Source organism: Melopsittacus undulatus, chromosome 1 (genome assembly GCF_012275295.1).
Source record: "Melopsittacus undulatus isolate bMelUnd1 chromosome 1, bMelUnd1.mat.Z, whole genome shotgun sequence".
Classification (NCBI taxonomy): domain Eukaryota; kingdom Metazoa; phylum Chordata; class Aves; order Psittaciformes; family Psittaculidae; genus Melopsittacus; species Melopsittacus undulatus.
The window spans coordinates 105,935,523-106,079,701 of record NC_047527.1 but is presented as its reverse complement, the minus strand read 5'-3'; the positions used below and the strand labels follow the sequence as shown (position 1 = coordinate 106,079,701).

At 40.1% G+C, this 144,179-nt stretch overlaps 2 long non-coding RNA genes across 3 annotated transcripts; both read right to left on the bottom strand.

Moving 5' to 3' along the window:
* Window positions 1-64,076: 64,076 nt before the first annotated feature.
* LOC115945318 (uncharacterized) lies at window positions 64,077-130,978 on the bottom strand. Of its 2 annotated transcripts, XR_004079676.2 has the most exons (5): window positions 130,564-130,978; window positions 71,642-71,710; window positions 69,538-69,669; window positions 68,549-68,689; window positions 64,077-67,924 (listed from the first exon to the last, which is right to left on the bottom strand). It is a non-coding gene; the product is annotated as an uncharacterized lncRNA (long non-coding RNA). The 2 variants fall into 2 exon arrangements; XR_004079677.2 differs by lacking the exon at window positions 69,538-69,669.
* LOC117436537 (uncharacterized) lies at window positions 112,566-122,164 on the bottom strand. Its single transcript, XR_004549869.1, has 3 exons — window positions 122,050-122,164; window positions 121,466-121,531; window positions 112,566-114,009 (listed from the first exon to the last, which is right to left on the bottom strand). It is a non-coding gene; the product is annotated as an uncharacterized lncRNA (long non-coding RNA).
* Window positions 130,979-144,179: the final 13,201 nt, after the last annotated feature.

The following is a 144,179-nucleotide window of genomic DNA, read 5'->3' as shown; positions in this document are numbered from 1 at the left end:
TTGTAGCCTTTAAGTTGTTTTCAAAAAGTACTTTGCAAACACTTACAAATATCAAACCAGAAATAGACGAGTTCTCCAGTGATCAAGAAACAAAATAAAGGGAAACAGGGAGGGGTGAATGTACAATAACTGCTCCACAAAGACAGCGTGCTATTGCTATTAGCAGCTACGTTATGTTTAGAATCTGCCCTCTTGTCCTACTGTATTGCTATTTTAGCATTTACCAAGCGCTAACTGGACATATTTCAAGGCTCAAGTATAAAAATAAATGCACACATTAAAAAATGGCTATACTCAGAAGCAAAGGACAGTTGAACACCATGACAGTGATGTGCCTAGTCAGGGGTTGAATCAAGACTTAAAGAACAGAATAAAACCACTTTCTTTTGCAAATGAATCTACATTTATTTATTTCTTAAAAAGGAAATATGCATTTCCCTTCAGGACAGGTGTTTTTTATGGCTTTAAGCTGAAACACTCGATTGTAGTACAATGTTTGTATGAGTTCGAATGGTAAATCCCTTTAATTTCTTTTTTCTCTTAGGACAGTAGTTATTTTAAAGGAAAAGGGATTGAAGGAATAATCCAGTCCCAGAATAAGTGCCCAGATACGAGGCACTATATGTGAGAACTGAATATTCATAACCATGTGCTTGAAGGCGAACAGACTGCAGACCAGTTAGAGAGAAAACACTTGTCAGAAAATAGTGTGATGCAGGTTCCTTCCTACTGAGAGGCTCACGAACAGGTACTTCACATGCTGAAATAAACAGGACATATTTTAGCTCATCTATATATATATATTAATTAATTGTACTTTATTATTTTTCGTTTGCCTACTTGCAGTATGGCCCCTTGTGAAGTCCTGATATTCTGTGGTAATTCTCTATCTGCAGTAGTTGAACTCAGTAAGAAAACCAGTGTAAGTGAAACCTACAGTCCCTGAAGTCAGCGATAACAGTGCTGTGGACCATAAAGAGGTGGGAGAGAGGTGTTCCCACATTGTCAAACCTGGGGTTCTGTTCCCAGCTCTGAGCACCTAGAGCACTCCAGACATTAGAGATGCATGAATTCTTCCAAAAGAGGGCAGAAGCAGCATTTACAGAGTCCCCTTGACAAATACATTACCTTCACCCAATTGCAGTCTTCTGCCTCCTACTATTTCAGAATACAAACCTCTGGCTCTGCAAAATAAACTGTAAGAACCAGCCAGGAAACTTCACAAATGTTGCAACACCTACAGGACACTGCAGACTGCAAAACATGTCCAAAATGTGAGTAGAGTTCCTGACAGCAAACTCCAGTAGGGAAAATGCAGACTGAAAAATGGGTGGAATGCTGAAGGCTATTTTCACCTCATAATATTCACATTGTGTCATTATTCTTTCTGTTTGAATGGTTTAATAATGGTTTAATAATAGTTTAATAAAAAGTCTGAGGAAGAGTGTGAGCTTGTGTATTGACCCTAGATAAAAGAAAGACAGAGAAATAAAGAAACGGTGGCCAGAAAGGCATGATGTTATGTAGCCACATGTAACTGATGTAAAATTTTTTGGACATTCCAGGAAAAAAGATCAGACTCAGTGTGTCACCTTACCTCAAGGCAGTGAAATCATTAAATAGAAGTCTGAAAGGGACCACAGGAGGCAATTTAGTCCAGCTCCCTACCCTGAGGCAGGTTCACGTCTGCCTGCGTCATTCCTGACAGATGTTTGTCCAACCTGCTCTAAAAACCCTACACATGATCATGTCTGCCAGGTACCCAGGCAGACTTTCTTGTGTGTTTGGCAATGCTTGGATAGCCTGTCAAACCGACAACGTCTCATTGAATTGACAGTTGAAGAAAGTAAGAGAGAAAAAGAAGTATACATATGTCCTTGCAGTACAAGAGAAACTGTATTTGATTTCCCATTACTGTCTCACTAGGAAGTAATTCATACTAGTCATTTGGAATGTTCTTCATGTACTGTTTAGGTAAAACATACACAGTGTGATCTGCAGGCCATCAACACTGGGCTATGGCAAGTAAATATGAGAAGCTGAAGTACATATATGGAAGAATTTTGTGGGAAGCATTTGAAGCTTTGAGCTCAGTTTTAGAGGACACCACCAATATCTGCATCCATAGCTTGAAGATTTACTTTTATGCAGTTGAGTTATTGAGAGCAATGCACCTTGTGTCACCAAAATGGGTTACATAAACTCCCTTCCATCATATAGGTCAATATACCTTTGCAAAATGTTTCACTAAAAATGTGTAAGAATAGTTAGCATACAGCTTTGTGACTATTGCTCTTTGATGGTATTAGGCTGGTTCAGTGCAGCCACGAGGAAGGACTTGCTGAGCTGGTATGAGATCTTGACTCTACACAGACTCGTCTGGGTGTTGGAAAACTTGAGATGGTCAGAGAAAAATATTGATCAGTTCTGACGCAGAATGAAAAGTTTCAATTTATTTTAAAAATTCAGTTAAAATTATTTATTTCTACACTTTGGTGAATTTATACAAAGAGTACTAAGGCAAATTAATAATTAAAGGGTTAATAATTTTAAGGTGTCTGGTACAATACTGCAAGATATTTTTCAGGATTGCTAGCCATAGCATTCACAAGTATTTGGCCTACAGCTTATTAAGTCTGTTTTCACACTTACCAGGGTAAGATGTTGTTCTGTTCCACTTCTGTCATTGATGCATTGTCAAGTCATTAACTTACCAGTATTTTGTTTTAAAACCTCTCTTACCTACTGACAGAAGAGGCAGACAGTCATTTTCTTGCTGCTAGTGGTTATTGTCAAAAAGACAATGCGGAAGTTAATGGTTTATTTTAAGGGTTTTTTGTTAAATTGCTTTTCTGCTGGCAAGTAAACTAGCTTTCATTTCTGACCTGGGTAACAGGCTAAATGTGTAAGAAAGCATACGTCAGTCTCTGGATGTGGTGGGACAGGTCTGGGATCTCTGCTTTCAGAGGCAGGACTGAAGTGCCCTGTGAACTTTTGCAGTGTCACCAAAAGGTGTCCATTGTCCTAGAAATTTTATTTTGTGTTTTGATAGATAATGTCTGAAAAGAGAGAGAGTGCAATTTATGAAATACAATGAATCACCTTACGCTGATACTAGACAGAAAAGCTGAGAAGACAATGTCTTTTAGCACATGTAGGAGAATGGGAAAGAAAAATGTCAACACTGAAATTCACTTATGCCTTTCTCCAAGAATCCCCAGTATTTTACAGATATATAGGGGCATGTCCTCAGACCTCCTGAACAATTTGTGGGACAAAAATATAACCACAATTTTCTATTGTAACTACTTATTGTTTGATGCTTCTTCCAAGAGATGCCTCTGACAAGTCTTGAGTTTCCAGAACTATGTAAAAAAAGACATCTTCATCTGCAGTTCACAAAGCTGTCAGGAAACATTGAAACCTGAAGCATTAAAAAACCTAACTTCAGGATTGTAAGGGTTAGGCCACAGTGGAAAATATTTAAAAATCTCCCATCTTCTCCTCCATTTCTTTTTATAAAAAAAAAACCCAATGTTTTAGCTCACTGCAAGATTTCCATAAATGTCTGCTTTTAGAGCATTTTTAAGACCTGCCTTGAAATAGAAGAATGGCAGGTTATGATTTCTGTCTCTACAGGAACTACTTGGTATCTAAGAGTGGGTGTGTAGAGGTAATTGATGGATCAATGGACAGTTTTGATTTTATTTATGGTCAGGTTTTGTTTTGTTGTTCCTTCATTTTGGCAGCCTACTGTGGTCATGAACCCTGCTCTAAGCATGGTCCTTTTGGAAAGAATGTGAGGAACAGGGTTTCTTCAGGTATCCACTAAAAAAGCAAAGGTGCAGTTATGGCTTGTAGTCACAAAGAGAGATGGCAAGAAACAAGAGCACAGAAAACTGGACAATGAGCAAAACAAGAATACGGAGGATAGAAATAGAAAAATGAATTCCTTAGAAAACCTCTGCTGTCCAGACTTTTGCTACAGTTGCATCCTATGAACACCTCCTGAACATTCCAGAAAGTTACTCTTCTGGAAACAGCCAGCTGCTAGGTTTTGTTAGGAAATCTAAGATTTCATCCCATATCCTTGCATGGTTCTTACTGTATATTTAATCTTATATGTATGTGTGACAGGTTTGAAAGAAAATAGGTCAACAGTACTTAAGATAAGTAATACTTTAATCAATTTTAACGTAACTTCTGATGGATAGTGACTGAGGATAATATACTGCCTTCACTAATTTCATTTAAAGTAGCAGAAACATAAAAAAAATCATATGGTATAAATTGCTTGGGGGGACACAAATTATCTGGTTTATATTCCCACAGAAGCTATAATTTCCAGCAGAATACTGTTAAGGACATGCAATAATTTTAGTATCTACTATGATTATTATTGATATACTATGTACATGTAAATTCAGCCTTCTTCAGTTCTGTCTGGAGGATTCATTAATGTATAATGGCTCTGATGATACAGGAGACCTTAAAGATGAGTTGCAACTGGACTTTTTCCCATATTATGCCTGTAGATTTTTACTTAAAAGAGATATCCAGGGATCTACAGCCTTCAAAAGGTGTTCATAAGCAGTTGAGGGAAAAGCATGCAAAGCACAGGTTTTGGAAACTACATGAAAAAAATTTAAATTAGTACCATTACAGTGATTCAAGTATAGAAAATGCACATTACTTTTAATTAAGATCTTCCCATGCAATACACAAGCAGTAAGAATGACCCGGATTGGTTATTTTTTTAGAAATATCAATATTCCTTATTAGAATATTAGAACCAAATTTCTAGCACATGCCTCTCAGCTTCAGTGAGAAATCCATCTTTCGCAGCAGCAAAGAGACACTTTGCTACTCATTCAGAAGAGTAAGTAGGGAACACAAAGCAGAGTTTTACTTCCAGCACAGGCAGCACCCAAAGTAGCTCTTGAAGATTCAGGTAACATATGCTTTAATGGGATCTTTTTAAAGAAAATGAGTTGATTTAATAAAATAACCATTTCATTTGCCAGTGAGGATGATTGCTGCAAGATGGAACTGCCGTGGCATTTTGTTGTGATACTTTACTCACTCTCTGTTCCAAATGAGGTATGCAGTACAGCAAGGTAACACATAAATTGCACATAAATTTTAAAAACTCTTTAAGCAGCTTCCTTTTGGCCCACTTTTTCCAACATTTAACAATTATATTTGTGTTCCTTCCTGTGCGTGAGAGTGATGTCTGACTTTCAAAATTAAGTCATGGAGCTATATGGAGGCAAAACCTTTACATGGTTGAATATATATTATGATTTATGTTGTGGTTTTATATTCATATAATCATATTTATATTATCTTAAAACAAAAGAGAATTATTCTCTAAGGCTCAATAGTTTAAAATTCGTTATCAAGGTCTGTTTACAGTGCTCTTTAAATCCCAGTAAACAGTGCAAAAAAGTGTAGAACCCTGCAGGTTCTTTTTGCCTTGTGTTCCTGTTAATAGATAGCTCAGCACAGCAACTTTCTCTTAGCAAGGTCTTTTTTCTGCACTTGACTAACTTTAACTGACTCAGTGCAATGGCTCATTTGCTTATAGTCACTCAGGTGCTTAAGTACTCCATTTAATCAGTGCCTCAGGCAACAAGGATGATGAAAAATCTACTGCCCCAGAGGGACCAGTCTTCTTCCTGTGACAAGGGCAGATAATTCACAGACTGCTGATAAAAAAAAAACCAGCCAGGACATGGAAGGACTGCTATAATCTGTATGTCTTTATAAACTTTCTCTCTTTTTGGCTTAGAAATGTCTATAAAAGGGCCATGGATGCATCTTTGACATGACAGTAGTGGGGCTGCATGGCTAGTCCACCCAAGTGCAAGTGCAAGTACATGCACAGATCTCTAGTGGGAATACAGCAGCCTCATGCAATCTCCAGGAGCAGGTGTATTACCCACTGTCCTTCCTTCAGCTGGACTTTGAGTTTTTAAACTGTTAATTAGTTTTGTAAAATGTGGAGCTCTAAAGATTTGACTTCTCACCTCTTACTTCCCTTTGTCCAGAGAGGACTGTCCTTCCACTTTACTTATCTTCTAATCTTCCTTGCAACAGCATAAGTGGATTTAGATGCACACTATCAATGGTTTGTCTGTGGTGTAGTCCAGAGACAGCTCTAGATAGAGCCTCTATACAGCTGGAAGCAAATGAGGGTTCTGCCTCATTTTGGAGAACCATTTGTGTATCTTCTGTTCCAGAGTCTTCCCAGAAACCTGAAAATTAGAGATTGCTTTCATAAGAGGCAGGATTTGTTACTAGTTTTGGCCAACTAGAACAGCACACATTATTGATTCCCTGTGTATTACCACTTGGCGCAAGGTTGCGTTAGGTCTTTTGCAACTAATCTGTACAACCATTTAATTTTCACAATGTTTTCAGTTTAAGGCTAGTGATTAGTGTGCATGCTGGTCTGCAAGAAATTTTAAAGCTCTGTGAAACACAGGTATTACTGATGTACAGATAAGATGTATGGACAGATAAAAGATACTTTGTTATCAATATATTCCTTTAAAAATTATGTCGATAGATTTAGGTTAGTCCCATCTACAGAAGATTTTCTGGCTTCTGGTGAATCTGCTGTTAAAAATAGCATTGCAAAAAGTAATGGATGTTTATAGATAGCATTGACTGTCAGTGACAGCTCTCTGAAAGCTCAATATAATTAATAAGAAGGTGATGAATTGACCCTCTTTTAATTCAGCAGTTATCTCAGAGATAACTTTGACTCCAGTGTCTTTTGTTCATTTGACCCATTAATTTTTTCTTTAATTATAAGAGAACCATGTCTTTAAAAATCAAATGAGAGAAAACTTTTGTATAAGGTTTTTATGCCTATTTGTTTGGGTTTTATACATGAAATAACCCCATTAATAATCCATTCAAAGTATCAGTTGGCAATTTATGAACTTAGGTTTATGTATTTTACCCACTTATGAAATAAAGTTTTTTTGGTGTAAATGATAGTTTGGGCATAGTGCAGTAATACTGTATGTGTTCCACTCTCCACCACCCCATCCTTACCCCCATGCTGGTCTTCAGGCTTTGAGGCTGCTGTTTTAGTTTAAGGTAAGCCGAGAACCTTTTTCCATTGATCTTTTTATTCCACAACCACAAAAGAAAATGCTAGGACATTGCTACTGATTTTTTCCCCCCAATATGTGGTCATTATAAGCAAAAAAGAAGCTCACACTTCTACCTTTTAATTGGGCATTTAGCAGGACAATGTTTGAAAGCAATTAATGGCAAAAACATTTTTGTCCTGTTTTATCAATTGGTCTCCAGGAAAAATGCTGTCCAAAGTAACTATTATGTGCAAGCCAGGAAACTGTTGTCCTTTTCAGTTTTTCCCATGTCACAATTTATTCATTTAATTCAGTTCTCCAAAATTACTGCAGTGCCAATTATCTCTCTCTGTGTAGAAAATGAGTTTGGCCTACTTCAGCTTTTCCTTCATTTTATGCCTGTTTTCTGCTATTCTTCAATGAGTGAGTAATGTGCGATGTGAAAAAAGGGACGATCTTCAAAAATATGTGAAGTGTCTAGAGTGGCTTTTTGGTACCTGTGAAGAGGCCCCTTGAAGAAGCTTAGCAGACAATAGAATATTGCGGCTAGCAGTGGTTTATTTTGTCCACATGACTCATTTCACACGCACCCAGGCAACTGATGAATGGAGGATTAACACAAGTTTTCACCTTATTGAAATGAGTGATTCAAAGCAAACAAATAGGGCTAACTAGTTTGGAATATGAAATTAAAGTTTCTCTGAGTCCTTTTGTTATGAATCACTTTCAAACTTAATTAGAAATATGATGGTTTTAGAATTACTTTTAACAAATTTTGTTAAAAGACAGTAGTTTAATGTTTGCTATTGTCACAAAATCCACTTGTCTCAAATCTAAAGACTCCCAGGGACTGTTCAAGCACATTAACAAAAAGTTGTTTTAAAACAAAATGAAAAAACGCCACATATATACATATATTCACTCTTTCTTTTCACATGTTTATATACACTTACACAAAGAAAGTACTAGATGCATTTTTTAATTTTTAATTGCATTATATATATATACAAATATTTATAGATAGATAGGTAGCACTGCAGGAAAAGTGCTTTAGAAGCTATCTTCATGCTAAGTTACACAACTCATTCAACTCCTTAAGCTTTGTAATTATATTCTAAACAGGTTGGGGTTACTCATGAATGCCATGCAACCCTCCGTGACTTTATATTGTGCTAAGTTGCAATACCCTGCTATCATACAAATCATAAGCTCCCAGTTTACAATTTTAACAACTTCCATTGAGGAAGCATTGTTGACCACCTTTGTATGCTATAGTCAATGTTCAGGGCACACAAGTGCTTTCAAACCAGGATGTCTTCTTTCTGATTTTTATAAAGATACAATTAATTGATATTAACACCCTTTCTGTGGAGCAGATAGCCAAATACACTTAGCTGGCTGTACAGCTAATGTGTCATATGCTCTTTTCCCCTGTTTTGGGGCATAATGCTCTGCAGTGCCTCTTTAGCGTACTAGAAGCTCCCTGCAGCTGGGTAGTTAGTTGGCTCTTTCTGTGGAACAACACCATTAAACCCTGCATGCAGAGCTAAACAAAAGCTTCAGGATACTGTTGAATCACAATTTCTGTCATTAAACTTTAAGATTAAGAGAGTGACAGCAATGGAGCTTCTGCAGAAGTGTACTAAATTAAATGAAAGCATTTTTATTAAGTGAGGTGCAGTACAGGGCAGAAAAAGAGATTTTTCAATTCACCACCTAAGCTGTGACTAATCATTTCTGAAGATATGTACATGTGTGAGGGAGAAGGGGACCAGAGGTTGAATTTTGTTTCACAGGAACGCTATGTTCAATCAAGACCACTATGGGATAGCTCTAGTTTCATTTTTGCCATGCTATCACTATTCCTGTCTGCAGAGGGATGGCAGGTGTGTGATGTAGCATGGAGGGTTACTGTGATCATAGGATAACCAAGAAAAGTTGTGATATGGGATGACCTGTTAACATTTCCACTGAAAATAGAGAACATTGGCCATGTTCTGTAATGCGCACAGAATTTTATTGCTGATTTGTGAGAAACATTTCAATCTGGATTAGCCTCTGTTTGCTTCTCAGTAAAGCAGGCAGGAGCTTTGGCAAATTCAGCTGCTGTCATTTAACAATTGTCCATTGAACACATCCAAACTTTCACTTTTCATTGCCCAGTCTTTCACCTTCATTGGCTGGACCATATTCACAAACGTACAGGACTGTCACATAAATAAATTCCTTCTGACAATTGGAAATGTGAGGTCTTCCCAGCAAAATGCCTAGAGATATTTTCTTTGTAAAGTGGAAAGAATAATTTATAAGGTTTGTTTTCTCTCAGTCTTAAAAACAATTATATTTTTGTTGTTATTCAAACTTTTGAAAGGTTTTCAATCTGAGGCAGGCTTTAGATACTGAGAACTTTTTCACATCTCTCAGTGCAGTAAGAGTTCAGGTTCTGTACAGAGGCATGGAAAACTTCTGGTAGATATAATAAAAGATTGCAAAAACTAAAATTCCACCTTTCTGGGAAATGCGAACATTTGCCATTTTGCTTTGGTCAAAAGATTTTTAATTTTTTTCCCCAAAATTTTAAAACTTAAAATGTTTCACAGAAATTGATTCCCTAAGTGTGCTTCATTTGGAAGAATGAAATAATTTTTTTACTGTGCCAAAGAGATTAGTACATTTAAAATCTGATAGCTGTATGCACATTATGCTAAACAGTATTCAGTGTACTGCCAAAGCAAAATAAGAATTAAAATAGTTTTTCTCTTATGGAGACAAAAAGTCAATTTTGTCATTGTGAAACACTTCATTTTACAATTATTGCCAAAACTGTGTGTCTGGCCAAGTAAAAAATGTAGTTGCTCCAAGGAAAGTTTAGGTTTTGATGAGGGAAGAGCTGAGATTCAAGTAAGTGCTGATGACTACAAACCCTGGAAACAACCTGGAAGTAAACTGCTATCAGCCTCTTACTGGTTGTCCTTGAAGCCTGGGCTCAGTGCTCTTAGGGTGACACTCACCTGTCCTGCTGAAATGCCTTTGCTTCCTCTTCTGTCCATGCCATTGGAAAGGCTTTGGTTTGCTTCAATGGGGATGAACTGGATCCTGGAAACTACTTGTCATGCTGAGAGGAAAACCACATGCATGAGAGCCTCACAAACATCTGATCATCAATGAAAAAGAAGCTATGCCTACACAGTGAGGAGAAACTGCCAACTGATGTGATTGGTTTGTATTGTGAAGATGTGCCACAAGCACCTCAATTTTGTCACAACTAAAGGTCATCACTTAACCATGAATAACTTTTCCATACTAATCATTACCAACATTGTACAGCATAATGTCTTTGCCCATTTGGGCTGGATCTGGAACAGATGCACAATTCCCTCTGAGAACTCTTGATAAGGTCACAAACTGTCATATAGCATCCCTGGAGATAATTCTACAAAGGAAGCAAATCCTTTACTACATATAATTATGAAGTAACTATATAATTTAGCACAGTTTAGTCACCAGATTTAGGATACATCCATGATGGGGCTGTATGCATGGTATTCCTGAGTGGTGTCATATCTAATTCATAAATGTATGGTTGCAAATCCCATGGAATTCATAATATCCAGGGAATATATCAATCTTCCACAGGAAATTTTCTGAAAGTGTGGATAGAGAAAAATCTGGTCCTAGAATGCTTCCTGCCTCAAAGGGTGGAGCATTCAAATGGAAAGTGAAGGTAGAAATAATCTAATGCAGGGGAAGATATTACATCAGAGCCTGCATTGAAACCTAGATTGCTAGTCTCAGTGTGAAGCAAACAGCATTGTCGGTCTTTGTTGGATGAATCCTAAATGGTTCCATGCTGTAAAAATATCTCATCCAGACAAAATTTTGATATGCAGTGTCAGTGGTTTGATTTTCAATCAGTGTTTGGACTGGAAAAGTTCTACAAAGCATTGGTCTTGCATTTAGCATCATGATGGATGTGATAAAGATAATGCTATGTAGGCTAGGATGAAACTATGTTACTGTTCTTTTCAACAACAGAGACTTATTTCTAACATGACAAATGTAAGAAAGGCTTTCCATGTTTATTCTTGTTTGTTGGAGCTGCTCCATGACAAAGTTTTTTGTGACATGGTTTAGTGGTGTACTTGGCAGTCTTCGAGTACCTTAAAGGTCTTTTCCAACCTAATTGATTCTATAATGCTATGATTCTAAGGAAAGAGCAAGTCTCAGGTTAGAGTGATGGTGGTAAGCTTGAGGGGCCACACCACAAGACAGAAACAGTCTGGAAGAACACAATAAAATCTGTAGCCTCTGATATACAAACTGTAAGTGAACTTTAAAAAAGGAATGAAAATTCCCTTCTTATCACTTCAAGGGTTTTATATTATCAATTCCAGTAACCAGAGCAGAATGAGCTCTGCACTCTACTGGTTAGCAAAGGAAAAGAAAAAAAAAAAGGAAAGAAAATTAAAAACTATATTATTCTCGACTTAACACACTGATATGGTAGCGTTAGCAAACTCATCTTTATTCATTCATTCCACTCCCTCATTCCATTAACTCACAAATCCCAGGGAAGTCACCACCCCATCACATTCAACTTCCGTTTAAACCTTCCCCAAATGCATGCAGAAAAAACACTGCCCAATCCAAAGAGTCACACCATGCCTGGTTTATTTTCTCCTGCTGTGACACTGGATGCTGTACTGAGCCCCACTGCCTGCCCAGAACTGCTGTGGAGTGCTGCTGTGGGCTGTGAACCAGCTGCTGCTTTGCAGACCAGGAATGACAGCTTATCAGGAGGGAGTTAACGTGACTCCTCTCTCTGTAATTTGTAAAGTGCTTTGGGTTTCCACTCAGTGAAGTCTGCTATCTAAATGTGTTATTGCTACATTTTAAAGGTTATACAGTGGAGCACTGCTTCCTCCTGGTACTTCTGATTTTTCTGATGCTTTTTCGGGAAGAACATCTGTGAATGGCTGGTATGTCTAAAGACTGAAAATGGGGGGAAACGGGTCATTTGGCTGATCTGAGGGATGTCACATGCCCCACTGACAGGGGTTTGGGGAATGCTCATGCGGGCTATAGGGTTGTCTAAGACAGAGAAAATTAAGGAGAGTTTTGATTGCCCAGGAGGAGCCCTGTTTTATCAAAGGCTGTAGCCATGATTCACCTAAATCCTGAATCTTCATGGATGCCATTTCTGTCTCTGCTGAGCAGCCCCAGCTTGTAATCATCTCCCCCCACTGCAGTCCCCGTCCCTCCCCCTCCTCATCCAAATTGGGAAGGGGCTGAGAATTTGTCTCGCTTGAGCCCTCACCAGGGCCACGAGTGTCAGCTGCTCTGTCTGATGACTGGCGCGCTGATTATGCACCTATCCAGACACATGGAAACTCCACAGGGAAAAGCTCCCCATTGCACACACATTTGTAATCTCTTGTGAATAGAGTCCTAAGTGCCCATTAACTATTGCTCAATTACACGGGAACTCTGCAGAAGTAAATATGGCATGCACATGAATATCAATTAAAGCCATTATGATCAGTGTGGTCGTGAGTCAGGAGGGAAATGTGCATAATCTTGACTGAATAACGAAGACACGCTTCATTTTACTCATGTGGATTGGAATAGTATGTTAAGCTAATAAAAGCTTTTGCATTTTTAAAAATAGTTTAACAAGACCAGAATAGTTTTGAATCATATCTGCCTGTGATTTCAGTTGTTAAAGTTAGCTTTGAAGTTCCTTTTTAAAAGACAGAGGGAAAAACCTCTACTGCTGAGCCTGTAATTTCTCAATTTCCCTTTCCTTCTTCAATCGTTTAGCATTCATAACAGCCCTGTCCTACCCAACACCACACAGGTACAGCCAGCAATCAGATACTTGCACAAAACCAGATTGATAGCTGAAAGACCAGACACAAATGCAGAGCACTGTCATAGTAAACCACTTCAGATGAAAACAAGGGACCTCTTACATTCTGGCAGCTGAGCATCTGCACTGGGGGATCTTATCCTTAATCCTCCTACCCACCTACTATCTGACCAGGGACAAATCACAGATTGACGCCATTATCTGTAGTGCAAGTGCAAGGTGTAAGAGTGGTGCCGCATGGCAATGAAGACTTGAATAAGGGATGAAGAAAGAATAAGGAATGTACTTGCTGTAATGCATTTTTGCTTTGGAAGAAGGACAAATGATGTAGAAGTTCACCAGAGGCAGGCTGATTTCCACAGCACTTACAGGACTATCCCAAAGGCACTTATCAGTGGTTATGACCTCATTTTCATGCTGATGGAAACTTCAATGCAGTGTGCAAACTTTCCATACAATTTTCTTTTGCTGAGCCAAGATACCCCTGCATCCTCTTCCAGGTGCTACTGAATTCAGAAACCTGTTGTCTCATACTGAATTATATAGGCTGCTCAATGCAAAATGTAGTGTCCTGTCTGTCATCTCTCAGACTGTTGTCCAAGGAGCCCAGATACAACTTTGGCAACACAAATGTTTATTGCTTGAAGTGCATTACGTTTGTCTCAAACTCATATAGAATTCTCTTTATTTTGAAATCAGCCATGTTGTCTTGTGGCCTGAAAAGACACAGAGGCTGCATCTGTGGGAGTAAACTGAACATGGCTGATGGAGGCCAGATGCTGATGATCCACATTGTCATTCGATGTCTGGGCATGACAGGGGATTTGCATGGGTTAGCAGCCCTTCCTGGTTGACCTGGAGGGTTTTGCTGTGGGGATGAGAGTCACTCTCTGAACTCCAGCTTGTTTTATTTACTCAGATGTAGCCATAGCCCATGTCTATACTCGTACAGTTAAGAGGTGCAGGGCAGGGATTCAAGCACTTTCCTGCTGTGGTCCACACTGTTTAATTATTAGCAATTTCCCTGGCACATTCTTGCCCCATGCCATCACACTTCCACATGATGCCCAGACACAATGCAGTCAAAAGCCCTGGCCACTGACTGTTCCCAGTAGGCAGGATGGAAAAAGGAGGATGTAACCATACAGTTATAAGCCATGCCTTGGTGCTTGCCATCAGGGCAAAGAACGGGCCCTGGCCCGTTTTATGTAATAGGATAGATGTAACCATAGAGACTGGAATGTTTGTACTGCCTTTAATTAAATGGAAATTGTGTTTCATGGCAGTTCCTACAACAGTCTAAATCTGAGGGATCAGGATGATGTCTGACCACTGCAGTCAGAGATTGGTATGTAGACTGAAAATGTACGTTGGTGCATCTGCATCAGGAAGGCAGGTAATTACACTGGATGCAGTACAAGTGGGCTGATAGACAACAGTGTATTAAATAAAGCAAATAATCTAGTTTCTGGGTGTAATACAAACATGAGCTTGTGGTAGTTTCAGAAAACAAATTGGGACAGTCCTGGGGGACTTCCTGATAATTATTGTACTGGAAAAATACTGAAATAGTTTAATATAATTATTTTAATTTTTATCTAGTTGAGGTAACAGCTGGAAGATTTTAGAGATGTGGGTACATTTAGATTATCTACCAATTTGCAGCAGTGCATACAGTTACATCTACAGATAAAAGAAAAGTTATATAGTTCAGCAAATACAGCCAGTAAAGGAAACATGAGTAAGTAAATATTATGAAATCTGAACAAATGTCAGCTGGCCAAAGGAATGAAAGTATGGCTGTAAATGATGGCATACTGAGGAACAATTATTTCAGCACAAACCTCAGTCAATGTTTGCAGAAATATATTTTTATATGAAATGACTAGAATAGGACTCATCCCTTGATATTCATTGCTAAGCAGTATGCTTTCTGTACTTCGTTAGGGTTGTATGACACAGACAGCACTCCGCCAAGTGCCAGCTCTTCAGCACAGACTTTACAGGATAAACACAGTACTCAGATTTTGTTGCTGGACTGGGGCCTCATTGTCTGCAAAACAAAACTTCTCAGTAGCAATTTTTAACAAACTTGTATTTTCTCATTGTTTAAGTGCCCAAGGGCCATTGAGGTCTATCACTAGTTACCACCTTAGGAAGGGATGAACCTGAGACATTGAGAACATCTTATAAGTCACTGCAGAGCCTTGGCTCTCACTGATTCTACCTGACTTCAGGGGTTAAACCATTCAAACCTTTACCATCATCTATCTGCTCTATAAAAATTCATAATGTCCCACTTCCAGGAGTGGGTTAAATTTAGTAAATTAATATTGAAAAGCACTCCAGGGATGGAATTGCTCTACTATGCAAAGGATCACCATTAACTGGTATTAGGTCCTCTCTTGCTTTTCATACATTAGCCCAACTAACAAGCAACTCAAAAACTTTTCCGTTATAGGCAGAGGTTTGCCAATTTAAACCAGCCAATTTAAAGTACATTTAGCAAGTACAGGTGGTATATTTTTCATGGTCTGTAGCAAGTTGATGTCAAAAAGGGCAGAAAGTTAATTTTTGTCTCTGCTTCTTTAAATTAATAGGATGTAATTTGCTGTGAGGGACAAAGTTTCCTAAGGAAATCATTGTGTTGACAAGGCTGGTTAAACAAAGCGTCCCACAGGAGAGAGGTAATAAATAAAAACCCTGCCTTCACAAGGCTTTGTCATTGTCTAGAAAGCAGAGAGAGAGAGAGAGACTAAAATAATTAAAGGTACTTATTCTAGTGTAGTAGCTCTGTAAATGAAGTATGCTTGGATTTTCCCTTCACAGGAGCTAAATCTGTGACCTTCTGTACCAGAGGAAAGAGTCCTTTGTGTTCTGAGCTCTAATAGCCTTACCATGGTTTCATTTCTGCCAGAGTCCATGAAACACTTGTTATATTTATTTTTATTAGTGCCATTCTTTCTCTTTTGCAATGAAGCATTACTTCAGTCTTTAAGGAAAGAGTAGATTGGTTTTGTTTCGGTTTGTTGTTTTGTTTTTTTACCTTGATGGATTGTACGCCTTTATGTCTTTGGTTTATCTCCTGTGTTTCAGAATGTTTCTTTTACCTTGTGGAATACTGTTAGAAGTCTTTGTACAAAAGCAAAAGCTGTGGTTGCTATAGCAATAACCAATCTGATGAAGCTGTGACCTAAATCATGACTGAGAAAAATAGTACCTTTTCTCTATCACTGCAGTTACTGCTTCCTTGGATTATACTACCGTTATGCAGGATTTATTACCTAAAATGAACTCTTGGGCTCCAGGATACAAGAAAAAGTAAAGCGATACTTCTATAACTACAGAAGTTGGGCAGGGGCATGAACAACTTAAAGCAACTGAAATTTATAGGTTAAAAGGAGTTCTGCTCTCGGTAGCAAATGTGTAGATAGACCTTGGTGCAGCACAATCTATTTCCTGCAAATCCGGGGAACTTTGCTTAAATCAACATGATGTACAGCTCAGATTTATTGAGCATTGCAGAACCAGCAGCTTGCCCAACTTTCTGAAATCTTTGTTTCTGCCATGATGTATAGTCATTGAGTAGGAAAGGGGAGAAACACTCTCTGGGAGCAGTTGCTTCTTTGATTGCTGACAATTGGTTCAGCCGTCTAAAGATCAGTACTTAATTGATGGTTATTTGGCTGTGACTATTAACAAACCCCTTGTCAATAGAAGCTACATATGAGGTCATTTCTGCACATGCTTTACTTGCACAATCAACAAGAAAGTGCAGCATGGAAACTAATATTATGAAGGACAGGATGCAGTGGGATTTATCCTACTGCACTTCTAAAAATTAGGCTTTGAGTTTGTGCTTATCAACTAGGCTCCCTCCATGGTCTCTCTATGGAGGAGGGAGATATATTTCCTCTCCTAAACTAGATATTTGGGATAGGTGTTGTGAAAATTTAAAACATCTCTGTCTTTCTGTGGACTACAGAGGGAGCTTTGTCAGCTTGTTTACAGCAAACACCTGACTTTTAGATGGCTGCAGTTACATGAGCTGAACTCCATTCATACTAGAGGGCTCATGCATCAAATCTAGTATGGATACCCACAGCTGTTGTAGCACCATGATGGGAGCGAAATGGCCAGAAGTATCTTGCTCTGAACTCTTCCAGAGTTGAGAATAAGATATGACTGAGCTGCAGGAAGGTGGGAGTAGAGGCAGTATTGACATTACTTGTATTGGAGAGGATGGAGAGTGGGAAGTTGGCAAAGCTAGCTGAATCAGCCTTGCTAGAACAACAGATGCAGGTTGGCAATTGTGACTGCATTTAACCTAACAAGTAGCTAGCTAAGAGGTACTTGTGCTGTTATTACCCACCTCGCTAGTTCCTCACCTGTTCTGCTATGAACCCAAGTGGATAAACCCTAAGGAACAAGAGACAATTAAATGTGTTTGATGGTGCTCATTGGGAAATCAAAGTTGCTGTCTGCTGTCGGAGATTTGGACTGGAGATGCACAAGAAGTGAAGAAGCCTGTCTGTTGAACTATTTGAAGAGATCTAAAATTACCCATTTCTGATGGCACCTGGTCTCTTCAACATCTGCTGTGTGCTTGGCTCAGATAATGCCAGCTCTCTGAAATCACACCACACATGACATAATGTGTCAGAAGTAGTGTGACACAGCAGTGACGTTTAAAGGAACATGTGCCAGGCCATCAGCTCTTCTAGAGCGCATGTTCTAGGGCTTTCCCAGAGAAACCTCATTTCATGAGTGATCAAGTAGAAACAAGGAGTCACTTATTGTACAAGGACTTTGGAACCCCTTTAATTTTGCAAAAGCTCTTTCACCTCCCCAGCACTCATGTCTGATTGATGGTCGTGCATTTATGAACTGGAAATTATGTGTCTATTGGCCAATGTGGAATATGATAAAATATTACAGTGACGAGACTTAATCTTTCACAGCTAAAGAAGCAGAAAACCCGCTCTTGCTGGAAATGGTGCCCATGTACAGCCCTCACTGAGAACAATTATCCAAGTGACAAAATAAGACGGGGAGACAGCACTATTAAGGTTGGACAGCAGGAGCAATCCTAATGGCCAAATATTTAGGTGCTGCAGTCACTGGTTGTGGCACTGTGGATTTTGGTGCCTTTTGACCACTTCTTCAAGTGTCCTTTTGAAGCAGGTGCCCCCCATAATCCTTTGCTTAGCTTTTGTTATTTTTCTTTACATGTCCCTCCAGTCTCCCATGTCTACCTTGCAACAGCCCAAGCACTTCTGTGCTTTTAACAACCTCCTGTTTAGCCTATGGCAGAGGAAAAAAAGTGTGCACATCTGTGTCACAAGAAAGACTGGAGACATCAGGGACATCATAGCATCTTAGGTCCCTGGAAAAGCAGGCGATTTGCCAGGATTGTCCATTGATCCTTGGGAATATTTTTTTGTTAAAGCTGGATCTGTTTGAAAAAATCGTGTGTCTGTGATGCAAGGGGTTTTCTGGTTGTAAAACCTGCCCAAGAGCCTTTTTAGAAACAGCTTCAGGCTCCATCTGGGATCACTGTTCAGCTTAAACCAGTTAACATGTAGCCATTTCAAAACAGTGACTGACCTTCCCTTTGGTTCCTTCTTGCATTGCTTCTTTCTGCCCCCTTGTGAAGACATCCCTTTAAAAGTATCTTTTTTAAGTATTTAAAGTATTTTAAAGTATTAAATACTATAAAAGCATTTTAAAGTATTCTTTACCCCCATGTCCACTCTGACGGTATTTGGAGGGAGCCTGAGATTACAAATCCTCACAGTTTTTCTAACGACTTCTTTGCTTCTATTACATTCATATTCTTCCCTCCTAGAGCAGAATAAATAGGTGAAGAGATTCACCTGGTCTTGTGCTCACCATCCCCTTTGGGGATCCTTAATAGTCAAATGTTCATATCCATGAATATAGAATGAGACGTCTTCTTCCAAGAGCTGTGACTCTCCATTTTTATTCACTGTCTGTTAGAAACAGAATTTCCTTCATTGCTCAACTTCTTTCTTTATATTGTGGCTGCAATACGCCATTTCAGAAATGTCATCACCTTTATCTTTTTACATTCTGATGTAGTCTGTAATCAACACTAGCTTCAGCGACTCTCATTACTAGCTCTTGAAGTGATTCTTCAGACTCAGCAAGAACAACATCATCATCAGATTAGAGCATCTGCTTCCTCCAATTTCAGTCTTGCCACTGTAGCTGACAACGACACACATTTGCATTTCAGCGCACAGATAGAGCTGATGCTGTGGCACCGTGCAGCCCTGCTGGACTTTCTTCCTGCCCATCAACCCCTGTGCAATGTCCTTTGTTGAGTCTTTCTTTTCACTTGTGTCTGGTCACGTACAGCACAATAAATTATATAAATGTGTAAGAAAGTCCCCACAGATATTAAGAGAGCTGCAGTGTAGCGTTCAGCTGCTTCTCTCTGTTCTATAGCACAGGTCCTTTTGCACTAGTTTTTTTTGTGATGTTTTCTTTTTCCCCAGCATTATTCTAAATGCTGATTTACATCATTGTAATGAGTAAACTAGCCTGTGTTTTGCTCTTTCTATGCTCAATTTTGCTTTCGTATTTTTCAGCCCCTTTCTCCAAACATTAAGCCCATTTTTTCTTCATGTGTCTGAATAGCAAGTGGAATAATTTGGCAATGTACACATCCTCTCAGACTCCGCTTCTCTGAGTGCAGAATGAGTTTAGTGTCTTTCATTAAGTCCCATAGCCGCTGCCCTGTTTTTCCACAGAATTCTGTAGATCTTACGGGAAATCTTGATGCCAATCTAACATTAGAGTGTTCTCTTCAGGTAGACAAAGCAGGCAGGCATGAGAATATTTGAAACATGTAATAATGACTGTTTCAGTTAAGGACCCCTCTGTCTTCCTGAAACAACAACTCAGATAAAAGATGAGAGATTCTGATGCTGAAATCATATTCTGATACATGAAGAAACTTAATCTGGCCTTTTTGTTTGATAATAACACACACACACTGATTTAATTTTCTTCATCTTTGTAGTACTAAATAGGAGAGAACCTTTATAAAACAGTGAAGAGGATTTCCAAGCTTTGAATGCAGGGTCCAGTGCAGAGCCTGAGATGCCCTGCTGCTGCTCTCAGCATGTGCATTTCAGCTTTGCTGTCTTGCAGTCGCAGCTATTCCTCCTACAGGTAAAAGGTCTCATCTGAGAGTCACAGGTGGCCAGATAGGACGCTAGCCACATCCTTCCTCTGTCACACACTCTTGTAGATACTTGTGGGTTTTAATGCTGTTAGCCAGAGGGTTGCCTAGTCTTAAACAAATGAACGGAAATCCTCTTTTGTATGTGTATGGGGAGCCTAGGAAAATAATGGGTTAGCACAGTCTCACTGATCTGGAATAAAAACCCCAAACCATTTAAAGGCCAAGAGCCTCAGTGCTTACTCATATTTAGATACATCCTTTATGTGACTTGTGCGACGGAGGTGAAGAGTTCCAACCAGCTTCAGCAAGTCAAAAATGTCAGGACAACAGGGAACTGGTTGCATTCATTCCTAATTTTAAGATTCATAACAAAGCAGGGTGGAATTATTCTTCTTTGCAAACTGAACTTTAGACCTGCTCTAAGGCTGCCATGGAATCACTACAAGCAGTTTCAGATCTAGATAACCAGTCACTGGAGACCTCTTCTTGTAGAAACTGAATGTTTAGATCCTTAGACTTCTAAGGTGGTGGTGATGGGAGCTCACCAGGAGAACCCAGTCTTACTTCTTGTGCAATGCAGTCTGATGACTTTTGATAAGGTTTATTTTCAGATTTCTTTTATTCTTTTTAAACCATTTTCTGTTGAAACACTGAAAAATTCAGACCTCACTGAATATATCTAATACTTTGCCCAGGCTTTGCAGCTTGTTGGTTTGTTTCTTTCCTCCCCCTGCAGAGGTTATGATATTTGCAGCTTCTCTTACAGTGAAATTCTGTCAGATCAGTTGAGCTCTTGTAGAACCAAAATACTAAATGAGAGTATTTTTTTTAAATGATTAGACAATGAATGCTTTTGCTTTTTCCATCTTCACATGCCCAGACAAATTGTGGGCAAAATTAAGCCATCCTGCAACTTAACTCCAGGAAAAAAACAAAAGGGGAAAAACTCAGAAGACAGGTAACTAAGTTCTAGTGTTTTACCTTTCTTAAAAAGTTTGTATCCAGTATTATTAAAGGCTGACAGTGCTTCCAATGCAGCCCTGGTTTGCTTGCAGCAGTAGACTATGCTAGAGACACATTGGTACAAGTGTTAAAGTATTAATAAATACACACTACGTGGGAGTAATATTACAGGGTAAGCATTGATAGAGGGTGTTAGGACACCTACAAGGGCTGGCTTGGATCCATGTGCTCACATGTCAGCTCTGTGTGACAACTAAGAAATAGGTACCAAACTAAAATAGTGGGCTTTAACATTTCTTAACAGACTTCTTAGTGTAAGCACCTGTTCTTTCTACATTATTTCACATATTATTCTCAGGTAAACATCATGTTATTTTAGAGCATTTGTAAGAAGCACTTTTACGCATCAGAAAACAAAAAAATGCCTAAATAAATACATAAGTTACAACATAAAATACCACACAGAAAAAAATAGAAAGGAGAAATAAGACAGGTAGATGACCAAAGGGAGAAAGTCTCATGTAGCAGCACCTAAAACAAACTTTTGCTACAAGGTGAGGATACTTGAGGATTTTGGCCTTCAATCTATCTTCTCCTGATATTGTTACTTTATTTACCATGCCTGAATGCAATATCCAAAGAAGACCTCAGGCTTCTACTGGCTGTACTTGCCATCAAAAGAAATATTAAAGAAATTTTTGCAAGATTTCTGGCCTGTTTCAATTAGTGCCAGGAGATTTGAATGAGGTTTAGGTAAGTAACCTGAAAGAAAACCTGACTGTAAATATCTATTGTTTACCCATCTATCAAACAGTATTTAGTTTATTAGAAAATGACCTTGGGGTTTGTTGCCATCCCTAGCTGTTTTCTAGGCAGACTTATGGGGTATGTTAACTTCACAGGGCAAGAATCACTGTTATCGGACACTAAATTCCAAAAAAGCAATGCAGCCACGTTGAGAATAGAAGATAACATGTGAACAAACTCATGAAAAATATATCTCGACAACATCTTAACGGAGTGATAAGAACAAGGGAGTGTGGTATCCATATGTGGAGGTAAATGATAGTAAGAGGTGACAAAGAAAGGGGGTTGTTTGTATTGTGTTAAAAATAGCAAAGCATCAGTGAACACTGGTCACACTCAGAACCTTAGGATTTCTCTCTGAAATACACTGTGCTTGCTTTTCCATGCTCTGCCTCTAGGTTCATCCAACTGCGATTAATTGGGTTATACTGGCACAGGATTAGAGGGATGAAACAGAAAAACAATCAACTTTTGTACACTGTTGCGAGTGAGGAATGGGGTGTCACAAAGGGAAAGAGCATTCATGATCTTAAAGCCAAATGTAAAGTGGAAGTCTGATGAATTAGAAATCCTTTTGTTTCAGAACCCAACAAGAAATGTAAAGTTTTGTCACCTTGTACCAGTATTTTGTTTTGCCAGTTGAGGATAATGTAAGTTCTGTGTATTGCTAGAATTAAATGCAGTGAAAGTGTGAACATTTTAATCTGTATACAACTATGCTAGAAAGAGTTGTAAAGGGCAGAGTGTAAAAGCAATTAAACGTGAAGTTGACAGTAGGCAGAGAATTAGAGAATTCAGGGACAAGAAGAGGTCATTAAAACACGTTATTTCTTTTGATATTGTTCATGATCTCTATTGTCCTAAAATTATAAATAGGCTAAGTGTGAGCAACCCAGAACAGTTTGGTTTCTATCCTAGCTGGATTTAATCGCAGTTCATGTTGTCCTCCTTCCTACTCATTTTCTGCCTTCAGCAGCAGCACTGCCGACAACTGAGATTTCTCTCCTGAGGCTTGCGTGAAATCTTTTTCTTCAGCATTTAACATTCAGCTCCTGGAGTCATGTGTTTTTCATGACTCGGGGTTTTTGGGGGTGTTTAAGTAGTGCATTGTTTTGCCAAAAGACCCTCACAGCTGTATTTCATGGCAAGAGGAATATACAAATTTGTACTGATAGAACTATCCTGGGATAGGGACTCCATTACAAGGCAGTGTTTGGGCTGCTTTTTGGAAGTGAGTTAAATTGTAACTTTGCCTAAACTACATCATCTAGGTCCCAGTGTGAGTGGCCAGCTGGAACAAAGGATTATACTGATCTAACAATATCTTTTTAAATTCACTTGTAAGGTTAAGTCAAAAAAAAATAATCCTATGTAGGCAAGACCTACATTTTTAGTCTTTAGGGCTGTGGAGAAAACATGACTCAAGTGTATTGAAAAGGCATAGACACCAGAAGGCAAATAAAAATAATCCCAGTTGCAGTATTATTATTTTTTTCGTTTTCATTATTTTTGTGCCAGTCTCAAGGTTTTGGGGGCCTGAACTCTGCAATCACGATCCCTCAGGGATGGTAGAAATATTGACTATAATTAGATGGTATAATCTTTGGGATGGGGACTCTGTCTACTTATGTGTTCATACAGAGCTCAGCACCAGGGGCTGATAACCAAATGCAGGCTTTCTGATCCTACCACAGTACAAACAAAGAATTAATATTAATACAACACACCTATTCTACTCCTAGATGCACATCTGCTACATGTCCACAATCCCTGCCCATCTGCCCTGGTCAGACTAAAGTTACATCCTCCCACAGTCTATTTTGACAGAAGTCCTTACCTTGACTTTCTATGTTTCTGTGTCACCCTTAACTCTGTGGGCCACCAATTATATATAACCTTTCTGTGAGCCTGAGCAAAATATAGATGCTTCAACAGGTGTATTTATATACACAACCTGTCGTGGGCTTACTTGAGAAACTACAAGAGAAGATGAATCATGCTAACCCTTCTGCAAGGAAAAGGGCAAAACCCCCAAAACTTGCTGCCTGCCTAAATTTATATTTTGTTATTTGCTGTAGGATGAATATTATTCCTTGTGCAGATGGTTGACATAGAATCATAGAATCATAGAATAGTTAGGATTGGAAAGGACCTCAAGATCATCTAGTTCCAACCCCCCTGCCATGGGCAGGGACACCTCACACTAAACCATATCACTCAAGGCTTCATCCAACCTGGTCTTGAACACTGCCAGGGATGGAGCATTCACAACCTCCCTGGGCAACCCTTAAAAATCTGCACATCACTGAAATCATGGTTAACCAGTGAACATGTGGCCTTAGGACTGTATGTGTTCTAATCCATGTCCTATGTTTCTGTAGTGATGAATATATTTCTTAAATGTAAGGAGTTGACTCCTTTTTCCCAGGAGTCTACAAATACACCATAAGATACATGTCCAGAGTTTGATGGAGTTGCTATGGTGCAGCTCACTCTTTTATAAGGGATCTTATGCCACAGCATTTCCTGCTACAATTTCCAATCATGTTAGATGCCCCATCTCACACTTCCTGTTAGAAATGCACATAGATATTCCTGGGAGACATGTATTTTGTTTCAGGACCACTTATTTAGAGAACGTAGAAGACAAAGTGCACATCCACCCTTTTAAGCCTGGAGAAAAACTTACCAGGTTGCTGAGCTGAGGTAAGTTCCATCAATAACTGCTTTGCACTTGTGTGTTGGAGTTTCCTGGAAGTAAGTACCAAAACCGTCCTCTAAAACTACTCCCTCTCTAAACAGAGATGTCTCACAGCATTCTCCATTGTCAAATGAAGAAATTACTTTTTTGAAGCTATTTCAGGGTGTGTTTAGTAGATAGAGCAAAATTTTATCTCTTTTCATGAGTTTCTAAAAACAAAATGAAAGATAAAAAGTTCTTTTATCAGCATATAATCTGGTTGCATTTCAATCTAATAAGTCTTCCAACCACTTATTTTTATGGTACACTCTTTGCAAACATTAAAGGGTGCAAAAATATCAATGCAGGTGTTTTAGTATTACAGTTTTATAGGACTGATACCAGTAATTCAAGTGTGTTTAGGAAACTTCAAAACCATGTATTTTGTGCCAGACTGAGTGGGCATTGTTAATATAAAGAACATTACAAACTGAATTAAAGCTTTGATGAACTCAGCACCTTTATCTGTTCCCAGATTCCCTTGCTCTTCATCTATAGTGAGAACCAGCATGCCATTTTGTTTCAAAGACCTCACTTTAGAAATAACCCCTCAATAAAATTTACGGAAAAAACCCACAGTCCATTACAGAGCAAATGTAGGCAAAGCCATATGTAGAAGTATTTTACATCATTGTATTACCAGAAATGGTGCATTTTTTCCCTAGCAGCACCCAAGAAAAATCTTATCTGTGGCACTTTATAATTGCTGTCTTTATAGAGGCTGGGGGGAGGGAGACTGTTGTGTGTTGGTGTGAATGATTTCTTCAGCAGTAATAAAAGGTGATATTAAAATGTCACTGCAGTCATTTAAATGGTTGTTTTCTGGGAAATGAATGATTTTTTGGAGTTCACAGTCCTTAGCTGTTAATAATAACTGAGCTTGTTCTGTTGATGAACAAGTTAAAATGGCACTTTGACAATAACTCTCCATTATCAACCAACATTTGCCTTCTGTTCACTTTGTGTAATTATCACAATCCTTTTATTTTCTTAATCTGTTCTGGGGGCTTTGCAAGATGATAGAACACCAAGCTCAAAGACTAAGAAATGGTATTTATTTTCCACTTCAGGAGGAACAGCTCTGGCAGTGTGCTTCCTTCTGGGTCATTGAACACCCATATCTCAGGTACCTGATCCTGAGCACCAGAAGATGGATCCTGTGCTGATGGGTGCACAAGTCCAGCAATGGAAGAGACTTCAATAGTGTCCTCAGCCCTAGCTGAGACAGTCAATAAACCTGGTGATGCACCCACTATTTTGGCATTTGGAGACAGAGAGTGTGTGTATGTGTGTAAGCTATGTTATGGTAGTGACACATCTCTCCCACTAGTGCCAGGAAAGTAGGATATGCTTCCACTCTTGTGAGATGCCAACCAGCCCAAAAGAAATGAGAGTTGACAGAGACAATCTAACCCACAAATCAGACACGCAGAGATAGACTGAAAGAAGGATAGAGAAATATGGAAGGACCAGAGACCCCAGAAACCTGATGGGCTGTGAAAAAAGTCCTAACTCATCATAGATGTGTTTGCACAAGCAGGAGGAGCAGTGAGAAGCATTTGCTGACGCATATCCTGACCTACTGAAGGCCTGGAGAGGTCACTCTCCAGCTGCTGCTTGGCAGCATGGCCTATCTGTCTGGGGAGCTTGTGCTTTAGTGACTACCAGCACCTCCAAGACTGCTTTGATATCTTTGCTTATGAGCAGATGATCATCATTATGTTCTTAATGCCAGCACATGCCCTGTGGCAACGGTCCAAGTGCTGGGGTTTTGTGTGCCAAAATGAGGAAAGTTAATTCAACACCCTTGATAACAACAATAGTACTTCGTGCTTTTGATCTTCAAAGCACTTTACAAACATTAGCTAATTAATTAATCCTTACAATACTCCTCTGCTATTATCCACATTTAGCAGATGGGGAAATTGAGTCAGAGAAGTTAAATGACTTGCCCAGGGCTATATAAGAGTTGGCATCAGGGCTGTGATGGGGAATTCCTGGCTCCTCCTTTCAAATCCCCAAAACAGCTGTGGCTGCTGTTGCAGACTTGGGGCTGCCTTAACTACCGACACTGAACTGAGCAGCTGGGTAGGAGCATTGAGTCTGGGGTGCACCTTGCCCATTAGACATGGACAGTTTGAAGTGCTACCTATATACTTGCATTGTGGGGCCAACCTCAGAGATTGGTGGGCTTTGTGAACGTTTTCTCGTGCTCCTCTACCTACAGAATTTCTGGAAAGGGGTTGGTTTGCTTGGCCAGCCCAGCCCCGAGCTTATGTCTGTCTAGGCAAATATGCATGCTCACCCATGGCATGAGGGTCTTCAAAGATGCTGCCTCCATGCTAGATAGTGAAACATTAATCCTGCCGTATAGTCAGAAGACAAGAAGATGGAGGCAGAGGTGGGGAGAGCTGAATGAAAGTCTTTAAATCTTTGTTTGACAAAATCCCCATATGAGGATTGAACTGAGAGGTGACAAATCATTAGGGCTGTGGACAGTGTACTGGCAAAATAACCAAAGCTCTTAATTTTTGCTCACCCAGGTAGTTCTGTATCTGATAGAGTACCAAGATGGTAATTTCCTCTACTGCTTAGGGACAGGATTGCTCAAGATCTATTACAAAATCAGGATAATAACTTAATATCAAAGGAACCATCTTCCTGTTTTGGCTCCAGGTAATCTAGAAAACTAGTCAATACTACTAGATAACCAGTAACTGATATGCATTACTCAAATAAGCGTATGATAAGCAATTATAGTTTAAAACGTATATTGTTATTTGTAGTGCACATTTTACAATGGATTACAGCACTGGCTTTCATCACACAGCTGCATAAAAATATGCTGTAGATTCAAAAAAAAAGGTGAAAAGGCGAATAAGGAGAATGTGTCACTTCTACATGATTGTGAGAAGTATTTTCAAGCAGAGGTATGCTAGGATACTGAAAGGTTAGAATGGTACTAACTAACTAATGAAATATTAGAAAGGTGCTAACTCTCCAAAGCACAGAAAGCATATATAATTTTAAAAAGTTAATAAACCAAAAATATTGTTTCAAAATTGAGGGAAATTATCACAGAATCAGAATGGCTGAGGTTGGACGGCACCTTTGGAGCTCATCTAGTTCAACTTTCCTGCTCACAGCAGGGTCATCTAATATAGGTTGCTCAGGGCTATGTTCAGCCAGGTTTTCTCCTGGAGAAACCTGGATTCAGGTTTTCTCAGGGATGGAGACTCCACCACCTCTCTGTGCAGTCTATTGTGTTTGACCACCCCTACAGCAGTAGAAAAAAATTCCTATGTTTCACGGAAATTTTCTGTGTTTCACTTTGTGTCCATTGCCTTTTGTCCTGTCCCTGGGCACTACTATAAAAAACTGACTCCACATTCTTTACTCGGCTGTTTATACATATTCATAAGATCCCCCCGGAACCTCCTCCATAGGCTAAGCAACCCCAATTCTTGTAGCTTTCCATTGTGTGAAAGTTACTACAAAACCTTCACTATTTTTGTGGTCCTACACTGGACACACTCCACCATGTCCACATCTGTGTTGCACTGGGAGCCCCACACTGGACCCAGCATTCCAGATGTACCTCACCAGTACTATGCAGAGGAAAAGGATGATGTTTTGGTGTTCCTTTTTGGCTGGTAATCATAGAATCATAGAATCAACTAGGTTGGAAAGGACCTTTAAGATCATCAAGTCCAGCCTTTACCCCAAGACTGTCAAGGCCACCACTGAGGTCAGACTGACAGGCCTGTAGCTCCCAGGGCTGAGCTCCCAGCTTTTCCTGCCCTTTTTGTGGAGAGGTGTCACACTGGCCAATCTCCACTCCTGGGGAAACTGCCCACTAGACCAGGAGTGCTGATAGAGGATGGAGGGTGGCTTAGCAAGTTCCTCTGCCAGTTCCTTTAACATTCTTGGTTGGAACCTCTCTGACCCCATAAACTTTTGTATGTCTAAGTGGAGCAGGAGGTCACTAGCCATTTCTTCCTGAACTACGGGGACTCTAATCAGCTCTCCATCTCTGACATCCAACCGAGGGGACTGACTACCCTGAGGATGGCTAGTGTGACTATTAAAGACTGAGGCAAAGGCAGCATTATAGAATCATAGAATAGTTAGGATTGGAAAGGACCTCAAGATCATCTAGTTCCAAAACCCCCTCCCATGGGCAGGGACACCTCACACTACAGCGTGCCACGCAAGGCTTCTTCCAGCCCGGCCTTGAGCACCACCAGGGATGGAGAATTCACAACCTTCCTGGGAAACCCATTCCAGTGCCTCACTACCCTAACAGTAAAGAATTTCTTCCTTATATCTAATCTAAACCTCCCCTGTTTAAGTTTCAGCCTGTTACCCCTTGTCCAGTCACTACAGTCCCTAATGAAGAGTCCCTCCCCAGCATCCCTGTAGGCCCCCTTCAGATACTGGAAAGCTGATATGAGGTCTCCACGCAGCCTTCTCTTCTCCAGGCTGAACAGCCCCAACTTTCTCAGCCTGTCTTCATATGGGAGGTGCTCCAGTCCCCTGATCATCCTCGTGGCCCTCCTCTGGACTTGTTCTAACAGTTCCATATCCTTTTTATGTTGAGGACACCAGAACTGCACACAATACTGCAAGTGAGGTCTCATGAGAGCAGAGTAGAGGGGCAGGATCACCTCCTTCGACCTGCTGGTCACGCTCCTTTTGATGCAGCCCAGGATACGGTTGGCTTTCTGGGCTACAAGCGCACACTGAAGCCGGCTCATGTTAATTTTCTCATTGACCAACACCCCCAAGTCCTTCTCCGCAGGGCTGCTCTGAATCTCTTTTCTGCCCAACCTGTAGCTGTGCCTGGGATTACTCTGACCCAGGTGTAGGACCTTGCACTTGTCATGGTTAAACTTCATGAGGTTGGCATCAGCCCACCTCACAAGTGTGTCAAGGTCCCTCTGGATGGCATTCCTTCCCTCCAGCGTATCAACCGAACCACACAGCTTGGTGTCATCGGCAAACTTGCTGAGGGTGCACTCAATACCACTGTCCATGTCACTGACAAAGATGCTGAACAAGACCGGTCCCAACACCGATCCCTGAGGGACACCACTTGTTACTGGTCTCCAGACGGACATTGAGCCATTGACCACACCTCTTTGCGTGTGGCCATCCAGCCAGTTCTTTACCCACCATTAAGTACCTCAGCCTTTTCCTCATCCTCAGTCACTAGGTTTCCCCTAGTATACAATAGAGGATGGAAGTTCTCCTTGGCCCTCCTTTATTGTTAATATATTTGTAAAGGTACTTTTAATTATCTTGTATGGCAGTGGCCAGATTTAGTTCCATCTGTGCCTTCATTTTTCAAACTTAATCTCTACATAACCTAACAACACCCTTGTACTTTTCATGGGGTGACTGTCCCTTCTTCCACAGGTGATAAATTCCCTTTTCTTCATGAGTTCAAGTTCTACCTAGGGCAGGCCAAGATGCTGTTGGACTTCTCTGTGGCAAGAGCACATTACTGGCTTGTCTTCAGCTTGTCCATCAGCACCCTCAGTTCCTTCTCTCCAAAGCTGCTTTCCAGCTGATCAGCTTCTAGCCTGTGCTTTTGCAGGCATTGTTCCTTACCAGGGCTGGACTTGGCATTTGCCTTTGTTGATCTCCATGAGGTTCTTGGCAGTCTATTTCTCCAGCCCATCAAGGCTCCTCTGAATGACAGCAAAACTGTGGTGCGTCAGCCACCCCTCTCAGTTTCATGTAGTCTGCAAACTTGCTGAATGTGTATTCTGGCCCATTGTCCAGGTCATTAATGGAGGTTTGATACCATATTGGCCCTAGAATCAGCTCCTGGGGTACACAACCAGCACCTAGCTTTCAGCTCACTTTCATGATGTTTTCAATCCACTGCACTAGTCTTTTCAGCATAGAGGGCTATCAGGTTGTTCAGGTCTGATTTCCCCTTCACAAATCCATGCTGACTACTCCCCACTTTATAGTTTCCAAAATTATGGTTTCCAGGAGCACTTGTACTGCCCACTAGCCATGAGTTCAAAATGTGCCAACCATGGGAAAAAGAAGACAGATGTGTGGCTTTAATGGATGTTAGTAGATACATTTCTTGGGATCAAAATTTTTCCTGCATTTAAAACTGCATAGTCTGCACAATCCTTGATATATAACTTGACCTGACTGCTGAGAAGGTCAGCTCAAAACATCTCTCTCATGTAGAGGATGGAGATTTCCCAAATCATGCAGAATCATTGTCCCAGCACCTATGCTTGCACAGAATATAAGATGTTTTGAGCATCCTGAATCTTAGCTGGGCTCTTTGATTTCTGATGGGAAACATCATCAGTTGGCACAGAATGGGAATGCCCACAGGCTAACATCTCTTATGTGAAAGACACCACAGAACCATATAGCCAAGGTGTCACAACTATCTCCTCACTTGCAGGGCTGATTGGTTATCATAAACCATGCATGAGAATGTCCAGAGCTGTGAATATCCCCAGCTATTTCTGTATGCCTATAAAGACATATTTCCTGGTATTCAAAAAGGGAGATAGATTCTTTTCGGTGATACATAGCAAGGGGGCAGGAGGCAATGAAGACATACTGCAATAGGGGAAATTCTGATTAGATAATAGCAGGAAAAAAATGCTTACATTGAGAGCAGTTGAACACTAGAAGAGGATCCAGGGAAGTTGTGAGATCTCCAGTTTTGGAGATATTCACAGCTTGACTTGACAAGGTCCTGAATAACCTGATCTGATGGGACTTTATGGAGAAGGTTGGATTAGATAATTTAGTAAGATTCTTCCAAGACTCAGCTATTCTGTGAGTAAATGAAATCCAAGTTTGCATTAAAACTCCACCCAACATTGGGATAGGAATGTAGTACAAACAGGAATGCAGGGCACAGTGCTAATCTGCTAATATTTCTCAGCCTGAAGGGAAGGGAAATTATACCCTATCATTTCACAAGAGATGGTGAAGCCAAATCCAGAATAAATGTGTAGAAGTTAGGGCGATTCCTCATATTACCATAACAATGGTTCAGCTGGTTTAGTAATTAAACTATTTCCACCAAATAGTTACTTCTGGCATCACAGAAATAGATGATTTACTTGATATTAAATAATTACAACAAATCTAAATATAGTGGGAGGTGTATAATACAAGGGAAGTTAAGAGCTTTGCAAGAAACATGGTGTGTCGATTATGAAGAACTTTCTTTATAGAATTTGTAATGGCATATTCATGTTAAAAGGACTTGAGTATGTTTCTAGTGGAAAAAATAGCTCTTGGTACAGATAAAAATAAATTGGCTTGGGATTTTCCTTTGTTAGAAATTAAAGTATCTCACAAAATTATTAATAGCTGTGTGTCTTCTTGGTGCTAGTGAATTTTTCTATGGAGATTTAGTGTGGTAGAGGTTTCTGATATTTCTTCTTCAGCATTTTGACAAGAAAATGATGGATTCTTTGCCATTTATTGTTTTAGAAAGAAAGAGCAACACTCAGCCATTTAACCTCAGAGGTGTCTGATGGCACTTTCAGCAATCAGCACTGACAGTTCAAGGATGAAAGGTATGGTGTATATTCTAGTTACTCAAGGGTTAAAGAAGGTCCCATAAATAAATTATGGATGCATTTCTAGAGCACTTTGCTAAGAACAAGAATGGCAGAAAATATCACAAGGCTGTCAAATCAGATTAAAGCCCATGTGCTCTGAGTAATCTGTGGGGAAAACTAACAAACTGTATGATTGTCATGTATGAAAGATATTTTCTTAAAAAGATGATTGGCTGAATGAACATAAAAATCCAGCCTTGCTTTTTCCTCTCTCTCACTGTTTCTCTCTTATGCTTAGTTTTAAGTATAACTTACAAAATAATTGCAGCTAGCAGTGTATCTCAGGTGAGCAAAGACTCTGTGTCTATGGCTTGGAGAGCACGTTAATGCGTATGTATAGATAAAAATTAATAGTATGTATATACATTTTCATAACAAGTTTTTCTAATTCAGTCACTTGGGTGCCTTGGGAAGTTAACCTTACAACTTCTGCTGTTTCAGAGCACATAGGCAGAAGGTTTATTCTTGATCTTCTTTTAGCAGAATTGGAGGAATTTACATACATGCCTCAGAAGGGCAGAGCTCCTGCTACAGTAGACTGCAAACCATAAACCGTTGTCCTAAAGGTCTAGAATTTGAATCATGTAGCCTACGAGGAAAGATAAAGGTGTGATTACAGAACATGATCTTATAAAACAATTGTGCCAAGAGGCAAGAGTCCTCATAAAAAAGATCACCAGCAGCTCTGAATTTCTAGAACTGTCCTGACTGGCTTTTAGCCTGTATTCATGTGCTGGCTGTCACTAGACTGCCTGTTGGATGAATACAGTGGCACATCCCCCTGTGTCTTCTCTGCCTTATTTTCCATGGGAAGAAAGCCAGTGAACTAAAAAGATTGATGATGTGGCTTGGCCAGGCTTTTTTTTTGGGGAAATAAAGTGTTAGAGGTACTGCTGGCTGCCCAGGCCCAGCTGTGTACATGCAGACTATAGGCATAGCGACTTGTATCTGTCTTCAACCTCCAACAGAGCAGTTAATTTTTTCCTGCATCAGTTTTAGGGTTAAGAGACCTGCGTTGGGCCATAAATCCATCTTTCAGTCTCATATGCTATTGGACTCAGTGGGACTCAGAGGCAACTCAAGGTAAAAAAAGACTTCTATTTGATAGATGAAATAACTCAGCAGAAAAAAGACAAAAGGAATAACTGAAACTCTCATTGAGTGACACCTCATGATATGGCCCTTTGTAAGATACATAATGTGCTAAACACCTGAGGTAGAACCTGAGGTGATTAAATGCCTTGTAATTAGAGTAAGATGCATATGATACCCTTAGAGCAAGAGTAAGAGAAAGATATATAAGTCAGCCTTGAATTATTTCTGTATTGGACTACATTGGAGAGGTGTGTGAAATTTAGACCAGATCTCAAAGCTTGCTCATGTCCTTATCTTCCTAGGCATGTCTGGAGAGGCTCATCTCTCCATCTGACTGATGGAAGTGCAGGATACTGGATGTCATGAGTGAAGGTCCACGCAGATGTGTACCAGCAAGTACAGTAAAGTCTAGGAAATTTTATAGCCAAACTGGTATGAGACTGTGTGTGTATTTGTGGAAAGAGATTTGAATCCCAGTGCTATCCCACAGAACAGTTTCTTTTTGTGTTGTTTTTTGTTTATTGTAGGTATTTTTAATATAAACTAACCATTCAATAATGCCTTTCATTGCTCACTGCAGGATGGCCAAGCTCCAAACCCCAGCATCTCCTAGTGTGTAGTTTGTATATCAGAAGATAAATAGTTTCTAAAATATAAGGCATTCTCTACAGCTGTACAGTTGCTGTATAAATGTTCTGTATGCTTCATATATTCTATAAATTCTATGCTGTAACAGTGCAATACAACTGTTTCATAATACACTGTCATGGTGAGTGTATGCCTACCTCTCCTTGGTAAATAACCCTTGTTTTTTGAAAACCCTACAAAAGTATTAATGAACACTTCTCTCCGAATTCCCATTCACTTCAGTGGGTTCAGGATTTCCCCAGTAGTGCTTATTATGCATACAAACATATGTAGTCATGTTTATGACTAAAGAGCACTGAACACACTGGTCCTGAAGTCACCCATTATGGAAAATGCCTCTCAGTACCTGAGAGATACTTGTTTCATTGCAGTTGAATTCAAGGTTCAGTAAAACCTGTGGAGCAAAGTTATTTTATAAAATCATAACAACAAAAGTTTCTACCAGACATGCAATCAAATGTTTAAAATGCCAAAAATAAGAGTACTAATGCAGATAGGGGAGGAAAATGAAAAATTTTAAATATGTAAGAAAAATAATTAGCAAATGACAACCTGAAAATTCTTAGCACTACAAAACCAAATTTTTTGGTTAATTAATTAATTAACTTTTTAACAGAAGGAGAAAAGAACTGTACATAAAAGAGTTGATAAATTTTCTCGACAGTTTCCAGGTTATTTAAAACAAATTCATATCCCAGAAATGGATTCTTGCAGTAATTTCAAGGACAAGCTTTATAGAAAACAGTAACCATTGTCAATCTCATATTAATTGCTTGACTACAGGAAAAAAGCAAACATACACTGACATTCAGGCATACATTACTTTTAATTAGATTAGATGGGTAAAATTCTTTACTCCTAGTATGGTAAATGTTTTATTAAAGAGAATACAGTGAACATTAAAAGGGCAAAATCTGCAAGCACAGAACCCTGCCATTTATACCAAAAAGAATAATTTTTCTCAGAAAACTACCTAGCAGCAGAATGCAGGTGCTTGTGCTGATGAAAAGGACATGAATCCCAAGGACATGAATCCCAGTTTGAAGCCACCAGGTTCAGATCTGCCTCACCATTCACATTTAAGATGGAAAGATCACAAAAACAGGCTTCCCTGTGAAAAAAATGCAACATTGCTTCAACTGTCAACCTGCATGAGGTTGCAGGAGTAACGTATTTTTCTTAACATGCCTCCAAGAGGGTAGGTTATACATAGGAAGGAGCATCTGCATATTTTGGGAGAAACAGTGCTGTGCGAGCTGTCTGCATTCCCAGTTTGATTGCATAACTCTGCTGGTATTGCTGTACCACCCTAACTAGGCCACTAAAACTCCTAGGGTATGTCTGCACACCATATTATGCAATTTCATGTAGTGATACCCAAGTTCGCACTAAATGATTCTTTCTGTTCAAGGCAGTTAAGCCATGCTAGCACGTTGTTCTGCCTTATCTGTTTTAATCTTTTACAGGCATATTGAAAGATTGAAAGCCAGCTGGGCATTTCTATATGGTACTACACTGAGCAATACTGTAATTAGCCAGGCATCATCCTGGCATATTTTGCTACCTAGAACTGTTTCTAGAAATTATGATGATGAATGATACAGAAAAATGCTAATGCACTCACTTCTCATAGTGGCAATTGTCAATAGCAGCAATATCAAAAAAGCATCACTCCTGGGACAAGTCTATCAGTTTTCTGCATGAAATGAATTGCTGAATTTCTTTTCCCAACATCTGGACTTAAGCAGATCTTGAATTTTGGCACAGAAGACCTAGGAGTTACAGGTTTCTACTGAAATGTCACTCTTCATTCCTGTTCTCAATTGTGTCTAGCTTTTCTATCAATTACAGCTATTCAAAGATTTTCTAACTGAAAATACTCTTCATGTAAATTGCTGTTTCCTTCCCAAAAACATTCCCAAGGCGAAATGCATTAACAAAAACCCTGACACTGCTGAATAGGAAAGATTTTTCTTGGAAAAAGAAAAAAGGAAAAATATATTTAAAAAATTACCACAAGAAATTGTATTTTCAACAAGTCAAAGTTAGGTTGCCTGCTGTTAAAAGAAATCTATTAGAAAATCTTACAGAGGTATACTATTAAAACAGATCATACAGAGGGTTATACATAAATATAGAACTTCTCAGAGGAAGGAAAAAATATAGTAACTGCCCTTAAGAATTTGTATTTTAATTTCTGCTGTTAATGACAGAGTTCGGGTATCTGGGGAAAAGAGGAACACACAGACCGGGGATTCCACAGCCAGTCAGCCTGCACACCAAACCCAGGCCGTGCTGTGGTTTGTCTGTTGGTTTTTCATGCCTAGATACAATCACTTCTTAACCACGTAAAGCTAGTTTAAGGATTATCCATGCCACAAAGATTGATGCTGTTAAGATGGATCAGAAAAAAAACTAGCTCAGGGTTTTAATCAGCCTAGTGATGGGAATGACCAAACTCTTCACTGAGAAAAAGACCATGAAAATCCTTGGCATTCTTTGTCAGGTGTGCCTCGGGAGCAGAGAAATTCCCTCCTCACTCCAAATCTGGCAATAGGCTTAACACAAGCAGAGGAGCAAGACGTACTAATATGGTCCTAAGGTGCCACTCAATCTACTTCCTTTTCTCCTGTCAGGAAGACAAGGTATTGTATAGCTTAAACCTCTATCAGAAAGTTTTATTTTAAATACGGTACCTCATTGAAGCTCCTTTATGACTATAATTTGCTTTTTCAAGCAATGTAGAAGATGGAAGATGCCTGGTGACATAGTACTGTAAAGCCAGCACAGAGGTTAAACAACATATTTTTGTAGATGGCAAGTACTCGTTGTTGATACAGTTAACAGAGGTTACTTTCATACTAATAAATTAAGCAACCTTGACACAAACCCCCAGCACAGAGTCTAGCTGCCACAGAAGGGCAAATATTCACACTGTTAATCTCCCTTACCCTCCAGAGTGGAGTGACTGCATGCAAGCCCCTTATTGGAAGCAGTTTCTGGTCCACAAGTCATATTCAGGAATTGTTTGGGAAAATGTTCATTAGCTTAGGAGAAAACCACACCTGTAAATTGAGCAGAAGTTGGGCAAGGTGACTGTCATGGTTTGAGCATGTTTTGAGGGTGTTTTTGTTCAAGGTTTTTTCCAGCCAGGTGGAGGAGGGGAGGCCGGGAGGAAGGAGAGACAGAACACCTGACCCACGCTAGTCAATGAGGTATTCCATACCATAGCACGTGATGCCCAGGATGCATACTGGGAAAGAGAAGGCTGGAGGGGTAGAGCTCTGGAGGAAAATGGAGGAAGGAACACACGGTGCTCAGCCGGGCAGGGTGGAGTGAGTTATGGGTCGGTGGCTGGTGGGGTGTTGTATTCTCTTCACTTGTTGTTTGCTGTATCGTTATTTGTAGTGGTAATGGCAGTGGTGATTCTGTGTTATGCCTTAGCTATTAAACCGTTCTTATCTCAATCCGTGGGGGCTACATTCTTTGGATTTTCCTTCCTAACTCTCCGGGAGTAGGGGGACTTGGTTTAAACCACGACAGTGACCAAAGGGGTTCTCCCCCAACCTTAAGTTTTCTATGATTTGATGAGTATTTCACAGTATAGATTACCAAATTTCATTGCTTGAACTATTCATTGGCATTGTTTGATGCAGTTGTGTAGATGTACTCATAGAATCTCTCCTGAGAGAGCTCAGAGGCCAGTGAATCCTTAAGCTGTGCTGCCTTTAAAAGCACCAGCCCACCCAGCCTAGAGTTACAGCACCATGCAGATGAGCACAGCAACAGACTTGTATTCATTTTCTGTTTCAGTGGTCCGGAAAAATGAAAGGCCAGTAAGCTGGGAGAATTCCTGACAATGCAAAATCCAGGAACAAGAAAACACATATTGTGTTCATATTGACTTGGAGAGACTGAAGGAGCAAGGCCAGAGAGGTGTAACTGCAGAGATAAAAAGACTGGAAAATGAAGTTATTGAGATGAAGGCAAGGATAAGATATGGAGAAGGAAAACTCAAGTAAGGTCTTTTGTCACTGCAAATGTAAACTGGTGAGTGCTGGTTCAAAATATAAATCCAAACACTTTCTCTGCTTCTTGGTAATTCAGGAAACAGCTTTGCCTTAAACAAATTTTTAATTGTTTTCCAGTACAGAGGATTCTCTTTTCTCAAATTTTCAATGCAAAATTAAAGATGTTTCATGAAAAAATAATAAGCACAATAATTCTTTCTAAGGATTCAAACAATTAATACATATTTTGCTAAATTTTATCCATAACTAATATATATTCTGTTTGTCATAACTTTTAAATCAGCTGTTTTCAACACCTAGGTCATGCATGTCTGTAGACTGCCCCACATCTCCTATCAGTCTGTTTCTCTGTCAGCATAAGTGAATGCTTGAACAGGACTGGGAGGTAATTGCAAGGTGGCATAGGCACTCAGTTTTCACCTATTAAATACTGGAGCATTTTTAAAGAAGGTGGTATTGAAGCAAACATACTTTATACCAAATTGATGCCCAGTGGCTCAGGAATAAATTTTCAACAAGTTGTCCTGACAATAAGATTTTAATATCTGAAGTGATTTTTTTCCTCTTCGATTTTACCCATCCAGATCCCACTGTCAAGTATTTGGCATTCAGAGTTCCTTTAGAAGGAACACGGCCAGTAAAACCATAGTCTCATGACTATTTTGTCCATATCCCTGTTATGTTACTACTTTTGATCTTCTGGACAGAAAAGAGTTCTGCATACATACATACAAGAGTTCTATGCCATTTTATGGAGTGTCCATTTCTTCTGGAATTTGCTTGACTTTCACTACTTGCTGACTTTTGGGTGTATTTTAAAGTGATTTTTTTTAAAGATGCTGTCACATTCAGCCATTCCCACCAAGCTGATTTTGCCAAAAGATATGAGTGAAAAAGAAATGGACAGTCAATTCACTTTTTTCTGTTGAGTTACTGACTGATCTCTAACCACTGTGAACAGCTGCAAATATGAGATGATGTAAAGGCCTTCAGAAAAGACCATTTCTTTTAGTTCTTTCAACATCATTTTTTCCAAAGGAAAAAAACTCAAACTAATGTGAATAAAACCAAACACCCTTTAGAGGCACTTACAAGAAATAAAAAGAAATGCTACTGTGGTTTGATCTGAACAATGCCAAACTGTGTATTCAAGCTGGGGCAATGTAGATAAATTTTAAACCGTTATCCATCCAGTCCTCTTTCTGTATAAAACATCCAGAGATATTTTTTATGAAAGAGCCAATGCTTCTGTTTTAGAGACAGGTCTCTTTCTGTGTGTGTTTCTACCAAGAAGAAAACAAGCAAAATATGTTCTAGATGGTGTCAAAGATTTTGCTAGCTACAGCAGAGGTCAAAGAACTTCACTGATTCACTGACACTCAAATCACTCCTTTCCACTTGTCCTCCCTAAAGTTCACCACATTAAGTCTGAGTACAAATGGTTTATTATCCTGTAATCTAAATTATGAGGTTGGGCGAAAAAGTGCCTGGCATCTGAAATAAACAACAGGAAGAAGTAATAAATTAGAACAGTTCAACCTTGAATGGAAAGGCTGCAGTCAACCCTAGGCCTTAGGCTGACAGCTCTTTATATTACAATGAAGACCATACACTAAACTTGTCCAAGATCCCAGTGAAAATGCAATAGGTTTTTATAATTCTGTCTTGAAAGTTTACAAATATTTTATTGTCTTTGAAGTATCTTCACTGTTTTAGTGTATTCTCATTAAAGGAACAAAAAGGATGTTGAAGAAAATAATTTTTAAATGAAAATTATACTCAAATTCCTGAAATTTTACTAAAACAAGATAAAAGGCCAGTTTGGACAGAGTTTTGAGCAACCTGGTCTAGTAGAAAGACCCCCTACAATGGGATCAAGAGGAATAGAAGAGCCACATACAAGTTACAGAAATTAATGCAGATTTATAGAATCATAGAATAGTTAGGGTTGGAAAGGACCTTAAGATCATCTAGTTCCAACCCCCCTCCCATGGGCAGGGACACCTCACACTACAGCGTGCCACGCAAGGCTTCTTCCAGCCCGGTCTTGAGCACCACCAGGGATGGAGAATTCACAACCTTCCTGGGAAACCCATTCCAGTGCCTCACTACCCTAACAGTAAAGAATTTCTTCCTTATATCCAATCTAAACCTCCCCTGTTTAAGTTTCAGCCCGTTACCCCCTGTCCAGTCACTACAGTCCCTAATGAAGAGTCCCTCCCCAGCATCCCTGTAGGCCCCCTTCAGATACTGGAAAGCTGATATGAGGTCTCCACGCAGCCTTCTCTTCTCCAGGCTGAACAGCCCCAACTTTCTCAGCCTGTCTTCATATGGGAGGTGCTCCAGTCCCCTGATCATCCTCGTGGCCCTCCTCTGGACTTGTTCTAACAGTTCCATATCCTTTTTATGTTGAGGACACCAGAACTGCACACAATACTGCAAGTGAGGTCTCATGAGAGCAGAGTAGAGGGGCAGGATCACCTCCTTCGACCTGCTGGTCACGCTCCTTTTGATGCAGCCCAGGATACGGTTGGCTTTCTGGGCTGTAAGTGCACACTGCAGCCAGCTCATGTTAATTTTCTCATTGACCAACACCCCCAAGTCCTTCTCCGCAGGGCTGCTCTGAATCTCTTTTCTGCCCAACCTGTAGCTGTGCCTGGGATTACTCTGACCCAGGTGTAGGACCTTGCACTTGTCATGGTTAAACTTCATGAGGTTGGCATCAGCCCACCTCACAAGTGTGTCAAGGTCCCTCTGGATGGCATTCCTTCCCTCCAGCGTATCAACCGAACCACACAGCTTGGTGTCATCGGCAAACTTGCTGAGGGCACACTCAATCGCCCAGAGATATCCCCTTATTGTACCATCTTAAATTATTAAATGTGTCTTCATTTGTGCAGGGACTGTAATCCTGCTGAGCTTTATACAGTGCTGATCAGAAAGTCAGCACTTACTAAGTAAATAATAATAATAGAATGACATATTGTGAGTATAAAGGTTTATACTATGAAGTTTTATTTTCTTTTTCAGGAACTTGGACAACCGCCTTTCACACTATATTTTTGTTTTAAATCATAATCCGTAATTATGGAGAACTGAGGTACCAATGCCAGAGTAACAAGATTATTACCTTTTTGACAGAATTTAATAAGGTGGTTTTATAATATTTAATTTTGTTCATAAAATATCTCTCAGTAGGAAACTTTTCTTTTACTTACCTAAACATTATTGCTTTAAAACAATTTAATTCATATTTCCTGGCACAAAGAATTTATTATGAAGGCTTGTTGGGAACAGGCTTTTATAGGCTCGTGCAGGGATTAGCTTCAACTGAATTTGGATATTCAATTTTGACAAGTATAGTCCACTGAATGTGGCAAATAATGCAGTCCTTAATTCACTTATCCCCTTTCAAATGTTCCAAGCCCTTCAAAATCATGTTATACATGTAGTCTGGATAACAAAATTCATGGTGGTCTTGATTTGATCTCTAGAGAAAGCTTTCAACCATCAGTGCAGCCGATATTGTTTTTCCTTAAGTGAAATGGGAATGAGGGCAGAATGTGCTCTGTTATGTAATGTATTAGCAGAGAATGTCACTTTCACCAACAAAAATTCAATCTGCAGTACCAAAATTTCTATGCAGTGCGTGAGGTAGCAGAAAGTCCTGCATCTCTGCTGTGCACCAACAATAAATGCCTTTTGTTACAAAACCAAACAGCAAATCTCTAGTCATGCCATGCATACATTTGGTGAGCTTGAAAGGCTGTTCTCAAAGAAACCCAAGAGAAGTAGATATTTTGCCATCACCATGCAAAGACAAGCCTATCACTCAACTGCAGCCTGGATCCTACCTGGTTCACAGGTTATGGAGGCACCAGTGCAGCCTGTGGTGCTTGTAGGAGATGAGTGGGATGATTGTTTGCCATCTTCAAGAGACGAAGAGCATAGGGGAAAAGCCCAAAGTGCCTGGCTGGTGGGAAGATGTGTGGACAACAATGAGCAGCTGAGATCCACACCTCTGTTCAGTCCCCTGAGCTGCAGGTTTGGAGGACCAATACACAGATGGGTTTCTAGCCCTACTGTTAGTTATCTATATGTATATATATCAGGGACAGATGCAAATAATAAAATACAAACTGAAACCACAAATGAAACTGATGACCATCTTCAAACTCTCAGGTCATCATAGTTTTCTTTACCTCTAATAGAGATTAAATTGTTTCTTGGAACAGGAAAAAAATAATGAAGTTACGTGATAGTCTGTAAGGAGCACCATAATTTCCACAAGATTGAACTGTCAAACCTAGCTGCTGATTAACTAGAAAAATGCTATAGGTTTTTCAGAGCTTTAACTTTATCCTCCCTGCAGCTGAGTGCCCCTTATCCTCTATGGCACTGTAACACAGCATCACTGCATGGCAAGCTTCCACTTGTACAGAAGTTTGCATAGGGAAAAGGATGGCTTCAGTCATGAGGAAACTGCAGTAACAACGTCTGAGGAAGCTTTCACAGACTAGGTAAAGTTTTTGCTGTACATCCAATATATGCTTTTAAAACTGACTGTTTCATTGTGCAATCTGATTCTATTCACATCAATCCAAAATCCATCCACCTGCAGAATCTAAGATCATCTCCCCTGTGAGATTCAGTTGCAAAACTGAGACCCAAAGACAAAGAATGAACACATCACAGACAAAACTGTGAAGAAAGAGGTAAAAAAACCCCTACTTTCTTTTTCAGTTTGTGTGAGTGTTTAGCTGTGTGAATACGTACAAATAGTCATTAAAAGAAAGATGAAGTATGTTTAAAAACAAGTCAGGACTTTTTCCTTCCGTATTAAAAGCAACGTAGAAAAAAAACAACGTAGAAAAAAACCCTCACAGCTACTGTGGGGTAAATTGCAGCTTGATCAGAGATAGGGATCAGATGAGCATAGAAAGCTGCTGAGAGTACAGGCCACTTTCTCCACTGACTTTACTTCCATAAGTTTGTTACCTTCTTCTAAGAGATCATGGTGTGATTGGAGAAAAATTTATTCTTATCAGAATGTGTATAAACACATTTGTCCATAAAATTCATGGCAGTTAGAGTAGGAGCTTTTCTGCACACACTAAGAAGAAAAACAAAAATAAAGCTTTCATAGACTCATAGAATAACTTAGGTTGGAAAAGGCCTTTAAATTCATTGTGTCCAACTGCAAATTTTACACAACTTTCTAAACCTTGCACAAGAAAAGTAAATCAGAATGATTTACTGGCAAAAGAGAAATTAATGGGCACACAGAGAAATCAGTAATCAGAAGATTCAAAATAAAGCAAATGAAGGATTTTTTCCACTTACCAAATTGTTACACTGTTGAACACAGTGCTGCAGGATTTTCTGTATGCAAAATGTATAAAACAGCTAAAAAAGGGGGCAATTAACCAAGTCGCTCAAACACCAAGAAACAGGAAAATCCTCTGGCTCAGGAAGTCTCTAAAATGCAGATTAGTAGAGCTGGGAGGGTACAGTTCTTATTCGCTTTCTGCAGACACCAACAGCCAGCTACTGATACCAAGCATAGCTCTGGGCAAAGCAGCCATTTCCTTTAACCCAGCAGAATGACTTTTGTATTCTTCTTCAGTGCAATTTGATTTTCAGACTCCTTACAGTACTGCATTTTTTCTTCTAGCAGAAAAGATACCAGTTGCTATTTGGCATTCCTAGAGCTCCTTTAGCTGTCAGGGCAGGGGGAATTTTTGCTGGCCACAAGTGAGAAACAGCCTTGTTATACATGCACTGGTCTTTCATAGTTTTTACTATGTCATGGGTGCTGTCAGTGACACAAAGAGGTTTTGATGAGTACCTGCTGCTTCATATTAATAGACCATAAAAATGTGTCTGTGGAATTAAGCTATTTACAAAAATGAACCACAGAATCATATAATGTACAGGGCTTGAAGGGACCTTAAAGATCTTCGATTTCCAACCTTCTTGCCATAGGCAGGGACACCTTCCACTAGACAAGTTTGCTCAAAATCTCATCCAACCTGGCCTTGAGCACTGCCGGGGATGGGACAACCAGAACTGCTTTAGGAAACCTGTTCCAATGTCCCACTACCCTCATAGTAGAGTATTTCTTCATGTCTGATCTAAATCAACCCTCTTTCTGTTTAAAGCCATTACCCCGTCATCTCACTACCACATCCCTTTTGTGTTGGGGGTCTCAGATCTGAACACAATGCTCCAGGTGGGGTCTCATGAGAGCAGAGGCAAGAATCCTCTCCCTCAGCCTTCTGGACACTCTTCTGATGCAGCCCAGGACACTGTTGACTTTCTGAGCTGTGAGCGCACACTGAGGACTGCTCATGTTGAGCTTCTTGTCAATCAACCATCCCAGGTCCTTCTCCTCAGGGCTGCTTTAATCCATTCTCTTCCCAGCATGTATTTGTGCTTGGGATTGCCCCAGCCCAGGTGCAGGACCTTGCGTTTGGCCTTGTTGAACTTCTCAGGGTCTGCATTGTCCCACCTCTCCAGCCTGTCAAGGTTACTCTGTATGGCATCCCTTCCTTCCTGCATGTCAACTGCACCACACAACTTGGTGTCATCAGCAAACTTGCTGGGGGCGCTCGATCCCACTGCTCATATCACTGACAAAGATGTCGAGCAGCACCAGCCCTGACACCAACCCCTGTGGAATGCCATTCATCACTAGTCTCCACTTGGACATCAAGCTGTTGACCATAGAGCTTTGGGTGAGACAATCCAGCCAACTCTTTATCCAAAGTGGTCCATCCAGCCAATCCATGTCTCCCCAGTTTAGAGACAAGGATTCAACGCAGGACAGTGTCAAATTCCTTGCACAAGTCCAGGTAGATGATGTCAGATGCTCTTCCCTTATCCACTAATGCCGTGGCCCAAGACACCAAATTTGTCAGGCACAATTTGCCCTTAATGAAATCATATTAGCTGTCACCAAATAAGAAAAACAATGCATCTGGATACATAATGAAGGAGAAGAAGAGCAGGAGCATGTCATTGCAGATATCTAGAGAGCTAGCCCATATGTGTATGTCTGATTTCTTTCAGAGGGATTTAAATCTTTATATCAGCGGCACAGTAGTGTTTTTATTAAAACCATACCCAGGCATTTCCCAAATCCAGGATATATTTTTAATCCCAGTCACTTCTATTTAAGCCCTCCATTACATTTTAACATCTCTGCTTTTTGGCTTACTACTGAGTAGCATGAAGGTCAGTGCTTAATGCAGGCTTGCAGTAAATTACACTTCTTCAACTGCACTTTCAATACAATTTTGTCAAAAATATTCTAAGAAAACTGCCATTCCCACTAATGACAAATTTCATATGCTGGTTGGTCTCCATCTCACTAACTCCCATTCGCTGCTAGCATTCAGAAAATGGCTCAATTAGTAGAGACTTTGAGAGATGTTGCTGCAGGAGATTTGTGAGGAGAGATGCCAGCAGATATATGTGAGTCATTTTTCAGCTCAGGAGGCTTCAGCTCTGATTGCACAGACTGATTCTACTTAATTCATTTCTTTCTTTCCCTGTATGTGAGGGAGACAGCAGGTGAACAGTAAAATACAAAAACTGGAGAAAAAAATGGGTGTTATTAAAGTGAATCAAAGTAACAAATGGATTGGCAAGTACACGGATAGATTATCTATGATTCATGAGCCTGTATTATTTTTCAGACGCCATTAGAAAGGCAATGACTATATGGAGATGCCAGTAAATCGCCAAAGTTTCCTGAATGTTGCGACTTTCACTCTAAGTCTCTGAATTCATACAGCTTTGTGGAGATCTGAATGCTGTTCTCACTTTGCTCTGCAGGGGGTTTGGTGCAGAGCCCTCCTGAGCTCCTGTTCAGCCCAAATGACTCTGACTCATGCTTCCTGTTTAAAAAGTATACATTGTCTCTCCTGGGAGTGAAAAAGTATGTAGTAGAAAAGAACTTTGGAGGTGTTCATGTCCAGGTTGGACAGAGCCTTGGCTGATATGGTTTAGTGTGAGGTGTCCCTGCCCATGGCAGGGGAGTTGGAACTTGATGATCTTAAGGTCCTTTCCAACCCTAACTATTCTATGATTCTATGTCTCAATAAAAAGCGAATGTGGAGACTGGAATTGCAGAGTTCCCATGTACATCAAAGTCATGAAAATAGTAACCAAAAATGCATTTAACTGAGGGGACAAGAGTAAAAAATTCACAGTCATCTAGGTGTAGGGGGAGTAATTTGGTGAAGACCTACTTTGTATTAGTCAGCATGGGGCCAGCAATAACAACTAAGCAGTACCTGAGCAGTTTGCTATCCCATGTTTTGAATCAGGATGATAGGCTACTTGCTGGTAAAGACTAACAAAGTGAACAATGCAAAACTCATTTTAGGGGTGGACTGTGAAAATCTGTGATTAATTTTTTAACAGTTGAAGGAGTGAATGGCCTTAGTTGTGCCAGTGGATCGACTTCCCCCCAGAAGTGTCTCTCAGGAATTCCCTGATTGAGGGATGGATTTGCAGTTAGAAGCTATAGTCATGGCCAGGAGGAAATCAAAAGATTCAGATGAAGATGACATGGCTTACAGAACAAAGATGATATAATGTGCATTCCTAATTATAGAATCATAGAATAATTAAGGTTGGAAAGGACCTTAAGATCACTTAGTTCCAACCCCTCTCCCATGGGCAGGGACACTTCACACTAAACCATATAATGTAAGGCTCTGTCCAACCTGTCTTTGAACACCGCCAGGGATGGAGCATTTACAACTTCCCTGGGCAACCCATTCCAGTGCTTCACCGCCCTCATGGCAAAGAATTTCTTCCTTATATCCAATCTAAACCTCCCCTGTTTAAGTTTCAACCCGTTACCCCTTGTCCAGTCACTACAGTCCCTAACGAAGAGTCCCTCCCCAGCATCCCTGTAGGCCCCCTTCAGATACTGGAAGGCTGCTATGAGGTCTCCATGCAGCCTTCTCTTCTCCAGGCTGAACAGCTCCAACTTTCTCAGTCTGTCTTCATACAGGAGGTGCTCCAGTCCCCTGATCATCCTCGTGGCCCTCCTCTGGACTTGTTCCAACAGTTTCATGACCTTTTTATGTTGAGGACACCAGAACTGCACACAATACTCCAAGTGAGGTCTCACGAGAGCAGAGTAGAGGGGCAGGATCACCTCCTTTGACGTGCTGGTCACACTCCGTTTGATGCAGCCCAGGATACGGTTGGCTTTCTGGGCTGTGATCGCACACTGCAGCTGGCTCATGTTCATTTTCTCATCGACCAACAGCCCCAGGTCCTTCTCCTTAGGGCTGCTCTGAATCTCTTTTCTGCCCAACTTGTACCTGTGCCTGGGATTGGTCCAACCTAAGTGATCTTACACTTCTGAGTTGTGAGATTTGGTCTCTACTTCACCTCTTCTTTTGCTCATTCTGGAAGGTGAAGCACTGGAAAATGAATGTGGATGATCTTCTAATAGCATCTGGTTCAGTAATGATACAACACATGCTCAAGTTTTTTCCAGTTTTAGATTTCTTTGGTACAAAGAATGCTGATTATTCTTAAGGATGCCTTATGGATTCCAGTCTTTTTTTCATAAATAATCAGAATTCTCCTCTTTCTTCAGATTCTTGTCTTTATGTTGATTTTTTAGTAAGCTGAATTCTTGAAGACTTTTCAGTGAAGATTTCTAAATTTCATACACCTTAGAGTCACAGAAAAAGAAAACCAAACCAAAACCAAAACAAAACACTTTAGGATCTCTAGCAAGAGTATTTATTGGAAGAAGAATGAGAAAATATGATGGCTTCTACATATTGATGCCAGCAATTCCTGGCAGAAAATCAAGGGGTATTCTTCCATTAACTTCCACTGAAAAAAAAAAGAAAGAAAAGATTTCATTTTGACATGGCAAATAATCGCTTGGAAAGAAAGAAAATAAATATATGACAGAAGGAAATGAAAAAGTGATTGAAGTTGAAACTTTCTGCAGAAAAGGAGTGGAATCAACAAATTTCTTAAATTCACAAAAAAAATGATGTTTTGTTTATTTCCATCTGTCTGAACAATTCAGTTTAACATAAGTATATGAGAACTGGATGTCTTCTGGGTAGAAATTATGTTTTGTTTTAAAATGTAAAGATAGGCACATAATGCGGTTAATATGATGTAAGCTGAGTCTGAATTTGCAGTAATTTAGCTCATCTGTGGTAACTGCCTGTGGGGAGACTTTTACATGGTTATAAATGTGTGGTAATTTGAGGTTGCCTATCCCTCTTCTGAATTCCCCCTCTTGGAAGTAAATGATCTTACATTTACTGGTGGGTAAAAAGGTGTACAGTTATTACTAAGTAGCCTAACACTTGTGGCAACTTGTTTGCACATCCTTAAGATCAGCTAATTACAGCAGGAGAAAAAAGAAGTGATTAGAGCCATAACAAAGCACTCTGAAATTATCAAAAGAAATTTATTTTATTTATTGAAATGTAATATTTATAGGTTCTCTCTTCTTGTTAAAACACAATATTTTTTTTTTGCTATTCTTCCTGATTCTCTAGGCATTACATTTTAGGCAGTTTTCAAAACGTCAATATTTTTAATCTAGAAAACCAAGTGCCACTCCAGATTAAACATTCTCTTTTATTTCTGCTGTCTCTGATTTGCATCTGACCAAAGTGAGAGTTTTGTTTTTAATTTAGACTGTAAAAACTTTTAGATTATTAATTGTGAACACAAAGACTAACTTTGCCTCCTATTTACAGTCTTCTTTTGAGACTGTTTACCCCTCTGCAGAACAGATCAATGTCCACTAGATCATAAGAAATGTATCATGCTTCATTTGCAAGATATAAATATCATCATGGGTGAAGAATTAGATTTAGGTGTCCAGTGATGAGTCTTCATCAAAAGAACTGTTTAGGATTTCGGACAGTAAAGTGTACCAGCAACAAAGTATGACATTCCTACTGGAATCTAGCAGGAGATGTGTTCAAATCAAGCAAAAACCTAAAGTTCTCTATGCAGGAAGCAGTGAACTTGGAATCTCCTCAACAAAGATGTTATGGCACCAAAATTTTATGTAGATTTAAGGTGAGACCTGACAATGACAGTGCTGCTTTGAAAACCTGAGGCTGTAATGTCTCTAACCCCTTCCTTTCTCTTCCAGTGGTTCTAACCTTAATAAGCAGGAGAACAATGAAAAACAGGAATAAAGTTTGAGAATTCACATCAAAGGAAAATTTCTGAATTTAGTTCTTACAATAAAACACCATATGAATTTCACACATTTTCAGGATTGTTCCCAAATATTATACCATTTATTTTCCCAGCAGTTCTCCAAAAATTCTTTTTGTATTCTCCCTCCAGTAACAGAAGTTGTTGACTAACTTTACCGGAAATCTCCTTTCATTAAAAGTGGCCACAAAGTTAGCCTTTCAGACAAACATTAAATTAGAAGTGTCCACAGGGTTGCATACAAATCAGAATCCATGGGTTGCCAGCCAAACCACACACCGTAGATGTGGCTTTGTAGGGAGAACCCAGGAATTTTCATTCCAAAACCACAGGTACCTACTACTATCTTGTTTAGCTCTACCAGTAATAAAACTGACAGCTTGCATGGCAACCAGCAACTCTATGTCCACACTGTGGAAGACCTTTAATATCCCATTCATCAGCTGGCCTTAATGAACAACCAAATTTGTCCCTTGAGGAACTTCATACTCCCAGTAATTTATATAATTCAGGGGCTGTTCTATCTTCTTTAGAAACAAATCACATGCATGTTCCCCAGTTTTCTGTGCAGAATTATAGAGAAGGGGAGAGAAAACTCAAGATGAGGTATTTCCTCCTGACTTCATGTCCTTCCCAATATGTTTTTACCAAAAAAAGAAAAAAAAGGAATCTGTGTAACTGGAAACCAGGCAAAACTGCATCTAACCGAACTCTGTTGTGATCAGTTCATTTCATCTGAGCAAACTATATTCACAAGTGTGAGTGAAGTATCTCCAAAGCTGTGGAAGAAGTATTCCACTTCCTGCACACCAACCAAGCTCAGAGGATCAGTCATGTTGTGTGAACCTACCTTGAAAGTACTTGGACTATTAAAGATCCTGAACACACACTGGTATATGATTCTTTTCCTGTGTTTCTAAAACACCAGAAGAGACCTGATTTCTTATTCCTTTTCAAGCTGCTATGAAAGTGGTGCAAAGCTCAGATTGAATGCCTTGCTCCCACTAACCAAAGCACGTGAAGAAAATATCCCCCACTTCTCTACATACACAGTCTTAAGAATGAGCAGTGATATCTCCTGAACATCAGGGCTCACAGACAGCAGAAACAAAAGCAACACATCTTGTGGGGAAATAAACAATTCATAATTGCTAATGCTTCCTTTTGGATAAGTAAAACGCCTGAACACATTAAATAAGAAATAATAATAATAATATCTAGTTTAAATACAGCTGCAGTAATCCTCATACACCACACAGCTGTTCAGAGGCCTGGCAGCTGTCCACATCTTATGTGTCCTATCATGCGTTTTCCAGTATTGTCTACTTGACACGTAAAGGCAACTGCTGGGAAAAGATTGTAGTCATTGTCAGGTAGGTACTGCTGCATAGTTAAACATATCTATGCCTCATCACTGATGGCTTTTGTACCTGTCAAACCTTTTTCCTTCTCTCCCCATGATTATGCTTGTTACAAAGTAGAATCATTCAGTTTTGCCATTTGTTTCTTTGACATAATCCTCCATACAGACAGCAGACCCCAAATTGTACACTTGTTTGTTAGACACAAACTAAAATCATAGCTAACACACATTTATATTGTGCAAATAACTGGGATAACAAATGTTTCGACCAAAACACCAACAGATGTGTCAGTTTCACTGCCAGTGCAGTGTGGGGAGGCTGATAAGTTTTCCTGCCAGCACGTGATGTCATTCTGAATTAATTTCTTAGAGAATAGAATTCCTACTTTTACAGAGAAAATGAAAAGGAAGAACACCTTACCCCATATCATGGACATTTTTTGTAAACAAGCTCCTCATTTTTTCCTGCCGACTTTTATTCCAGACAAAAATAGATGTGGTCGCAAGGTTGTTACTCAGGTTGCACAGAGAATATGTATTATAATGTTTAGCTAAACATATTTTGCAGCTCTGGGAAAGGTTTCCTCCACCCTGGCTTCTGCCAGCTTCCGAAATGCTAGTTACAAAAGCTGCACAAGGTGCTTGAGCAACAGGGGCAATATTTTTCTTTTAAAGCTGGGGAAACTAAAGGGCTGGAGGCCCAAAGTTCCCCATGGCACATGGGTTCCTCATGCCCAGTGGTATTCCCTCAGAACCTTTAAAGGGTCACTTTAGGAAAAGACAAAAGCAGAGGTAAGGTGACATATGGCTCTGGGCAGCCTGTGACTCCTTGGTTGGGATTTGACAGTCCTGATTCAGTCCATGCCTTGCTGCCCACACTTTAATGTAGCTTGTGGGTTGGTGTCAACTCATGTCCAGCCAGCTCATAGTGTAGGCAGAGGAGTGCGGTGCTAACACCTGTTTTTGTAGGTGCTGCTTATCTCCTCTCTTATTATGAAAGATAAAAATTACCTTAAAAGAACATTAGGGTTAAGCAATAGACAAGCAAATCTTTGCCTCCTTCAGGCATGGCACTGAATCTTTTTTTCCATTGTATTGTTGCTTTTTTCTTTTTTTTTTTTTTTTTAGACTGTAGATTAACTTCTGTATCACTTGTTAGCCCCACCTTGCCTCCTCCCATATTTGTATATTTGAATTAATTTCATTGTCCTCATGTTCTAGCATATCAAAGCAAGATGTTTTTACATGATAAGCTCCCTTCTCTCTGTGCAACTTGGGTAAATAACTTTCCCAGAAATGTTTCACTCACTACTGTGTTACAGACGTCACTTGTAGTTTGTAGTTGAAGTAGAGTTTCACTGGGTAACTATTGTGCAAAGGACATTCCCTAGCTCTATTTGTCCTTAATCTGAGAAACAGCAAGAACAACCACAAGTTACTACTTGTGTGTACCTAAAGATACAGAAAAAATATTAGTTCAGAGACAATGTGTTATCGTATTTTATAATCCATATACCCTTTTGGCTATTCACTCCTGGGCACAGATAAGTTCATTTTTAACCTGAATTCTGATTCCAATACCTTTTGGCATATGAAAGTGTGTAGTACTGAGGTCTGTTTACAGAGTTGTTAATTTCCTGGATTATTTTGTTTTAATAAAGGAAAAAAGGAGGCTCTCCAGAGCTCAGGAGGTGAGCAGCTCATGATCCTTTCTCAGATACATTTATTACATATTGAACAACAAAAAAACATTTTGGACAGACTTTGTACTTTGATTTTCAAATGCTAACAAGATGGTAAATGGGAAGAATTTATTTCCAGGGTTTAGGTGCGCACCTCTCTTAGACAGAACATTGTCAGACACTCTAAGCTCGAGACTTTTCAGCCCTGCTTTTCTTCAGGTCTCCCCAAGAAAGAGTATTTATAGCAAAGGAATTACCAAAGCTTTTGCAAGAGCAACAGATATGAGATTAACCGATGGCATCTTCTAACCACAGCTTTCTCACAGTCGCAAATTTGCAATTTCTTTTGAGTTATAGGGAAGATGTTGGGTTTGGTTTTGGTTTTGGGTTTTATTTCTTTCTTCACAACTGGAAAGCTTTTCTTGTCAAGCTTTTAAACAAATCCACATCAAAGATTAGAAGTATTCTCTGAGTGTCACTGCCCACAAATATACTGCAGCAATGGTTTTGCAGTCTCTCCCAGGTCACTCCCTGATAATTTTTTTCCCCGATAAACACCAGTATATACTTTGTTTCAGATTTTCCTTCATGATCCTTCATAAACCCCTGCAACCACCGCCTCTCTTCCCTGGTGCTTACACCCTCCACTTACTCATAGGTGCTCAGCATGTCTCCCTTTAGCTATACATATTCAGTTCTTTTAATCTTTCATCATAAATCAATCATTCTAGTGCTTAATCATATGTGTTCATTCCCCTGAAATGCTCTTTTGCTCCTCTTTCCCTTCTGTCAGTGTTGTGTGCCCAGAACCAAACCCATTTTTTTAATTGCACGACCAAAGAGACAGCCAAAACAGGACAGTAGTCTTATGAGCATATATAAAGGAAGTCAACTAAAGTAAAAAGAATTTTTAAATACAATTTGTCTTATCTGGTGCATTGCCACTGCCTTTGGAAGCTGTCAATCAGCTGATTATTGGTGGTGTCACTTCTTAAAAAAGAGTGATTTGAGAAAGTAGCCTGGATGCAGAGAAGGGTGGCAAACACTCTTGTTTCAGACATGTGCTGATTGACAGGACCCAAAACCTCACAGATAGTGTGGGAATTTAGATTCAAATGTGGGCTTCATGCCTCATCCCATTCACTTTTATTGAAGAGATTCAGCCTTGTAGCTCTCCTAAAATCTTAATTGGGAAAACTAAAAGAGCAGCTCATGAGCCTCATGAAGCTGTACAAACTTGACTTCTGAAGATGCACAGAAATGATGCTGGGTACATCAGCTCTCCTGGAGATACTGTGTAGACTCTGGGGACAGGACAATGCTCCTGAGTACACTGCTGTTGCCAGAGAAGATGCTAACACAGGAAAGGGCACAGTGCCAAAACATGAATGTGAAAAGGAGGCCAAATAGACACAGGTGAATATGAGAACAGACAAAGTCTGACAAGGGAGCTACTCCTAGTGGCTTATGTAAGCAAAACAATTTTATTCCCTTCAAAGGCAACCCAGGAGCCAGGATACTCTGTTTATAATTTGGGGGATTTTTGAAATCATAACTCCTTCATTATAAAATGCCTTAAGCCCTCAGCCACAGCAATCAAGCCCTGCGATATCCGGTGTCGTGTAAAGAAGTACATTCTGTATTGTAACAAACATCATCAAAGGGCTTACGTGCAAATCATGTTAGTCACAAGGAATGTACTGGTGATATTCATGATGAGTACATTTCCTTATCAAAAATTATATGATTCCTGCTTTCATAATTATCTTCAAAGGTCAAGCTGAAAAAAGCATTCCTAAATAGGAAAGTATTTAAATGTATGCTAATATTTTCAGACTCCTTCACGTCCTTGGCACTAGGTAGATTTTACCCACATGCTGCAGTGATGCTGATGCTAATATGTCCCCTTACAGTACCGGTGACAGTCTACAGATATCTGGCAGAATCATTTTTTTGGCAGATCCTTTTTGCAAATATATGCCAAATATTTCTAGAAATACACTGCTGGTCAACGTTTTCTATGACCCAGTACCATGGGCAGAAGAACCTCACAACACATAAGCAGGGTGTTACCATTAGTTAGTTGTGCCCTCATTTGGTTGCACACACAGTGATAAGATCCAGCTTGCTTGGTCTGCAGATTGGAGTCAGGGACAAAATGTTAGCTTGTTTTTGCCATATGAATCTGTTCCGATATAACCTGCTGCAGGTACGGAGCAGAGCCTGAGAATTATACCTTAAAAAGTATAATTTTAATGGAATTTCTAGAAAGAAATTCTCTTTGGCTTTGTACTCCCAGATAAGCCAATAGTTGTGTTGGGGGAGGGGAGCATCATTCCATTCCAACACACCCAGTCAGTTGCCAGCACCTATAATAAATACTCTGAGCAATGTAGTAATATTCTAGCCGCTCCAGCCACTGAGCCGGCTTCATTTGGAGCTCGACTCAGATGCCTCTATAAAAATGCCTGTAGCATGGGGAATAAACAAGAGGAATTAGAGATGTGGGCACATCTACGGGGCTATGATATAATAGGCATCACCGAAACATGATGGGATGGCTCCTTTGACTGGAGTGTTGGAATGGAAGGTTATAGACTTTTTAGAAAAGACAGGCCCGGTAGGAGGGGAGGGAGAGTTGCCCTTTATGTTAGGGATAGGCTGGAGAGTATGGAACTCTGTCTGGGGACAGGTGATCAGTTAAGAGAAAGTTTGTGGGTCAGGGTTAAGGGGAAATAGGTGATGGGACACGTTACTGTGGGGATATGTTACAGACCGCCTGATCAAGAGCAACCTGTGGATGAAGAACTCTACAGACAAATAGGAAAAGCCTCATGCTCACAGGCCCTTGTTCTCATGGGGGACTTCAACCACCCTGACATCTGCTGGGGCAACGGTACAGCCCAGCACAAGCAATCCAGGAGGTTTCTCGATTGTGTGGAAGACAACTTCCTTCTGCAAGCAATAAAGGAGCCAACGAGGAGAGGTGCCATGCTTGACCTCATGCTCACCAACAGGGAAGGGCTCATTGGAAATGTGACTCTCCAGGGAAGTCTTGGATGCAGTGATCACGAGATGGTCGAATTCGAGGTCCTCAAGACAGTGAGAAGAGCGTGCAGCAAGCTCACTGCCCTGGACTTCAAGAGAGCAGACTTTGGCCTCTGCAGGAACTTGCTTAGCAAGGTTCCATGGGACATAGCCCTTGAGGGTAAGGGGGCCCAAGACTCTTGGTTAATATTCAAGGATCACCTGCTACAAGCTCAGGAGTGTTGCATCCCAACCAGAAGGAAGTGCAGCAGGAGGGCTAGGAGACCTCCTTGGATAGATAAGGAGCTGCTGAGAAAAATTCACAGGAAAAAAGAGGCTTATAAAAGGGAGGATCTGGTTCGAGACCATCTTAAGAACCTGAATGTACACAAGTCCATGGGACCTGATGAAATCAATCCGCAGGTCCTGAAGGAGCTGGCGAATGAAGTTACAAAGCCACTGGCCATCATATTTGAAAAATCATGGCAGACAGGTGAAGTTGCTGATGACTGTAAAAAGGGAAATACAAGCCCCATTTTCAAGAAGGGGAAAATTGATGACTCAGGGAATTACAGACCAGTCAGTCTCACCTCTGTGCCTGGCAAAATCTGGGAGCAGATTCTCCTGGAAGGCATGCTAGGGCACATGAAAAACAACAAGGTGCTTGGTGACAGCCAGCATGGCTTTACTAGGGGAAAATCCTGCCTGACCAATTTAGTGGCCTTCTATGATGGGGCTACAGAACTGATGGACAGGGCTAGAGCAATTGATGTTATCTACATAGACTTGTGCAAAGCGTTCGACACTGTCCCACATGACATCCTTGTCTCTAAATTGGAGTGTCATCAATTTGATAGGTGGACCACTCGGTGGATAAAGAACTGGCTGGATGGTTGCACTCCAAGAGTTGTGGTCAACGGTTCAATGTCCGGCTGGAGATCAGTAACGAGTGGTGTCCCTCAGGGATCGGTGTTGGGACCGGTCTTGTTCAACGTCTTTGTTGCTGACATGGACAACGGAATTGAGTGTGCCCTCAGCAAGTTTGCCGATGACACCAAGCTGTGTGGTTCTGTTGATACTCTGGAGGGAAGGAATGCCATTCAGAGGGACCTTGACACACTTGTGAGGTGGGCTGATGCCAACCTCATGAAGTTTAACCATGACAAGTGCAAGGTCCTACACCTGGGTCGGAGCAATCCCAGGCACAGCTACAGGTTGGGCAGAGAAGAGATTCAGAGCAGCCCTGTGGAGAAGGACTTGGGGGTGTTGGTCGATGAGAAAATGAACATGAGCCGGCTTCAGTGTGCACTCACAGCCCAGAAAGCCAACCGCATTCTGGGCTGTATCAAAAGGAGCGTGACCAGCAGGTCAAAGGAGGTGATCCTGCCCCTCTACTCTGCTCTCCTGAGACCTCACCTGGAGTATTGTGTGCAGTTCTGGTGTCCTCAACATAAAAAGGACATGGAACTGTTAGAACAAGTTCAGAGGAGGCCACGAGGATGATCAGGGGACTGGAGCACCTCCCGTATGAAGAGAGGATGAGAAAGTTGGAGCTGTTCAGCCTGGAGATGAGAAGGCTGCATGGAGACCTCATAGCAGCCTTCCAGTACCTGAAGGGGGCCTACAGGGATGCTGGGGAGGAACTCTTCATAGGGGACTGTAGTGATAGGACAAGGGGTAAGGGGTTGAAACTTAAACAGCAGGGGTTTAGACTGGATATAAGGAAGAAATTCTTTACTGTGAGGGTGGTGAGGCACTGGAATGGGTTGCCCAGGGAGGTTGTGAATGCTCCATCCCTGGCAGTGTTCAAGAGCAGGTTGGATGAAGCCTTGAGTGACATGGTTTAGTGTGAGGTGTCCCTGCCCATGGGAGGGGGAGTTGGAACTAGATGATCTTGAGGTCCTTTCCAATCCTAACTATTCTATGATTCTATGATTTCAGGCAACCTGCTTAAATCAGACTTATCAGGCAGAAGAAATTTTGCATTATAATGAAAGTTCTGCAGTGTCACAAGGGGATTTTTCATGGCGAATGTTGACCCATAGCAGAGACAAGTCACTATATTCTTCTGCATATGGTAATGTTTTGATGCAATACTAAGTGGCCAGTCAGCAAGGACTACAAATCCTGAAATTTTCTCTTGCTTGTTTCAGTCACTGAAAGACCTTCAACCTGAACACTTTGTCTACAGTCAGATCTCACAAGGCTTGACACAGCTCCATAGTGTCATGGTCTATTAAACTGTCCATTCTTCACTTACTGTATTTCAAATGCGCCGCACTCCCTCAGATCCATCATCCCCAACGTGGCAAGCTGTGGCCACCACTAGTGCCTGAGACTGAAGGAAAAAAAGTGACAAAGCTCTAACAGGATCGAGCAAAGCATTAATCCACAGCAGCTTGTTTGTCTCCTATAAATACCTAGGAAAAATCTGAAACTAGCTTCTTGAGGGAAGTAAAGCTGAATAAAGAAACAATCTCTGCTAATGTCTGTCACTTGACAGATGGCATACTAAGGAATGTAACACCTACCTGCAACTTACACAGAGCTATCTCAGGTCTGTGAGAGATCCTTGGATGGGTATTTTTTTGTCTACTGCATTGAGATTTAGAAAGTATATTTGGGTTTCAAGTCACTAGTATACTCTGAGAATAACCTCAACTTTCAGGCAGTTTTCAAGATCTCTTGTGTATGCAAAGGGAACTTTGATTTCATGGTTAGGATAGATTTACAGCAGCAGTAGAGCCTATTTAAATTTTATGATAATATGTGAAAAAGCTATTTGGTATTGCATTGAACTGAAATGACATCTGTTGAATGCTCTTATGTTCAGAGGTGATTTCTCTCTTTCAGGATTTGTGGTGTTCAAGGTGTTTTTTTTAGGCATAAATTACATTTCAAGAATGAGAAGCAAATATGTCTGATCTTCAAATGAGCTCTGTAGGTATCACATCATTTCTACAGCAATTTCATTCATAGAAAGAAAATCTATTACTTCTCTTTCAAAACCTCTCTGAACTTTTTGTGTCCATATCTGCCCACTGTGTTCTTCTATGGGTGAGGACTGAAGCCCTGACTAAAACCAGGATTTTAGCATGCAAGGTTCAACAATCAATATATAGCCATGCTACTGTCATCAACCTGGTAAAAGAAATGAGATCAAGCTCCAAGAAGTCATTGTCAAATGAAGATTTTTTTTGAAAATAGAATATTCTATTAATTAGCCTCAGATTAAATTTTAGTGTCTGGTTCATAGGTGTTATGGTAGGTTTCTGCTCACAGTAATTACTGATTTTGAATGTAAAACTGTGAAGCTTAAGGAAAAATACTGACCCATCTTCACCTGGACAAATAAAAATCACTTCCTTCAATAGATAAAGTGTCATAAGACAGTTGCAAAAAGATGAAAATAAATTTGTCCTGACATTGCGAGATTAATCTTTTAAACTGTGCCCCCAAAATACATTGCTATGCTCTGCAGTGCTGTGTGTATGTATATCCATTGTTGTTTTCTGTAAGCAACTGCATTTAAGTAAACAAATAAAACACACATCTTTGTAAAGTTCAATGAAGATGTGAAACAGATCTTGAATCTGTCTTCTCTCAGCCACTCATTTTCCAAGCCCTTTGTTTTATTGTCAGACTATGAGAAGTAATTAGGAAATCCCCATGTATTTTAAAGGTACTGTGCAATTAAAATATTAATAGAGAATTCATAGTAGAGTGAATTCCCAGCAAAGCTGATGAAAACCAGATTCAGTGTGATTCCCAAACGGAGGAAAACTTCTCAGTCAATTGTAAAGTTCAATTTTTTATCCAGAGTAGGCTCAATATCATGTTTGGGTGTTCAAAGAGGCATTCTTCTGCTACAAGGAGAATCTTTCTAAAGGATTATTATTCAAAGCTGCTTTGGAATCAAAAGCAGATTTTTGATTAAATTTTTCATGCTGTTTTGCTGTTTTGGGTTTTTTTTTTGTTTGTTTGTTTGTTTTTTTTTCCCCCAGAAAGTGTCACGAGTGGAAGTCTTCTACCCAAACATAGATCTTTACGCTGTAGGCACATATCTCTGAGTTAGTCAGCTGAACTTTTAGAAACATTTCCTGCAGATTGTCGTCCATCTCAGCTTTGTAAACAGAACCAGTAACTCTGAAGATGTCTGTTTAATTCCATGGCCATAAAGGCAGTCATAAGGGCTATGTGGTGTACATCTTCCCTAGTAGGGGGATCTCCATGACACGTATTTAATGTCAAACAGCTTCCCACAAAAGTGAAAAGTTTCAAAAGTTTTGACTTTTTTGTTAGAAAATGAACTTCTCAATCCTTGAATTTTACGGCCAAAAGCACAGAAACACTGAAAGAGAATAGACTAATGACTTTGCATAATTAGATTTTCATCAGAAACTAAAGCCTTTTTATCTTTAGAGAATACCCAATTAAAATAAAACAAATAAAAAACATTTCCCTGGGAAGATGTAACCATGTACCACAGTTTTGCTACTACACTTTTAGATGTAAACCAAAAAACCCCACTCTTTTTTATTATTTTTTTTAAACATTTTCAGCCTGCCAACACTGCCAGGAAAGCAAAGTTGCAAAGTTAATAAGCCAATTTGTTTCCTTTTCAAGCAGACATCCTTGTGTTTTATCTCACATTGCTTTGCAAGCTACGGAGGAAGCACCTGTAAGTATGCACTGCGGAACTACCTCATCCTCATTCTCTTTGCAAGCACCAGTAGTGAGGCACTGCTTTCAAGATGCATTTCATAGCATAACCTGCTTCTGGTAATCACTCTGGTTTCATGTGCATTGTTTATGGTTTTCTGTACATGGAGATACCTACTGTCCTTTGCATGAAGATTGCAAGTCAAGCAGTCAGATGGTCCATGATAAGACTAAAAAACGAAGATAAACATTTGGCCTTTGAGCAGATGCATTTCTGAGCTTTTCCCAGTACATGATCCATTCATACAAAGTGACAATTGTTCTGTCTCTCCTGTCCAGGCCAGTGGTCCTTTGCATAGAAATAAGACAATGGATTTGAAATCTGAATTAGGTGGAGGGTTGACAGATACACAGATTGATCTCAAAATATTTCTTTCCAAACTTCCTGATTTCTTCACATTTAATGAATGACAGAACTGAGCTCCATTTCTGGGGTTTTAGAGGGAAGCTGCCCAGATCACAGGAACTACCAGGTGGCTGGCAGGTTTTTGTTCTTCTGGATTTTCTTTAATGTCAGTGGAAAAAGTGGTCTTCAGTTCCTATTAACCTTGTTCTGCTCCATGAATCTATTTTGTATGTTACCTTTATATCCTCACCTAATTGAGAAATTTAGATTGTGTGATTCATTTAGATACATTCATTTTAAGGCAACGTGGAATTGAAGAGCTTTCAGGGTGCCAAGAGAACTCAAAACTATCTTGACTTCAGGCCCTGCAATGCAGCCCTATCTTTATCCTTCCAACACTTTTCCACAGCATGCTGAGTAAGACTTGCAGCAAATCTATACCTCTACTTAGGCTTTTACGATTCTGCTTGTCACCATGTTCAGGCAACTCTGCTCTCCTTTAGCAATGATAAAATAAAATGGCAGTCAAATATGTCACGTGCAAAAAAAACCCAACAAAGAAACAACCAACCCAAAACCAACCAAACAAGAAAAAAAAAGAAAAAAAAAAAGAAAAGAAAAGCAGGAATTAAAAAAAAAAGGGCTCACAATATGTCTGCTTGAGCACATTATTATTCCAGGTGCGAAGGTGAATTTAGGCAGAGGATAAGCTGTTCACTATAGGTTTACATTGAAAGGGAGTCTTGAATAGGAAAAGATTGGGAATTTATGATGGGAAATAGAATATGAAGAACAGAGTATATGAAATATGTTGAAATCCCAGTAACTTTAATGAGCATGCCACATTGTGCAGAAGATACAAGAGAGATAACAATGCTTAAGTTCATGACTATTCACAGAGAAAACAGGCTGTGGTCACTTGTGCTCTCACTACAGATGACCAGTGAGAGGAGTATACAACTCTGATGGATAAAGCAGTGATGAGAGAAGAGCGAAGGCACTGCAGTTGTTATGGAGCAAGGATTTCACAGCAACAGCTGAGCAAGGGGTTCCTCATCCAATTGGCTTGTGGCTCTCTTCCCACCTCAAAAAGGCAGAGTTATTCTGCATAAGTCAGATCAATGCTATACACTTTCAATCTTCACTTTTACAAGATGGCAATTTAACAGGCAGCTCTCCTGTTTGCTTTCTATTTACTGGAATAAGACAAGCTATAAATGTGGGAATTGGTACAGCTCAGGGCCAAGGTATAGGTCCATCTTGGCTCTCTGTATATAAATACAGGTGAGTCACTGGATGTGCCCATACACACCTCAAAAGAAAAATACCTGAAGTGATCACTGACTGCCAGCAACCTGTGCCAGATTATTTGCAATGTCCTTTGCTCCTCCTTGGCTCATCTTCATTCATGATTTCTGAGCCAAGTTAGAGTCTGCTTTTTGGCTCATTTAATTGGCTGGCTCAGTGCTACAATGTACACATTTTTTAATGAAATATTGTTTGCACCCATGTACATATATACACACACACAAATTTCTAAGAGATTTTAGCATACCTTGTCACAGGTTTCATGGCTCTTCTTCCAAAAGGTATGTAGTGAATGTTATTTATGCTCGTGACAGGATGCACAGAAGTTTCAGTGCTTCTGAGGGTTTTACTTCAATGTTTGCTGCATGGAAGCCTTCTTGGCATTATTTTAATTTGCTTAGACGAAAGAAGAGTCAAGCAAAGAAATTCTGTAGGTTGGTTAAGTAAACGCTCCCTTTTAGAGTGAAATTTGTACCTGTGCATAAACATGATCAAATGGACTACCTTTAATCTTACTTGGTGAAGTGGAAGCATCTAGTAACTCTGGTGAATTTAGATCACTATGACCCCAAGACCATGATGATACAGATCACCATGGTCATAGCTGAGAATAGAATTTGGTTTGCAACCCAAAAGTAGCCTAAACTGCCCCTTTTCTCTTTGCTGATGACGTGCATGGTGCAAAGTCCTTTTCTTGCAGCAGTGGCATGAAAGATATTATAAATGATACTCTTGCAATAATGAAGTGAGTGGTTGTACAGCCAGAGTTTAACCGGGAAACACTCCACTTTTCACAAAAGTTTTTTCCTCCTCTGTGCAAGAGCTTTGCCAAAGGGTGTACATGTTACTGTTGCAGCCAAAATTACTGTTATAGCCAAGGGATGTACACGTTTCTGTGTAAATGCGTTGCCAAAGGGTGTGCAAGCTACAGTTCAAAGTTACAGTTGAAGGGGCATTCCTAGCTTTAACGTATGTGATCTGCTTATCCAGTCAATTAAATGTGGTTTATTTTCAGATGGCTGAGGGGATTGGTCATGTGATGCAGAGCCTATTGCTGTGGGAGCCCTTAAAAACAAGTTCCCTTTTAACTTTGTACTGTTATGCAAGGTATTACTGGTACTCATGGTATTCCCCATGCCTTGTACAATACATGCTTCTACAAAGAATAGCTTACCTCCAATTAAAGATGGTAAAAGTGCTGTGTTTTTTTTCTTTTAATCTAAGGGTGCCAAATGTACTACGAATTTGCCCCAGGCCATGCATGGCTGTTTAGCAGGCTGCTCTGTGCAGCCGTAATTACATTTTGTGTGATTTTGAATTAATGGCAATCACTCAAGAAACGGATCTGCTTGGCATACTGAATTCTTCAGCATAAAACATCAGACAACAGTGGAGTCAAAAACATGGCTAACAAAATGCAAGAAAAGGTAGAGAATGGCTCAAAACTGTAACATAAGAGAACACAACTGATTGAAAATATACAGTGAATCCTCCACATTTTCTGGCAAGCTCCGTTGGAAATCTGATGGCTCTGGTCTGCCAGGTCGATACTCTTTCGTGTAATGATTTCTTAGTGTAATCCACTCATGGTCTATCAGAGCTCCTTACCAGTGTCAAGGGGTTCATCAGTTGTGGGTGATCCTAAACAGATGTCTCCATGCTAGAAGTCTGGGCATAGTTCATCTGGTTTATTTTACTTTAGGAGGAGGAGTTGCACCAAAACTTCCACTGGCACTGGTTACTAGATCTCCTTTGAGCTTACAGAGAGACCAGGGTAGCTTTTTCATGAGGAAGAAGCCTTAGTCCACCTTTGCCTTTGGACATATAATGAACAAACTTCTGTCTTTTGACATCTGCAGCAGTGTTAGGTATTCGATATATGTGAAACAAAGACGTCTAAACTTTCTGAAACAGATATGAAAAGTTGCCCTCTTGAAGTGCTTGTTTTTCTCCATAGACTAGAGAATTTGCCAGGATTAAATCAGACTAGATTAGGTCTAACTTCTACGTATTTAAAATGAGATGATATAAATCTCTTTGTCTCACATCTGATTCACAGCAGAAACAAGGCACTGCAAAGAAAGACAAACAAGATGAGTAGGAGCAAGTAGCGCTTCTGTTTGACATGTGCATGATGAGAAATTAATTTAGAGGGAAAGCGGGTAAGGAATAACATGATACGGCTGTTCACTAGTAGACTGGAAGAGATTAAATGAATGCAGCCACCTAATCCATCCAGCTCAGCAGCTAAGAAGCATTAAGTAGGATGGAACAAGTCTGAATATGGAAAAGGTGACTCCTTTCTTCTCTACTGCCGAATCATCCCATAGCCATGACCACAACAGTTGCAAAGGACTTGAAAAAAGACATCAGCTATATCAAGTAGGATATCAGCAGTAGTTTTTAATTAGCGAAAAAATGCAATTTTCTCACAGCAGGGGCAAAGGAATGCACTGTTCTTTTATGATACATACAGATAGATTAAAGCAAATCCAACTGCTGACATTGTCTTTAGTCATTATATGAGAATGAAAAAAAACCCAAACAACCCAAACTGTGCATTTGCCCCAAGCCTATGTTTGATTTCTGGATGTGTAGCCATATTTACATAATGCTTGTAAACAAGACAAAACTTGCATACATAAAATTGATATTTTTCTTTACAAATTTGTTTAGAATTTGCTCCTTATGTTGCATGTATAAAGTAACATCGCTTTTATTTGTTGAAATGAAATCACTTCTGACTTTCTCTTTCATGTCTTCCACTTTTACAAGATGTTTCTTCTGGCAACATCAGTCAACTTTCTTTACCTTACTCTTTGTTCCCACACTGCCAATATTTCTGTGCTGCTGACTTCTGCACATATCCCCAGGAGCTTTTCTGATGATACTGTGAACAGGAGACCCTGGATGTTTACCAGCTCCTTACTTATTTATTATACCTGGCTCACTTCCTAGGACATAGTGAAAACACTGTCTGTTCTTGTTGATTGCTAAACAAACCTTGTAAGGAAACAGTCCTCCAGTATGTCTAGGAACATTGCTTCTTCCTTTGGGACCCTATCACTGTCGTCAAGGGCAACACCTGGAAAGTAGCGACTGTCTGAGCTTTTGTAAAAACACTGCTGCCTGCATATTTATCCACGTTTTTCAACAATATGCAAAAGGCTATCCATTGTTTTCTTGCTGGTGTCTTCATATTTATTGGCTTATAACTTAAAACCTGTGACTTGTATGGCTAAATGATGCATAGAATATATTGAATCATTCTGTTCTACATTTAATCTAAATCTTGAATTTAAACATACAGCTTTTACAAACTCATCAAGGTATAGAAAACTCCAAGGCTAGAACAAAGTTTCTCTTCCTCAAAGAATCTCTGGTTCTACTGCAAAGGAATACACTTGATGTTTTTTTTGTGTGTAGTATGTCCAGCATTATACAAGGCCAAAATTTTCGGCACTACCTTAGGGATTTGTATACTCATGGCCCATTAAAACACCATCCTAGACATTTCCAGAAGACTTCTAGGAGTTCTCATGCAGATATGAGTCTCTTGCCCCGTCTCTGACTGGCCTGCCATTTAAGCACTTATCATACTTTAACATTTGCATTGTCCTAAATGCGTTGTGTCAGACCTCCATGATGACGTTGCATTTTTCATTGGTCATAGTGAATCTCCAGCAACAAGAATTTTCATCTTATTTTACATCTACCAGGAAACTTTGGGGGGTTTTTTCATCTCTTTTTTCTTCTGGTATGCCTCAATTTTAATGCAGTGATGTTTCTACCAAAACTCTCATACTGTGTAGTCAGTATTTCAAAACTAGATAGTGCCTGGCAAATGACGGTCAATGCTTCAGTTCTGAAGGGTTTTTTAAGCAACCAAAAACCCTGGCTGACAACCTACTACATAGCATTTTATACGTGCCTCATTCACACCACAGGCCTGTGGGGTTTGTCAGCATAAATATGAAACTGTCCAAACACTGGAAGTCTTTCAGTGGAAAACACTGCTGGCAAAGCAGAAGAAAGCAAGGAAAAGAGGTAGCAGAACAGAAAGATATAAAAAAATTAGATCTGACCTACTGGTGGTATTTCTGAATGGTATTTTGTTCAATATACAAAGTGCCACTTTTCTCTGAAGGGGCTTGACTTCTCTCATTTCTTATGTGCACAGTGTGAGCAAAGAAAGAGATGACCACAGTCTCAGTCCAGGCTCTGAATTCTGACATGTATTCCAATGGGTCTCCTGCCACAATCACTATTCCTGCAACCCCCAGAAAACTGTGACAGCAGTCTTGAGTGTATTCCCAAGTAGAAGGGATATTTCACCCCCCTCCTGTACCACCTCACATCACAACCAAGAGATGTTGCATTTCTTCTCATTGTGCAGGAATCTGGGGCAAAGGCAGACACAGGACCTGCTGAGCCTCCTTCAGAGTTTCATACAAACCCATTCATTCCTCCACACCACATGCCTCTAGAAGCCCCGCCTCTGTTTCTCAACTTCTTATCACCTGACAAACTTCCAAGACCTTTCTGTTCACTCAGTCTAACAGGAAGAGGATATCGCTTACACTCAAATTCCCATTACACAGACTGTGACATATGTCCCACTCTTTGATTCCCTACATGGGGAACCATGTGCAGCTCTGCAGCACGCTTGTTCTTGCACCGACCTGCAACTGCAGGAAGAGCTGGCTCTGTAGCACAAGAGGTTACACACAGCTTTAATAACTATAACGCTGTTATTTTATCTGCCACACTGAATGCATATAATGGCAAATATGGAAAGCAGATAAGCATTGATGCATGGCATAGAAGATAAAGTCAGCCCAAGTGTGAAACAGATAATCCTGCTTACCTCAGCAGTATCAGCCTTGCAGAACATACACATCTTCCAGCTGTCTGGTCAGAAACTTCTAACCTGCTTTGCAAATAGAGGTATCATAGCCAAACTAAAAATGGCCTTAAATAATTTGGTAAGTAAGTATGATCTGGTGTTTGCAGGATGGGACAAAGCAGGGATACAGCCAGTCCGAGGTGAGCTGTCCACTGAATATGCTGGGAGTCAGCAAGCATTAAGGTCCTCAATAGAGTCTGAGCGTCCATTTACTGATTAACATTGACTGCTTGATTCACTGTATGTTTGTCTAGCAGTTAGAGCACCTGCTACTGGCCTCGGAACATGAGCCTCAACTTACATGTACCTTTAATTTGAACAAATACAGTCATTCTGATGATCTTTATATTCTGAATGGTCACCTTACTTGCACAACAAAGTTTACACTGCCAGAGAGCTCAGAAGTTGGAGACCATTTCAAAAGTGTTGAAAACTCGTATTTTGTAGGTACTCTGTGCAAAAACACCCAGCCTGATCTAACTTGTGTAAATCAGTGGCCCAACAATCAACATCCCTGGGCCTTTCCAGGCTTGTAGTGGGATTTCCACAGCCCCAGATCTATCAGTGTTCAAATGAGGAGTGTGGAAAAGCAAGCTTCTGGCCTCCCTCTTTATCTTTTAAGGAAGTTAACCACAATAGAAGTTAGTTATTTATACAGTACTTTGGGCTGGTCTGGAGGGGGAAAAAATCAATCACACAGCTGTTTTGGATTGTTTTTCTCTCTCCTGCTCTGATGCAAAAATTAAGCCACTGATTAATCAAACAATTCATTGACAAGAACCCTGATTTATGTCAAGTTAAGTTACAGCGTGCAAATATTTGCATAGTGCTGGATGTAGATTTAAACATAGACTCCATGAGTATTTTTTTTAACCATGAACATTTCTCGAGGATAATCCAAGTGCAAAACTCAAGCTCTTCCTCCTTCCTGGTGGGTTGAATAGACAGACTGGCAAGAGTCAAACTATTCATGTTAAAACCTTAATCTGATAAATAACACCCAGGATGACTTTTTAAAAGCACAAAGGACAGTAATGTGCTTGCTCCCACTAACAGTTAACAGAGTTAGGCACCGTGCTCCAGTTTACATTTTCAAAGATCTCCCTTCTTTGTCCTGAAATCTGTGTTGACAACAAACTCCATTCAGGACATTCTTCAGAGAGAAGGGAACAGGCAGGCTCAGATCTTCCTGTGGACGTGCAAAAGGATGACTGAGTAACCAAAGAGCAGGGAAAGAGACTGATGTGCTGTAAACAAGTTAAAAAAATAAACTTCTCAAGTTAAAATTGTCAATAGTTTGTCTGTGACTCAGAATCCCAAACCTCTTTTAAAAAGTACCTGCATGGTGATGTGCATATATAATGTTACCCAGGTACCAAAAAGATCTGCTAGGGTTATGTTCTTTTGTCAAAAAATGACCCAAGGACAGTTACGGTTTAAGATAGGCCTTTGGAGAAGTAAATTCAGATCTCCACACTTTAGCACTTTCATTTTGACACAGTGTCCTGCTCACGTTATGTAGCAGATGTTTATGTAGGATTTTTAATGCAATTTAGTTAATTCTATTCAAATATATTATTTTAGGACTCTTCAAACCATGGGTTAAAAAGATAGATTAGATGAATATTTAGGTATTCTTTGCAAAAGGTTCTTAGCTGTTATGAGGAGATGAATCTAAAACCTGTTTTACTAAACCATTGCTAGGCCCTAGCAGCAATTCAACTGTCTCTGCTTTAGTTTCTTTATCCATCAGATGGGAAAGGAGAGCAATTTTTATATATTTTTTTTCACAGAGGTAAGCCGCATTGTTTCCAACATGGCATAGTCTGACTTTACTAATACTTGGGAGCACGATGCAACTCCTTTCTTACCTTCTGCTAAATCCCAAGCCCCTCCAGGGCTCTGTTGGGCTCATCTCTGCGTTGGGTAATTCTCAGCAGACTGGCTCTCTGGGCTGGTGCTCCCGTGCAAGCAGAGCTGTCGTGACACAAGAGCAATGCCTGCAAGGTTGCCTGCAAACAAAGCCATTCTTACCGAGTTTATCTGTATGAATTGGTAGAGCTTGCCCATTCCTGCCCAGTTCTTTTGGCTCAGACACCTTAATACTGACTATATCCCTTGCTATATGCTGAGTAATCTGTTGTGAAAAATGCCTCCAAAGAGGCCCCATTATGCACGCTCTCCTACCAGGCAACTTTAAAATCCTGTCTAAACGGCATGCTGATTAAAGTCCCATAAGTTTTTAAATGATTACTTATGCTTTCCAACCATTATCTAGTGATTGCTGAAACGCCTTGCCAGAAGCCTTCTTTGTGGTGAGTAATGAAATAATGCAAATTGATGGGACCTGGTGCTGATTTTTAAAGGAAAACAGGCTTCATTGGGTGACAGGATCAGCATAGCCTGTGTGAGCTGTTGAAAAGATTTGTCAACAGGCACATCAGACACCCCATCACCACAATCCATACAGGAGCGTATCAGAGACCAAAACCTTCCTGACCTCTCTGGTTAAGCTGCCCAGACAGTGTTGTCACAAGTATGGAAACAGGGGAAATCTTCGGTGGACAGAGGACATGGAGAAATCCCAGAAATATGTAAAGCTTTGGCTTCACAGGCATAACTCAGCTGAGTATGTGCAGTGAGTTAGAGACCATCATATTCCATAGATTATGTATGTTGCCACCGTTCAAAGATCAGAGCAGGGAAGGACTGCAGTTTGCTTGGACCTCTGACACATTCTGTGGCTAGGGCTGAAATAAAGAGAGGGTAAGGTTCAGGTACACTTTAAAATCTTTTAGGCAACTTAGGATTTAGCAGTTTGGCAAAAGAATATGCAAAAATCTATCAATCCTAGATTTACCATTTTGAACTTGATTTTGGCCAGCTATGGTTGAAGTCATTGTTTCCTGCATGGTGTTCAAGTCTCTGGTATTTAAAATGAAACAACTGGCAACCTCAAGTCCTAAGCCCACTGGCTTCATGGATCAACCATCTAATAAAAGAAAGAACAAATGTCAAGAGAAAAAGCTGACAAAGAACTGAACTAATGCCATTGTAATTATGGCCAATACTAAGATCTAGGGATCCTAGTACTGAGCCATTCAGTGGAAGTGAAAACTCATGAACATATATTTTCAGATATATAAACCTGAATATAAACAGGTCCATGGGACCTGAGCAAATCCATCTGTGGGTCCTGAAGGAGCTGGCAAATGAAGCTGCTAAGCCACTGTCTATCATATTTGAAAAATTATGGCTGTCAGATGAAGCTCCCGATGACTGGAAAAAGGGAAATATAACCCCCGTTTTCAAGAAGGGGAAAATGGATGACTTGGGCAATTACAGACCAGTCAGTCTCACCTCTGTGCCTGGCAAAATCTGAGAACAGATTCTCCTGGAAGGCATGCTAGGGCACATGAAAAACAACAAGGTGCTTGATGACAGCCAGCACGGTTTCAGTAAGGGGAAATCCTGCCTGACCAATTTAGTGGCCTTCTATGATGGGGCTACAGAACTGATGGACAGGGCTAGAGCAATTGATGTTATCTACATAGACTTGTGCAAAGCGTTTGACACTGTCCCACATGACATCCTTGTCTCTAAATTGGAGTGTCATCAATTGGATAGGTGGACCACTCGGTGGATAAAGAACTGGCTGGATGGTTGCACTCCAAGAGTTGTGGTCAATGGCTCAATGTCCGTCTGGAGACCGGACTGGACACAAAACAAGCAGTGTCTCTCAGGGATTGGTGTTGGGATCGGTCTTGTTCAACGTCTTTGTTGCTGACATGGACAATGGAATTGAGTGTGCCCTCAGCAAGTTTGCCGATGACACCAAGCTGTGTGGTTCGGTTGATACGCTGGAGGGAAGGAATGCCATTCAGAGGGACCTTGACACACTTGTGAGGTGGGCTGATGCCAACCTCATGAAGTTTAACCATGACAAGTGCAAGGTCCTACACCTGGGTCGGAGCAATCCCAGGCACAGCTACAGGTTGGGCAAAAAGGAAATTCATGGTAGTCCTGCGGAGAAGGAATTGGGGGTGTTGGCCAATGAGAAAATGAACATGAGCCAGCTTCAGTGTGCACTCACAGCCCAGAAAGCCAACCGCATTCTGGGCTGTATCAAAAGGAGCGTGACCAGCAGGTCGAAGGAGGTGATCCTGCCCATCTACTCTGCTCTCCTGAGACCTCACTTGCAGTGTTGTGTGCAGTTCTGGTGTCCTCAACATAAAAAGGATATGGAACTGTTAGAACAAGTTCAGAGGAGGCCATGAGGATGATCAGGGGACTGGAGCACCTCCCATATGAAGACAGGCTGAGAAAGTTGGGGCTGTTCAGCCTGGAGAAGAGAAGGCTGCATGGAGACCTCATAGCAGCCTTCCAGTATCTGAAGGCAGCCTACAGGGATGCTGGGCATGGGACTGTAGTGATAGGACAAGGGGTAATGGATTAAAACTTAAACAGGGGAAGTTTAGACTGGATATAAGGAAGAAATTCTTTACTGTTAGGGTGGTGAGGCACTGGAATGGGTTTCCCAGGGAGGTTGTGAATGCTCCATCCCTGGCAGTGTTCAAGAGCAGGTTGGATGAAGCCTTGAGTGACATGGTTTAGTGTGAGGTGTCCCTGCCCATGGGAGAGGGGTTGGAACTTGATGATCTTAAGATCCTGTCTAACCCTGACTATTCTATGATTCTATATTTCTACTGTCTCCACTTGGGTAGAGTAACCTCTAAACATTAATGAAAATATGCGTAAGAGTAAAAAGCAGCTCTTTCTCTTTTTCACTTTGAATTGAGGGTACGCAATGGGTACTAAAAGATGAAGGATTTATTGGTTTCTTTTTCTTGTTTGCTTCTCAGTTTAACTGGATATTGTTGCTGTGAAAAAGCTTTGAATTAAAGTTGCTGTATTGCAGTATGATGTGTTTGGTTGTAAGGCTCAAATCCCAAGTGGCGGCCCACCTGAAATTCCTCCCAGCTAGATTTTATCTGAAGTCTGGCAAACAGCACCTTTTTCTTTTGGAGGCAGACCTAGAACAGAAAAGTTAGAAGAATGTTTTGAGTTGGGTATTTAAGTATTCTCAGTGTTTAAACTGTAGTTTTGCCCCATTCCACTGTGGTTTTCTACTGTTATCTTGTCTGCAGTATTCAGTGTAAGATACTGAGAGATCATTCTGGTACATAAAATTGAGCTGAATCCGAGTATAACTGTCTTAGACTGAGGAAATGATTCAGACCTGTTCCCTCTTTCATACAGTAATTCTGCATTTATTGGGTAGCTACATGCAAGCTGGAGAGTGCCTGGGTTCCTGCATTGAGGTACTCAGGCTGTGTAGAAGTCACTCAGCTTAGAAATTTATGCAGCTAGTTATTTTTTTAAGTTCTGGAGACCCAGCACAGCATTTAGAGAATACCTAATGTGGAGAAACTCGATTTTGCCCAGCGCAAAGAAATGTAGTTGTCATCACTGCCAACTTTTGCACTGCTGTTAATTAACTGGGTTTCATGGTTTGGAAGGCAGAAATCAACAACTCCAGGGGCTGGACATCCATGGAGTCACAGAACAGATTGATGAATGTCCTCATAGTAGGATACACATCATGATGACACTCCAGCCATCAACATACATCATATTTGTGTAAAAATTAACGAAAAATTAAGCCTCTCCAAAACCTGTAACCCTTACATTATAAAAAGTGCAAATACGATCACTGTCTGAGAATTTCCATAGTAAAATTAATGTCTTTGACCAGGAGCTTAGAAGATAATGTGTGGATACTTCTTAGACTGAGGATTTACAGCTACCAACTGCCACTTACCAAAACAAAGCCTTAAATGCACCATCTAGAATATTTTGGGGCCATCATGTAGCCAGATGTATAAGAAGAGGAAGACATGGATTATGGACTTTTTTCCCAAGCTCACTTCTGTGTATGTTTTGTTTGGGTTTTTTTAGAAGTGAAACAGCTCTGATAGGAGGAAACCACTGAGAACCTCATTCTCTCCTGTACATTTAGACTACACATACTTAGAGCAAGGAAGGGGACCTCATTCAGTGAGAACACAATTCCACTTTTGGCCCCTGATTGACAAATAAATAGTGAGGACATGAAAACAACAGTGATATTTCTGATGTCTGTGTGGCTCCATAAGACTCTTGAGGGACCTGGGGTGATTTCTGTGGAATGTGATGTTCATCATCCAGTTCAGCATTTCTGAGCTATCTTGAGCATACAACAGTGCTGGAGCCCTCCCCTTTCTGCAATAATGTGACTTTGATTTGCTCTCTGGCCACACGAATCACCTCTTTCTAGCTGTACACATAGTGCTTTATCGTGTGAAAAAGTGCTCCATCCAAACAATGTGAATTAAAGGTAAAGCAGATCTGGAGAATTCCTTCTTTGTAATAAGTTATCCATTAAATACCACTTAAGCTTTTCTTGTTTTAAAGCGTATGTCAACATAATCTCAAATACTTTTTATAAAGTACTAGTAGTAAGTCATTAAAAATGACAAAAATGTCTTTAATCTATAAAAAATATTTTAATCAACTAAGATATCTTTTTCAACATAACAAAATAAACACAGCCCAGACTGGGCTATCTAATCTTCAGCTCACAATGGGATGACTTTACAGCAGAATAACAGAATCACCAGCTAAATTCATCAAGTGCTTACTGCTCTCAGAAACTTTCAGGTATGTATTCCTCACTACTGTGGAATATCCTAGTTCTTTTTAAATATTTACAGATGTTGAATGCTTATATGCCTGTATTTCCTCAGGGGCAAATGCTTGCATTTTCTGAAAGGTGGCATGATTGAGAAGTTAGAAATAAGGTTTTGTTAGCAATTGATCAAAGATAAGGTAATGATTTAATACTATTCCTGACCAGCCATTCAGAATTTCCATCCCCTTTATTTGACTAAAATAACCAGGAATCCTGGAAAAGGCAGAAGAGTTAGGAAAGCAGGAGATAAAAGAGGAGGAACTGGTGAAACTATATGAGAATGCTGCAAATAATATTTGTCTGTCTACTCTGACATCATACATTGGGAGAGTTCAGTCATGGCAGAGTTAAACACCTGCCATGTTTAACTTCTAATGTTAGGTAGTTTAATCACACTTCTAATTTGGGATCTAAACCATACAGTCTGGGGATGCAATGAAATCACTGTTGTATTCTGATCTGTGCCCAGCATTACAGAAGCTTGTAATGAGTTCAATGACAGCAGAAAACAGATGAATTAGCCTTCCAATTTGTCTCCTGGTTTTGCTTTGCTGTGGCTGTGATCATGAAGTGGGACAAAATTTATCTCACAGAAAATGTAAGACAGCATTGCAGGGATCATGCTTAGATTGTCACTGGGAGATGACAGTGCTTGTTGAGGTTCTTCACACTGAAGAGGGACCATGAGCTCCAGCCATGTTGCTTCTTTTGAGCAATGTGGCCAATCTGCAAGATATCCCTGAGCCATAGAAATCCCTCTGTCCTCGCACTTGAGAGCAGAAATCTCGTTAAGACCACAAACACCACCTGGAGTCCTTGAGTGCAATGGAGTTTCACAAGGTGTGGGCCATGTTCATCTGTGAGATACACAGAGGTTTCCACCAGTATGGAATAAACATTTTTATGTATTGAGGCCACCACAAAAGTTAACCCTTTCCACCTCCAGCACAGGTCTGCCTTGACTTGCTTTCACTACTATCTATGTATCTTAGCTATTTTTGGGACATTTTGGGATAATTATATATATATATATATATATATATATATGTATATGTATATATAACATCAGTATTTAAACTTAATATTTATCCATGTAGCACACTGCATAGTTGAGAAACTATGTTGGAAGTTGAACATCTGTTTTTAGAGTTACTCTAATTGAAGCTGATCTGTATTTAATATGGTGAGGCTGTAATAAAGATCAACACTCAGCATAAAAGTTTATGAGAATGAGCATGGTTCAAAACGTGTGCTTGATCTCTATTCATACTCTATATTTTATTGTATGACAATTATTAAATATTTATTTCTGTGATCTTTGTTTCTTTTTGTGCTTCTTCTAATTGAACAGAAGAGATCTCATCAGAGGGATTTCTATCATTTAGGTGTATAAATACAGTTGTAAATCTCTTCATGTTGTTTCCCCAAGTGAATATTTGCTGAGATTTAGTAATCACAATGTCTAGCAGGGGACAAATGTAACGTCCCTTCAGACAAATTTTGTCAGCTAAATTTCACAGATTTATCTCCTCAAATTTAAGCTACTTTATGTTTAATGTTGCATGTTAAGTTATGGCCTGGTTTTATAGCCAACAGGAGGAGCTAGGCCTATAGAACTGACTGATGGGCAAAGGTTTAGTTGATTACCTTGGGACCTGGTGCACTGGGTAAACACAAGATCATCCTCAAAGCCTGAAAGCCAATATCCAGGAGAGAGGGGAGAAAAAAGGCATAAATCACTCTTTCCACACCTGAACTGAATTATGGACATAATGAAGAACAGCTCAGTGGAGAAATACAGCTCTGCATAGCTGTTATGGTGTGCAGGATGGTCAAAAGGACCAAGAAAGAGTGGACCTTGGCCTTGCCTGTCTTTCAGTGTACCCAACACTTTGCCCGACACTGTGCTTAGGAATGGTAGGGAGAACCAGGTGACAGGCTCTGCTGTACTCTACCTAAGGACAGTGGTCTGGTGCTGAGGTGGGGGCTTCTGGTCTAGCTGATCCTTGGCTGGGGGACACAAACATAAGTGCTACCACATGTTGCTCATGCAGCACCTGACTGGTTGTCCTGAGACCCACAGTTCATTCAACCCAAATTCATCTTGTGGGAAAGCAATGGGAGACCCAGAGAAGCTCTCTCTTCATATTTGAAGATATGTAGGTGATATGTTGTTGCTGCTTTGGGTTATGTGGTGGTTAAGATCTGTTGCTCAGAGTGTTGGGAAATTCGGTCATCCCCAGCCTAGACTGTCAGTTTCCATTTTCTGCTGTCCCTGAACACCAGGAGGACCTATAGCTGTGACACGTATCGGAGTACCTTCAGTAAATGGAACATCCTGGCTTTCATCTCCTGAGACTTTGCAGGCACAAAGAACAAATATCTTTTTTTTTTTTTTGATAGTGAATATTTGACAAGAAACTAATTCCTGTATTTGCTGGCAGTTGCCTGGTGGCCATGTCTTAATTCTCCTTTATTAAAACAGTAAGTACACTGGTTGTGTGTGTGTGTGTTTTACAACATGCACACTAAAGCACACAGATTTCTCTCTCAGTACAGGAATTTTTATACCTTTCTTGCAATAAATGGAGCTGTAGTGTAAAGGTGAATCACAGCTAGCAAGAACATGTTTATAGTTTATTACTTATTTTCTCATACACTATGCATCAAAGGGTAGACAAAAGTCGCTCAGTATTTGCTTTGTTTCTGAGATAGAATCACAGAATCAGCTAGGTTGGAAAAACCTTTAAGATCATCAAGTCCAACCATTATCCGAGGACTGCCAAGACCACCACTTAACCATGTCACTGAAGGCCTCATCTACACAGTTTGTGAACAGTTCCAGGGACAGTGGTTCCACCACTTCCCTGGGCAGCCTGTTCCAGTGCCTGATCACTCTCTCTTTGAAGAAACTTTTCCTAATATCCAATCTAAACCTCCCCTGGTGCAGATTGAGGCCATTACCTCTTGTCCTATCACTTCTCATAGTTTATTTGCCTCCATTTTCTTCAGAAAAAGTGCCACCAATGTTTAAAAATCTTTGTGAATATGTGTTAAAATTGCTTATTTGTGTAAGAGTTGTTAGTGATGTCTGCCCTTGGAAAGTAGCATGCCTCCTCAACAAAAGAATTTTTCAGTAATGCTTATATTTCTCACCTCTGGGCTGGAGAGACTATAAAAGTATCTCCTTTTTTAACAAATCTTTCAAAACTACTCAGCCCCTTAATTTCATTATAAATTGGACTTGTACAAATCCTTACAAGTATGGTTGCCCTTTGACAGTTCTTCCTGCTTTAGTCTTAGAACAGCAATGGGAACAGGACTCTTGATCACAGCAGGAATGCGTTTATGATCATGCATTGCTCAAGTCTGTTTTTATTTCTCGTTTTATGTAAAATGCTGCAGTAATCCCTTTAGAATTCCCCTCAGCTTAAATCTCAGAGACTTTTCAAGACTGCCTCTTAATGTCTCAAGAGCACTTCAGCTCACATAAGCCTCATATTCAACAGGTAAAGCCCACTTTGTTCTATAGAGATGGCTGAAGTAATGTAAAATTAAAGATTTAATCTTCTGTGGTAACTCAGACTGTCCTCAGTCCAACACAAAGACGCTAAAAGTCTGTTAACTTTTAAGTAAGTAGAAAATTCTTTGATTGACAGTGGTCTGCTGTATTGATCCCCAAAACTATGCCACAGCAAATTTTATTACAATTGGGTGAGAAGACTTACTGCACACTTTGGGAAGCAAGGGGATTCATTTCATTATTAACAGGTTTTCTCCATTATAAACTTTAATTGACAGGATTTAAAAGCAATTGAAGTCGAGACCAAATGTTTTGGACAAATTAAGGAAGGATTTTGGGGGGTTTTGTTGTTTGGGGTGTTTTTAAAAGCTAAAACTGGACCAAGGCAGTCAAAGGAGGGACTGGGCACTTGAAAGTTCAAATGATTGGTAATTATATGAAATGGAATATAGTCTGTACACTTCTATTCTCAGTAGGAACTTCACACAGGAGCTTAACCCATCTTTATCTTTCATGTGTTTTCTCCTAGTTAGTGGCCAGATGCTTGCACAATGGACTCCACCAATTAAAGTAGCCTAGGCTGACATTTAAAGTGGGTTAATACGGGCACAGCCAAATTTAACATATATTTCCTCAGCCACAGATCTGTCAGGTACCTCCAAACCCCCCTACTCTTCCCCTCAGCAAAGCACAGAAGATGTTTTAAAGTTGCCTGGGCTGGTATGCCACACTTCTACTAACAAATTTGCCAAGAACAAATGCAACCCACAAATGATTCCAGAAGCAAAGCAGCCAGACATTTTGGTGTTACTGCTCTAGGTAATTCTGATATTTCAGGGATGCTTTTCTACCTTGAACTGAGACCAAAAGTTGAAATATTAATTTCTTTGTGTACTTCAGTGTTCTGGGAAATTACTATTTGCCAGGCACCTAAATGAAATAATTTGCCTGAGAATAATTAGTAGCAACCTGTTTCCAACACTGTAGTTCCAAATCCTCATCAAAGATAGGGAGGACCAGGCAGGTACGTAATATGGGATACAATGAACAGCTCCTTATACTAGACCTTACTTTAGATAGTCACTGACAAAAGAGGAAGCTCAGACAACTCACACCTATGAACAAATACTCAAAAATCCATATTTAGGCATCTCAATATGTGAGCTGAATCTTACCCAGAGTGACTAATCTCCTTTAGCTCTCTACTTTGCACATGAAGACCACAGACTTTTTCTCCTTTTAAAATGCAGCCCTGGATCATTCCCACCCTGATTTTTCTGTTGCATTTTGAATTTCATATTTGTGAACTGTTTCTCTTTGGAATAAAGTTCTGAGATTAGTAAAATAGATATAAAAGATAATAAAGATGGATCATTCATTTTGCATCTGTTTTGACAGCTCATTATCTAGAAGTATTCAATATCTCCCCTTCTTTACCTTTCTTCCTGTGCTTTCTCTCACTCTTACATCATGAATTGCATTCAAAATTATTGATTCATCCAAAATCATTGATTATTTTGCCTTGGTCTTCATTGGTGAGAGCTGCAGCCACACCACACAAGTTGCAGAAGGCAAGGGCAGGGACATGAAGAATGAAGACCTTAAGCCCACTGTAGGAGAAGAGAAGGTTTGAGATCATCTAAAGAACCTGAAGGTGCACAAGTCCATGGGACCTGATGAGATACATCCACTGGTCCTAAGGGAACAGCTCCCTCCTGCTTATTTGGGAGATAGCACAAATCTGCAGCCAGTGGACACCTTGAGCATGAGCAGCAGAGCAAAAGGGCTGCTCCAGCTGCTCATTCTTGTCCAAAACTCCCTTGTAGCCTGGCAGTAAGGCAGAAAACTTTTGGGGGTGCTGTCCTCAAAAACTGCTCTGGGCATAGGTGAGTCCTGACCTTGCACAACAAGGCTGTGCTTTGTGCTGTAAACAGAAGAGAAATAAGTCTATTTTTATATTCTTTTCTCTTTCAGAATACAAAGGGATTTGTTTTCAGTTTTCAAATATCTTCAAGTGAACAAAAATATGTATTTGGGCAAAGATATCTTCTGTTAAATTTCTTAATACCCCAAAGTAAAAACCCCAACATCTCACCCAGGTCTGCTCAGCTCCATCCAAAACCAGGCACTTAGCTGTGCCTCAGAGTTGCAGTTCTAAATGGTTTGCTGAAAGTGTACAGCCTCATTGACCATTTCATTTTGTAAATGTAGGCTCTGTGAGCAGTGCCAGGATAAATATAGGACTCTAATTACTTAAAGAAAAGACAAGTAAGAGGCAGTGAAGGTTACTCTTGCAGCATCCATCTCTCTAGCTTAGAGCTTTAAACCGTTACCCATCACCATCGCAGCTGAGTGCCTGCTTTGTGATAGACTGTAACAATATATTGCGGCAGGAAAGAAAAGGCAATACATCTGCAAAATGTCCCCCAGCCCAGCTACCATCTGACCACTCTGTCATGGGGTTGTTTAGTCTAAAGCAAATAGTTTAGCAAGATCTTTTTGAACATACAACTAGAAGAACACTGGTAATGTTACCCTACTTAACACCAGTGGGTGAGAAATGCCTAGTCTGTGGGGTCCTGTCAGCTCACTAGTGCCTTAAAGTAGGGTCTCAGATAAGTTTTTGTAAGTTTTCAGGTTCTCCATTTCTTATCCTCAAAACAGGAGCAATTCTGTAGTTTACCTAGCATCTAGTACAGCATAGAAGAAAAGCTCTGGGGCCAAGAACCAAAGCTGAGATATCTTTATCTGCTTAGTTCATAACCACTGCATTAGAGTTGCCATGTCTAGATTTTTAATAACCTTTCCCCCTCCACCATACACACACTTGAATTTTGTACTCCTCTCACTGGTAAAAAGTCAAAAAAGGAGACACAGATTGACACACTAAGATCAGCTGGTGGGTGTGTATCCAGTGGCTCTTTGGTATCAATGGATTTGATCATCTCAGACTGAGAGAAACTGGAGCTGGCTGAGCTCCCCACTGACTAAACCCAGCTAGAACTACATTTTGGGAAGACTTTGCTTCACTTAAAGACCCAATCCCCTAGCGTGCTGTGAACCTTTAGGCACTAAGATGACATCATGAATACCTGCAGAATAAATTCAGTTCTAGATGCCTGAAGTTTCCTTTCACTGTGGCCTGTGCATGTAAATGCTGAAGTGCTTGTTTGGCTGTTACAACTTTTGCAGGATGACATTCTCACCTCGGGCAAATCAATGTGTGTTTTACCACTGACAACAATACAGCTGATATTTTTCCTTAATGTCTTGGAGCTAATAGCCTGTTACTTGCTATCAGCTATAACTGGGCAATTCTTGATTTAGCTGCGAGACGAAACATTCTTGATGTACCAGCCAAAATTTTTAATCAATGTGATCTAAACCCCCTCTTCTTCCTAATAGAATATTGTTTCTCCCCTCTCCCTGGGAAATCCCATTATCTTCTGTCATGTGTCAAAATATACCTACTAAGTATTGACATAACGCAATTATATGAGACAAATCATTCATGTATGGTATGAAAGCTGATGGAAATGACTGCATCCTGAACTGCATCCCTTTGTAGCAATGTAGCAAAGGCTTCAAACCTCATATGGAAATGAGCAAGGCAGGTAAATTACTTTTTCTAAATGGATTTTCATTAGAAGTGGAACCTAAGCCATTCAAAATCACTAATGTTCACTGGCAGGAGCCAAATGGCTGAGTCAACATCACTTTTTGTCTTTAATGCCTCTTTTCTATAATGCTGAACCACTGCAATAGTCTGATCAAACTTGGCATTGCAGAAAGTACACTGTGCCAGATTATTTAAGTCATAGACTGACTCATCCTTGGTGTATGACAAATGCTAAATGAGTTAGTGATCCTTTAGGTAGCTGGTTACAGTTCCCTGTGAGACTGGAACACAGACAGTAAGAGATATAATTAGTGGGTGGCTCTGTCTGTCATTCAGTTTAATTATTCTTGTTTATTCCCCATAGGTCTCTCATCTTCACCCTAGATGCTGATTATTTTAGCTATGGTAGAGAGAAGCCCAACACTCATAAGTAAAAAAAAACCCTAAAGTCATCAAGATTCGTAAAGTAATTTTGAGCAGGACTCAAAGTTTACATTTACATCTTAAATCCTTCATCTATACATGCTACAACCTCTAGGATATGAAGGGAGAGATACAGAAGCATAGAATGGTTTGGGCTGGAAGGGATCTTAAAGTTCATAAAATTGCAAACACCCTGCTACAGGCAGCGACACCTCCCACTAGACCAGGTTGCTCCAAGCCCTGTCCAGCCTGGCCTTGAACACTGGCATGGATGGGGCAGAAATAGCTTCTCTGGGCAACCTGTGCCAGTGCCTCAGCACCGTCACAGTAAAAAACTTCTTCCTAATATCCATAAGCTCTAACCAGGTTTATGCATTGATAGGGGTAAGGACTGTGCTCTACTGTGCATCCAACAGCATCTCTGTGCTCAGACCATGCCTAACAGATATGTCTCCACTAAACAAGCTGGACAAAGCTGCTCATGTGAAGGTAGATTCCAATGTGGACATCCTGAGATCCAAAACATAGGTGTTGAATGAAAGCTAAAACTTTCAGTGCTCAGTGATGATTTTTTAATATATGCACCTGAAGTCTGCTTGTGTGTTGTTATAGGAAGTTATCCTGACTTGCCTCTGTACATCTGTATCAAGTGCAGAACAGAGACAAGAAACATAGTGACAAGACCCCCAGCAGTCTTTCTTGCTGCCACTTTCAGGATGCACACGTTTTCTCTGTAAGTCTTAGCCTACGGTTCTGAAAGGACTTGAAGCTTTATGGTCTTGTGCTTTACATTTGCTTTGTTCTGAAGAATTGCTTTGGATTCAGTCAACAAGATAGGCTAAATGGAAAGCTCTATTCCTTCTAGTTGTATTTCTAAAGCAGTTTAGTTTGTATTATTGGCCACTGGGGTCATTCTTACCATGCTGTTTGTGTGCACAACTGTCATAACTAACACAGCCAGGCCTGCCCCATACTTGTTTCCATTGAGCTCCGTTTCATTCAACACAGTAGCACAGTTTATGTTTACAATATGAATTGAATGACAGTGCATTGAGGTAAAAAAAAAAAAAAAGACAAAACCAAAAACTAAAACAAAGTACAAACAAACATCAAGGAAAAAAAAGAAAAAAAAAAGAAAAAAAATCAACCCCAAACTAAACAACCAAATAAAAATACCCAAAACAAACCAATCAAGATGTGAGAGCTGGCTTGGTTTTCCTTTTTGCTCATGGTCAGAGAGTGACACCATTCTGCCTGAATCTACCTCTGGTGCTCTCCTACATGAAATGTGTCAGGGAGATGTTTGCCATTTTTAAAATAAAACAGAAAATATGTTTAACAGGAAGGGATGATCTGGAATACCTGCTCAGTTATGATATGGAGGTCCCAGTCTTGAAGTCCAGCTGCTCACAAGACGTGCAGGTGGTTGCATTGATTGTCCACACTGTCCTGGCACAAGATACAGATGGAAGCAGATAACTGCAGCTGGAAAGCTGTATCTGCAACAGTTTCTCATCTGATTAAAGTCTTAGTCAGGTAGCATCAAGCACTGGCAGCAACCTCCCAGCTACTGTTACTGGCTCTGTCCCAGCAGAGACTGATGTTTAGGTAAAAGTGGTCCTCCTGCTTTCTGAACTGTTACGTGAAACTGTTTAAGTTGCACCTAAAATTGATTTTGCAACAGAACCAAATATTTGAGATCCCTGGGCCTTTTCACAGAGATATGTGCATGATCATGTCCCCCAGGTCTTGGGTTGCAAGTTGTGGCCTGCTGTTCCTTGTCCATGTCACACAAGAGCCCATGACAATTGCTGAGACTGGTGGTTGGAGCTGCTCCCTGGCCAAGCTGCATTCACCCCTAGTTCAACTCCATGCTCGCTGGGCAGCTGTGGTGCACATTCGGCTTCATTAAGATAAGTCAAAATAAATATTGAAACTTAGCAAATTAACTGTTACTTATACAAATACCATTGTACAGAAAAAGCTGATGGTATACCTCTGTTTTTATATGCCAGAGGTTGTAGCAAATCAGTGGCAGTCCATTACAAGAGCTTCCAGCATAATAACAAAAGTGCTGAAGTGCACTTGCAGACTGTAGATAGAGGTTTGAATAGCACCTCTTGGTGAGCAGCAGCAATCCTTCACTACCTCAACCTTTGCCAAATTAATTTCATAAATGTTTTGGTATTAAAATATTGGTAAGGTGGAAAAACTAGGCCTGGAGAATGAGGTATTGTCTTAGTTCAAGAAGGCATGCAAGCCTCTAATGAAGGCAGATATCATGTCAAACTAATAATCATAAGTTTAGAAACTGCTAAATGCTGTGAAAAATTGCTCACTGTCCCGGTAACTAGAGAGTGTACAACAGGCCCATGTAGTAGGAAACAGCTACTGGTACTGATGGCTCATGAAGCAATGAAATATGTCTGATGTTCACTTTCCAGGTCTGTTAGTAGAAGAGGTACCACATCTTGCTTCAGCTAGCAACATGACACACTTTATCCAATTAATTGACCAGATGAGGCTATTCATTTGACCTTAATTACCCAAGTGTTCACCCAATATTATGCAGACAGACAACATCAGTTGACACATTGGTCCTGCTAATAGTGATACTTAGCACTCCCTACCATTATTCATCTTCAAAGCACTTTCCAAATTTTACTTAATTAATATCTTTGAAGATGCCAGACTGTTTGCTGATATTTCACTGATAGATTCTACTCTTTCGAGAGCAGAGGAAAAGATGCTATTTCCTAATTAAATTTTAGTAAAGACACTACTGAACTTCCCCTTCTCATCTGGTTTTCAGTATCCTTCTGTTTCCAGCAATCTGACCTCTTGCCAGTCAGCAGCTGGCGAATTATTGCCTTGCTTGCCTTTTAAATTGCAGATAACAAATTGTTGTCAAAGTAAAACCTCTTCATCTTTTTCAGACAAATGCAGATGTTATACCCTTAACTTTTAGAACTTCAATTTCTTTCCTAGGAAACAAGTAGGAGTCAATTAGTTCCAAAAATTAAGTTCAGTGTTACAGTTTTTCTACCTTTTTAAAGTTTTCTAGCTAGAGTTTCCTGACTTTGTGCTTGTTAGAGTCTTACAAACATCTATCAGATGTTTGAATTATAGTTCGCTGTTTCAGCGGAAGCTTTGACAGGTTGTTGAAATATGGATGTGATTCTGGACCTTTCATGTTTTCATGGAGCATCTAAAGCCACATACAGTATATTACATGTCATCAGCACTACTGCATCTGTCACCATCAGAGGTGAATAGGCTATTGGCAGAGTGCACTCTTAAGTCATAAACAAGCATTTCTACTGAGGTCATGGAGCTCATAACATTTATACACAGTGGTGTATTTGCAAAAAAAAAAAATGGAAAGAGAAAGAAAAGTGTCTGCAAAGGATGGTTTTATCCTATAAAATGAAATGGAAAACAGCAGAGTTTCATTAGGTAAGAGGCCAGTGTATTGCTCAGATAGTTTTACAAGGTATACAGAGAGCAGCTTGTTAGGAAACTGCTCCAGTGTCCCCTAAGCCACTTGAAAATTGTTGAATTTTAAATTACATAGACATTAAGGAAGATTAATTTTCTTCTTGTCCTTTTCTTTTCACCTTGTTCCAACCTCTTAACTATTTCTTCTAATTTTAGTAGACCTGTAATCATCCTTCAAGTATATATATATATATATCTGTCAGACATAGTACTGTCCATCAGTTGTCACAGCTCAAATACAGACACACACACTGCATACGTGTGTGTGTGTCTGGCTGTAGTTCTTTCATCTGCAGTTCAGCAAAGAATTGAGGCTACTCACATTCTGTTCAACAAAGCACTTAAACATAAAAGTAAGGATAAGACTGAAGCTAAGCACATTGCAATTAGCAATGGGATGTCTAATGAAAGGTTGAGATGGACAGTACTTACTGGTACCTTGTGAACAATACAAAGAAACCTCCTTCCCCTAACTTTCTGAGAAGCAAAAAAAAATCTATTTTAGACAGGCAGTGGGTACTTCTGTCAGCAGAAAATCCATCTTCCCAACTGTAATAGGATGTTAAAAACAGTAACCATGAGAGAAACACCCAGATAAGAAATACTTGCTAAAGATGTGATCAGCAGCCAGTATGGCCCTCTGGGACGTACTGTTTACTCCTCTGGAAATTGAATTGGAGCTTTTCTAAAAGAATAAGATAAATACACCCACTGCACCAAAAAAAAAAAAAAAAAAGGGAAAGAAAAGAAATTAAAAAGTAATTTGGAAGTATTGATAAAAAGAGGAGAGAGATCTCAGAGAGGAACAATTTTAAACCAGTCTACTACTTTCCCCACCAGAAGCTGTTTGAGGAACAAAAGGCCTCTAAGAAGCCCATTGCAGGGGGGTTGGAACTAGATGATCTTAAGGTCCTTTCCAGCCCTAACTATTCTATGACTCTATGACTCTAAGCTGTAAACTAAAAGAGCTCATAGAGGAGGTACAGGAGATAATTTGTTTAAAAGACAGAGCAGCAAAGCAAAGGTCACTTCAAAATAGAAACAGGGAATGCTGGTCTGCTCCTCCCTTTTACACTGCAGTGTTGTCATGTTAGTGTGCTCTATCCTACTTGTGAAATTATTCCTAAACACAGATTATCGTGGTACCATTTCCCATATTCTCTACAGTTTCCAGGACCAAAATGTCCTCAAAGCTCTAGGACTGAAACACAACATAGTTTAGTTGCAACACACCCTCCTACAAAACAAAATTTCTGGGTTGTTTGTTTGTTTTTGCACAGCTGTATTTATAATTCTTCACAGATATCTCAGCTGTGTTTTCAAAGCTTTCCTTTAATTAATTGTGCACATCCTGCGCTGGTTGAAACTGGATGACAAAAGAAAGGGCAAAAGAAGAGCTTCACTGCCCTGTAGCAGTCAACAATGAAGCAAGCACATACACTGAAGAAAAAGAGCTTTGTCAAACAGTTAAGAAACCAAAGCCATATTGTCCTTCTTGTTTCTGAGGTATTTTTGTTCACCGTCAGTTTGGACACCCTTTCAAAGCTAATTTTCTATTTCTGGCCATCCATAGTATTTCAGTTCTCATGTGGCATAGCACAACATATCTCAAGATAGGTCTCTGTTTGCTACTATAACTGAGAGGATGTAAAGATTCTGCATGAAAACAAAGCAGTTTCCCGAAGATGTCTTAAACAGTTCATTTTTCTGATCATTATTTTTCAAGAATCAAGTTGACAAATGCATTGCAACTATCAGGAACATGTAAGTTGAAGTAAAGTTTGTGCTGGAAGAAAACTGAAACCTAGTAGCATGAGCAAATCCATTCTGCTTTTGTAATTCTTTCTTCTCCTAAAATGAAGGAGTCTGGAGAAGACACTACCAACCTCTGTTTCTCTAGGACTAAAGCAAGTCTGGCCCTCATTGGCCATGCTCTAGAGCATTGTCCTGTGGAAGCATTATGAAAATAGAAAGGAAAAGATTTCTTTGCCTGTCTGCTGCTTTCCAATTCTGCAGACTTATTTTTCTCCAAGTACCTGTATTGTTACACTTTCAAAATGAAATCAGCATCTAATCCATCCATGAGTAATTTAACTTGTAGGAAATAAAGAACAAAAAGAGTGCTTTTAGATAAATCCTAATTAATTGTACATGCAAATGTCTTGGATGGATGTGGTCATGCAATTCAATTAGATGACTAATTATGTTGGAATTATAATACCATATTTAAATAGATAAACACACATAAAAGTGCCTGCCCAGGAGTTTGCATGCTGGAGACTGGGATAGAATCATTTTTTGGCTCTTTAGTGCCACCTGTTGAAAACTGAAAACGAATGCAAACGAAACTGTGCGCCAGTTAGACATCCATTTAGAAGGGCAATGTCCATTTGCTTGGCAAGTGTGAAAGAGTCATAATCTTCATAAACTTAAAAGCTGGGATGGAAGTATTTGAAACACAGTTGTTACCCTACAAAGGAAAGCATAACATACCATTGAGGATGCGGGCAATCAGGAGCTCTTTGGATATGTGATATGTTCATAGTTTCACATCTATTAAAAAAATGAACCGATTTCCCTTTTTGCCAGTAAGTTGTCACGGGGAATATATCAAAATAGGCATCCTGATTACAGAAGCCTCCTCTTTCATGAGCAAATCCATAGCTGTACTTCCCTGCTAGTTAAGAACAAGATTATCACTGCCTTACTTATGCAGAGTTTTGCTTGAACCAGACTGACCACTTGTAGAGCACCATGCTATGCAACATGAGGAAGGGAAAGTACCTGCTGTGTGTGTGGGAAGCAAGCAAGACTGAATTCAGTAGAAGTAGCTCTGCTAGTATGTTGTGCTCAGCTGTGACAACAAGGTGTCCAAGTTGCTGACCTTATCTTTGAGGTTAAAAGAGCAGATCAATGCAAAAAGAGTCCTAGAAGTTCAGTATTTCTTGCCTGCTTTACTATTTTACTCTGAAGAGAGTATCTCTTTTAGACGACATTTCCCTGTTGGTTTTAATTTTTGATCAAGTTCAATCAAAAATTAGAAACATGGACAGATCTCAGGCCTAGGCTATGCATGTTCTTCATAATGGTAAAAATGTCTTATGGTTTGCAAAGAAAAAATAATGTAAAATTCTTATTAAAGAAAACAAATCTATTTCTTGTGCAAAACCACTCATTTCATCCCATTACCTACAATGTGAAAAGATACTCTGTTAATTAAAAGAGAACAGTAAGCTTAATAGCAGTAGGTAAAGGTAAATCACATGGATACTTCATAGGCATCCCTTTGTAAATCATGGTAGAATGGCTTGGTCAAGTGGAGCTTCAGGTGAAAAAGGGACATCCTGGTATAGCAGGATAAACCATGATGGAGATTGTAGAGAGTGCAGGGAAGCTAGAACAATGTAAACGTGTTCTCTGCTCCACAATCTCTCTCCGGCTCTGGAGGAATCTCAATCAAACAAAGGCAGTGAGGGTTTGAGGCCAGTAAGTTTTACTTTCATTGTGGACTTCAAGCAGTTTTATGGTGATAAAACCCACAATCTCAGTCTCTGCCTCTAGCTTGGCTGTGCCTTAAAACATAAGGGTTTGTGCATGTCATTATCTAGATGTTGAAGGAACAAAACCTGCTACCAGAGCTGAGCACAGAAAAATGATCTCATCTATTTCAGAGGATATGTTAGGTTTTTCAAAATAGGGTCTCATTATCAATAGAAACATTCTTCCCCAGATATTAAAAGCCAGCAGTAGGCCTGATTCCCACAGCTGTGCACCTATCTAGCTGTGGTAGGGCCTCCATTCTTCCCCTGCATGGGGTAAGCTGACATTGCTGGGCAGCTGAGGGACAAGACTTAAATTCTGCAAATGTTAGGCTAAAACAGAAACTTCTCTATGGATCATCTTAAATTCACTGCATTTCTTTTAACCAGCCTTTCCCACAAATTTAATCAAAACCTATTATTAAATCCAAGTATTACAATTGTCTACAGCATTTCTGACCTCTCTGGTTGACTTTCACTAACATTGACAGATTAGTTTGCCCAGATGTTTGTCCAGGTGTCACATTCACAAAATTGCGAAAATAAGGGGTGTGTTCATCTGTTTGGCTGGGCTTTCTAACATTTCTATGTTGGTATTTGAAAGGATAATAAGATACAGAAATCATTCCACCCAAATGAAAGTAAACCTTTGTCTGAAACATCAACTTTGAGATCATGAGCAACCTTAAGCACAATATTTTTGGCACAAAATACTTCCTGTTTCAATTTTAATCCTTTTTAAACATTATTCTTTTCCAGTTAAACACCTGTTTTAGCCTTACAGAAGCTGATTCTATAGAATTATATTCAATACCCATTATTCTTCCAAGTGGGAAAAAAATTCAGAAAGAATAGCAGAATAGCTATTATGACAGTAGCACTTTATTATGGAGTATCTTTTGGAAGAAAAAAGGTAAGTTGGTGGCTTCGACAGATAATTATGGATTCCTATTACACAGCAGAATATCTTAAAAAAAATAAAATATATAAAATGTATTTCACATTTCAAATAAATGCCAGCTACTTTTTCCTCAGTTAATTGACTTGTGAATTTAATGAAGCCAAGTTCTTTTAAATGTAAAATATGCATTCTTTGGGTTTCTTGCAATCTTTATGTTAAAAATATTCTAAATATTGCTTTCATGCATTATTTGGCTCTTGAGGAGAACTCTTTGGAAATGATTCAACACATTTAATCTTGTTTGCCTTTGTCATGAAAAATGAGAAAAGATTTCACAGTAAAACACACAATAGTACTAATATTTTATTTCTCTACTAATATGGCTTGAAAATACAATTTCAAGATTAGGCACAAATATACAGCACACAAAAGGTGCTTTTTGATTATTTGTAGTGCGTTTACATTGTGACATCCACCTTTACTCATAAATAATTTGGAAAACTCTTGCTGGACCGATCTAAGCACACGAAGGTGAGTAGCTTGAGCCACTCAGAAAAGGACCAATTTGCAGAAATTGAAGGATCCCCTCTTTCAATCCACTACTACTTTTTAAAGTATGCTACTTTCAAGGAGTTTCATGTTGGATACCCTAAATCAATACTCCATTTTGAAACTGGACGTCTTAGGCTCAGTTCCAAATAGTGAAAGACCAGACACCACCTGGCTATATTACACTGTCTCAATTTCCAGGCCCCTGTAGAAGAAAACCTCAAGCTGTTTTTGCAGCCTCACAAAAAGCAGACATTTATTTTTGCTAAAATGAATCCGTTTATATGCTGTGTCCTACCTATGTACTTCCTGCAAGTTTATCTTGAAAAACAGTTAAATAACCTGTTTAAGATCTTCATCCCTATCTTAAGGGAGCTATCAGCTTTCACTGTATTGAAGACAATTTTACCAGTACACCCAATATACAGAGAGGGATGTTTCAAAATAGACAAGATGAAATCTCCTCAGTATTTGCATTTGCATTCATATTCACCTGGGGGCTTGTTAGCTGGTGCAATGTTGGGAACAGAAAAATGATAACAGTAATGGGATAAAGCAAAGTAACGTGCCAAAACCCCAGGGTCTCTACTGGACTGAGATAACTTATTCCATCAAAAAACTAAATGGAAAAACTATTCTCTTTCTCTCTTTTCTCTGGACACAGCAGTTAAAAAAATCCATTCTAAGCTTGTCTCTTCTGTGGTATCCCATTAGGAGTGGCTGTCACCTCTAGCAAATAGCAGGAGTATCTCCTGCAAGTCTTTATGGAAGAGAGAAAGAATTGGAGGGTAGATGGCAAACAGCATTTCTAGCACCCATTCCTTGTCATTCACTGATCATCTTTCAATTTTTTTATTCCTGAAAGACAGGAATTGCTATACTAGGAGTAGCAACTTGAAAGATCACTTTGGATGTCATTGAAAGAGGTTTTTTTACTGCATGCTGAGGATGCTGTGATCCTTGCCTGCTATTCAACATGGTAACAGTCCTGCTATATAACAGCGACTTATTCTACTTCACAGCACAGGGATTTGACTGATTTCAGTTTAAAAAAGCCTGGGAAAAAATTAAGCTAATAAATAATTGAAGCTCAGAGTAAGCAGGTGAATTTATTCATATTTCGTTTTGCAGGTAGTAGGTTTACCCAGTGCTAACTTGGACCACATCTACAAATGATGGTGATAAAAACACACTCCTATGTTTCAGTTGATATACATCAGAGAACTCCACTACCAAACCAAAAACCACACTCAAACATGTTCCTGGGAGAAAAGTAGGCTAAAGATATTGTCTCTCTACTTCCAGACAGGGCCTGTTCGTTGTGGCTGGTGAAGATGATTATCTCAGATTCAAATCCAGTAGGAATAACCTAGCCAGCTGCCTGGAAGACTATGACTGTTCTTAAAAATATAGTAGCTATTGCCTATTCACAGCTGTTATTTTCAAAGACATTGTTAATTTGGGGAAGATAATTATTTGGAATTTTTTCTAGTGGAAGAAGTAACTTTATTAGAACAATGAAGCGTAAAGGCCAAGGAATAGGTTTACGTCAGAGTTATAACTATAATCAAAGTTGGACGATGGTATGCAGAATGTTCACCTGCAACTGTGCTCTCAGAATTAACCTGTTTTGAATGTAGAGAATAATAGCATTATGCAAAATAAAGACTGTTAGTCTCCTATTTATTACTGAGATCCACTTTTTTATTACAGACTTTTCTTCTTGATTAGCTCTTCTCTCAAATTTTCTTGTATTTTGTACAAATCCTTTTTGTTGTACATGGTAGAAACTGACTGATGGTTCTTGCTCTGCCTCCAGTCCTGTGGCAAGCTGCCAGGACAGCCTGTTGATACATAAGACCCTGTTCAGAATCATCTTAAAGTACCTGATGTATGTCTCTATCTTCCTCTGAAGTAGACGATCCACTGATCTGTGTGAACAACAGGGACAGCAATGAAATACTAGGATTTCAACAACAACTCGCTTCTAGTATTTGCTTTAGATCATGTTACTGACCCTACATTCACCAAAATAAGCAACTGTTTGTGTTAATACATATGTTTTTGGACTCACATACAAAGGAGCTTCCCTTTTAAACAAGATGGACTGGATTCCTGATGACAGCCCAGGTGAGTAGCACCGCAAAGATGATGACCTGGGATAGGCAGCAGCAACAGTGCAAACCTGATCCTGTGTTCTTAGGACTTTAACAGCATCAGGGGTCTTATGGCTGTTAACAGCGTTAGGTGCAACCATGACTCTGTGGTTATCTTCACTGTGAAACAAACCCAATTTAGAATAATCTCTCCACACCTGCCATTCTCTGCTTACACATGTTAATTACTCTATGCATTTGCAGCATGACTGGCTGAGACCTTACTTCTACTCAGTGTGAAGGTTCCTTCCAGATTCATTTATGACACATTTTTCATAATCAGGATGTTTCTTGGGGGCCCAAATCAGAGTAGGACCTTTTCCAAATACAGTACAAATGCACAGCTAAAAAGAGTCTTTGTAAAAGTACTTACCAAGAAAGAAAAATCAGGGACAGGGAAGAGGTGAGCACAGATCCCCAGAGTTGTGACTTTACTACTTAGCCTTGGTCATGATTTTTCCACAGATGTCTACTTGGCTGTGTACAAACTTGCTTGATGAAGACCTTGGATTTCTTTGATCATAACTTAGTTTGGAAGTGGCCACAATCAAACGTTCCCTCTCAAATTAATTAGATCCTCAAAACATAGTGAAAGGCCTTGAAACGGTATCACCATATCACCATTGCCAAAGTAAACCATCTTCCCAAAAGCCAACCATTCTTTTCATACAGTCAGAATCACTAAACCGTTATCACATACCATACATGTAAAATCCCTCTTTATAAATGGTAATTCATCACTATTCCTGCTGGACCTTAAGCTATGCTCATCAATAGAACATTAAAACTTCAGGGAAACAGAACAGCAGCTTACCCCTACACATCTCCAAGTAGTACACAATTTGCTCCAAAATCATGAGCGTATTTGCCTCACAAGAGTTAATGACATGACTTGTGGCAGCATTTTCATAGGAAGCTAATCTTGCAAACTTGACTTGTCAATCTTAGATGTTTCATCTGCAGCGGCACAGAGTGTGTGGAGCAGAGAGCACAGCTGAAATGTGAACTCTGACAAATACAGACAAGAAAACGTTTGCAGCCGCTGTCTGTTTGGTGCAAAGTTTTGGTTCATTAGCCTTGAAATATTTCATTAACAGAGCGCGTTTGGTATGCTATAAACAACTGTGAGTGCCTTTGCATGCAACAGCACCCTGTAAAAAATGAACGTGGTTTATACACTTTTGTAAAATATTTAGAAAGAGAATGACAAAGTTAAGCAATGGTCATATTTGTGTGATCTAAACAAAAGAGTAACATCATGGTAACAAGCACCTAAAAATACATCTGCTCATATCTAGTCATCCCAGTGCTATGGTTTTATTTGCGGCTCAGAAATACAGTTCTCTCTACCTTTTGTATTCTTTTTCCAAATGTTTTAGAAATAGGAAAAACACATAAATATATACTGGTGCATTTAAGTGTTCTTAAAATTATTTAAGGTCAAAACTTCTTTCTACATCTGATCTAAACTAGTTCATGCCCATCTCTGGTCTTGTATGTAAAGGTCGAATATTACAGTTTTTATTCTGGCAGAGCTTTCAGTGAAGGCGTACATTTTTTGTGGTACAAAAACACAAGCTCCAGCAAACCAAATTGAAGACAGATGGACTTTTGCCAGAAGAAAAGACTTTGTAAGGAGAGACTTATTTTTGATCAAATAAGCATAAAGAAATATTAATAAAAAAAGATATAAACAAACAAACAAACAAAACCTGATCTGAATCATAAACCAGATTTTAAACTCAATCTTCTCTGAGATTAGAGAAAATTTTGCTCCTCATTCCAGTCTTTATGATATTTACTCACATATTTTGACAACAAATTGTCCTGGTTCAGGGCAATGAAGAAGCCAAAAATGTTCCAATACAATGAAGCCCAGTGTTCTCCTTGAAACACTTGAACCCATGAAAAAAGGCAATTTTTTCTGACTGTCTTTAGATGTGGACAGCAATTAACTTAATAAAAAGTTAGCATACAAACAAGATCTCGTATAAGAGACTTCATAATACTTTGAAAATGTGTCCCTCTGTTTTGTGAATCTCTCTTTTAAAATGATTTGAGTAAAACGACAGATCCTAAACAGATAATCCTGTGTATTAACTTAAGAGGGGTAGGAGCAGAAGGCATAAATACAAGCAATACCTAAATTACCTTGGATAACTCAGCTAGGCCTAAATACTTAGCAGAACTTAACTTTTTAACTCCTTATTCTATGTAAAAGTTTGAAATAACATCAGCATTACTGGGTCAGCTAACACAAGAAAGGTCTAATATAGGTTGAGAGAAGTTTCTGAATTGACACATATCTCGCACAGACACAAGACTCCCTGCCCAGGTTCCACATTGTGCCTTCTTAGTATGTTCCAAAATCTCCACTGGTGTGCCCATTTCAGTGAGACAAACAGCAGCAACTGCCTTTCAGGATCTGTGACTATTTATCAGTGTAAGTATATCTGTGACTTGGATGTACCTTTTCCTACCCGGAAAAACCCACAGAGCTGGGGGTCACAGCAAGTACCATGAGAAATGGGAAATAGTCTTCAATTAAGTTGAATTTCCAATGAGGTCAGCAATAGGGCTGGGTACAGAACTGGGTCCTTTGCTCTGGACATTTTTTCAGGATTTAAATTGTACTTTATCTAATCAAACTGTTTTGTAAGGGGTAAATTCTGTTTCACATAACTTCAGAAGAAGAAACAGAAAAGGGATTGGGGAGGGGGGAGTGATGGGGGGAATTTGGCTTTAAGCCTTTACTATGTAAGTGACCATATAACACTTTATTTGCATATCTAGCATTTAAAGGGTTACGCATGTAATTATTTAACGTAACTCCAAATAAGCTGTTTGATTTTCTTTCATCATGAGCCAAACATTAGGCTTCGAAAGGAATTCCTTTAAACTTCAATAATATAAAGGCACATGGCAATGTGAAAGTTACAACCCTAGCTTAAATGAATCAGACATAAAAGTATTTATGACTGATATTCTCTGAATATACCAACTTCAGACACTTTAATGTCTAGTTCTGCTGTACAGGCCTAGGTACAGGAATATCAGGCATTGCACATCTGCAGAACTCTTACTTTCAAGCAAAGCAGAGTCCAGTGCCTAAACTTCTTTCTGTTTTAAGAAAAAAAACCAACATAACAAGCCACACCAGGCCGTCAGCACCTGAAGCAAGTAAAAGCAATTCCTTTATGAACTTCCCACCAGTTATTTGTTTTGTGAGGCTCATGGAGAAAAAAGGATAAAAAAAAAGCTAGTGAAAAAACACTGTGTCCCAGTGAAAAGCATTACACATGAAAGAGAGAAAGAAATGAACTGAATGTTGTTTTTTCTTGATGAAATAGCAGATTGGATCTTAGGCTTTTTACAAACTCTAGCACAGGTGATCATCATTTGTTCTGTCAAAAGCATTTTCAATGACATGACCAGAACAATGCAGCTGTGATTACAAGGATCAGCATGGATTGAAAGATACTCAGGGCTTTTACCAAAGGGATATTTATAGCAGTGCTAAAGACATTCGCTTTTTTAAACAGACTCACAAATTCTAGGAACAGAAGATTTGAAACCAGGGTTGCTCCATTTGGTTTTGCATTTGCCATGATAACCTGCAGAGCCATGTCCTTTCACAAATGAAGGCTGAGCATGCCAATTGAAATGTTATTGTCATGAAGTCAAACCCAAATGCTGAAGAGGAAAACTGAGATAGCATTCACAGTGAACTTTGATGTGAAGCATCACAGTTTTTGGAGGACAGCCATACCTTTGATCTTGCAGAAATTGTGAGGAATCAACCACCTTGAATCCCAGTCGTTCAGCAGGTGATTTATGATGTTATACTATGACTGAAAGGACTTTTCCAAAAGTCATGTAACCAGAAAAAAAAATACAAAGATTTAACAAAAATTTAAGCAATTCTGGTAGCATGCAATGTAAAGTTCATAGAAGACTCTTAATTTTCTGGAAGAAACTCTGAGACACGCAAGCTTCAAAGTTACCCTGCCTGACTTCTAACAACACTAGAGTAGATAAATGCAGCCATTTGGGTGCTTTGACTAGTAGATTACACTTTGCCTATGCAGACAGGCACTGGGCTAGGATCGTGTGAGGCAAAGAGAAGGCAGAGCCTGATGGAAGGAGCATCTCCTGATGGTAGACTGGCTCCCTAAAGCTTTCCTTCGGCAGGAGGGAGTGGACAACAGCTGCAAGGCAAAGGCTGCCAACTATAATTCTCTTAATTAGTAGATAATTATCAAGCAAGGAGGTTAACGAGAGCAGGGACTGTGTTTACTGTAAAGGGTTGCCTTGTGCATACCCATCCCTCCTTCCCTGGCTCAGGAAGCTGTCACTGGCAGCACTGCTGAAAACCCTGGTGGCATAGCCACTGTCAGGCATGTGGGGAGGTCCTTCCAGGACAGACCCTCTGATAGCTGCCAGAGACACTTTCATGAGCAGCTTGTGTGAAGATAGAGAGAAGTGTCTGGGGTTTGGCATCTCCTATCAGCAGAGTCTGGCACCCCATGTCCCCCACACTACTGTTGAGATGGCTCCACAGATGGGCTGCTCTCATGCACCCTCAGCCAGCATGTCTTTCAAATGAAGTTCACTTACAGCTTGTCTGGCCTTTCCAAATGGCTGCATTTTGTTTATGTTAAAGAAAATGTTCCTGAAGCACATTCTACTGTTTTCCCTGAGGTGCCCATAGTATGGGTGCTCACAATACCAGAAAATACCAAGCAAGTTAGATTTTATGTGCTGTCCCACACTTAAGATTAGAATTCTTTTACCTCAGTCAGTGATTCCTCCTATACCAGAAGAGAGCAGAAGCTTTAGATTTAAATGATGCTCAATGAAATTTATTTTGAGATCAATGTGAGCAAGAACCGAGTTGCTTGAAAAACTGTGTTACAGTTGCGTGGCCAAACTAGAAAGAGAAAAACAAAGACCATGACATTAATCTAGAAGAGAGGAAGCACTCTTTCATTATACTTTTCTTTAGCATTTAAGTTCTTCTTTCAGAGCACAAGCAGTACCCACAATGATTTTTTTTACATGTAGAACTGAACGATGCATTGAACTTATTTTTTTTTCCAGACAGGATATAAACCCTGAATTCTGTTTAACCAAGATCCATCAATGTTTTCAGACAAACTGTATTTTGTGGATACAGAATATTCAGAGTCACCTAGCTCTAGTCAAAACATAAGCTCCTTACAAACATAGGTGTCATGGATTATATTGTCTTTTTGCAGTTTTAATTTATTTCAATTTGAACTCCAGGTTGTGAATTTCCTCATGATGAGTATTTGCTCCTTGTAATTTCAGACTTGTTACGTTTCTTGAAGCTGTGGAACTATCTTCCCAGAGAATTTTGCTGGGTTAAGTTTCAAATTTTTCAGAGAGTCTTTTTGGATAAAATTACTGCCTGTATCCTACAACAAGTAGATTTTGATGTCATGGCTTTTTTTCCTTTTTATTTTTTGGAGATTTGAGGGATACAGATAAAATTTAGTAATAAAATTTCTCAGTGTTTTGAGATTCTCTTGCCATAAAGCTTCCTGCTAAAATACATGGTAGGCATGTCTTAAGAGAAACCTTATGCAAGAACATGACTCAATCAGCATCGCAGTGAGATACAGGATATTTTTTAGCTAGGGAGTTAATGGATGATGATACTATATTTGGCCAGCAAAAATAATGACACACTTTCCCTGGTCTACAAGAACTACTCCCACATTGATTTTAACTTAATATCTCCCTCATTAGGAACCTGCACAGAAGTTTGGCAGAAATACCCAAGACACTTATTGGATCATTCTCTGGTAATAATAGATATTGCTTTTTTTCTGAGAATGTACAGGCTAGGGTAATCATAAAAGGGATAGCCGTGAAACAAAAGCTTTTTACAAAATACAGATTTTTATCAACTCCATCACTGTTGAGGTTAAATATTTTATGGAGCTAAATAAAACTCGGACTTCTCCACTTTCACATTGTGGGATGCAGTAAAAGCTTAAGAGCCTGATTTGCCCCACTGCCGAATGACATCCATTACGCATCAAATGCCCTTCACTTCACAGTGGACTCTGGCTCTGATATGATCAGACTCCCAAAGCCCAGGTAGCTTGATATACAATTTCAAAATGGAAAAGTCCACCCCTATAACTGGGAGTGGCTCTTCTGGGGACCTGCTGTGATTGAAGAACTGGATCCATATGTTCACTATCCAAAATGCCATAAAACACTCATGGTTTTTCTCAAATTGAACCAAGCACTTAAATACCTTTCTACTTAACAAAGCGTCTGCGTTAATTCCATTGAACTGTATAGGATGTAAGTACTGGCTTAAGTGCTAAACTCGGGCCTTGGATATGTCAAGCCAAATAACCATTGGCACCTGATGGGATAATGAAGGTATCATTGGGCTCATTCCATGCCTGGGAGACCAGGACAGTCATTTGATTGCTCTTGTAGCTAAGAAAGTGACAAAACTATTTAACAGTGACACAGTTGAGACTAATAACCTGACTAATAACTCATTGCCTGATTGTTTTTTTTAAGTGCACTCGTGAAAATTAAAACTCTGGGTCTGAGGTAGAAAACCATTATCTATACAACAGCTCACAGAAAGGGTTATCTAATAACATGAGATATCTATTAGACCCAGTGGAAGCAAGAACTGAAGGAAATAAATCATGCAATAATGGTAAATCAGATCTCTAATTATGGCATCACACAGGAGGCCAGAAGAGAAATACATCCCCAGGACTGCTACGTGGTATTTCTTGTCCTCTCTCTCATGTTAGAAGCATTCAGTCATATCCTCCTGTCTAAATCCCATCAATCCCACAGTAATTTCTGAACAAAAACTGGTGTGCCTGGTAAGGAGATGACTAACAATCACCAGTATAAGCCATTTCTTCTAAACTCAAAGTCAAGGATCCTCACATATTTTTATCTGCCACTGATGCTGGAAATCCCTGCACCAAAAGCCTGTGTGGTCAGAGTAGCTTCAAGATCCCTGCAACTCCTTCATAACTGTCCAACCCTGCCTGTGATGGAGACAAGCCCTGCTGGTGTCTGTTTCTACACACTCTTTGGTTATGTTTGTAGGTCCCTTCTCTGAGCAGTAGCCTGAGCTGAGATCTAAAAGACTGCAGCAAGCAAGAGAAGATCCAGGAGGAACTAAAACATATTTCACTTCCTCTCAGTTCAAAGACAATGGAGGAAAATAGCACTTGGTAGTAGGACCCCAGAGCAAAGTATTTTATTTCTCCACTGCTCTCATGCAAGACCTCCAGCAAAGCCACTTCATTCCCTGTTTCAGCTTTGAGAGTTTTGCCAGCGTTAGTGTGCAAGCGTGGATTCATCTGAGAGGGAAGGAATTTTGTGTTGTTTAGCACCCTCATTTAGACACTGGGTGCAGCACTATCCCATGAGTACCCAAGGCCACCACCACTCCTTCCTACCCCACACCAGAGGCTGCATCGCATATCCACAGGCAGATGTGGAGGTGTGTGACTTTCCAGAGACCTGGAAGCTATATGAGTGCCCTGCAATGCTGGTATGCTGTTTCCAAAACACTCTCCAAGCGGCTGAGTGGATCTGCCTGGCATACCAAGCTGTGCTAAACCAAGCACTCCATCAGGAGGAAAACGTTGCATAGCACCAACAGCACAGTTTAGACTAATTTGCAGGGATCCAAGTAAGCATGTCTTGGTGCCATTTGCAGGTAAGGTGTTAAGGATCAGATTCATCTCACCTAACTTCAATGTCTACAAGTCAGACAACATGACTTTCTCTGTAGTCCCACTTCCAGATGGAAATAATTTAATCTATTTTGGACCTTTATCATAGGATGCTTTCATTGTCAATGTTAAGATGCTTGTCCTTTGTAGACAGAGAGGTGTTGTGCTTGGCTCTCCAACATCTCTTTCTAGCCAAGCTACTGCACATTTTGAGGACACATCCCTTTCCCAGGTTTATGACCTCACTGATATATAGTGAACAATCTGTGATACACATATCTATGAGGACCATAAATCATAACTTGATACTATCTAGCTATCACAAGCACCACTAACTAGCAGTGTAAGATTTCTCCAGGAGCCACACAGTCCCACAGTAGCTTTTTATTATTTTGCTGGGACTGAGGACACTGTGTACTTGGGAATTGTCCTAGGTGGAAAGACTTCACACCCATAGATGTGCTCAAAACCAGACTTGACTCAGTAGAAATGCAACATAAAAATCATTAAAAGCATATAAATAAAAGTAAATAAACCACAGAGGGACATAAATAATAGTGCTGAAAACATCATCAGACTTAATTTTAGCTCAAGAAAACTGTTGAGAAAACAGTTTATCAGGAAGCCACGATCTCCTTTGCTTTATCTTCACCAATTTTGCATGCACAACTATTTTCTTAGACATTTGCTTTGGTCCAAGTCCTGTTACAATTTCTTTTCACAGTAATCAGCATTTCTCACTGACAGGAGGCCAGTCTGCAGCACTGTGGCTTTCCATTTAGAGGTCAGCTCAGATGTCTGTGCATTTGTAGAGCTGTTTTCAGATGGATTCCTCCACAGGGTGAAAGGAGAAGCAAGGACTCTGCGGGTCCACTGCAGATAGAAAGGACCATTCCCCCTCCTTGCCCTCATGTGGAAAGCAGAGTTTGTAAAGGTTGTCTTAAGCTGTATTTGTATGACTAAAGAATTGCAATTCATGCTCATGCTAAATAAAACAGGCCTGAGGCTAAATGACATGACTTGGTCAAATCCATAATGCACAGCACTTTGTCCTGGGTTTCTTCTGGACCATATTATGCTGCCAGTTGAGTCCTTAAAACATAATGATCACCCTCTGTGTGTTCTTGTGTAGTTCCATGTGTTTGAAATTGTGAAGGTTGTGTTGCTGCCCACCAAGGTGGTGTTTTCATAGCATAAAAACTTTGGTAAGAATTGTTTGCATCATTTAATGGCATGTGAGTATATATTTAAGTGTATAAATCCATTTGGAATAGCACTGAAATATTAGGTAAGGTGGAGTGAGACAGAAAGTTTTCAATCTTATTTGTACTGTCTCTTGGGAATGGCCATGGGCACATGCCATCTCCTGATGGGGACTGGGACATGTCTAATGGGGTGCTGACATGCAATGAAACAGCATGGATAGTGGGGAACCACTAGTCTAATCTGAGCCTGAGCCCCAGCCCTGCTTCATTTGAAAACATAGATGTACCCAGAAAGGTAAGATTGTTGTTAAGTGCAAGATAAGGCCGTTTTTCACCCAGAAAAGAGATGACCCAGCACCCCAAATGACATGTTCAGATGGATTCTGACTCCTCAGAAAGAGTTTGCACCCCTATTTCCAGTGAAACAGTTGTGCAGGAAATAACAGAAAAAACGTGGCTGTTGGAAGATGAAGTTCATTTTATCTGATGAGAAAATTACATACATAGAACTTTACACTGTTTCCTCAGAGTACATCTGAAAACTGACAAAAACCCCAAACTGCTAACCCTTTAACTGAAACCTTTTCCATTTACACAGGAACGAAACAGAATAAACTCCACATTTCCACACTCACATATTACTGTAGACATAAAAATATTCCTGTGGGATCACACAGTCAGAAATCACCTACTCAAGGGGATATGAATGATGACTTCAATAGAAGATGGACATAAATTTTAATTAGTTGGTTATTTGATCTTGTGTTGTTAGTGATGGAGGATCTCAGAAGGGAATTAAGTATGCTTAAGACTGAAATTGCTTAGAACCAAAACACACTGCAAGGTAAGTTGGATGCCACTAAATTAAAAGAAACTTTGAACCAATTAGAGATAAAATAAAATAAAAATGGCAATTACAATTAACCAATCAAAAAATGCAACTGAGATCAAACCAGCTATGGGGAAAACTAAATTTATCCTTTACTTAATCAGACCTGCTAAGTATTTTTAAGCAAATTGAAGAAAAATCTTTAACATTCCTGGGAATTTTTTCTTCTGGAAGATACGATTTAGGAATAAAGAAACCATGTCCTTTTTTTGGTTGTTGTTTGTTTCATTTTTTGTTTCTTTAATGTGGTTTTCATTGTATTTCTTCTTCTATTTAAGCAAAGCATCTCTTGCACAGTTTATATACTTTCTTGTTCTTTCTAGTATCCAAGTCTTTCCACCTACTAGCTACTACCTTATATCAGGAATACCTCTAAAGTTGTCACAGCTTCAAAAAAAAAAGGAAAGCAAATTATTTATTCTTTTATAGTTTTGTAATCAATAAAATTGTGCATGTGCAGCTTAACTTGAGGCTGGGCACATAGGACTGCAGCCTTTGGAAAGCGAAGAAGGATCATGAGAAATGCCTGTGCTCCAGCCAGCAATTGCCCATGCTGGGAAACTCCTGGCTCGGCACGTGGCACAGTTTTGACTTGTGCCAGCTGTCTCATTTTTCCCTGACAAGGTCTGGGCACGGTTCAGGGGTTGGTGTAGATCGGGTACCACTGCCAATAAGCAGCAGTGGATGCAGCTATTCTTCTAGGGGACAGAGAAAATTAAGCTGCATGGGTTTGAGCCATGCCAGGCTATGCCAGCTGGCCTCCAGGCCAAAGAAAACTCACACTTATTTGCTACTGTATATCCAGCTTCTACACACAAGTATTTAGACTGTGTTAGCAGCATGTAATGAAATCAGTCAGTCCTGCCTATCGCCAGCATCCATTTTCCTGTTATTCTTAATTTTCAGCATTAGAAAGTTACCACCATGATCACATATGACCTTCTTATCCTGCAGAAGGTTTGTCTGAAACTGTCTGCATGATCTAAATCACATTTTTATTTCATTTCTCCCTTTGAATCCTCCTGTAAATATAATTTCAAGTACAACAACTAAAAGGACCAGTCCTCTTTTCTAATAAATACCAACAGATCCAGATGCAAAAACATGAACATCATAAAAAAACTCTGAGTACCTAACACCTTTTGCTTTCATCAAAACTTCAACAGTATAGTATCAGCTTACATCCTGATCCTACATGTCTACAAGCTTAAATACAAGATAGTTCATACTTAAATTATTTTTTTCCTCTGTTTTCATTACTAGAATTCACTAATAATCTCAGTGCTCCACTGCCTGAGGAAGGAAGGAAGACCTGACCTCTCTTCACTAGTGCAAAAAGAACCATCATTAATTGCATGTTATATTACATATGTTGTTTTTCTCTTTATGTTCAAAGTAAATCAAGTTTCTAATATTTGCAGAACAGAAGTTCTCTTGGTTTAAAACAAAGTGAAGAAGTTATGATGTTGTTGGCACTATATGTATTTCTGCACATACAAGAGTGTATGTACACTAGTAATAATATGTACATTAGTGATAATAATATGGAGGAAATGCAGTAAAGAAGCAGGAAAATCAAATGTCTTACCATGCTTTATATTTCAAAATAGCTGTAAACTCACAATTATAATTTGGTAAGCACAATGTGAGTCCCTGGCAAGCTAAAAGATCACCTCTTAACACACAAAAAAATCTGAATATATGGATAGAATAATAAAAAAGTGATTAATTAATCAATAGATAATCCTGAATTTATATAAAGGTCTTTAAAAAAGCAAACTGTGCTAGATGAACTAGAGAGAAATTTTTAGTCAAACTACTTCATTCATGGATGATTGGATTTTTAAAGATCCTAAAGTTCTTTATAAATTAAAAACTTACAGAAGCACCTCCTATGGGTACTTATACATGGACTGAAAGCAAGTGGGCAAATACTTTCTTTGTATGTAATACAGATGTGGGAATTGAAGGGATTTTTGGCCAAAGAAATGTTAACAACTTTAATCAAAGTTGCTGTGACAGCCCTAAATTTAATTTAACAAATAAGTGCAAGCAAATGCATGTACACAGCTGTATTTGAGCCTAATGTTGAGGAATCAAGCTCTGAGGATTCGTGCAGAGTAGTTAGGACACAGGTCATTAAGGTCTTATCTGAAAGATAATCTCTCTACAAATCGATGGAAGCCCATTGCTCTGGTCACCCAGAACTGGACAAAGCATTGAAGAACATGCTTCAGGAGTAATCCTCTACTGGCAGGGGAAGAGATTAAATGGCCCTGTAGCTTTTTCCATCTTTAGTTGTTATGATTGCACTGTAATCCGACTAGTGCCACTTGCCTGAAGAGGGGAAGAAGACCTCAACCTTGGGGGTAGGGAAGGACACAATATTTCATTGTGTACAATATTTCAGATGCAATTCTTCCTGGAGAGCTCCGCTCAGATTAGTGTTGTTGGGAAAGGTTTATCATTTGCATTCCCATTTCTGCAGTCAACCCAAGTAATATGATTGTGGCATTAAACTTATCCTACAAAAGGTATTTGTTTAAGACATTTCTTTTCCATTATTACTCACACAATGAATGTATGCACTAAGTTTCTAGAAGTCTGCACCAAAAACAACTTTTAAGCCCAGAATCACATTTCCTTCTCCATCGGCCTTAATTCCTCTATTGAAACTTTTTGCTGACTAGTTGAAAGGGGCCGTTCACTCACTTTGCAAAACCCAATATGCGATTTATTCCCACATTTCAAAGGAAGAATGGGAAGCTTTTAAATCTCTACAAAGGAACCGAGAAATACTGATCAAGCCCATCTGACAAGGGGACAGATGTAGGGTGATGAGTGAATTCTGTAAGACGCTTTAAAATTTGGATCAGTGAAGACAAGTGTCTTCCAGGAGTAGCAATTTGATTCTCCCTGGCACAGCTTATTTGGCTGAGCAGAAATGCAGCAGTTCCTCTTTCAGTCTTCAAGAAGCATAAACTCCATCTCAATAAGGTGGACATGTTGTGGTTATCAAGAGCACTGCAAAACGAGGTCATCTGCATTGTGACTTATTAGAGCCTCTAAATCCAAAAAGCCTGAACAGCAAATGTATTTGAAACCCTGTCTTACCCAGGAATACTCCTCTTGCTGTTCCCAGTTCTGGAACAGTATATTAACTTTATGTATGTGTTACTCTTCTTGTCCCCAACTTTCTTGAGTTCTCTCCATTGTTGTACTATGCACTATATTTTTAACAATAATTTCTCAGATATACCCCTCTCAGCTTTTCACCACACCATGTGGTACTTCTAGCCACACAGCAACAGCATCTATCATGCTTTTAGCTCCCTGCAGAGCCGTATTTTGGTTCTTCTGTTATAACTGAAGGATCTGACTTGGCACTGTTTTGACAATGAATTTGACACAAAATTTCCTATGAGATTCATCCCATTAAAAGTGGGCAGGCTGCCATGACCTGCTGGGTCCCTGATCTATATCAAAGCTGGTACCTCCCTGAGCATTTCTTGTCCTTTTCTGACTTCATTAAGGGTCTTATAGGAGTAGGAATATGCCCACAAAAGCCAGAATAAAGATTTTGGACCCCATAGGAAAAATGTGAGACCCAGCTCTGCTTACATCCTAAGTCCAGTTCATCATTGCAGTTGCACTATGAAGATAACCTTACTTATGGGGAAAAAATGGGTGTAAAAAGTCAATTTAGGAGTCAGCAGTACTCTACCGTAAGAATAGTCAAGTTTTTATTCAGTTGCAAACCACTGGGGGATTTAAGGACACAAACAGCAAGATACAAATAAGTTTGGTAGTTATTTGTACCCAGCAGAGATGCTCCCTCTGAGTGGAAATAAAAATCTAGCTGACAAATTTGTTTTTTGCCTTCTGGCTGAGGACAGTTACCGTGTTTTCAGCAAATAGAACTTACAGTGGTTTTCCCTGAGTGATAAAAATGTCTGTTCCAACATTTCCACTACAAAAAAAAAAAAAAGCTGGGAAGATATGTTGCCTTGACTTTTAGGGAAATACAGGTAATTATTGCCACAAGGTTTCTGAAGAGGGTTTCTGTATATACTTTAGAACTGAGGACTTCTGTGGTCATTTTCATGCATAATACGTTTTACTGTATTTGACTTCTCAATGAATGAGTCGACGATTTTAAAATGTCATAGCTCTCCACTGGAAGCTGTGCAAATAACACAACCTCACCAGCTTCCCTTTGCACAAAAATAAACCTCACAATAAATAACTGCCCCTGCTATCTTAGAAATAAAGGCACTCCTTTGCCCCACATCTTTATTACTATTTCAGATATTGTACTGCAGTTGTGGTGAGAACTTTCAGTATTTGCATGCTTGAGTAAATTGTACTTCCTCCAGTGACTGGTATCTGTGCCTGAGAAAGGAATGTAGTGAGGGATGGAGCTGATCTAACAACATGGGAAGAGTCCTGCCATGTCAGGCCTGCCTTGAAAGAAGCTGCCTCACCCTCCAAGGAGTCCAGTGTGTTTTGATATGCAACTGTAAATGCAAAATGTGTAGAGTCCTGAGGAATCTTTTCATTTTGTCCTATTTGGTCAAAGCAACTTGAAACAAAAGAGGTATGCTAACCCTTGAAACAGGAGAAATTTAGGGAGTTATTTCTGTAAATGGAAAATACTTCTGGAAAAGCAACTATAAACATGAAAGGAAGAGGTAGCTCTTTTAGTTTGTTTTGTTTGTTTACCTTCCTCCAAGTGTGCTAAGGGGGGAAAAAAAAGATAGGCAGACAGAAAGATGCAGACGGAGATACAGAATGTACCCATTAAGTATCTGCAAGGAATGCTTTATCAGCTTGCTCGTCAGCTGCCGAGTTGTGCATTTGAGGGCATTAGATTCCCAAGAGCGGGGATCTATAGAGGATTCCTACCTTTGGAAAAGAACAAAAACACAGAATAAAAGCCTTAATCTTATAACCCCCAATCTAGCCAACTAAATCCCCAATTAGCAATTCAAACAGATTAATATAGTCCTTCCCTCCATTAAGCATACCCGACATCATGTGGTTGTGTATTTTAAAGTTACATTTTTCTTGTGTGCAGCTCTCTTTCTCACCAAATCGACAATTCCTTTCAGACCATCCTACTTTCCCATCAACTGGGAATGGACTCTTTCTTTTTTCCTTTCTTTTTTATCTTTTTTCTCTTTTTTTTTTCCTTTTAAGTGCAGTCAGTCTTGTTGATGCACTCTAGCAGAATTTCTTAAATTAATGCTCTCCTTTATTGTACATGTCTGCAAATGTCTGTCCACCTTGCCATTTCTATACTGTGGGCTGTTTGTAGGGTTCCCACCAAAAGCAATACAAGGAGTGGAAATAGCACACTTCTCCTGCGTGATGGAGCACTCATTCTTATTCCAACTGCTAAAGCCTCCCTGAGCAAGGTAAGTTAGACCTTTCTTAGATTTCAGACAGTAAAACAGCCAGTGGCAAATGTCTTCAGACACACCATGTTTCTAGGAAGTATGAATTGCCTGCAAGTCCTAGTGACCACTAGAGGTGGCCAGCAGTCTGTTGACTGACCCTATAACTACTTCTCCCATTTTTGCAACCCCATTGGGCAAGGTGTAGCAGAGGACCGTGTATGTCCCTGATCCTCTCCCATCACTCACTCTATTGTACGTAAAATAATAAAGAAAATGTTTTGACACTTCTCTGCCCTCCCCCATCACAAGTTTCATCCCTCTCACAAAATTTTCCTTTTTAAGTAAAGATAAGTAAAAGTTGGCCATTTTTTTCTCATATCTTCTTAAGCAGGCAATTTTAATATCTCTTCCTTTTCCAACAGCTGCAGTAGATTCTGAACAGAGAGGCCTTGGGAAGAAAGCCGGTATTGAAACAGAGCATGTCTGTGGCCTCCCATAACCACCAGCTCTATTAGGCAATTGTGTTTGGGAGCACTGAGGTTCTTGCCCATGCTATACTAGCTTTCCTTGCACACAGGCACAATAATCCTCAGCACGTGTGAAGATGCACAGAATTTTTTGTCCTCTTCCATGTATCTCTGCTCTGCTTCAGACAGGTGACCCAAAGGAAGACTGCTTGGTAAAAGTAAACCTGAAAGGTTTAGAACTTACAAAAATACAGTTGTTGTTAACGTTTCTATTTCCAGCTGGTCCTGCACTCCAGTGGCAAAAAAAAAGAAACAATGCAGTATGGCTTTGTAGATAAATGAGCTCATATTTTCTCAGCTGTTATCTTTGTGTCTTTGGAAATTAATAGTGATACTTGAAAGAAAGTTTAATAAAAAGAACACAGGGATGAGTATGTGAAGATTATTATAATGATCAGTGTTCTACATATATACTTCCATTCTGCATATGCCCAATCACCAGCAGCATTTCAGAAATACCTTGCTATGCTATCTACCATTTTACATATACAGGTGTGCTTACACCGTATATAAGCAACAACAGGACCCAGTCTGACTTGTGGAGCATAACAGGAATAACAAATATATGGCTGCTTTATTTGGCTACCAGGTGAAGTAAAGCTTCCCTAAACATTTTTGATCAAAGGCCCTTTCCATCAAACAAACATTTTGTCTGTATTCTTAAAAGTTTAACTTGACTTTTCTATATTTTAAGTTTGCTTTAGTTTGGGTTGGTTTTTTGGGGGGTTGACTGGCTGGTTTTGTTGTTTTGTTGTGGTTTTTTTGTTTGCTTTTTTTCTGTTTTGTTTTATTTCACATGGGGTTTAAAAATCTAACAGTCAAAAGAAAGCAGTTCTGCTTTAGAAAGATAATATTTTCTGAAAAAAATATCAATTTTAACAGTTCTTGTCTTAAGCTTTGAATGATTCATAAAATAAAGAAATCTCATTCTGGCTGAACTTGCTTTGAAGTTTTGCTATCACATATCAGAATCCCTCATATATTACATTTTGGTTTGTGTCTCAGAGTCACTGGTGACCTTCTAAAAGCTTACCCTGTTAGAATGGGGATTTTGCTCAAAAATATCCATTTTCTCTTTCTATAAAGGTCTTTGGCCTTAAAATTCAAAGGTTAAGGTGGGAAACATTATCAGAATGTAACTTGAGCACTTTGAAACTATGCAGCAATTAAAATTACCTGAATGGATGCTTGCTATATTTAAATCTTAACATTTATTGGTAGCTTCACAGATTCTCAGCATTTTACATTGACCATAATCAAGTTTCAAATGCAAGCCTTACTAAAAATGACTTGTATTGCTATAACAGTAACAGATGGATATGCATAAAGATGTGGTGTTCAGGAAGGGTCTCTGCTCTTTGTGCTGTCCAGAAGACCAGTTGGTGAACAAAACAGATGGAAGAGAACAATACAGAATAAGCAGGTATAAGGACTTCATGTCTGAGGAAATCCATCTCCACAGCTCCTGGCCAGTCTGGTTCTCCCACACTCCCTCCCTTCTGAAGGGTGGATCAGCCTTCCACGGACATGCACACACAGGGCAAACACACGAGTTTGCAGTCTCATCTGTACGGGAAGTGTGGGACACAGTGAGCACAACATTGGGTAGAAGGTATCACCCAGGGTAGATGGGCCCATGCTGGCCCTGAGGGCATGGGCTGGGGGAGAGGGGAACTGAGTGGGGATTTCCAGCACTGAGCTGGAGAAAACAGGCGAGAAGGAGGAAGCTCTGGCTGAGCCAAGCTCTGTGGCATGACTCCCAGAAAAGGAGTCAATATCACAGGGATCTGGAGGCATTAGAGGTGGTTTTCAACAGCTGGCTTTAGCAGCTGGATCTACCTATGTTGCTGACTGTGAGACTGCACAGTAGCAACAATAGGAGAAAATTGTCTCCTGGCTATCCCAGACCCATGTGGGTTGGCCAGGGGGTAATTGCAGACAGTCAAAGTAACTGGGCAGACAGGCTGATTTTTAAATGGAAGCTAAACACTTGCACAGAAGTCAAGCTCACAGGCTAAGCTGGCTGTGGGCAGAGAACTACAGGCTCTACTGATACAGCCCATGAGTCATGGGCAACATTTTCACCAATAGCAGAGCATTACTTTTTTAATGACTCCATTAATAGGCTCTCTGCAAGATCAGGCACACACTTCTTCTTGCTCAGCCTATTTGCTCTTTGCACGAGTATTCTTCTTACGCCCAGTGAGCTTTTAATTTGCAGTCAAGTTAAAACCTGATCTGGTTCCTTCCACTGTCAAAAAATAGCAATGTCCTCCGAATTCCTTGTTGCACAGAAGAGCCAAACCTCACCCATATGCTGGCAGGTTGCTCATTTTTGACAGCTAGTGGCTTGCAGCAAGCATGCTTTTCTGCTTTGAGGAGCCAGGTTAGGCCCAGTCCTGCTAACACCTAATACTAGACAAAGTCCATATTCAATAGGAATAATTCATTGCAGGAAATACTACACCCGTGCTCAGATACTGATAAGGAGCCTCAGCTATTCTTATTTAAGAATGCCTTTGAAGTTGTTTCACTCTCCTTTAGGTGTAATGCCATATACAGATTCACTTACCAAGGTTTAAGTTCTTTCTTCCTGAGATGTTTGTATTCCTCCAGTGTCACTTTTACAGTACAACCCACCATAACCTTCTTTATGAACACATTTTAATAAGACTAAATAAAGACTTCAGCTGCAGATACCAAAAGTAACAAATGGTAACAGTCAGCAACGTACACTTTGCAATTTAATGAGAAAGTATTTTAATGAATTAATGCATTAAGGTGAAAAGAGTGCTCTTAATCCTATCATAATATCTCTAACTATATCTTTAAAGCCCACAGATTAATGTTTCAAGAGGCTCACATGCACAAAAGGGGGAAAAGCTATCAACATCTGTCAAAAGAAGAAACAAAATGAAGCTAAGAGCAAAATAACAATTAAAAGATACAGGTTTTGATTCTCAGAGAAGTAAGGAGCTGGGTCAGCAGAACTGCTGCCTTGGACTTCCAAAGAGCAGACTTTGGCCTGTTTAGGAGGCTGGTTGACAGAGTCCCTTGGGATGCAGACCTGAAGAGCAAAAGAGTCCAGGAAGCCTGGACATTCTTCCAGAAGCAAATCTTAAAGGCACAAGAGCTGGTGGGGAAGAAGACTGGCCTGGCTGAACAGGGAACTTTGGCTGGAACGCAGGAAACAAAGGAGGGTTTATGGCCTTTGGAAGAAGGAGCAGGCAACTTAGGAGGACTACAAGTATGTCATGAGGTTATGCAGGGAGAAAATTAGAAGTGCCAAAGCCAAAATAGAACTTGACCTGGCTCCTGCTATAAAAGACAATAAAAAAATGTTTCTATAAATATAGTAACAACAAGAGGCAAGTTAAAGAGAATATCCATCCTTTCTTAGATGTGAGAAAGGATGTGGAAAAGGCTGAGGTACTTAATGCCTTCTTTGCCTCTGTCTTTAACAGTAAGACCAGTTCTCTGGGTACTCAGCCCCCTGAGCTGGAAGACAGGGATGGGAAGCAGAATGAGGCCCTCATAATCCACAAAGAAATAGTCAGCAACCTGCTACACCACTTGTATGCACACAGTGCTATGGGGTCAGATGGGATCCACCTGAGGGTACTAAGGGAGCTGATGGAAATGCTCATGGAGACACTTTCAGTCATTTATCAGCAGCCGTGGCTCACTGGGGAAGTCCTGGTTGACTGGAGGTTAGCAGATGTGATGCCCAGCTATCTACAAGATGAGTCAGAAGGAGGATCTGAAGAGCTACAGGTCTGTCAGTCTGATCTTGATGCTATGGAAGACTATGGAGCTAATAATTTTGAAGGCCAACACAGCATGTACTGAACAACCAGGTGATCAGGCCCAGTTAACATGGGCTTATGAAAGGCAGGTCCTGCTTGACTGACCTGATCTCCTTCTATGACAAGGTGACCTGCTTAGCGGATGAAGGGAGGTCTGTGGATGTTGTCTACCTAGACTTTACTAGAGCCTTTGACATCATTGTCCACAACATTCTCCTGTGGAGAAACTGACTGCTCATGGCTTAGACAATTCTACTGTTTGCTGGGTTAAAAGCTGACTGGATGGCTAATCTTGAAGAGTACTGGTGAATGGAGTTAAATCCAGTTGATGGCTGGGCACAAGCAGTGTTCCCTAGGGCTCAGTACTGCTATTCTGTTTAATATCTTTATCAATATCTGGACAAGGGGATCAAGTGCACCCTCAGTTAGTTTGCAGACAACACCAAGTTGGGTGGCAGTGTTGATCTGCTCAGAGATTGGAAGGCTCTGCAGACAGATCTGAACAGGCTGGATTGATGGGCTGAGGCTGGTTTAACAAGGCCAAGTGCCAGGTCCCGCACTTGAGTCACAACAACCCCATGCAATGCTACAGGCTTGGGGAAGAGTAGCTGCAAAGCTGCCTGATGGAAAAGGACCCAGAGGTGTTGGTCATCCAGCTGGCTGAATATGACCCAGCTTGTGCCCAGGTCGCCAAGAAGGCCAACAGCATCCTGGCCTGTATCAGCAATTGCGTGGTCAGCAGGGCCAGGGCAGTGATCACCCCCTGTACTTGGCACTGATGAGGCTGCACCTTCAATACTGTGCTCAGTTCTGGGCCCCTCACTACAAGAGAGACATTGAGATGCTGGGCTGTGTCCAAAAAGAGCAATGAAGCTGGTGAAGGGTCTGGAGAATGAGTGTTCCCAGGAGCAGCTGAGGGAACTGGGGCTGTTTAGCCTGGAAAAAAGGCAGTTTAGGGGGGACCTTATTGCTCTTGACAGCTACCTGAAAGGAGGATGAAGAGGGGCAGAGATCAGTCTCTCCTCCCAGGTTACAAGGGACAGGGCAAGAGGAAATGTCCTCAAGTTTCACCAGAGGAAGTTTAAATTGGTCATTAGGAAAAATTCCTTCACCAAAAGGGCTGTCAAGCCTTGGAACACACTGCCAGGGAAGTGGTGGAGTCACCATCCTTGAAGGTATTTAAAAGACATGTAGATGTGGCACTCAGGGACATGGTTTAGTGGTGGTCTTGGAAGTGCTAGGCTGATGGTTGGACTTAATGATCTTAAAATTCTTTGCCAACCTAAGCAATTCTTTGATTCTATGGAAACAGTAAAAATCATGCCATTTTTGTTGCAATAAAAGCTGCATAAGTTATCAGAGGCTGCACTATAATAATTTTATTTATACAAAATAAATATTTTGTACAAATTGCTATCATCTGCAATTTTAGCTTCTTCTCATTTTTCTCCACCCTGCTCTATTATGATGGATTTTATGTCTTAACTATTTCCAGTTCTTTCTAAAGCAGGGTTCATTACTCAAGGACAGACAGTACAGATAGATATATATATAGATACAGAACTTTAAAAATTCGCATGTTTCCAAAGGGAAGTACACAAGAGTAGTTTTGTGGATGGCAGGAGGACACCAAAGGTTTGCTAGGACATACAAATTCAATGGAGACTGGGAGTCTGATACATGCAGAACATGGTTGGGCATAAATAGCAAAGAGATACAAAGCTTAACGGGGATAATTTGAATTTTCAAGCCATCACTTCCCTTCTCCCTGTCTTGTATCTGTTTCAGTGGGAAGCTTGTCAGGATACAGATCATCTATTATGGGTTTGTATGGTGCCATGTCCTATGGTCTTCTTCTACTGGGGAATCTTCATTGACCTTTGTTGTGTTCTGGGATCTCATCCCCCCCTGTCATGACTGTGGATATATGCACCTTAGCTCTACAGTGGCTGATAGTGTCTTTGTCAGGAAATGCCCAGTACAGATGGGTTATTGTTGTCTGGGTCTGCTCCTGGTGTGTGGGATAGATACAAATCTACCTACCCATTCAGGCTTGAGGATGTGGGCCACGCTCTGACATGGGTCATGACTACAAGTATATATGCAAAAGCTACCCTAAGAGTGTAATGCCAAGGTGGCAGAGTTAGAGCTTCAGTCCAGGACTCCCAGCCCTGAATAAACTCGGGGAGCTTTTATTAGACACAGTATGCTTGATATTCGCATACCTCCTCTAAGAGTAACCACAAACCCTTTGTCCAGCTCTGTCTGAGTTTCTGTAGGCTGACCAGGCCAAGGTGTCTCCAATTCAGTCAGGCAGAGGCTTCTGGGCAGTTGGAGGGCTTTCTGAGATTCGTATTTTTCAGAAGAGTTGGTCTTTCAGGTTGGAGAAATCTGTATCTGAGGGACTATAGAGTGTTCCATGGAAGCTCCCATTTTTGAAACAGTTTATTCTTTTCAGGCTGAGCATGCACCCATACTGCTGCGGCTTATATTCCTGGAGGGCTGCGATGTGTGACGCTTCTTTGGGCATCACCTTGGTTTTCTCTTTCAGCTCTGGTGGCACCTGCCATGGATGTGCCTGGTGGTACTGAGACACATTGCCCATCAGCATCCCACAGCAAGGGCAGCTCTCCCAAGGTTCCTGGTGCACCCAGCCATGTTCCATCAGAGGGCAGGGCCTCAGCAAGCCACACCACAGCTTTCCACCATGCAGGAGGGGAATGCACAGGCACCCAGCAGCATACACTTTAAAAAAGTCACAAACCATTTTATCCAGCTTTTTCTTCCCACTTTTTCACCCTGTGGTTATAGCAGCTGTGGATAAGAGAGGACATTTTGGTATCAAGGTTACCATCCCTCCCACCTCCACCAAGAAACCTCCTGCCCCTGCCTAGACATGTTTTCTGACATCTCTTAGCCCAGTATCCTCTTGATCCTTTGGCTAAACAACAGACCTTCACTATCACCCAGGAAGCTGAGCCTTTGAACTCAAATCATGTATGTTTAAGGTGGGGAAAACCATATCTCTGTGTACGGAAAAAGAATGAGTTGTTTTTTTTTTTCTCTCTTGTTAGCAGTTTTAAGGTCTAATTAAAAGAGTAAGAAACAGAAAATCCTGGAAAATTTCTGGTTGGATTACTTCTCTGCAGTAATAGGAAGAATCCTAAAATAGAAAGGACATGTGAGTGTCATCAAATATTCCGTAGTTTTGGCTCAGAGCACTAGCAATCACAGAGCTAATAACTTGGCTCTCTACATGGTTATTTTTTAACTCCTGCACACACCTACTGAAGACAAAAACACATGTTTGCACACACAAAATAACAGTGACCTGATGTCACCACTTTCATGAAATTATGTACGTCAGGTAAAGATTTTTAAACTGAGTTTATTTCATTACTTGTTTGGTTGTTTTTTTTTAGCAGCTAGAAATTCTAGACAATTGCTATTTTAAGAAGGATCCCTTTAAAAATACTGAAGCACATTCAAAAGGCTGACAAGTTGTATCTGTGGTTTTCAAAAGAAATAATTTTTGAGCGGAGCTACCTTTTTTGGCATAAAGTAATTGGAAAGTACCATAGATATCTCAATAAAACACATCAAAAGTAACTTTCTATAGCTTGTTTTGACATGTCCACTTGTGGGTTGTATCAACTTCAACTAAACGTCAGTTTTTTCCTCCGTCAGTACAAACCATTAAAAATATTCAACAGAAAAAGCAAATAGAAATAACTCAGAACTCTGTTTGCCTATTTTCAAATAAAAGGAGATACAGAAAGGAGTGGTCACTGCAGTTGAAAGTGCATTTTTCTGATTCATATATTTGCTGTAACTATTTGCATAGGATTTAAATGTCTATGAAAAATGCCTGGCCATTTTAAAGAGAATTCTGCATTTGAAAAAGCTGAAAATGCTAATCTGGTTTCATATTTACAAAGGTTTGTTTACTGTATGTGTGATCAATTCACCAAATGACAGAAAACTTCGGTAAATACAGTTCTGATGCTGAGATTCTTTGACCTGTTTATGGAGGAATAGAAAGCTTATCTGCTCTAGAACCAATCCTAAAGGAGCACATTGTGTTGATTTCATTTGAGATCTTACCCTTTTTCTCTCCTTCCTTCTCTCTCTTTTTCTCCTACCCTCCCTTCTTATGAACTCTGAATACTAAGTTATTTCCTTGTCAAGGTTGCTTATCAGGACTAGATTTACACTTGATATCACTTTGTAAGCATGCAGCAAATGGTTTATACATTAAGAGAAAAATGGTATTTTATTATTACAGTGTACTCATGTGAAGAGGAAAGGAATCTCAAGAAAATACATGGCAGTTAATTAATATTCTAATAAATAATAAATAAAAAATCATTTAATCACAGAACAAGCCTGGGAATCAGGCAAACAAATTAAGACTAAAAATAGGTCTGTACCCTCTTTGTTTATCCTGCACAGTCAGAGGCACTTTCTGTTCACTGACACTATGCAGGTAAGTTTAATGTGCAGTGGAGGATCCTGCCTTCAGAAAAATTAAAGTCTCAAATATTTCAGTATATCAGCATCCTGCCACTGCTGCAGCAATGCTTAAAGTGACAGTGTTTGTCTTGCAAAAGAGAAACCTTCCTAAGGCTTCCTTTTACCCATCCCAAGGTAACTGCACCATTTGCAATACCAGTAGGCGATGAGGTTAGGAGTTAGTCAATGAGAAAGACGAAGAGATAATCTATACTGACTGGACTTGCTTGCTGCCAATGACCCTTGTCAAGCAATGTGTGCATAGACACAGATTGTCCCAATGACCCCAGTGCTTACAGTTTCAGTGTTTAAGGATTCCTGTATCTTAAGTGCTTTTGTTGGAGAGAGCCCAGTGAGAGCCCAGAGCTTATTTCAGGGAAGTGGAAGTGTAAGCCTGGGACAGCACCTACAATACAGATAGCAATAGCCTCTGTTCTCATGGCCAAAGATGAGAACCACAGATGTTTTCTGCAGACTTCGATGACCCCCAAATGAAGAATTCCAAACTGTGTGTTACAAAGAAATAAATCCATAACACATTACTAATGAACAACACCGATGTAAACCACAAAACTTATTACTGGATAAAATCACCTATAATGTTTTCCCATTACTAAATCCTAAAATACAACACAAGTCTTTTGTACTGCCATGATAAAGGTATGGGAACATATTATATGGGATTAAGCTAAGCAGTAAATATATAGCACGTTAGGTCCTCTGCATCAAATGCCCATTTCTTGCTTTTCTTATATGGTTCATGTGTAGGCAATACAATACCAGGCAGTCAGCTCCTCAACAGGCATGAAACTATTTATATGTGCGTATCTTTAGGGATAGCACTTGGACACTTGGAAGCAATACTTTCTTGTCCTTTCTGCTTAACTAAGGTAATTATTAGCTCATGATTTCAGATTGTCTGAAGCCATTCAGGGCACCATTTTCCTTCATGAACTAAGGGAAAACAGAGAAAAGTGCAGTGATAGTACCTTGCCTTTCAGATGTGATTGTTGATGGGTGAGAGGGGCCTAGGGCCAGAACTGAGCCAATACCTGCAGCTTTCAAGAAGCAATCTTTGCTGCGCAGCTCTGAAATCCAAATTCTTTCTAGATTATGTGCTAGAGACTGACAGAAAGGGAAAAGTAGATCTGCTCTTCACTTCTTTCCTTTTTTTCTGATCTATTTTGCTCTTCTCTCAATCTGTTCCCCATTTTCTGTCCTGCAACCTGCATTATTTCCTGATCCTTATCGTTACATCTCTATTCTCTACTGATGTATCTCTGTCTTTGTGCATTTTCTATTTTTCTTCTTCTCCCTTCTCTTTCCAGAACTGTTCTTTCAGCCAGGCCTCATTCTTTGCTTCCTGTTGTGGAGTGACCAGTGGGAATCTGAGGATGACATTCCCTCCCAGAGAAGGTGCAGAAATCCAGGGTTCTCACAATCTGTTAAAACAGAAGTTGCAGCGATGCAAGATTTCCAGTGTCTTCTCCATTAAAACTCCCAGGGCAATTCTACGAGTGATGCGGAAGGAAGGTAGCCATGACAACTGAAGGCTTAATAGTATCTGGTGCCTTCTGCTGATGAGCCTCTTATGGACCCCAGAGTGGAAATTAATGATGCCATCTCCAGGGTGATACATATCCTCCACTATGACCTAATGGACTAGAACAGAAAAGGGGCAAATCTGGCACAGAAAGCATTATTTTGAATGCAAGCCAGAAAGTGAAGATATACCATTAATCATAAAGGGAAAAGGAGATATCATGCCCTATTCAGGTCCCAGACAGAAGCAGAGGTTGTGACCAGACCACCTAGGCTAAATATGTAACTCAAAATTTCTGTCTGTCTCTCTGAGTTGGCTGGACAAGGGTCCAGGCTCTGGCACATTGGCATGGTAGTCTGCCTCATCAATCTCTTGAATATAGATGACACTGAAGGTACCAATTCCAATGCAAAGCATCATTGCATGTGATCTGAATATACTCTTACATGGCCCTTCATACAGACTGAATGAGAAGTTGCAGAATTTGTGATCTACGGTGTGGTCACCTTGGAAGAAAAACAATATGAAAACTGAAGGGCTGAAAGTGAGTTAAACAACAGAGCCCACTAGTGGGACACTGCTTGCTTCACACAGACTACAGAAAGAAAATAGGACTTCTTTGTGATTATGTCTCAGCAAACTCCCAGCCATTCCCCTCTTCCTTATCAAACTCTGCCTTTATGAGTCTGTAGTAACATTGGGAATAGTTCCAGGTATGACCCTAGGAATTCAAGCGATGCCTCTAGCCTGTTGCTGTGATCCAGCCTGGCTGACCAGACCCTTAAGAAGCACACCCAAAGAAGATGTGTTGTAGTTCCATGAGAAAAACCAAGGCAAGATGCCAGTTGCCCCTTAATATGATTGACTCCTACTAGTGGACCTCAGTCACTGAGGATGGAAAATAGACTAAGCAAGAGAATAAACTTTATTTTTTAATAGCTCAATTAAGTTGTGCATGATTTAAGATACTTCTGACAAGAAATGCACTTAGGAGCTCTACTATTACATCACACCAAGTAGTAATAGGATAAAGGTTAAAGTACTTGGCTTCCAAAATAGTATAGAGCTAAGATCAATCAAGTGGGTACAAGTCCTGTCTAACACGTCTGTCCCTATTCTTAATAGTATAGTGGTACATAATGCGAAATCACATTCCCCTAGTTAATTCCAAGGGTGGCACAGGCTCTGTAGCATATAATGCCCCTGTTAATTTCTGAAACTTATACCAGGGAGCCAGATGAATCCATGGTTAATCAGCTGTGATTTTAATTATGATTTCAAACTGATTCAAGTAAGAACATTGAAGAAGTGTGCAGCACTAATCTTTTCCTACTCTTCATCAAAAAAGTGGTGCAAGTTCTAAAAACCTTTGCTGCAGCCTTTTTTTAGGAAGAATTTATATGTCATTGATTTTGTCTCCTGAAATTTAGTTATTTCTTAAGGTCATCTGCTTATATATTAAAAACCCTGGAGTCACTTTTTGGTAATGTCTTCTCTTCATGAAAGAAGCCTTCAGAAGATCACATGCAGGGGTTTCCTTTACACTGTTTTACAGGATCTTCTGTTGAGGTCAGTCATGTAAGGACAGTCATACTGTCTACACTTACATTAGCAAATTAAACTGCATAGCAACCATTTCTGGCCAGGATGCCTAGCATTACTAGCACTGCCTAGCTTATTTTCCATGAAAGCAGAGTCTTACCTCCAAAGCAGATGACCACATTGAATCTTTCCATTGTAAATAATTGCTGGTCTGTACAACCCAAAGTATCCCTGTGCCTTTTCTTGGTAAGAAAATTTTCTCACAGTTGGCACAGGTCAAACCCATACCAGGGACTAAAATGATAAATTAACTGTGACAGCCCTCCTGCCTGTGTCTTGGCCTGTCTAGTTTACTAGCATAGGCATAGCCAGAGGGTCAGAAAGGTATTCTGCTGCCTCCAGCAGTGTTTAGGAAAGTGCTTAAGAAACAAAGTACAACATAATGATACCATGTCATCTGGTCTCCAGTTCTGGCAGTCAGTAGATGAAGGTCTCCATTAACCAGATTTGCACATGGACCATCATTTTTAATAGCCACCAGTCTCCATTTTGTCTAATTTGGAATTTTTCCAGCCTTTTCAAACCCACTGCATTTCCACACTCCACCACATCCTGTAGCAACAAGTTAGTAGTGTTCTACTACGCAAAAAAAAAAAAAAATCTTCTTTTCTTAGATTTTGGACCTGCTGCCATTATAAAAATAGTGAATCATCATTTCCTCTTTATGTTCTTCACAGCATTCATGGATGTTCAGATGTCTTATCATATCCTTTCTTTATCTTCTCTTGTCTATTCAAGGAACCTTGTCTATTCAGTCTCTGCTTGTATGCAAGTTATTTCATTCCTCCAGTAATTCTTATTCCTCTTCTTATTATCTTCAATAGGGAATTATCAGAAGTTCTTTTAGTACACAAGACATACAAGTACCATGGATTTACCTAGTGGCAGAAACATGTTCTTCATATTTTGGTGATTTGTTCCATTCTCTGCACTGTTGACTTGTCACCACTAATAGAGGATATTAAATCTTCATTAATTGGAGTGGAGTTTTCAGGAATGTTGAGGTGAATTGTTGAGTACAGCCTTTACTAACATTCAGTGAAAGCAGTGATCCTACGATTTTCTTAAAATTACAGTATTATGCAAAATCAAGCATCTTTTTAAAGACTTCAGCTCTTGATTTATTCTCTCAGCCAGTCAGATGCTATCAGGTGTTACAAGAAGAACCTTTTTGTAGAGAAGAAATGGGAAAACTCCTACAGAGTTCACTAACAGACAAACAAACCTACCTGACCTATTTTCACAGTCTTCAGATAGAAACACAGTGAGCTCTTTGCCCATATCTCTGCTAACATCTCTGTGCTTTCTATTATCTTGGGATGACTCTAAAATGATGGGAGCATGGAGTGAATCTTGTCCAGCTGGCCCCAATACCTACTTTGGCTCAGAGAGACCCAGAAAGTTAACAATGTCCTTAGCGAGTGTAAAAAGACTTCACCCTCACAAAGAATTTAATACATTTTTCGCACCCTGTTAATTAATTCAAGGAGAAAGTATTAGGCAGACTTGTGTAATTGTGCTGGTCCACTAATCTGAGGAATAGTATTTGTTTTGACTTGCGAGTAATATATGGTACATTTTTTCATAATTATGAACTTCATCATAAGGATAGGCAAAGAGATTCTAATCTTGAGTTGATAAATTTTGCAGGGCTGGGTAACAGGTGGAGCCATTTATCTCTGTACTAACTTGATCTTGTTTATGAACCAATTGAAGAATCCCTCAGAAGAGTTCCAGACCCTCCTTGTTACTTATTTATTAACCATAAGGACCATGGGAATCCAAACTGGGTTTACAGTGCAACTTGATTATCTAAAGTTGTAGTTGTTCACAGTTCCCTCTCACTGAAAACAGATTTATCCCTGCTTGTCTACTAGTTACAATGAACATTGTCTCAGTGGTCAGAAGTCTCAATTATCCAAACAAATCCCTTATGACATCTGGATAATTGAGCTCAGCTACTCTTGTGGATTGTTGAAATACCAACATTCCCATGTAATTTCTCATTAGGATTTAAGTGAGCTTAGATTATATCTTAGAAAACCGTCTTTGATCATAGAGCTATAATGCAAACATACAGATGACATTATTCCCACACAATTAGTCATTAATCTTAAAGTGTATTTTAAATATTAAGGATGATATGTCTTCTTGTAAACTCTCCCCAGTTTACCCAGAGAGTTTAACTACTAAATCAGTACAGCAGAAGACAGGGATGGTGACAATCTGCTTTTTATCAGAAAAATTACATATCGTCATACAGTGTAATTTACAGCAAGCAGCAGCTACTGTCAGTAGAAAGGAGCTTCCAAACAAATCACACGATTACATTCCTGAAATTAGAGAAAATTAGTTTATGATAATAATACATCAAACTTGATGTGGCTAGAGGATAAGGTTTTGCCTCGGTGAACATAAATAAATAGAATGACCCCACTGGTAAAAGGCCACTAAGCTAAAAAATGTTTCACTAGGAACTAGGCTGTCACTGAGAGCTGGTGGGACAGGGCAACAGTCACGGGGGCTGACCCGCAAGAGTGGAAGTTACCTTTTGCCAAACACAAGAAAAATGTCTAATCTGCGCTCAAAACTGCTCTTGGGGTGGGTGCATACCTTGGCCTTCAGTGCAGTGAACAGCAGAGCCTTGACAGGACAACAGCGGGGTTTGTTCATAGGCTCCTATGTGAGAAAGTTATAGAGTAGATGGTAAGGTATAGGACATGGGGACTGCTAAAAGACACGTCATGGCTTTGGCCTCATGTGATGGCAATGCTAGGGATGGTCTGGTCCTATACGATGGGGCAGATTTCTGGACTCAGTTCAGATTGGATCTCAGTTTGGAAGCAAGAAGGAGCAAGGGTGGATGGTGGAAGAAGAAGAGAGAATGGGTATGGAGGCTAGAGACAGGGCCAAGGGCAGGTCAATAACATCAAAAGACATTACTTAGAACACCAGAAAAAGAAGCCCAGAAGAACTCCTCAGTTCATGACCCTTCCTTCCTTACTTTAACCGCAAGCTTTCCATGTCTCTACACTTTTGCAACACTTTTGCAGCTAGACTGGGACAAGCTTGTAAAAAACATTGCTATAACCCACAAAATATCAGCACCCCTAAAAATGCTCTGATCACTGTTCATTTTCAGTATGTAGACAGTCACCTGGCATCAGCCTGTAGCTGAACTCCCTGCACATACATACCAGAAGTTTAAAATCTTTTCATGGACCTGAAGTCTTGAAGCAGGCAGCCACAGAAAGCTGAATTTCCAAAGCACTCAGGGAAGTGTTGATGTGCATTTCAACTTGCAAAAGCTCCTCATTGCAATGCCATTGTGTACATCTCCCACTAACAGACCAATGCATGCACTTGATAACTAGCTGCTGTAACTGCTTCCAGTTGACAGACACCTATAAAAGTTGTCTGGGGTCTGCCCATTTTGCAAACACCTAAATGGACTGGAAGATGCTGATGGTCGAAAGGGGTAGAGACAGACTTCTTAAACTCAGTTCCCACCCACCCTGCTCAAGCAGGGTGTGCCCTAACCATGCTATTTCCTGAGGCTACTGAGCAGGCTGAAGGAGTACTCACTTTGCTTCTACTGCTGCTCAACTTGCTCAGCCGTCTCCTCTAGCTATTAGTGAAGCAATGGGTAGGCATAAACTTCTTCCCACAACAAGGAATATAAAATACCGCTGGAGCCAGTGTGTCTTGGTGAGAGTAGGCAGCCATGATAACAGCACAGAGACTAGTGAGAGGGCTCTGGATAAGGGTTTGAGCTTTTGCCATCCTTGTTTTAAAGGGCGTGATTACAAAAGGGATTGCTCCTACTGTCAGCTCTCTCTGCTTCAATGATTGCTTTCCTTCACCCTCATCAGTAGAAGTTGTTATTTCAGAAGCTGGTGAATGACAATAAATTATTGCCTGGAGACACCTGGGCCACCTGGCAAACATTTTCCTAGAAGCAGGAGACAATAGGTATTGCTACTTTTTTCCTTTTAAAGATATTTCCATATGAAAAATCTATAACATTTTTTTTCCCCTGGACCTTTTCAGATTATCCTTTGGAACATCTCCAGGAGGATGGCTGCTAGAAGAACATGATCTTTTGGAAGTAAATGGCAGAGAGCAGTGAAGGTTGAAAAGGAGATAAGCAATCCACCTTACTTTGTAATCCCAGTACTGAATTTGGGAAAAAAAATGCAAGCAGGAAGAGTCTGGGCTGAGGAAACCAGTGACCATGAAGCTCAGTATGGATGAAGACCTCTTTTGTTCCTTCAGTGGTTGATTAAAACTTATCTTTTGGGGAAAACAGTTATATGGACTTGATGCCTTTTTGGAGGCTTACAGCAGGACAAGCAGCTTCCCACTGCCTCTATGGAGATAGACACCTGCAGAAAGCAGTTTTAACTACCTTCTAGAGAGACCTTTCACTGATTTCATAAGATGCCTATCTTAGACTAAATAAATACCTTTCAGGCAGGTGAAGCTAGATGAGACAAATCTCATCCCAGGAGCTACAACATCAGACACAACTCTAGGTGAGGTAGCTACACCCAGGTAAATGTAACTCTGACTTTGAATCTTTTTATGGAGCAAAGACCTGATGAAAAGGCAGGTGAATTGAATAAGGCAGTGAGGGATTCTACATGTCCTTTCAGCTGTTTTCCTTTCCTGAGCTCCTGGAGAGCCCCAATGGAAAATGAAAGCTGCCTTAGCTCCTCTGCAGTGCTCTCCAGGGAGGGCAGGAAAACACCTACCCATCTTCACAGCACATTATCGCTGGGGCACATGGCCTGACTGTTACTGAGGGGTGTGATTCACCTGTCTTCTTGGTACTTAAGATGTGTCTATATGTTCGAATTGTCTGAGTCTATCAAAGTTGTGGGGAGAATTTAGAGAAGCTTAAAAGAGCTAAAGCAGAAAATTCCCCAACTGTCAGTTGTGTAATTCTTAAATCCATTCCAGGAGAGCTAGCTTTAGCCCTATTTTCTGATCACTCAGAAAAAAATGAGACGATCAATTAAAGTTTTCCCATGCACCCTCTTGGACAGATGGTTGAACCATTTTAATTAAGTGTATGTATTGGACTGACAGAGTTGATGTATCGGACGTGACAGACTTTTTCTGTGTTCATTTAGGTTTTTAATCTTTCACTGTCTTTAGTATGCCCAGAATTGTGCTATTTGCACTGTGCTTTCAGAAGAATTATTCAATACATAGTGGATCATTTGGATTATTAGATTTTTATGGCCTGTTATTGTTAGTTTTGGCCACAGTGAAAAGCTCCTCAGTAGCAATTAGCTACCACTCTGGCTCTAATAACAGAAGGATGTCTTTTGGGGAGATTCTGTTGGAAGAATAGAGAAAGGTCCAGATTTTTTAAGCTATTTAGATATTGAGAAGGACAAATAGAGGCATAATGAGGTTTTCAAAAGCATCTAGGAGCCCAACACCTCAGATTTCAATGTAGTTTTGGGCTTGTTATCTGCAGCTCTAGATACCTTGCAAATCTTCCTTGCTTCAGTAGTATATGGTGGATGCTCTCTTGAGTTCCCATTCAAAATAAATTAGCTGGATGCTCTTGCTTCAAGGAGTTTTAAAATGAGACACACGCTTCTCTTTTCTTATATCTCTTTACATCTGGTGTCCTTGCAAGAGGTAGAAGTTACCTCTTGCAAGGCATATGGCACTAGTGGCCTCAAACTCATGACAGGATCCCATGGAATACGGGGCTCCCCCTTACATGACCTGAGTGGTAAAATCTGAGTAAAAGGAGGTTCCTAACACATACAAATGGTTTCACAGCTAGAGCGCTCTTCCTCACGTGTACCGGTCTGTAAGTTTGTTATAAAAAGTCCAAAATAATCTCGAAGCAGAGAATTGTCAGGACTTTTTCTTTCCTTCTCATGAAATGGGTATTTGCATAAATATTAAACATTGTTACAATATGTTCAAGCCTTCCCTGGGCTTCTTCACATGATTTTTTCAATCTTATTTTAATATTAATAGCTATTAATAGGTAGATTCAGTATTAATAGAACTTTCTCTAGGTCTCAGTGCATATCAATCAATAGCTGCAAAAGTACTATATACTGGAATATTGTAGTGGCTACAAATACTTTTCTTATTTCCAGTGCCTTTACTGGCTGACATAAATGGTTGTTTTCACCTAAGATAAACTCCTATGCTCTTACATGTTTCATGGCAGAAAAAGCACTGTCTGCTGCTGGTGGGAAAACCACGCTGGAAAAATACTTCTACAGAGACCTGGCTGACATGTTCATTATAGAAAAGTAGAAAAGTAGTGTCTTTATACTCCAGACTTTCCAACATCACATGGCCAGGATTCTTCTACTGGAGGAAGTTAGATTGCCTGAGTGGTCTTTGAGGAAAAGGGAGAATAGTAAAAAGTGTGAATGTGATAATATGCTTGATAGTTCTGGAAGATATTAAATTTGTGACACAGCAGACAACTAGAAAGGCTGTGCAAGAAGATCTGAGGTTTAAAAATAAATGTATTCTCTTCTGGATAAGCAGAGTAAGTGAGAGAGAGCCCTAGGTATATTCTGCTTTTAATAACATGTATGTATAGTCCAACCAGTGCATGTACAAACCCTGCACTCCTTCACACACTTCAAATACCTGCAGGCATAGATAAATACTTGGATAAGCACATACTTCTTTGCTTGCTTACATGAGAGATTTTGTTCATGCAATAAAGGCAGAGCACTTTTTTTGCAAAACCTCATGCTACATCTGCATATGTGAGTGTTCTGGGAGATTCAAAACAGCTACATGTCAAAAGTCCCAGCACCATGCGCTATCTGGGGGCTTTCAGAGAATGGGCTAATAAACTTATCAAATCACTAACAATTGTTTTTGGGACGTGGGGTAGAGAGGTAGAGGCAGTGAGCAATAGGAGAAGGGAAGGAGAGGAGGGAATTTCATGCTGCTCTGCAAAAGATTGGTGAAAAGTGTGATCTTGAGAAACACTGAATGAAAAGCCCAGCACTGAGCAATCTGCAGCTCTTTTCTAGCAACAAATCAGAAATGTTAATATTCCATGCAGTATTATAGTGGATGTGATACTTTGTGCTGTCAGATCCACACACATGGGTTCAGTAAACAGATTTACCCCTGACCAGAATTAGCAATAACACATTTGATTTTCCAAGAGAAGCATCTGTCCTAAGAATATCAAAAGGAGTCAGTAGCTCAGACTGACATTATTACACAAGCAGTCGCATTTTGATATTTAAGCTTGTACATTCCTCAAGCCTCAGTTGAATTTCTTGGCATTGTCAAAAAAAAAAAAAAGAAAGAAAGAAAAGAAAAAGAAAAAAGAAAGAAAGAAAAAACAAGCCATGCTTCTGATGAAAGCAGCTGTCATTCAGCACTAGGACTTGCCCTTAGAACAGCTGTACTTGATCTCAAAACTCTCACCTGCACAGCATGGTAGGCTGAATCAACTCCGCTCTTTGTCTCACTACCTCAGATAAGCCTGTCATCAAAGTGAAGAGATAAAAAAGAGACAATCATAACTCTAATGTCATATTTGACAGAGGAAGCTGTTAGTCAAGTAGCTTTAAACTGTTTCTCCTCTACATGTATCGAGTGACGTCCTGGCACAGTGACAAGAACTTATCACGGTACTTTTTATATCAGAAAAAAGAAAAAAAAATACCAGAACAGATGTGTCATCATAGACACACCTTTTAGTGGACCTTCAAAGTGAAGAACTGGAGAGGCTCTTTCAGGAGACAAGTGTCACAACAATTCCATCTTCATAGATGTGCCTATACAGGCCACTGCAGACAGCACATAGCAGATATTAGAGGTTACTACGCTAACAAGGAATTGTCTCAAAGTGCCAAGAAAACATGTTTCCTAGGGCCAGATCCTGAATTTGCTACTTAGGCAAAATGCTAAGTAGTGTAGGAACTGGTCCAAAGGCAGCTTCCTAGTAAGAAACTGAAAATAGCTTGCTCATCATAGCTGGCATTCCAGGAAAGGTGAGGAGGAGAGCTAGCCCCAGATGTACAGACCATGGTGTAGCAAATATAGGCTGTTGACTACTCACAAGACAATTGTTAACCAATCCATCATATCACATAATTATCAAACCTATATTTGGGTTTCATCAAAGTTCCACTTCTAATAGTGCAGCAGCTTAAAGAGCTGCACTTGCATTTATGCACTGCATTTAACCCAGGGATCTCGTGAAGCTTTAGAAATTACAGTGATAAAACTCTGTTCAGATGGAGCTTTTGTGTACAGAAAAATGCTTATGCTGGAAAAGCATAAGCACAGCCCTGGGCCGACGGGGACCTATGTTGATATAGAAAGGAGATGAATTGGAACTAATTCAAGAAATCCACAGTAATTTTACACACCTAAGCTACCTTGTGACTTCTTTCCCTGCCTGAAGCTCCCATAGTGATCTTATGCAAAACAGTCAGCATCTAGGTGTTTGCCTTGACTTGGAGTTTTTGGTTTCAGCACTGTCTCTCTTCTGCAGGTTTCAGCTAGATCAAGGTCAAGGAGGAGAATAAGTCAGTGAATTTGACTCCTAACCTTTTAAGTTTTGACTCCAAAAATGCCTAAAAAACAGATGCAGGCAATGCTAGCTACTGGTTACATGTGCCTGTAACAGTATTGTATGGATAACTCCAGTACCATACCTCGCCCTACTGTTGGATTGATTTCCCATAAGTTTCTAAAAGTTAAGCATCTTATGTAAGCCATGGACCTCATCTGGGGTCTGTGGAAAGGGTCAGAAACCTCCACGAAGTGAGTGACAGTGTCCTGAGTTGGGTGCCTTTCACAGGGATGATGCCTTGCCCTTTGACTGGGCTGAGCTCCTCTTTGGGACATGAGTGAGATGGTTTGCTTAGGTTAGACATGTGTCTTTCTGGTGGCTAGTGTTAGATGTGATGAATCCCACCCACAGAGCCAGATCTTTGAATGTCTCAGGGCCCTTCCAGTGTATACAGGAAGAGACATTTTCAGTTTTCTAGATACTCAGCTGCTATACAGCTCATCAGGAACAAGGCACCTCAGGAGTTTTTAAGAAGTCCTGCAAACTTCCATCTGTATGGTTAATTGTTAAATGTCTTCAGATGTCTGACCCTAAATCTCCACAGAAAAACGGGAATCACAACCAATCACAAACCGCAGCTACATCACAGAGGTGTTGGGGGAATAATTATTTGTGCTGGCTGAGGATGACAGCCCAGTTTGAAATTGATTTGGGGGTTTTGAAAGATATTCCCTTTCTCTGTAAAAAAAATGTGACCACATCACTTGAAATGTAATGAAATTAAAGTATTTATTTTTAATCTGATTTTTAGGTGCTGCCAATGAAAGAAATAAAATCCAAAGTATAAGTAATCTTAAAATTAAAAAATGGCATTTTTTTTCCAGATGCAGAAGGGATGCTGCCAGAATTCTTCAACTCTGCACCAGTTTTCTTCTGAATCATCCACTAAATAATTTAATTTTTCCCAGGTGTTTCAGTGTTTCCAGAATTACAGCTACCATTTCTTATGCCATTTGAGTTATATTGAGGAAAAACACTATGTAATCTCTGTGTTAATGTTGTTGTGTAGCTAGGAAGTGTATGTGCAACTATGTGATTCATGATAAACAGTTGTAACAATAAGTCCTGAACCTGAAAGCTGATAAAGCTCTCTCTCTGTGCTTTTACATTGATCCCTGAATAGGAAATGTCCAACTTCTAACCTGTGTTCTCGTAACTGCTGCCAGATTTCAAGAAAGTACCTTGGACAATGTGCAAAATTGTTCTAAATGCTCTGTTGCTATTTCTCAACTTACTTTAAAGGAGTACTTTTAATTTTACAAACTTCACACATTATAATTATATATAAGCTACCATATTATTAAGTCCCTATAAAAGTTAATTATGCACCTGGCAATAAGGAAAATCGGAAAAGAAGTATTATTCAACCATTAGAGTATCTCCAATTCAGAAGCGATGCAGCATACCATAGCAGAAGTATTAGCTGAGTACAGTGACTGTAAGAAATAACTCTATGAAGCACCACCATGTGTAATTGTTATGACTCACAGTACTGGATATGCAACTCTGACTCCTGCAGTCAGCCCAGAATGGCAATTCAATGTATTTGTTTTACATGAGGTCCTAATGGAAACACCACCAAAAAAAAACCCAGACTGAGGTTAATACTGATTTTTCATAGCCACCTGTTAATAGAATGCCCTGAGCTTTCCCAGGCACTGCCATCACTAACAGTCACTGCCCTTGCTGGCACTGACTAATAGGTACAAAGAAGAACAAGAGCCACTACTAGAAACAGAACCATTTTCCACTCTACAGTACTGCATGCACCCCATGTCACAGATGCAGCAGGTCTGGCTGGCTCACTCCCTGCACTGCCCTGTGTTTGTGGGGTCAAGGGAAAACCACTTAGGCTGATCCAAAGAGAAAGGGAGAGATCCCCTTTCTGAAGGTACTGGATCCGGCTTTCATCTTGGCCTGTGATCAGAGGCACAGAGACATGGACAGCTCAGTGAACAAGGAAGGGCGAATGAACACTGAGTGCCAGGTACACCCTGAACCAGCCACTCTTTCTAATGAACCCTCAACATGCTGAGGGGCAAGAGAATTGAATCTTGGATAATTTTTACATTTGACCTGTGAAATGCAGGTCACTCAGCAAGGATGAAACATAATACTTCCTAAGACCCAGACAGAAGAAAGGTTATTCCTACTGTGTCATAGCAGCTAAGCCACAGGAAGCTGGTGAAACACTCTGCCAGCTTTCCTGAAATAAAACAGTTTTAGTTTCATGCCTGTAGTGAATTTTTACCTTACACTTCTGAATTTGAGCCACAGTTATCTTATCTGCAGGGTGATTAAACAGCCTATTCTTTCTCTCTTTTTCTACTCCTCAACCAGAGGTCTCCTAGCCTGTGAGTGTTCATGATGCCCAGGAGCATCCTGCCTTTCCTTGCTGTGAGTGGTTTTGCAGACACATGATGGACTGGAGCACAGCTGGTAGAGTTTGCTGTTTGGGCAGGGACCCTGTCTGGGTGCTGCTTTTTCATTGATAGCATCATCACCCAAACTTGCTCATTTATACCCTAGGTTATGTTCTGCTTTGGATTTACTTCCTCCTCATTTATATTGACTTTCCATCATGGTGCTATTTTTGAAATCACACTAGATCAAATTCTCCACTTAGTTCCTCTTGCATAATCACTGCAGGGCAGTGTGCATATAAATGAGGGCACGCTTTAGCCCACTGTGTATAAATTAATGTGAACTTAGATATTAAGCACAGGTGACTTGCAGTTTCTCTCTCATATAAGCAGACTCTGCTCTGAAATGCCAGTGGAATTATTACATTTAAGGTAGTGCAGAACTCAGCAGTTTTCTTGCCTGTTAGTGCAAGCACCTTCTTTTTATGTTATCTTTAATGTTGCCATCAATGGTCAACATAGAAGACAATCATGAGGTAGACACAGTTTACCCACCTGCAAAAAGGAAGACCATTCCTGTAGATATAAGAAAATCACTGTAATGAGTGTATTTTAGAGAGACTTTGTTCAGTCATGCTTTTCTCACACAGCTTTATGGCAGGCTGTTGGGCTGAAAATAGTAACTCAGGAAAACTAAATAAGAGCCAGCTAACCCCAAGTGTATACGCATGCATTCCCAGTGTGATTAATACCTGTGTGCAACCAGTTTGGGTCTCAGGCAGGCAGCGACTGCTGGCAGTAGGACTATTCTTCATCTTGCACTGAGCCAATCGATCTTTCCTGCAGCCTTGTACTGCATCAAAGGTGTCATCAGTCCATCATTGGATTAGTTACTTCCTTTCATTCAAGTTATTCTCCTGACAAGCTGTTGCTTCCTCTGTTATGATGCAGCAAGGGGATCCCTTTTAGATCCGTCTTCCTTAAGCCTTGAAGTCATCAAAACATGTATTATGTAGGGAGTGTTTTATCCTGTATTTCCAAAACACAACAGAAACATGGCTACTTTCTCATCCGTGCTGTTTAAAAGCTGTGGGTGACTCTGCCAGCTCCTAGATTGCCAAAGTGTGCTTTAAAACATCAGAAAGAACATGAGACTGTGGGATCCCCTTGCTGCTCCCTGAAATACAAAAATCATCTGATGATTGAACTTTAAACTTGCTAGCCCAGAGATGACACACCTAATGTAAAACATAACTTGCAGATCGAGGCCTGGGCATATTATCGTTGAGAAGATAGACAACTTTGTGGCTGCTGCTTCTTACAACAAGATCAACGGCTGGGAAATGACCTGTAGTTCCTTGGGTCCCATGAGAAGCTTCATTAACAGTGCTATGTGTCTCTGAAAAGCCAAGGTTATTATACATCATTATCCATATCTAATACAAACCATGCATGAGCGACACTACCTTTGCTGTCTGGTGTATCTGCCTTGACCAGGTTCTCCTACAGAACCAAGGCTATATAAAGATTTTGCAATGTATATGCCTGATCACTAAAAATAACCCCCAAACTATGTGGACTTGGGTCTACCTTTGATATTAAGCAGTTTGCTCTATAGCTACATCAGCTAGACACTGAGGGGGCCCTTGGTACCCCCTTCTGTTTTGTCTCATTTAAACCCTTATAATGTGGCATAAAATGCTGCCTCTCTGGTCTGAGGGCGATCCAAACCCACATGCACTACAAGATGTGACCCAGTGATGAATCAGATCAACATTCCTCCACTCAGATGCATGAGATACACAAGTTCTGCCCATGAAAACTTTAAATGCTAGCTATTTGGCTAGTAAAGCTAAAGAAGTCAGAACATCAAGAAATCAGAACCACAAATTCAAGCTCCCTGGCGTTTGGAACTACTTCACACAACACTACATTCTCACCACCCACTCTCCAAACACACTCAGGTGCTGGCATTTTCACCCAGACTAATTAACAAATAGTGTGGCAATTAAATCACACGGCCTCACCATTGAGTTCAGAAAACTCCCTTACATCGCCGCAGAGTATAGCAACATAACTCATAAAATTATTTTATAACAACAATTTAAGTGAAGCAAATATCATGAAAATACAACACAAATGTGATAATTATTCTAATTTATGTGATAACAATGTTACGTGTAAACTAAATTGTCTTCCCAAGTCCATCCAAATTTGAACAGCTTCCCTGCTCCACAAATGTGCCTCGAGAATCTGGCAGCATGTGTGGAGTGGCATAGGGTGACTTTTCTAAATCTGACTTTTCAAAGCTTCCCATTGCAGTCAATGGGGAAACAGCCTTTTAGAAGACCTTCCAACAAGGAAAAATTTAGCTACCGAAAGGGCTATCCCATCTCCCCAGAAAGATAGGAAATGTGAAACAAAGGTGGTCCTCGAAAAATACTATTTTGCCCTTCCTGGCTGGTCCAGATACCCCAGTAATTCCAGCACTGCCAGACTTCATGGTGTTCTTCCCCATGTTGTGTGGATTGGAATGAGCCAGGAGGGACAGATCAAGGCCAGATGTTGTCAAGAGCAGCCTTCGTGTGGTTCACAACCCCAGAGCCCTCATGTAAGGGAGGGTATTTGCTATATTTGGTAAATGAGACGTCTGCCTTCCTGTTCCTCAGATCCTAACTCTTGGACAGCTGCAACGAAGATAAGAAAAGCCTCAGGAAACTAGAAGATGCTCATTTGGAAAAGGTATCTAGAGGGGGAGGTTAATACACAAACAGAGGGAAAGAAAACAGCAGAGTAAATCAGAAAGGCTGGGGGTAATTTTTTTTTTCTCTCTTATTTTTAAAGTAGGATTAGTGGTGGAGAGATATCATTTCTGTGAAGGGAAAATGAAAAAGTCCACTAATTACATGCTATACGTACATTAGTAAGCCCAGCATTTTCTGAGTCACAACAAGCAGTTATAGAGTGACAGGGAAATCTTTTAAAGTGATGATTCAAAAATAAAAAAGGCATTTGGAGTCATTGAGCGTGCAGAGTTAGCCCAGGTAACCACATGATCTTATCATTGCTACCCTTCATCTGTCTGCCGCCCTCTTCCCACCTAGCGTTTGATACACTCACTTGTTGCATCTTGTCTTGCAAGTGGCATGACTTCAATTGCACTAATTGTGTGCATAAAGTTAACCATGCATGTAAATGTTTGCAAGATTGGAACCTCAGATTATAAACACTGGGAGAGGGCTCATCTCCTCCAGTGTAATCGTGGACTTACAAGATGCAAGGGGGACTCAGACATAAGAATAATTTTTGTGTATTATAGAAGAGAAATTACATCATTAACATGCTTCAATATTTTTTTTTCTTTTTGGCTTTGGTTATCTCACATTCTCTCTTCCCTTCTGTGCTGCTGCTTTTCTTTAGAAAACATGGTGGCAGAAAAGTAGCTGTAGGCATTTAGACAATTCCATTTGCTTTCAGATGGAACGGTTATTATTGTGTATTCTCTTATCTGAATACAGTTCTTCCAAGGTAGCTACTGTGCTAATATTATACAAAATTACGTAGGTGTTGCATGAGGCTGTAATTTGCACTAGAGGTTTAAAGGTTGTTATTATTTATTACCTGCATTACAGCAGTATCTCAAGAGTCTGGTGGGGAACTGGTGTGCTGCGTTCTGCACAAACACAGAGCAGAAGGAAAGTCCCTGACCTAATACCAACCATCAGCTCCACAAGCAGATCAGAGAGCATCCAGGTGGGGCCCAAGGCAGTGAGCCAGAGTGGATGGGGCGGCCTTTCTGAGGGAGACTGGGGATGTCGGGGTCCGAGTCTGTTCAGGCAGAGGAGAAGTAGCCGCCTGCCAAAACAGGCACAGATGGCAAACTTCCCAGGAAAGAGGGGCAGCAATGGCAAGGAGTGAAACTTGCTGAAAGCAGCTTTTAGCAGCAGATTCTCAATGCCCAAAGTAAATCCACCCCTGGAACAGCCTGTCCCTGACCCACAGAACTTGCAGTAGAAGACTAGACGTAGCACATGAATGCTGGCAGAGGAAAGGGTGCAGAAGGCAACAGGACAAGACTGGTGGCCAGCTGTACAGACACAGTGACGGCCACACTATAAGACACTGTAAAAGAGACCCCTCTGCCTTAAATTTACAAAATGACTCACTAACCTATAATAACATTACCTAAAACTCATAGTGAGCTCTTCATCTTCAAAGCACTTTACAAAGATTAACTAATTAATTTCACTGTCAAATCTTTCGCAGATCTAGTAATGGTATTTGGCTCTACCTCAGAGAGCAATTTTTTCCAGGTACTGGCAGGGTAAACATTCATAATGATATAACCAGTGGGAAGAACGTTTTTAGCACTTGAATGATATTTTAATGAGAGACAAAGGTTAGGGATTGACCCTAGACCAAAGGGCTTCACTGGGACACTCACTTTGTAGTTGGGACTCCCTCTTTTTCCTAGGCTGGTGCCAATGCGACAACCCACATGGCTCGTGCATACTGTATTTTAGGAAAACCCAATTAAAATCCCAGTTATTTACAGATGTGTACATGAGTATGGCTGTTCTCGGGTTTCTGCCTTGTACATTGTCCCTCCTGAGGACTCATTTCCTCCGACTGTCACTGCTTTTCCCACCATGGGTCAAGCCTGGACTCTTGCCCAGCTGTGCCACTGGGAATGAAAACATGGCAGGAGTCTGGCTCCCGCAGGCAAGTTTCACTTTCAGTCTCCTGGCTGCCTTGCAAAGAGGCAGAGCAGTTCTCAGAGACATTTCCTTCCTCTCCATCCAGATGCTCAGCTAACATGGACACTGATTTATGGAGCCTGGGCCTGGCTGACAATGTTCTTCCAGAACAGCTATATTGGTTTCAGTATGAAAAATTCACATCAGCAGCAGCCAAAATTAAGCTGAAAAAAAAATCATCCATGTGGACATGGAAAGGAGAGAGATTTTGTCAGTGTAGATTGTGTTGCCTACAGAGGTTGTGTACCTACAACAGTAGAAAATCTCCTTTTGCCACCTGCTGCAACAGTACTGTGAAGACCTCTCAGCACTGTTGTGGGGACAGACATGCCTTCATGTCAAAAACAGGACAGATATAACAGGTATAAAAACTGTTGACTTCTGGTGTATTAAAGCAGATTGTCAGTATTTACCACAGACTGAGAGCTGCTGTTCTAAGTGAATACAGGGGTTTTATTGTTTTTCTTTGCTTAAGAATAATATTTGACAGAAATTCTAAGACATTAAGAAATGCCAATGCTAAATCATGAGTTTCCAGCCATTATTTAATGAACTGCTAGGTACGTACCTGTTTCTCCTAGAGTAACTTACTTCTCTTAGAGTAACAACAGAGAAAATAAGAAGTTACTGGTGAAAAAACTGTACAGCAATAGTTCTGGAAAGGAGCTGAAAAATTATATATCACATTGCAGGGAAGCAATAACAGAATGTAGCTACATGCAACTTGGAGAACTTTGATTTCTAGTAAAGGAAATGGGTAAGGAAAATGTCACCACTGTCATGGTCATTCCATCTGAGATGACTGTTTTTGTACTCTGGGACTGAAAAGAAACTTCACAGGCTGCTTGTAAGTTTGACACTTGGGAAAAAATGCCTGAAAGCTGATGACAACTCCTCACACCAAGTGTATGTCAACTATTTGCACTTCACATCTCAGACATAATGAGATAAAAATGTTACAGGAGGTAAAATATCTTGTCAAAACACCTTGATCTCTCCTTTTGCACCTAAATCTCACTATTGTCTATATTACTCATGGCCAAGAACAGACCTCAGTTACAACAGTGAGTCTAATTTGACAGGCTAACATAAACAAGATCCAGGGCAGAATTTCATGCAGCTGAAGGTGTATATTGCTAAAAGTCTTCACCTTCATTTTCTCACTTGTTCCAGAGGGTAAGGTGTTTCTGGAACAATCTAGTGCAAATGTCATTATACTGTACTTTAAGCTTACTGACAGTTTTTCCTTAATTGTAACAATAGTACAAACATGCCAATACCAATCACAAAATCAAAGGTGCCCAATTTGAATTTAAGACCCCAAATGAGCTCAGTGAGTTTTCAGTGCTAAGAACAGACAAGTTTGGATGCAGAGTATTTGGCAACAGCTGTCTATGTCTGCCTGGGTTGCCTGGGAACAAAGAGCAAATGACAGCCATTTTGAGCCATGGATGGTAAAACTCTCTCAGGCATTTCCAAACTCTGAAAACCTCTTTGCGGCAATGAATGAGGTTGCGCTGCTGGCCAAGGAGCTGTTGACCCTTGCATGTCCTCTGTTACCGGTGCTATCTTGGAATGCAGGGAGACTCCAAAATAAGAGTGTAGTGTTTCTTGGTGGCCAGGAGAACAAAACTTTCAGCTTCAGGAATGTGAAGTGCGGTTGCAGAAAGCCATCAAGTAGCAATAGTAACAAAAACACCAATGGCATCTGTTATGGATTGTAGCAAAGAAGATCCAGCTAAAACACACAGGATCATTCTTTCAGTCAAGACAGCCAAGACAGAACTGCACATGCCTCTGAAAGCTAAATGAAAAAGCAATGTTAGGGTCATACAGGGAGTTACAGAAAGGAATCTGTAAACATACACTTGCTCTAGTCTACATAATGTCTGTGTGGCGATTCACATCTAAAGCATAGCCCCTGCACCCCTAAACTTGCCTGACAGATCCCTCAAATGAGCAAACTCTAAAGAGGAAGCATCAGCTATTAGTTTCATAAGACTTAATAGCCAGTGTGTGCTAATGCCTTTGAGTATTCAGCCCCCCAAGCCCCTCCTCCTTTTGCAGTCTGCAAGAATTCCCCCTTTCACATGCATTCTGCACTTGCCTGCTTCAAAAGGACTTCAGTTTTGTGCTGTTTGATGCCCAGTCAGCCCTGGTGCCATTGCTAAGAATTGTTAGACAAATTAAAAAAGCCACAAACCCTGGGAGAAAAGCCATCACTGTCTCCGTGTTCTCACAGTCCTACTTCAGCAAGCCACATAAATACAGGCATCACCCATATGGGCATCCTATCTGTCTCCTTTGTTGGGATGGTTTGTGCACTGAAAGTTGTTAAAGTGTTTATGTTCCTTGCTGATTCAGGCCCTAATTCACCTGAATTACATGTCAGCCCAACATGGATCAAGAGTGAAAAAAACTGAGGTCTCCTTATTGACTTTGATTAACACATACACCCCTGCCAATAAATTTATCATTGCAGAACTGTGTTGCCTTGGAGTGGATAGCGATGGGTGCACCTTTCAAATCTCCCACTGAAATATGGGTCTATGTCATGTGAGAGACAATAGAGACAACATCACTCTCCAGCTGTCTCCTCCCTCTTATTTCCAGCCCTGAGCTCATAGAGCTGCACAGTCCAGTAGAAATTGGACTTACGTGTTGCCTTATGTCTTCATTCAAGACATTGTTTCACTTACAGCTCTCTCTTCAGAGAAAGAACAAGGTGCATTATGAGGTGGATTAAAGAGAGGAGAGAAAATAAATAAATAAAAACTACATATTTTCATAAGATTTTTTCAGTATGTTTCTTAAAAAATGTGCTGATTAAGTAATTTACCTCAAGTCTCAGAACTGTAAGGTTTAATGAAGCTGACATTTTTTCCCTTCTAATGTTATGTCAGACTAAAAACCTTTTCAACTTATAATAGATATGTATGGTAATAGATATCTGAATGAAAGATCAAACAGACATTAAGTACTGCAGAAATAGCCTGCTAAAAAGATGAAGTCACCCCCTAATGACATTATTATGACATACAGATTAAAAGAAGAACCAGTAAAAAAGAAGGATGATAACGCTATTGTGTTACTTCACTAAGGTATTTTACCAGTACAATGAAGTTACTTGCTTTCTGAATCTATCCACTCAAGTGACTGATGTTTTCGGGGGGGGGGGGGGGGGGGGGGGGGGGGAAGGGGGGGAGGGGAAGTGTATAGGAGCAAAGAATTGTTCTTGAGGAATTAAAAAGCCCACCAAGCAAACCCTACCTGTATTTGGGGTTGGTACGTGGTATCAGATGAACACTGCATTTCAAGCGTTTGATCCTGTGCCTCCAAAAACTACAAACACCATAAACCAAAATTAAAAACTTCGCCAGCAGTCTAGTACACATAGTAGGTTCAAACTGAACCCCCTTGAGGAAAGGATAATTACTACCTTGTTGTAAAGCAGATGCATTTTTGGAAGCAGATGCGTGCAAGGTGACCATACTTTGGGAAACCACATTTGAAGCAAATATTTATTTGTATAACAAACTGAATACTTTCTACCACCCCATTATGCAGCTAAGATTAGCTCAGACCTTTATAGTGACACTACATAGATAATAAACTGAAAGTGAATTTCAGCTGGTGCAGTTTCACTAGTTCTTCAGCTGTCCAACCATGTGTGGGTAGAATATGTGGAGAACCATGTCACAATCTGCCAGCAGTAAAACCTCTGAGAAAAGGGGTTAGAGGGGCAATTCCACAGCACAGCATTGCAGGATAACTCCTCATCACATGGGGAGCATCTCAGCCGCATTGCCTGAGTAGATTCAGGCTTCCCTATCCTTGTACATCTAGATAAGACCATTCCCTAAGGAGATGTGCGGTCATGGACACAGCCCACCTCTACTGCAACCTATTTATATCTGCCACACAGACACAGGACAACGTGATTCGGTTGTTAATCAGTTCCTAGCAACATTATGTAGCCTCCTTGAAAAAGCAATCTAGTTCTGCAGATGATGCAGCAGCACATGGGGCTCCATTGAACCCTCCTGCTGCAAGTGCCTACCTAACCTAACCATAGTGACTCCTTCTATCCACTGTCTGCACAGGGAGCCAAAATCTAGCAGACCTGGACTGTAGGCGTCTGGTGTGCTCACTGGTTTATTGAACTAAATTGCCATAACAATCATGACAACTAAGTGAGGCACCTATTGTAGGTGGTCTGAACACAACGCACATTGCCAGAGCACTGTTCTCTGCCTTCATCTACTCCTCCCATGAAACCAAAACACCATCAGGCTTAGGTACAGGCTTAGGAGAAATGAGAATTTATTTCCCCTCTGCTTGCCTCAACATGGACTTTAAATGCAGCTCCTCTCTTAACAGTACCTGCAGAAATGGCATTCCAGGGTTATGCATGGATTCTGTCACAAAGGCTGCAGGTTGTATACCCTCACTTTGTGTGTAAATGGTTATTTTTTTATTGTTCATGCTGTCCAGACAGTCTGACAACTGTATATGATGGTGCATTCTCTTAACGTCTCTTACCATTGCAGAATGGAGTCTGCAGACTAAAATACCTCCTAAACTCCAGGTCTTGAGGAATTCAGGCATTCTGTGCAATCCAGCTTCCCTGAAGTATCTGATGCCTTGGGAGGAGGAATAGATCCATTCCTCCGTGCCTAGGACTGAAAGGTAAATGCTACACTCTGCCCTTTCACAGCTACATTTGTGTGTACACAGAAGTACAAGGGGCTGCCATTTTTTGCAGTTTTTCAGAACAAAGCAACACTGCAGATGTACAGATAGGCAGCAGTAAGATACGTACTGTTAGGTTCACAAAGCACTTCCTCCTGTACTGTAGGAGCAGAACATTAATGAAACAGTCAATACTTGGCTGCTTTTTCTCTGCTCTTATCTGCTACCAAAGGCTGAACTGGCTGAGTGAAGTGGATCTCTGGATCTCCTTTGGAAACCAGTATCTTCAGGTTCATTTAGAAGAGGTTTGCATCTGTGATACAGTAATAGTATTACATTCATGTAACAGTAACAGTTCTCTTGACATAGTCCCATTATGCCTATTTGGTGCTTCTGGGCTTTACTTCTCTCACTTTGTATTTGCTTAAATAAAATGCAGTCACAAAACCCACCATATAGCTGACATGACAGAAAGACTGCTTTTTGAACCCAAAATGAAACTCTGGTTAACTATATACTATTTTATAAAAAAGTGACAGGGATTATTGAATAAAAAGTAGATTGGCTGAGCAGCAGGACCTAGCTTTACACATGCAGTTGGCTCTGGGTCTCTTTTGTGTTCCATTTTCTGCCTCCATGACCCCAGGACACCATGTTCTTCAGTTGCAAGTGTCTGAAGTTATACAAGAGCTATGCTGCAGAGTGAAGCTCTCACAGTATGAAATTAAGGTTGTAGGTATACTGCATGGCAACAGCAGAGAAATGTGCAGTGGTAAACCATATCTGGTGCAGCCCAGTCCTAGGACTGCCTTATAGGTCATCTTTCGCCAGAAACATACCCAAGCAATATCTATGCAGTGTTGTTTGGCACATAGAGCCCTTTCAGGGAACAGGCCAACAATTTAAACATGTGGATGATCAGCAGTCCAATGCCTGGGCTGACTCCTTGGGGATGTCTGATCTTAAATGTCCAGCACGACAGGTGATTAATTATTCTTTGTTGATGCCTGCTTTTCTCCATTGACTATAAAGAGTATGAAAAGTTACTTGCTTAGATTTAGACTCTTTAACAGATTGCAAAGAAGAGCAGGTGAAGAATGCCCTTTACTTCTGCATTGATACCCTGTAGTTGATATCAAGTAAGCAACCATAAAGCATATGGAATCTGGCATTACAAATTATCTGTGTCACAGTACGTGTTGCAGAGGTTTACAGGGCAAAGATGTATGTATCCTAAAGAGCTTACGATCCAAGTGAAAAGCATATATGCATATTCTTTGATGCATTTTGAGACCACAAATCAGTATATAGGTTTTTTGAATGAACTCTTTTTCAAGAAAATAATTATTTTAATATATGAAAACAAGCATATTTCATTTCCCTATTAAAAAGAAATTAAAATGTAAGCACCACATTGATCAGGAAATGCTGATAGTCACAACTGTCACAAGCCTTTCAGTGGGCCAAATTTGTCAATGTAGCAATAAAATTTACCTTAGCATCAGCAAAGAAGAACAGGAATCTGATGCAACCACTTTCTGATGCAGCGATCTGTGAGGCCCAACTCCCTCTGGAGCCTTGGCCATTGCATCCTCATTTATATGAGTGTGTATTGATTGTACAATGGCACAAAATGGAAAAGTGTTTCATACCAGACCTTCATCCATTTGACAAACTGGAGGGCACTAGCAGACTGTGGTCCACAGGTCTCTAGCAGAATTTAAGTACTTCTGCAGTGTCCAGGGAAGGTTGCAAAGAAAAATGAGACAATCCTGTGGGCTTCCCTTGCAGTTTGAAAGCAAATTAAGAGGGGTTTACACTTTCGTTAGGAGACATAATGAAGTTGACAAGTCAAAAAATCCAAATGCCATTGCAGTGGAAGTTGGGAACATCTAAATCTACATTGCTGGAGGCCCTTGCTCTTGACAGAAGTGTAGAAAAGAAGCCCCTCTACAGCAGGGAGGCAGGTTATGACAATTCATCAATGCTCAATTGCCCCAAGCCCTAACCCTGGATCAGTACCCCTGGATTTACCAGGTGTTTTCCCAGCCACTAGAGGGCTCACATTTTGCATATTTTAAAATCTGAAGTAATATTGTGGAGAAGGACAAGATGAAAAATTTCGTCCATTTTTTGAAGATAAAGGCAGAAAATATTATCTTAAAGCATGCTCCCATCTGGACTGACCAGCAGAGAGGACTCTGTGATAGGTAGTCTTGGTCACAGTTTAATCCATTTCTTCACCATTTAATTGTGCTGAGATGCCCCAAACACAGAGCATGTGATCAGCAATTAAAGACCAACAGACCTTCAACTGCTATAAAAACCACGTTGTTTAAGTTGTCTAGATAAATTCAGGACATTTTGTGTAACAGAGGTAATGATATCCAGGGTATGTACAAATATACATGGGCAGAAGAGGAGGAAGAAGGTGATCAAACATTATTATACTGCAACTCCAACAGAATTTGACTTTATCGCTAGATCATACAGAGGTGGTTAAGGCTGAATGGGATTTACAGATATTATTTTGGCCACCAGAGGGTTCCCATATTTTTCGATTTGTGCAACTGAAGCAACAAGAGAGTGAAGAGCGTAGAAAAGACACTTTAAAAAATTAGAAAGAAGTAAAGATCAAACAAAATGCATCTCCAAAGTAATGTCAATAATATACCTGCCAGTCCAATTTCACTATTGTAAAATACAGTGACTGCATTTTGCAGAAGGAAAATAGACATTTTCTGCTTTGAATGCAACACCCTTATTCTTATTTGCACCACTGCGCATGAGACCAGTATTCAAGCAGCTGACGATAAATTCCGTGTATGTAGGACACCTATTAAAGGTTTCATGTGATGTTAGAGTGAGTAGGTTAGTACAAAAGAAACCCCACAAAGTAAATAAGATTTCAAACGTTGTGGTATTGTCAGGGCAAAACCCCAGATTCCAAGTCAAGTTCAATCCTGCAAAGCTAGTAATGGCAGTGCTATTTTCCTAACTTGGCTTCAGTCACTACCGTGACTCTCAATTCCAAATAATAGGTGATTCATCTTAATGTTATTTGGGGAAGGAGTCACAATGGCTTTGATAAGTCAAATGATGGTCAGATATTTTTCTTACAGCTCATTAATTTTCCCAAGAAACAATGGGCCAAATCCTGCTGTCAGTTATGCTACCGAAGTCAGTGTGCTGGAGATGCTTTTTAATCCATTCTAGATCTAGATACTCCTCTGACATGTATACGATGGGCTCTTGGGTTCGTGTTTTCTGACATGCTTCATCAGACCTCTGGAGGATCTCCTGAAAATGTCAATCAGAAATAAGTTTGCTGCAGCAGCTTGATAAGATCTGTCTGGAGAGTGTGATCAGGGACAGTCCCTGGTCTGAGCAGTCTCCTTGGAAAGTTTATTCAAGGTTTCATGGTTCCACCAAAAGACTCAGAGCCCTGGAAGAGGAAAAAAAGCTCCTTGTTGCCTAAAACAATGGTATTAGAGCTCATAGGGCTGCAGTGCCTTTCGCTGGCAGGACAGAAATAAGAGTGCTTTCTCCCCCCTTACTGGTAAGCATGGGGATCAGAGGAGGTAGCTCATGAAGATGTGTGTGTCTGGCTTTCCTTTGGTTAGCTTCCACGAGGAGGAAGTTGAATGGGCTGTGTGGCCCAAAGAGCAGCTCTCAAAAGTGGCTGGCCATTCCACTCCTTACTGAGATAACTCAGATGTCTTCCCTGTTCTGCTTTCCCTGTTCTTCTTTGTCAGTATACCAGGAACTCCACCAGCTTGTGCAACATGGTCCAAAGGTTTAGCAAAATCAAAATCTCTTTCCTTATTTGAGGTCAGAGCCAGGTGCCTTGAATCACTGCAAAGGAAGACTTTCTACACAGTCCACTGACTTCAAGGAAGCTTCTCATGAAGAAATCTATTTATTCAGCTTGAATAATGGGCACAAGAGTCTAGCTTTTGATAACATAAGCATGGTAGCTTTGCAAGTGCTACAGTGTTCAGTATTATTGCAAAGTTTCAATTTTTATTTCTAATAAGATGCTGACCTTCTAGACTTCATATGATGCATTATAATTAGAAGACTTATCAAGAAGCCTAATATAACATTATACCCGCTGGGGAGTCAAAAGTGCAAACAGTAAAAATATCAAATCTTAATATTTAATTAATTGAAACAAATTAAATTTCAACCTATTTCTCATTTCTGTCAGCTACTTAAAGTTGCACATGAACTTCAGAATTTATAAAGATTTCCCCACAGAGGTTCTGAGTGGGAATTTCAAACTGCTAAGACCTGTTTTTGTATCCACACTTTTCAGCTTTTTGGAGACTTTCTCAGCCAAGAGCTTCCAAGGCTCAGTGTGGGAGCAGTTCCATTGAATAGGACTGCTTTACTCAGGTGCCTAAATGGGACTCGGACACTTCAGAAAACCTGTCCTTTCTTCTTGGTGAAAAAGAATATCTGGAACCCTACGTTCTAAAGCTCCCCAATCAGGCTATTCTCAAATGCCATTTTTGTCCTAAAACATAGGCAGAAGGCAGAAGAAGGTTTAAAACCCGGAATATTTCAGTGGAGCAGTGAAAAGCAAAAGGCAAATAGAAACAGGTCTCACAGGAGGTGGGGCCACTTCCATTTTTTGTGTAACTTCTGACCTTTATCCATCATGCAGAAGGCCTTCTTTATAGACAAATGGAATTGTGGAAAAATAACTGAAAAGCTGTTGCGGGTGTACTATCAAATTACAATAACGGTTTGTTTGTCCTCATTCCTTGTATTGATATCACCACCAGGACTGCATTCATTTGGCTCACTGTTGGGTAGTGATTTCTTGTTAAAAATATGTAAGTAAATGAAAATAGGCACTCAGTAAATGAATCACCAGTGATGGACCTGAAGTTCCTCTGAGAAATTTATTATGG